A 144179-nucleotide genomic window follows, 5' to 3' on the forward strand; every position below is an offset into this window, starting at 1 on the left:
TCAAGAACAAGTGAAAACCCCTGAGATTTAAAGATGTCCCTCTTAGCCTTAATTTCTGATCCCAATATCTCTGTTAAGATTTTCTAAACTTTCAGGGGAGTCTTTTAGATATTGTCCCTCTCAAAGCAATAAACATACGTGTGCATGTTTATTATGACTGCATTACTTTGAGAGAGACAATATCTAAAAAGCTCCCCTGAAAGTATACATATGTAACAAACCTGCACGTTGTGCACATGTACCCTAGAACTTAAAGTATAATACAAAAAAAAGAAAAAAAGAAGTGGAAAAAAAAAGTATTGCAGTCCAACTTCCTTCCATGAGGCCCAGAACTGGACTAGAGAGCTTTTACACATCCTTTGGCCATGAAACTCTGCCCGTTCTGGCCATTCCAAAAGTAGTCACTTCCCATTCTGCTGTTGGAACTGACCAGCCATAACCTCTTTCTTTTAGACTCTTCCAGCATGAATCAGGCTACTCTGCATATCCCTCCAGAGTAGACGTTTGAAGCTAAGCTCCTGGAGTATTTGTTTTCAATCTCTCCTCATGTGATCAGATGAGCCGTTAATAATCCCTCCCTTCTGGTTTTGGGGTGAGAAATGCAGAATTCACAGCACGTCGACTCTCTCTTAAGGAGATAAATGATGGGCTAGTACTGGCAGAACACATTTTGGCTTGCTTTTGTGTAAATGCTGCAGAAGTGATCTGGGACTTTGCTTTGATAAACAAAAGTATTTCCTAATGTTCTCAGCCACAGTAACATCTTGTTCTTATACAAATAGTAAATAGTAAAATATATAGTATATTATTATATGACATTACAGAGCAGTTCTATAAGGTTTGCGTATATATCTTATACAATGGTAATATACATATACAATAGTATATTAAATAAGAAAATGTTCCAGCAGCAAGTAATGGTGTATTTTTTTCAACAAATTCAACTTTACAAATAAATAGGTCTGGAGATAAAAGCAATAGAATTCACTAAAGATATGTCTCTAATGTAGGTCAGTAAAACAGTATTGGTAGTGATGTATTTATTTTGGCCAATGTTAAGGTTTATATGAATCACTACACTGCGCTTGATCAGTTTTATTTGCTAATTTATAATATATTTAGGGTATACATATATGTTTCTGAGTGTGGGAGCTTGTGGAAAGAAATGTGTTAATATAGGAATGTGCACAAAAGCTCTTCCTCAGTCTGTTATTGAAAGCCTGGTTTTTACTAAATTCCTGGGTCTTTGTAGTATCTAATCAGGGTAACTGGAGTAAGCAGAAGGATTGAGAGGTTCTGGACCACCTTGATCTTCAATGGGGCATACAGTCATTGGTGGAAGCAATCTTACAAGTCAGAGAGAAAGAGTGAAATACAAGAAAGTGCCAGCCCCGAGTTGGCACCTGCAGAAAATTTCAGAATGCTTAAGTTGGCCTTAAAAACTCTGGAACATCTATTGTGGATGTGAGGTGTTATGAGAAAGAAATGAGGTAAGAGACAGGGCGGGCTGCGGGTGGGGGATGGGAATTATAAGCTCTGCTTATGTTGTCAAGGGAATTACACGGTGCATTTTTAGGAGTCTTAAATAAAGACAAATTAATTTTACATTACAGAAATACACGATTTTTTAAATGTCAGATTTTTTATGTGATCCTTGTGCCAGACTAGCCACATAAAAGCTAAGTTTAAGATGGATTATATTTTATACCTTCTTCTTCCTTTTTTTCTCTATTTCTATAACTTTTGTATAATGAAGAACATTATAAACTTAGACCTATATAAAATAAGCAAATGTGTAAATAAATCGCTCTCTTTTTTCCTATAAAACATTAGATATTAATTTCTTTCAAAGCATAATTTTACAAATATATAACCAGTTTTTCAAAATTAAAAACAGATCTTCTTTCCTTTGTCAGTGGGTGACAATTTTAAAAGAAAGCTTGGTGAAATCAACTGTCACTTAAAGTTAGTTTTCTGAGCCTATGAAGAGCTTCCACATATCAGATTTTAGATTGCTTTAACTATTGCCCAGTGTAATCAATTGAAGAGGGAACTGATTCAACCTCCTTTTTCAAGAAAAAGAAAAAAATAGAGCTAAGGCTCCTACTCCCTAGATTTTGAAAGGTAAATGGTGAAATAGAGTTATAAAAGTTTCCAATTTTCTTTCTTTGCCTAAATGTGTTGAATCAGACCCCTCTTCAATTGATTGTACAGCAGCTCTGAAAAGGTGTGCCAATTGTAAGGGATTTTTTTTTTTCTTTTAAAGATGCTCTGCAAGGCAGTCTGCTCCTTATCTTCAAACCACAATCAAGAGTTAAGGAAACTATTATCTCAGCCCAATTCTTCTCACATTATCTTTTCATTCCTCATTTTCAATAGTTCCTTTTTGGTTTATTTTTTTGACCTCGAACACCACAACTATTACCCAGTTTATAATGTATAAGAAACATAATAAATATAATTCCTAACATAATTCTTTGTACATATCTAAATATAAATAAATGCATTTTCAGACATTCAACCCAGGTATTAAATGTTTTAATATTTTATATTTAAATTTATATATTTAAAGTGCATATTATTGAGTTGCATCTATCAATTATTAAGTTGCATATATCACTGCTATTTTCTCATGTTTCTTAATGTACAATGCTTTTAATCACTTGAATTTCTATACAATTTATATTTCATTAGAAAAATATTAATAATATTTTTGTAATCAAAATATAGGAACTTTATTATCTATCTATTAAGAAAATCAATGATAAGGAGTACATTTTCTCAAACTTCTTCATGTGAAATGTTATAAAATGATCTCTTTAATTTTCTTGCATGCATTATCATCATTCAACACTTACACAGCATGTATTTTCTAACCAACCACTGCTCTAATAACTAACTTTTTGGGAAATCTCCCGGATACACAGGGACTTATGAAATTACTAATAGAAGTTGTAAAGTTTTGACTTTGCTTATTTAGATCTGTTCTATATCATCATTTATATCTTTTCATCATTGCTGTACTTTACCCATTAGTTTGAGCAATAAAGGTCCATGTATCCTTTTCATTGTACCTGGCTGTTGAAGATTAGATACTTCCAAGCACACAGTTTTTTCAGTCATCCCATTTAAAAGATACAACTAAGCATTCGCATATATTTTTAAAAGATTATTTATTACTAAGAATGATGTAAATGAGAATAAGAAAGTTAACCATTTATGATCATTGTAGGACTTGGTATATAGTTTACACATAAGTTGATGTAACTCTTATGTGATAGTGAAATGGCAGACATATTCCTATGTAATTACTAAAAGCAATAGTTTTAGAAAGGGGTCAGAAATCTAGCACTTTTTAATACTAAATGAAGCTCTCTCTATAAAAAATTTTACAAACATTTTTATTAATCCAAAGACATGATGATGGTACCAAACAAATTTGCATTCTTAGTTTTTATTTTGTTAAAGTGTTTTTGAGTAATAAAGTCCGGTTTCCAAGAATCCAATACACAGATTAATAATATGTATAACTTCAACAAAAACATGCTCTATTTATACCTCTATTTTAGTAAAATGCTGAATATTATTAGTCAATATTATCTCTCCATATATGCTTGTGTTTCTTTAATTCTAACCTATGTGATTTCTGTCTGATCACAATGGCTAAGAAATGAACTTTCTAACAATATATTATATTCACAACAATTTCTAAGATAGTAGATTTTGTGTCTTCACCACAAAGAAAAATATATGAGGTAATGCATTTGTTAATTAGTTCTATTTAGCATTCCACAATGTATACATATTTCACAAATGTTGTACCTAATAAATATATACAATTTTTATTTGCAAAGTGAAAAAAATAGAAAATAAATAATAAATTTAAACCTGTTATGATAGAATGATTCAGAAAGTAAGCTCAATTTAATTAAGCACATGGCAAAAATGAAGAAATTCCTGAAAAGCCTTATACGTACAATTTCAGAATGAAAATTAGACCTTCTAAGAAGAAATGAAAGAAATTGGAGTTGGAATGGGTTAGTATGGAGAAGATAAGCATAAAGAGAGAAAATTAAAACAGCAATACTGCTTTAAATTAAAAGTAAGGGTGATTAAGGTGTATATTTTATTACAAAGTACATGTTTATTATAGAAAACAAAAGGTATATATAAACAAAAATAAGACAAAAATACAAGCAATCCAACTTTCAAATAACAAGCAACTTTGTATCAATTGATTATCTCACTGTAAATATAAGTTTCACAACTCCAACAACACTAGATATTTTCATTTTAAAATATTTACCAATTTTATAGCTGAAATGGTATCTCACTGCTATTTCGATTAAAATTATTTGAATAATAAATTACTTTTTTCTCATTAAAAAACAAATGCATTTTCTATAGTAGTGTCTAGAATGTACATCCAAATCTCCAAATATTGGAGGAGAGCTGATCTTGGCAGATCATAGCAATTTTTCAGGCCTTATGGGCATCCAACATTGTTTACCGGTATAAATAATAATAACACTAACAAAATAATAGAATTTAAGTAGAACTAGATACATATTAAAATGTGTCTTATTTGGATTTCTGAATTTGATTATGTCCTCAAAACCCCCTGCTTTCTTTCTATGTCCTGACCAAGAAACACAGAATGCTTTGACTGCTCTGTGACTTAGCTGCTTGTTTTACCCAGAGGGCTGAACCCAAACTGGAGCCTTAAACATATCTAGGCCCTGATAAAGGTGTCTAAGCTGTTGCTCTAAACACTGAAGGAGATTGGCCCGACTGGTTCTGAGTCAAACTCCTTAAACCCTCATATAAATTCTTGTCCCCAACCACTTCACTATGGACATACCTAGGTAGAAGATCCTTTCTCCGTCCATCATGAAGACGCTATATCTCGCTGTATAAGTTAGTTATCTTAATACATGCTTTGGACTTATGACACTGGTCTTTAGTCTTTCTTTCTTTGTAATCCCAACTGGCCCCATCTCAGGAGAGTTTGGGGCACTCTTATGTGGGAACTCCTTTGCTACAGCCTTTGGAGCAACTCCAGCAGTGGGTTCAGGGACAGAATGCAGGGTAGCATAAGGTGGTGCTGTAAATAGTTTGGATAGGAAGGATCCATTAGCTAAGATTTAAAAAAACATTCTCGATGTAAGAATTTCCTGTTAGTGTTTGAATACAGCCATAAATGAAAGGTCATATAGGAGAAGACAAAAACAAAATAAGGTATATTATTTGCATATTAAATTCAAGTGATATCAGAATAGCCGATTTAGTAGAATACATTTGAATTAAAAGAAAGTTGCAGGTCAAATTTGTGATCCCCTTGAAAGATTAACTCGGTAAGTGGTATTTGGTTAGTTGCAATCAATGCTGCTAATAATGTTTTGTGGGCTGCTTTCTTATGCCTTTCCAACAGATAAAGGTGAGAGTGAATGAATTTTCATTCCATATATTTAAGATTCACTTGCAAGAGAGAAAGTTTGCTACATTTTGCATATAGCAATAAAAATAGCAATAATTCCTGGTGCTGACAGTGTTTTACTGATTTAATATTTATGCTCTTCCTACTTAATTTAATTTTATACTCTAAGCGTCATTGTAAATTAATTCATATTCTCACCTCGTGAACTCTGGCATATTAGAATGAGCCCTTAGTAGTTTTATTTGCATACAGAGAAATGATTAAGATGACTTTCGTCTTATAGTTGGATACCAGGATGCCAGACTACAGAATCTAAAACAAAATAATGACTTAAAAAGTAACTTCATATCCATTTATGGACTACTTTATATGGAGTATGCTATTAGTTTACAAATTTGTTGGAGAGAATTGTGTTGTCTGTGACACATTCAGAATTAAGGGTTGGGGATATTTTAATACTGTAATTTGAAGTACTATAGTCATATTTTTCTGTCTTGCCCTTGAGAGAACTTGTCTCAAGTTCTTCATAAGAAAAGTCTTTATGGAAACTGAATTGATAAAGAACATTCCTTGCATGTACAGTAGACATTTCAGTGTTGGCGGGGAAGGGTCAGCCATTTTCTCACTTTGCTTGCTAAAGGGATGAGATGTGAGCATTAGAGAGAAATGATGCTGCTGAATAAAGCTATGTTTGGTTAGAATTCAAAGAGCAACACCAGCGACAGAGCAGAAAATCAAAACTGGCTACCAAGCAGATGTCTCCCATATAAGATTCTGGCTGATGAAGGAGGGGCTGAGAGGTCTTAGAAAACAGACTCTTTAGGATGGAGACTCAATTAAAAAACTATGTTTCTCAGCTTAACAGTCACTCTTCCTCTTTGGTTCCCTTCCTTAAACTACAAGAGTTATATATAAACACATTTATTAAGCACTGACTATGTGACACTGGAGATGTATAAAAATAAATATATTTGTACTATATATATTTGTAAAAATAAAATATAATTACCAAATCTGGGGATAATCAGAGATAAATGCTACAAACACAATACAAATATACAATGTGCTTGCATGATAGTAGAGTTATTAGAGGTATCAGAGGAATATAGAAAAACTTATTCTAATGAAGTAATCATAACAGATTATTAATAATAATATAATCATAACATCATATTATTATTCATGGCTATCGCCTAATGACTCAAATATCACCACCCATAGTGGGTATGATATTTGAGTCATTAGAAAATAGTAGTGAATAATAATAATTGCTTATGTATATATTAGTGCCATATGCTATTTTTTGTTCCAAATGCTTCACATGTATAACTAATAAAATCTTCGTAACTACTGTATGAAATGGATTCAACCATTAAACCCATCTATAAGTGAAGACATTGAGGCCCATACAAGGCTTTAAAATATTAAGAGATGTTTAAGAAAGAGAGCTCTGGATTTTTAGTGAAATTTAGCCTCTTATTGACAGTATGGCTTACTTAATATGTTTGCTGTAAATATTAAATGAAATTTTAGATATAAAGGCCTTAAAGCAAGTCCTGATATATTGTAAAATGTCAAAAAATATTAGATATTTTTATTATTCTTATTATTAATTTTATGTTCTTGTTTTTTTGTTTGTTTGGACTTGAACAATGGATAGCCGTTTGTCAGACAGTGAGGGCAGTAATTGCTACACAAAATTACATGGCGTGAGAAAGGGACAGTTGTATGATGGAGCACAGAAAGAATGGGAAGAGAGGCAAGTTGGTAAAAATGTGCAAAGCATCTGAAAACCTGTGGAAACATTTGTATTTATTCCAGTAGGAAAGGGAGAGGAAATTAAGAGACTTAAATAGAATTGGCATAATTATTTCTCTGTTTTAAAGCCTAATTACAATAACATGTTAAAGAGTGAATGAAGTGGTGATAGAGATTAAAGAAAGATAAGTTATTTAAGAGATCGTTGAAATGATTTATGTGCAGATGGAGTGCCTGGACTACAAAAATTTCATGAATATAGATTAGTAACAGACCAGAAAAGCCTCAAAGGTGAAGTCCAAAGTTTTTTGTTTAAATGATTGGCTTAAATGGTGATGATACCTTTAAATTTGAGAAAAAAAAAATAATGGAAGCCACTTTTCAAGGGAGGAAATTTGTATTTTAGATACATTGAGATATCACCATAAGATTAGCAAGTGAAGATTCTAAGCAGGGTTAGAACTGGTGGTCATAGATTTGGAAGGCATACACAAGTATAACAGAGTTGAAGACACTATAGTAAATAGCAATGAAATAAAAGCAGAAAAAAATATTGTGAACAAAAAAGAAGCTTAAAAATAGGAGAAGGGAAATTAAAGAAAGATGAACCATTTATGGTTACAGCAAAGACATTTACATACACGTAAGAAAAATTTAATTAAAACAGAGAGTTCCTAATGATTTAGAAAATGTTTCCCAAACATGGGATTGGGTAGTTATTGCAAATGGCCATTAAATTTTCTCTCAGTTTCTTGACAGCTAAAACATAAAAGAATAAGATTGGTCATATTGATTTCATGGCTTGAAATCATGGCAGTAAATTCGAAGACTGGTATTATCATATGAGTGCTTATGCAAACATAATTTAATACTATGCCAGACAATGTATATAATAGATTTTTTTTCCAAAAACAATGACCATGTCTTATATAAACATGTGATAAAAGCCAAATTATTATTTGTACAACAGAAATGAACATGTTCCTAGTCCAATAATGTCTTCAAATAGAGAGGCTGATTATGAAAGAATAAAAAGAATAAGAAAAAAATATCTCAGAGCAAATATAAAATAGGTAAATATGCAAACACCTTTTAGGCATTGAAATTTTGGGGAGAATTAGAAAAATGATATTTTGAAATAATAAATGTTCTACATGAATAAAATCAAAATTAAATAATTCATAGGCATCTTTTTATACCCTGACATTATTTTTTATAATTTAGATCATTTAGATTTTTGGATAATTATTATTATATTTGAAAATCCTGCAAAACAAAACCAAGAGTGTATGCAACTTTTAGAGAACTTAATTCTAATAACTTTAAACAATCAATGGCTGGCAGGGTGGCTCACACTGTAATCCCAGCACTTTGGGAAGGCGAGGCGGGCAGATCATGAGGTCGGGAGATTGAGACCATCCTGACCAACATGGTGAAACCCCCTCTCTACTAAAAATACAAAAATTAGCTGGGCATGGGGGTGCGTGCCTGTAATCCCAGCTACTTGGGAGGCTGAGGTAGGAGAATCACTTGAACCAGGGAGTCGGAGGTTGCAGTGAGCCAAGATGGTGCTGCACTCTAGCCTGGCGACAGAGCGGGACTCTGTCTCAAAATAAATAAATAAATAAATAAATAAATAAATAAATAAGTAGTGCCACATGTAATCACTAAATTGGTTTAAGTTTTAAATATCCTTCTTGCAAATTATTAACTTTATTTAGAATATAAAAGTTAGACTATTAAGTATACTACCAAGCATTTTTTACTTTCTCAAAAGCCTAAAAAAATGAGGCAGATAAATTGCTTTTTTTTTCCCCATAAGAGTCTTCCTGTCGTTGTGGGTTTTGGGGAAATAAATAGTATTAAAAAATGAAGAAATTTTGACTATTTGGGAATTTCCAAATAGTATGTTGATAAATAAAAGGGTACATTTTCATTTGTCAGAGTATTTGTTTTTTTTTTTTTTTGAGATAGAGTTTCACTCTGTCTCCCAGGCTAGAGTGCAGTAGCGTAATCTTGGCTCACTGCAACCTCTGCCTCCTGGGTTCAAGCAATTATTGTGCCTCAGCCTCCCAAATAGCTGGGACTACAGGTGCACACCACCATGCCTGGCTAATTTTTCTATTATTAGTAGAGACGGGGTTTCACCATATTGGCCAGGCTGGTCTCTAACTTCTGACCTCATGATCTGCCTGCCTCGGCCTCCCAAAGTGCTGGGATTACAGGCGTGAGCCACCTCACCTGGCCCCAGAGTATTTTTTTTTTTTTAGTAAAAATACTTATTTTAAAATCTAAAAATGTAAACAAAGATGGACACAGAGAGGGGGTTTGAGACAGTATTTTCAGAAACTGGTATAGAACTGCAAAGCTTCTCTGATTTGAACTTGCACTATTCAAGTAGTTAATAGTTTTATAAAAGCTTCATTTTTCCTTTTGTGTTTTATTTTACATTTAATATCTATAAAATGACAAATGATCATTATAACTAGTGAGGCTGTCAATATGTTATCATCCTAATCTTTAGGAAATTCTCAAAACAGTCTGAAATTCTTGATATTCCATGATGTAATGATGTTTCCTTCTTACGTGTGACTAATACATTTTGACATTTTATCAAAGGATGGTGGGCCAGTATTTCTTCGATATTCTGTGTAAGATGGGTTCCAAGTACTGTGAGAAATGAGACAAATTATCTAACACATTGCTTGGTGAAAATTATTTTATGAATAGATACACTTTTTTCTATTACTGGTAATTTTTTCATATATAGATTATAAAGTTTATTATCCTTTTATCTCAAAGCCAGAATTGTAGTTTAAATTTTCAAGGCCTACCATTTTTATACAAGGAAGGTAAGAAACAGAAAATTCCAGGTAAAAGGGGGCAAAAAATTCACCAATCTTTCTTTCTCTCCCTTTCTTTCTCTCCCTTTTTCTGTCTTTTCTTTCTTTCTTTCTTTCTATCTTTCTTTCTTTCTTTCTTCTTTTCTTTCCTTCTTTCCTTCTTTCTTTCCTTCTTTCCTTCTTTCTTTTCTTTCCTTCTTTCCTTCTTTCTTTCTTTCCCTTCCTTCCTTCCTTTCTTCTTTCTTCCTTCCTTTCCTTCCCTCCTTTCCTTTTTCTCTTTCTCTCTCTCTCCTCTCTTTGTCTGTTTTTTCTTTTTTCCTTCCTTATTTCTTTCATTTTTTTATTTCTTTCTCTGTCCCTATTACCTCTCTCCCTCCTTTGTTTCCTACATTCCTCCCTCCCTTCCTTCCTTCTCTCTCACTCTCTCTCTCTCTCCTTTTTTCCTGAAATGGAAAGCTGGTAGAGTCTGTAGAAGCTCAGCTCTAAATCCTAATCTGAATGAAAATATTTATCAAGTCCAAAGCCAAGGACAATTTGGATGACTGAAAACAACCACTTTGAGGGAGAAGTTGAATATTGTTTGGCAACCGCATTGGACAGGAAATGGAGAGCATATTAATCCCTACGTCAGGGTATCTTTCCTGATATTAGAATCATTGAAGGCCTCACTCAGAGAGGAAAGATGTCCAAGTGGTTCTGTAAGTGCCAATTGCATGTGCGAAATAAAAGTTATCAATGTTCTTTCAGCACGTCTCCGTTCTGTTCCCTGAGGTAGTAACTGGGATAGTAAATGTTAATAGCCTAGTCTTTTTCTTTCTACACATTTTCCAAAATAATAAAATATGTGCGTGTATGTATGTATATGATAAATATTATGTATTTATAATACTCTTTTTTATATTTATAATACTTTTTGTTTACTTTAACAAAAAGAATACTATAAAGATTATGCTGCAATTTGCAATTTTTAAGAAACCTTTTATAAGAACAATTTTAGAGCTATTGCAAAGAAAGTACAGAGAGTTCCCAAACATCTCACACCTAGTTTCCCCTATTAACATCTTACAGTAGTATGGTACATTTGTCACACTAATGAATCATAATTGATATATTAATATTAACTAAAGTCCACACTTTATTCAAATGTCTTCAGTTTTTCTCCAACGTCTCTTTTCTGTTGCATGACCCCGTCAAGCATAAATACAAGACATTTAGTACTCACACTTCCTCCATCTCCTATTGCCTGTGAAAGTTTCAGATTTTCTTTCTTTTCAATGACATTGCCAGTTTTGAGCATTACTTGTCAAGCATTTTGTAGAATGTCCCTTGAATGAGGTTGTATTATTCGTTTCTCATGATTACAGATTGCTGGTATGCTAGGGAAGTGTTACAGAGCAGGGTGTGTAAGATCAAACAACCTGAGCTTGAATTCCGGGTCTGCTAATACATAATTATTCAAGCATTAATAAGTTACTTAACCTCTCTTGCCTCAATTTCTATAATGGGGATGACAATATTTCATATATGGTAAGTTTAGTTTGGGGATTAAATGACTTAGTGTTATATAAGAGTTTGCTAAATAAATAAATGATACTTAAATATAAAAATGAAGAACTTGACATTACTTGAGAGTTGTTCAAGATATGAGTTTTTGCCTGTAGATATTACAATAAAATAAAATGTTAAAAACCAGAATATATGAAAATATCAGGAAATACAATAAAATATTAAGTAAAAAAGACTTCAAAACTGAATACCTGTATTACGTGTGTGTGTTTTGTACGTTATACAATTATTTCAAGAAAGGGAGTTCTGTAAATCATAAGCTTATAGTTGAATAAACATACATATTATATAAATATAAATATGACAGAAAATAAAAATAATTGTAGGTACATTCTGTCAAAGATGAAAATAAAATAGATGTAGATCTCTCATACAGTATTGGTGGGAAGATGAAGTAGTTTACTTGTTCTGGAAAATAGTTTGCCAGTTTCTTAAGAAACCAAATCTACACTTACATACATCCAGGACCACACTAAGAAGCATTTATCCCAGGAACATGAAAACTTATATTCACACAAAAATCTGTACATGAATGCTCATAGCAGCTTTATTTGTAATACTCCAAACGGAAAATAACCAAAATGTCCTTCACTGGGTGAATGATGAAATCAACTATAGTATATTCATAACATGAAATACAGCTCAGCAACAAGAAGGGGTAAACTATGCATACATATAATGATTTAAATGTATGCCAAAGGCCTTCTACTTGTCGGGTGCAGTGTCTCACACATGTAATCCCAGCACATTTGGAGGCCAAGATGCGAAGATCTCTTAAGCCCAGGAGTTCGAAACCAGCCTCAGCAACACAGTGAGACCCCACATGTACAAAAAAATTTTTTTTTAAATACCTGGGTGTGGAGACAGGGCCTATAGTCCCAGCTATTCAAGAGGCTGAAGTGGGAGAATCCCTTGAGCCCAATAGTTCTAAGTGGCAGTGCACTAAGGTCATGCCACTACACTCCATCCTGAGCAACAAAGAGATCCCATCTCTAAAAAAGTAATTGTTTAAAGAGGCATTGTATTGAATAGCGAAAGGTGGGACCAATCTTAAAGGGTTACGTACTATATACTTCCATTTTTTTTTTATAGCCTTCGAAAAATGACATTATAAAGATGGAGAAAGATTAGTGGTTGCCAAGCTTTAGGCATGAGTGGGGAGAGGGAGGGGCATGAGACTGTAAAGGAGCAGCATGCAGATCTGTGTGATGATTGAACTGTTCTACATCTTCGCAGTGGCAGTAGTTACACATATTTACACATGTGAGAAGGTGGCATAGATCATTACACACACAAGTTAGTGTATGAAAAACGAGTAAAATCTGAATGAAGTTTATGGATTTTTACCAGTGTTCATTTCCTTATTTGATATGGTACTGTAGCTGTTTAAAGTGTTACTTTTAGGTACATTAGACTTCTTTATTATTTTTGCAACTTCCTTTGAATGTAAAATTACTTATTACTTCAAAACAAAAAGCTTTAGAAGATGTAAAAAATAGACAAGGTAATATACACGTAGTTATATAAGCATTTCAATCAGATTATGAATGCTTTTGTATTTTTACAATTGACATGTAACTATTTTATATGAAAAAATATACATCTCTGTATATATATATGTGTGTATGCAATATATATATATTTAGATACTATAGATACACAAATAACATATATGTACTGACACATGTGTGTATGTGTGTATGTCATTGTCCCTTTACTTATTATAAACTCTTTCCAGAGTTCAAGTAACCTTTTAAATCATTTTTGAGTCCCTGCCCATTTATTAGCATGGTTCCTGATCCATAGAAAATTCTGTTGCCATTGAAAAATATCTATATTTGATGAATTCTTGAGACTGAAAGAATAAATTTAGAACCAAATGATAAAAGCTTCTGATAAACAGGTAAATATTATAAGATGTTTCCAAAAATACGATCTTTAGTGAGGAATGGACAACCTAAAGAGTTTGTATAAAGTCCCGAATGCAAGTGTCCCGGGAATTTATGGCAGGCAAACTGAATGGGAGTTTGGACCCAAAGAGCTAAGATGTCTTCCAACCCAGTGATTCTTAGGAAACAAAGAGCTTTGAACTCAGACCAAATGCACTATTTTCAAAGCTCTATTTCTCATGAATCATGAACTAGTCAGAACTATTTTAAGCTAGTTTCCATTGAATTTAGCTAATATGCATTCAGTGCCTATGATGTGCTCATCAATACCCTAAACACCATAGAGGAATACAAGAAACAAAGACAAAAGACTGTCCTCAAGTTGATTGGAGAAATAAAGACATAGTAAATGTGTAATAATATGTAATATTGTAAGAATAGAATCTCAATGAGCAGTAAAAAATAAAAATCTCAATGAGCATAAAAAATAAAACTGCCCACTCCCAGAGTGATACCTCAAAACCATTATTGTTCCTAAGCTGAGTCATTGCAGGGTCAGCATTTCCAATACTCATCCAATGAGTACTCACTCCACAGAAATTTTAAGATGTTCAACATGTTGACAAGTGGAAATTTTCAGATAATTTAACAAACTGGGTGTTGCGTATTTTATATTCTATTCATATATTACTTTTTTCTTATGTAATCCAAAACTAAAATAAGATAAATGTGTTTTAGTCTTATTTTATATTTTCCAAACAAGCACATATTAATTTTTCTTTTTTCTAACATATAGTTGCAAAACCCTCTCTTATTTTCTCATACAGACTGAAATATGATTTAAAATAGATAAATGTAAATAATGTCGCATGAAATTCTAATTCGTATCTGTGAATATGACAAAATAATAATTGTTGAGCAATGTTTCTGATTTTTTATATAGTAAAACTGGCATTTATTAAAAAGTTGCCCAAGGTATGTTTAATTTGACAGGTTTTTATATTTCATATTTATTTTTCTGAATTCTGATCAAAAATGAGAAGTGGTATACCATCAATTATCAAGTAAAAATTTAAAGTTTATATATGTACATTTGAGCATTTGTTTTGAACTTGTAATTAAGTAGATACATTTGACTACACAAAATTTTGGAATGCATTTTCATACAAATAAGTTGACGTACTTCAGTTGCATTTCCATACCATGATTCATTATGTTGTTTTCTGTGAAATTTACTCTAATCTCCCAACTACAGTATTTATAAGCAGTGTGTCAGCCTCTCACCAGCAGTGAGTGTCGCTAAGGCAGCGCTTTTGTTGTCATGGCAGTGATGGATCATCAATGTTCGGTAGCTTCGGTAGCAGACCTGTAATTTGCAAATTGAATGACAGGCAGCATTGAAAATGCACTGCAGTGGCCTTTTCTAGGTAAGTTGGAAGCTTGTGGTATGAGAGTCCTCTCTCTTTAAGTCATGTTTTATTTTAGTCTTCACACCAGTTTGACATTTAGATTCAGAGAGTATAAATGAGATATTTAGGTTTTGAACTTAAAATAAATTCTTTGTGTAATAGAGCAGTAAATATTTTACTCTTTCAAAGGATGCTAAAACTCATTTAATCAGGTTACAGTTTTGCGCTCATCTTTCCCCAGTGCAAGACTTGGTCTCTTCCAGTTGAAATCTGTATCATTATCTTTCTCTGTTTGATATATATAAAGGATTGAAGAAAAGAAGAAAAAGAAAAAAAAAACAGCATCTCTTAAGATGTAGCATCTATTTTTGTCATTACCGTTCTTTTTCATAGGCAAAGTCAATTTTTCTCTAGCCTGGAATTCAGCTTTCCTCTATTCTGTGACTATTCAGTTGTCAAGATACAGCATTCAAGGTACAATGTCCTTATGAGTCTTCTACTGACCAAATAGCCAAACTAAATCTCTCTTCTCTAAATTTCTACAATATTTCTAATATTAAACTATAGGTTAATAAAGTGCGGGATCCATAACTGTTTTGCCCAGTGGGGAAATTCCATAGTAAATATATAACTACCATTCATTAAATGTATGTTGTATCATTAATTAAATAAAATCCAAATTACCATTATTATTACATTATCAAACTACTGGTTGAACTTAATCATGCATATTTAGCTATTTAATTTTCTCATGTATGTGCCTTCTTCAAATAGATGGTGAGTCACCACGAGTGAGGAGAACTTTTCTATACATACATGCATTATGTATAGCAAATTAAATATCCTATATTTAATATATTTCCTAGAGTCTCCACAGTGCTACACATACATAGCAGAATAGATACTACATAGCTGATGCATGGTAAATATTTAATAATAAAAATAGTTGCATACACTGTTATAAAACATTAACAAACAAAAGAAATCATGTAATAAAAGAAAACATTAATTCTAAACTGCTACATTAATTTGCATTGGCAAAACATGATATACCCCCAAGCAGCTTCTCTGATTTGACAGATTTGTCCCTGATTTGAGTGGAACATTTCTGTAAAGTAGGACGTGTGAGTCCTATTTTAAATTGCTTTGTCATAGACCCTGGAGCAGTCATAATTTTTAGTTACTCTAGTTTCTCCAGCTCTAAATGCAAGTAGCAATTCCTGTCATCTCTACAACTTATAGCCATGCAATGATCTTAATATACTGAATCTTGTTAGCTAAGACCTTAGGTGTTGCCAGAAGTCATTCAGCATTTACAGGACAACAGCTTTGTGTCATTTTCTGTTAGGGTCCTTGACTGAGAAGTTAGCATAAACTAACCTACCACTCATTTACTCATTCAGCTAACAAATATCGAGTACCATTGCTTGACCTGCTGTGGAAACAAATGACTCTAATATAATTCTAGTAGGTAATATATTGTAGGTACATAAAACATGCAATAAATGCACAGAGGAAGGAGCTACACAATTCTTTTGGGGGAAATTACTGGGGATACTGTAACCATGGTGTATTCCCATTTCAGAAAAGCATTATAACTGTATTCGTGATGGGTTGGTTGTAATCTTGTGGAATGTAAATTGGATAATAACAGAGAAAGGGAAATTGAGACCTGGTTTAACACCCTCATGTAAAGAAGTAGCCAGTGGCAATCTCTAGCAGGTTACTACAGGGATCTATGCTTGTCTCTGGTTTATTATTTTTTATTTTTTAATTAGTGAGAAAAAAGTGTGCTTATTAGATTTGTAGGTGACACAAACCTAGGGAATATTACAAATATTGTTGGGACAGAATAAACACTAAACATCCCCCTAAAAGCCTAAAACAATAGGCTAAAATAAACAAAATGAAATTTAACAGAGATAAATATGATGCCCTGCAGTGCCAAAAAAGGAAAAAAAAAAAAAGAAAAAACAAAACCTCAACTCAAATAAATATAGGATTGAAAATATCTGACTGAAATATTTGCAGCTAAATCACTATGGGTGAGTTAGATGAAGAAAAGCTTAATTTGGCTCTAAGCTTTGATATGTCCCTGAAAATATTACAGACACGTTATTATCTGTATAGATGGCTATATAATGCCCTGGACAAGGGATAGAGTATTTATTCTCTATCCTATATTTGCGTATTGTGTATCTATCAAATTTACATTTGGTAAGCTACATTCTAAAAACATCTCTGACAAATTATAGGAAGGCACTAAAGAAAGATGAGAAGGATGAAGAAGTAATTTAGAAATCACGGTGCCTCAGGTGAAGTTGATGGTTGGGGATATGTTTCAAAACTGTGTCAAATAGAATACAATGAAAGGACCTGGGTATTTCTAACAGGAAGAAGAGAGGATTAAAGTAGAACATGACAACTTCAAATATTTGAAAAGCTATTATTTTGCAGAGGTGATTTGTTAAGTACCATTACAAAAGACAGGATGGACAGAAGATGGAAAGAGAATTGGTTAAGATGTTTACTCAGTATAAAATGTCTGAAAGATAGATTTTTATCTGTTTTATTCACTGCAGTCCCTTGGCTTTTACAACAAATCTTAGCAGGTTTAAAGAACACAACAAATATTTTTGAATACATTAATGAATGAATGGGTAGTAAAGTATAAAGTCTAATCTGTTGAAATACAGAATAAAGTTTCTCAACAGGTAGCAGATGAGATGCCTGCTAAGCATAACTAGTGTCAGAAAAAGGCAATTGAAATGATTCTACTCTACAAAAAGAAATAAAATTCCATAGAAAGATTTGAAAATTGTTTGTATAAACTTGTCTTAAAACCAGTATTTTCAAAGTAGAAATTCTATATGATAGTCAACAAATTTTAAATTGTAGAAAATATGAGTTAACTTAGAGTGCATCAAGTTTTGACAGATTTTGGGTGTGTATGCAATTTTTTAACAAAGTTTTATAATAGCATAACATGATATTTTTCAATTCCTGTTTGACAATATTATTATAAAGAAAATCGTTCTTGAGACAGTAGTACACTCCATCAATTACTACAGGTTCCTCTTTTATTTCTTTGATATTCAAGTTGTTCTCTTTGGAAATGTTCAGTATGTCATAAATATTTTATGATTTTGCTTCAAAATTGATTGGCTTAAATAGCCAGATGCTCATTGTAAAGATTTTGCATGCAATTCAAACATTTTTCATCATTTTTTTTGTATAAAATCCTACCTCTTTTGAAATATTTGAATTTAATTTTGCATCAATTTCCACTGTATTCCACAGTATGATCTATGCATATACCATTTGACAACAAGAAACTTAGTTTGATACAGAGGTTACATTATGCTGAAAACGTTTGTTTGGTTGCATAAAATTTTATACGTGTAAATGATGTAAAAAGTGATTAGTTATATATAATATGCAAATATTATATGCAATATATATTATTTGCATACATATGCAATTATATATTGTTTGCTATATATATGCAAATAATGTATTTTATGGTGCTATGATCAATTTTACTTCCCTGCACAACTTTAGATTGAAGGAACACAAAAAATATTTGCAAAGGGAGAATGTGATTCCCTCTCTTAAGATTAAAGCTAGTTAATCATTCATCAGGAGGAAATATTTGTATTCAGTGAGATTTTTAACTTAATTATATATAATATCTTTCAAATTTTAAGTTTGACCTTAAAATATACACATACATGCCATCCTTAAGGCAGTCTTACCTCTTGATCCTAGTATAGTTTGTTGTATGACACGAACATCTATTAATTTACAGTTATCCAGTTACTTCCATTATGTTAGAGTTAATCTACCATGTTTAAATAGTTTTATATTCTGAATCTGATACAGAACTTACTAGCTACACCTATCAAATTTATGCCATTAAAATTCTGGGCAAGTAAGACTAAAGACAAAATTTATTAAACCCATTTGGAAATGTTCCTGCTAACTTATATCAATCTACATTTAAAACCAGTAAGTTTTACAATGACTTCTTGATACATCTCTGCATTCTTCTTGAAAACCATGAAGAGAGATTTTGGTATACAACTTAATCCACTTGTGATGCACTGTTTAACTTAGGATTTTTTAAAGGGTGAATTGGCTTCTCCTCTGTGTAAATATATGCCACTTGCTAATGGTCAATGTTTTTATTTCTAAGATGTACTAATCATCTATTGAACCGTCTATGCTAGAAACTAGTTTCTTACATGGAGAAACATTTGCTAGTCTTTCATTTTTCACTGATTGTCTTGTTCTTCCTGGTTTCACAAATGTTGTCAACATTGGTTTTGTAGCACTTTTGCAAATTCTCCCAACTCCTTCTACATACTTCAACTGGGCTCAATAATTTGAATTTATACAGAGAAGCTAAATTACCCTTGCTATATCTTCATTTATATTATGTTTCTATTCTCTTTGAACAATCTTCTCTATGCTCTCCACATCATTTTTTGATGGATAAAAGTGAAATATAAATTAGATGCTTTGATTTAGCTCATGAATTCCAGTTGAGTTATCTATCACAAGTGAAGAATCATGTGTTTACATACAATATATGATATGTTAGCATATGTGTTAGGATATGTGCTAATATATCCAGAAAAAAATACTTTAAAAATTTTTCTTTACTGTTTTACAGAAGCTAAACAGCTCTGGACCAGTAACTGCTTTTTTCTCTCGTTTTAAATACTAAGTTTTTGGCTTCTTAAAGTCAAAATCCAAATCTATATACATTGTATCATCTGGCATGTAGACTACACTTGGTTATGTCAGTTGAAGAAAAAATGAAAAATGAATTAATTAATGTTACAGGGTAATTTGTTAAAAATAAAAGCTAATAAGTATAATCAGTTAGTAATCTTTATCCCAGTTTAAAATTAGGACTGGTAAAGCAGTTGCCATTCTCCTTTGTTATAAACACTTTGGCTGCTTAATGGGATGAATACTAATCGGCAATTATCTCAAAGAACTGGAAATTACAAGTAGCTAGGAGAAAAATATTGAACTATTTCCAGAGTTTTTATTCATCTCCCATTTGGATAGTTTTTTTTGTGGTTGTTTGTTTTTTTATTTTAATTTTTGTATTTGGGAGATGATTACTCTAGAATGAAGGCCTGAGGACCAGAGGAGAGAAGGTGACTTGACTCTTTCAACTGGAAGGAAATTTCTAATGAGGTCCTGCAGTCTTTGTTTCCTTTCCATAGGATACGATTAGAATGCTGATGCCTTTTGCCATTATTTTCATACAGGGATAATAATAATAGAATTAGCTATTATTTGTGGAACACCTATGTTTTGGACATCATGACTATCTTTAACAGCTACTATATATATACAAAAAGGTTAATATTTTCTTCATTTTATAAATTAAAAAAAGAAATATTAGAGAAATTAAGTAACATGAAACCATCTTCCAATTATGAAATGCCGGAATCAGTATTTTTATCAGGTCAGGTTTCAAAACCTGTTTTTTCTGCTATAGCACATTGTCCTTCTAAGCCTCCAGTGCTAAGATTTAAATAAAAATTGAACTACCCCTGCGTAAATTTTGGAAGCAAAGGGCAGTTCTCCCCTTACACCATGACTTTCCACATATTTTCTAGGACTGACTAAGAACTGAATTGAATTGATCGCCTCTATCAGGAAACTTGCTGCTACTGTATATGAATTCGCTGTATGTTAGGACGAATATGTTTATTTTTGTGGAGTATCAAGACATTCCCATTTGAAAAAGACATACCTTTAAACATTTTATTTATTACTGTTGGCAGTCAGACCTGTAGCCAACTGCCTGTGCTGTCTTTTTGTTTCATTTATAATATGACGGAAAGGACAATGGGGCGCCTGGGCAGGCTCCCACATTTCAGGCTTCTGTTCTGTGCACAGCTTTTCTATTGCCATTTTGGAAAAAGAAAGGGACCTATGAAAATAGTTGTGACAGCAGATGTGATTTTCCTGTGGTGCCAGCATTTTTTTTCCTTCATAGAGTTAAGTAATATCCGAAGTAGGTACTAAAAATACAAAGAGTATTGTGCCAATATAGAATGCACCATTCCTAAAATTCCTTCACTTCTATTGCAAAAGGAGCTTTTTAGAATTAAAATTAAAAAACAAAACACATTTGATTAGAAAACAATGTTTGCATCTATAGCAAAGTGAGTGAAAATTTCATTCCAAAAGAGAGAATGCTGTAGAGCACAGCAGTTCCCCCATTATATGTGGTTTTACTTTTCCTGATTTCATTTACCCATGATCAACCAGAGTCTGAAAATATTACAAACAATAAGATATTTTGAGAGGGACCACATTCATATTTTTATTACAGTTATTGTTATAAATGTTCTATTTTATTATAAGTTATTGTTGTTAATCTGTTAATGTGCCTAATTTATAAATTAAACTTAACCATAGGTAGCTATGTAGAGAAAAATCATAGTATTTACAGGTTTTGGTACTATTTGTGGTTTGGTATTAGCTTGGGGGTCTTGGGACATATCCTTTGTAGATATGGAAACTATTGTAATCATCTATGACTTCATTCTCAGTGTATCTTTTTCTCGTTGGCCACAAGGAAAATTTCTACCAGGTTGCTTTTGGTTTCTTTCAATTCAGCAATCATTTATTGGACATATTATATAAAGGTCACTGTGCTGAAAGTGGTGACGATTGAGACTCAGATGGTAATACACCCTCCTCTCAAAGAAGGACACAGTTTATGTTGTAAAATAGAACTTGAATATCCATATTATACGGCAGTATGTACAATGCATTATAATACAAGTTCATCTCTCAAGGAGCACCTTGGATAGAGAATTGAGAGAACTCTATTTGTAAAATGTATTCTTTGAAGTGTAGGTGAAATTTAACCAGCATAAGAATATAGAGCTGGGAAAAGTTACAAATACATTTATATATAGGGGTTAGGGGTGAGAAAACTAGTTGAATACTTTGGCAGCTAAGAAAAAATGTGAGAGAGGAGTGAACAGAAGATGAAGTTGGAAGAATGAGTTGGTACTACTGCAGACAAGTTTGAATGTCAGGCTGAATTGTTTCTTATTTAATAATAATAGATATTAAATATTTCGGAACAGGTTACATAATTATGCTGTATTTGATGAAATACCAATAATAACTAACCCAGCAGTCAAGCAATCCAATTAAGAAGGTGAGCCTTTAGGTCATTTTACCTCTGTTCATATGTTCACTCTCCTACCTGGTAGCTGTGTAATCTGGGGAAATTGCTATTTCTTTTCATTTCCTTTTATGTGTTTTATAAAATTAAGAGGATAATAATTATATACCTATCTCACGGTACTGTTGTGAGAACCAAATGTGATAATATATGAAAAGAATTAACACAGGATTAGACACAGACAAAGTACTCCAAAAAAGTTGGCTGCAATTGCTACCTTCTATGTAATGCTTTACTAGGGTTTCTAAGTATATTTAAGTAATGTGAATGGGAGCTATTTAGGAAGGAGTTGAGGCATGGGAGGAGTTAACTGAAAAGGTCTAAGGTAACTCAAAAGGAAGACATACACAATGAAATCATATCAGAGGGTTTATGGCCAAGGTAGCTGAGGCTGCCCTGAAAGACCACCCAGTTCAGTAGATGTGATGCAGTCAAGGCTGAATCCAATGCCTCTTAGAATGCACGGAAGATCAGTTAGTGGGATGTGTGTTGAGTGCAAGATAGTGAGTTCATTTTCACTATCAGTGACAAATTTACAATGTCCACGTTACACTGTAGTTTCTGGTTTCAAAGTTTTCATACAACAAAATGTTTTATATAAGCTGTCTTAGAAAAATAATTTCCAATTTGAATTTCATCTATCTCTCTTCATGTAGTACTGTCACTATTTTATTTGGAAGTAATAATAAACGACTAAGATGTGTTAGATTGTATGGCAGAGAATAAAATGGAAAGAAAGAATAGATACCCTTTAAACTGGAAAATGTGAATTAAAAGCAATAATTAATAGAAAAACAAAAGGAAAGGACAGAAATAGTAATTTTAAATTGGCAATAGTATTTGGTACTATTGATTTTGAACATTTGTGCATTGCTTTGAAAATTTTGATATCAAATTATGTAATTTATTGAATATGATCCTTACCAAAATACTATGAGATAGGCCATATACATTTCAGGGACAGAAGGTATCCAATAAACTACAGTCTTGATCCCTGCCAATATTTGGAAAAAAGTGAGAGATGGACACAGAAATCAGACAGATTTCATTCATTCATTCAACAAATATTTATTTAGCTCCTACTCATACTTGACATTCTTGAAGACACAGGTCATAAGCCAGTGAATAAAACAAAAATCTCTACGTAATGAAACTTATAGCCAAAAGATGGGAGAATAATGTCACATGTGACAGACATGGATATGTACCATTCAAAACCTACTTTAAGACAAAACAAGCAGAGTGCAGTGGCTCACGCCTATGATCTCAACACTTTGGGAGGCCGAGGCTGGCAGATCACTTGAGGCTAGGAGTTTGAGACCAGCCTGGCCAACATGGCAAAACTCCATCTCTACTAAAAATACAGAAATTAGCCAGGCGTGGTGGCACAGACCTGTAATCCCAGCTACTGGGGAGGCTGAGGTAGGAGAATCACTTGAACCCAGGAAGAGGAGGTTGCCGTGAGCTGAGATCATGCCACTGCACTCCAGCCTGGGTGAATGAGTGAGACTCTGTCTCAGAAAAACAAACAAACAAAAAAAGGAACATTCTGCATACACATTGCCCAGCTATTAGAACTATGGTTATATGGCAATACCTGGCTTTAACTTATTCAGGTGTGGGTATGCTTCAGCTTTGAAACCAAGTTCACACTCTGCAGAGCAGACCTCGGTCATTGCCTAAGAAAAGACCTAGCCATTTCTGCCCAATGTATGACTTCTCTAATGGACTCACTTTGGGTTTTCAGAGACTGTCTCTTCAATATACTGATTTCCTTTCTTTGAGAATATACCTAGGAGTAGGATTGCTGGATCATGTAGTAGTTCTATTTTTAGTTTTTTGAGGAGCCTCCAAACTCTTCTTCAGAGTGGTCGTACTAATTTGCATTCCCACCAACAGTGTTCAAGGATTCCCTTTTCTCCACAGCCTCTCCAGCATTTGTCATTGCATGTCTCTTGGATAAAAGCAATTTTAACTAGGGTGAGATGATATCTCATAGTTCTGATTTGCACTTTGATGGTTAATATTGTTGAGTACCTTTTCATATACCTGTTTTCCATTTGTATGTCTTTTGATAAATATCTATTAAGATATTTTGCCCATTTTTAAATCGGATTATTAAATTTTTTTTTCTTGTAGAGTTGTTTGAGCTCCTTATATATTCTGGTTATTATTCCCTTGTCAGATAGATAGTTTGCAAATATTTTCTCCCATTTTGTGGGTTGTCTTTTCTCTCTGTTGATTGTTTCCATTGCTGTGCAGAAGCTTCTTAATTTGATGTGATCCCATTTGCCCACTTTTGCTTTGATTGCCTGTGTTTGTGGGGTATTATTCAAGAACTCTTTGCCCACTCCAATGTCCTGGAGAGCTTCTCCAATGCTTTCTTTTAGTAGTTGCATAGTTTGGGATCTTAGATTTAAGTTGTGAGTTCATTTTTACTTGATTTTTGTATGTGGTGAGAGATAGAAGTCTAGCTTCATTCTTCTACATATGGATATCTTGTTTTCTCAACACCGTTATTGAAGAGACTGTCCTTTCTCCAATGTATGTTCTTGGCACTTTTGTTGAAAATGAATTCACTGTGCATGTATAGATTTATTCTACTCCATTGGTCTATGTTTCTGTTTTTATGCCAGTAACATGCTGCTTTGGTTACTGTAGCTCTGTACTATTATTTGAAGTCAAGTAATGTGATTCCTCTGGTTTTGTTCTTTTTGCTCAGGATAGCTTTGGCTCCTCTGAGTCTTTTATGGTTCTATATAAATTTTAAGATTATTTTCCTATTTTTGTGAAGAATGTCATTGGTATTTCAATAGCAATTGCACTGAATCTGTAGATTGCTTTAGGTAATATGGACACTTCAACAATATTGATCCAATTCATGAATATGGAAAATCTTTACATTTTCTGTGTGTCCTCGTCAACTTCTTTTATCGAATATTTTACTGTTTTCATTGTAGAGATCTTTCACTTCTTTGGTTAAGTTTATTCCTAGGTATTTTATTTTATTTGTAGTGATTATAGATGGGATTATTTTCTTGATTTCTTTTTCAGATTGTTCACTGTCGGCATATAAAATTGCTACTGTTTTTTGTAATTTGAGTTTGTATCCTGCAAGTTTACTGAATTTGTTTAACAGTTCTAACAGCTTTTTGGTGGTGTCTTTAGTTTTTTCAAATATAAGATCATATCATCTGCAAACAAGGATAATGTGACTTTTCTTTTCCAGTTTGGATGTCCTTTATTCTTTTCACTTGCCTGATTGCTCCAGCCAGCACTTCTAGTACTATGTTGAATAGCAGTGGAAAGTGGGCATCCTTGTGTTCCAGATCATAGAGGAAATGCTTTCCATCTTTGTCATTCAATGTAATATTAGCTGTGGGTCTGTTGTATTTGGCTTTTATTTGCTGAGGTATGTTCCTTCTATACCAGATTTTCTGAGGTTTTCATCATGAGGGGATGCTGAATTATATCAAATGTTGTCTTAGAATCAATTAAAATGATAATACAGTTATTGTCTTTCATTCTGTTGATAGGATGCATCACGCTGTTGGATTTGCATGTGTTGACTCATCTTTGAATGCCTGGGATAAATCCCGCTTGGTCATAATGAATGATCTTTTTAATGTGTTCTTAAATTCGGTTTGCTAGTATTTTGATGAGAATTTTTGCATCAATGTTCATCAGGGATTCTGCACAGTAGAATCTTTTTCTTTCTTTCTTTCTTTCTTTCTTTCTTTCTTTCTTTCTTTCTTTCTCTCTCTCTCTCTCTCTCTCTCTCTTTCTCTCTCTCTCTCATTCTCCCTCTCTCTCTCTTTCTTTCTTTCTTTCTTTCATGACTTTGGTTTTTGTGTCAGGGTAATACTGGACTCATAGAATGGATTTGGAAATATTCCCTCATCCTGTATTTTTCAGACTAGTTTGAGTAAGATCGGTATTACTTCTTGAAAAGTTTGGTAAATTTTGCAAAATAAGCCATCAGGTACTGGGATTTTCTTTGCTGGGAGACTTTATTTTCTGGCTTCAATCTCAGTTCTTGCTATTGATCTGTTCAGGTTTTAGATGTCTTCATTGTTCAATTTTAAGAGGTTGCATTGTCTAGGAATGTATCCCTTTTTTCTATAGTTTCCACTTTATTGGCATATAGTTGCTCATAGTAGCCTCTAATAATCCTTTGAATTTCTGCAGTATTGGTTGTAATGTCTCCTTTTTCATCTCTGATTTTATTTATTTGGGTCTTCTCTGTTTCTGTGTTTCTAAAGGTTTGATGATTTTATTTATCTTTTCAAAAAAGCAACTTTTCCTTTTGTTGATTGTTTATATTTTTATTTCAATTTCCTTTATTCATGCTCTGAGATTTTTTGTTTCTTTTCTTCTACTAATTCTGAGTTTTGCTCCTGCTTTTCTAGTTTATTAATATTCATTGTTATGTTGTTTACTTGAAGTTTTTTTCTACTTTTTTGATGTAAGTGCTTACTGCCATTAACTTTCTCCTTAGAACAGCTTTTGCTATATTCCATATGTTTTGGTATGTTGCCTTTCCATTATCATTTATTTCAAGAAATCTTTTAATTTCCTTCTTATTTTCTTCATTAACCCATTACCTATTCAGTGTGTATTGTTTAATTTTCATGTGTTCGTATTTTCCAAAATTCCTCTTATTGATTTCTAGTTTTATTCCGTTGTGGTAAGAGAAATTACTTGAAATACTTTTAATTTTTTGAATACAGTAAGGCCTGTTTTGTGGCCTTACATATGGGCTATCCTTGAGAATGATCCATGTTGTGAGGGGGAGAATGTGTTTTCTGCAGCTGTTGGATGACATGTTCTGTAAATATCTACTAGGTCTATTTGGTCTATTGTACAGATTAAACCCAATGTTTCTTTGTTGATTTTCTGTCTGTAAGATCTGTCCAATGCTGAAAGTAGGATGTTGAAGTCTCCAGCTATTATTGTATTAGAGTCTGTCTCTCTCTTTAGCTCTAATAATATTTGATATATATCTGGGTGCTCCAGTGTTGGGTGCACATATATTTGCAAATTGTTATATCCTTTTGCTGAATTGACCCCTTTATCAGTATATCATGACCTTGTCTCTTTTTATAATTTTTGTCTTGAAATATATTTTGTCTGATTTAAGTATAGCTTTCCTGTTCTTTTCTAGTTTCCATTTGCATGAAATATATTTTTCCATCCCTTTATTTTCAGGCTATGTGTGTCTTTATAGGTGAGGTATGTTTCTTATAGGCAACAGATTATTGGATTATTTAAAAAAATATTCAACCACTCCATGTCTTCTGTTTGGGGGATTTAGTTCATTTACATTCCATATTACTACTAAGGACTTACTTCTGCCATTTTGTTATTTGTTTTCTGGTTGTTTTGTGGTCTTCCTTCTTTCCTTCCTTCCAGTTCCTGTTACTGAGGGTGATTTTCTCGGGTTCTGTGTTTTAATTTATTGCTTTTAATTTTTTGTATATCTGTTGTGTTTTTGGATTCGAATTTACCGTGAGGCTTGTAAATAATGTTTTATAATCTATTGTTTTAAACAGAAGACAACACTGATTGCATAAACAAAGAGAATACTAATAAAAACTCTCTACACTTTATTCCCCTGCTTTTTAACTTTTTGTTGTTTCTATTTATCTTATTATATATACTATGTCTTGAAAAGTTGTAGTTATTATTTTTGATATGTTCATTTTTTAGTCTTTCTACTCAAGGTAGGAGTAGTTTATACGCTGTCATTACAGTGTTCTAATATTCTGTTTTTCCATGTACTTACTATCACCAGTAAATTGTATAACTTCAGATAATTTCTTATTGCTCATTAATGTCCTTTTTCTTCAGATTGAAGAACTCCCTTTAGCATTTCTTGTAGGACAGGTTTGGTGTTAACAATAACCCTCAGCTTTGGTTTGTCTTGGAAAGTCTTTATTTCTCTTCCATGTTTGAAGGAATTTTTGGCTGGTTATACTATCCCAGGATAAAAGCTTTTTTTGTTTGTTTGTTTCCCTTCAGCACTTTAAATGTCTCATGCCACTCTCTCCTGGCCTGTAAGGTTTGCACTGAGAAGTCGGCTGCCAAACATATTGAAGCCTCTTTGTATGTTATTTCTTTCATTCGTCTTTCTGCTTTTAGTATCCTTTCTTTATTCTTTACATTTAGGAGTTTGATTATTATATGGCTTGAGATAGTCTTATTTGGGTTAAATTTACTAGGTGTTCTATACCCTTCTTGTACTTGAATATTGATATCTTTCTCTAGGTTTGGAAATTTCTGTTATTTTCTTTTTGAATAAACCTTCCACCCCTATCTCTGTACTTTCTCTTTAAGGCCAATTACTCAGATTTGTCCTTTTGAGGGTACTTTCTAGATCTTGACGGCATGTTTCATTCTTCTTTGTTCTCTTTTCTTCTGTGTCCTCTGACTGTACGTTTTCAAATAGCCTGTCTTTAAGCTCTCTAATTATTCTTTTGCTTGTCAATTCTGCTGTTAACAGACTCTGATGCATTCTTCAGTATGTCAGTTGCATTTTCAGCTCCAGAATTTCTGCTTTATTCTTTTCAATTATTTTGATCTTTGTTAAATTTATCTTACAGGGTTCTGAATACCTTCTCCATGTTATCTTTAATTTTATTGAGCTTCCTTAATACAGCTATTTTGAATTCTTTCCGTGAAAGGTCACATATCTCTGTCTCTGTAGGACTGGTCACTAGTGCCTTATTTATTTCATTTGTTAAGGTCATATTTTCCTGGATGGTTTTGCCTTTGTGGGTATTTGTTAATGTCTTCTTTTTTTTTTTTATTATACTTTAGGGTTTTAGGGTACATGTGCACAATGTGCAGGTTTGTTACATATGTATCCATGTGCCATGTTGATTTCCTGCACCCATTAACTCGTCATTTAGCATTAGGTGTATCTCCTAATGCTGTCCCTCCCCCTCCCCCCACCCCACAACAGTCCCCGGAGTGTGATGTTCCCCTTCCTGTGTCCATGAGTTCTCATTGTTCAATTCCCACCTATGAGAGAGAACATGCGGTGTTTGGTTTTTTGTCCTTGCAATAGTTTACTGAGAATGTTTTCCAGTTTCATCCATGTCCCTACAAAGGACACGAACTCATCATTTTTTATGGCTGCATAGTATTCCATGGTGTATATGTGCCACATTTTCTTAATCCAGTCTATCATTTTTGGACATTTGGGTTGGTTCCAACTCTTTGCTATTGTGAATAGTGCCGCAATAAACATACGTGTGCATGTGTCTTTATAGCAGCATGATTTATAGTCCTTTGGGTATAGACCCAGTAATGGGATGGCTGGGTCAAATGGTATTTCTAGTTCTAGATCCCTGAGGAATCGCCACACTGACTTCCACAATGGTTGAACTAGTTTACAGTCCCACCAACAGTGTAAAACTGTTCCTATTTCTCCACATTCTCTCCAGCACCTGTTGTTTCCTGATTTTTTAATGATGGCCATTCTAACTGGTGTGAGATGGTATCTCACTGTGGTTTTGATTTGCATTTCTCTGATGGCCAGTGATGATGAGCATTTCTTCATGTGTTTTCTGGCTGCATAAATGTCTTCTTTTGAGAAGTGTCTGTTCATGTCCTCTGCCCGCTTTTTGATGGGGTTGTTTGTTTTTTTCTTGTAAATTTGTTTGAGTTCATTGTAGATTCTGGATATTAGCCCTTTGTCAGATGAGTAGGTTGCAAAAATTTTCTCCCATTCTGTAGGTTGCCTGTTCATTCTGATGATAGTTTCTTTTGCTGTGCAGAAGCTCTTTAGTTTAATGAGATCCCATTTGTCGATTTTGGCTTTTGTTGCCATTGCTTTTGGTGTTTTAGACATGAAGTCCTTGCCCACGCCTATGTCCTGAATGGTATTGCCTAGGTTTTCTTGTAGGATTTTAATGGTTTTAGGTCTAACATATAAGTCTTTAATCCATCTTGAATTAATTTTTGTATAAGGTGTAAGGAAGGGATCCAGTTTCAGCTTTCTACATATGGCTAGCCAGTTTTCCCAGCACCATTTATTAAATAGGGAATCCTTTCCCCATTGCTTGTTTTTGTCAGGTTTGTCAAAGATCAGATAGTTGTAGCTATGCGGCATCATTTCTGAGGGCTCTGTTCTGTTCCATTGATCTATGTCTCTGTTGTGGTACCAGTACCATGCTGTTTTGGTTACTGTAGCCTTGTAGTATAGTTTAAAGTCAGGTAGCGTGATGCCTCCAGCTTTGTTCTTTTGGCTTAGGATTGACTTGGCGATGCGGGCTCTTTTTTGGTTCCATATGAACTTTAAAGTAGTTTTTTCCAATTCTGTGAAGAAAGTCATTGGTAGCTTGATGGGGATGGCATTGAATCTATAAATTACCTTGGGCAGTATGGCCATTTTCACGATATTGATTCTTCCAACCCATGAGCATGGAATGTTCTTCCATTTGTTTGTATCCTCTTTTATTTCATTGAGCAGTGGTTTGTAGTTCTCCTTGAAGAGGTCCTTCACATCCCTTGTAAGTTGGATTCCTAGGTATTTTATTCTCTTTGAAGCAATTGTGAATGGGAGTTCACTCATGATTTGGCTCTCTGTTTGTCTGTTATTGGTGTACAAGAATGCTTGTGATTTTTGTACATTAATTTTGTATCCTGAGACTTCGCTGAAGTTGCTAATCAGCTTAAGGAGATTTTGGGCTGAGACAATGGGGTTTTCTAGATATACAATCATGTCATCTGCAAACAGGGACAATTTGACTTCCTCTTTTCCTAATTGAATACCTTTTATTTCCTTCTCCTGCCTGATTGCTCTGGCCAGAACTTCCAGCACTATGTTGAATAGGAGCGGTGAGAGAGGGCATCCCTGTCTTGTGCCAGTTTTCAGAGGGAATGCTTCCAGTTTTTGCCCATTCAGTATGATATTGGCTGTGGGTTTGTCGTAGATAGCTCTCATTATTTTGAGATACGTCCCATCAATACCTAATTTATTGAGAGTTTTTAGCATGAAGGGTTGTTGAATTTTGTCAAAGGCCTTTTCTGCATCTATTGAGATAATCATGTGGTTTTTGTCTTTGGTTCTGTTTATATGCTGGATTACATTTATTGATTTGCGTATGTTGAACCAGCCTTGCATCCCAGGGATGAAACACACTTTATCATGGTGGATAAGCTTTTTGATGTGCTGCTGGATTCGGTTTGCCAGTATTTTATTGAGGATTTTTGCATCAATGTTCATCAAGGATATTGGTCTGAAATTCTCTTTTTTGGTTATGTCTCTGCCAGGTTTTGGTATCAGGACGATGCTGGCTTCATAAAATGTGTTAGAGAGGATTCCCTCTTTTTCTATTGATTGGAATAGTTTCAGAAGGAATGATACCAGTTCCTCCTTGTACCTCTGGTAGAATTCAGCTGTGAATCCATCAGGTCCTGGACTCTTTTTGGTTGGTAAGCTATTGATTATTGCCACAATTTCAGAACCTGTTATTGGTCTATTCAGAGATTCAACTTCTTCCTGGTTTAGTCTTGGGAGAGTGTATTTGTCGAGGAATTTATCCATTTCTTCTAGATTTTCTAGTTTATTTGCATAGAGGTGTTTGTAGTATTCTCTGATGGTAGATTGTATTTCTGTGGGATCGGTGGTGATATCCCCTTTTTCGTTTTTTATTGCATCTATTTGATTCTTCTCTCTTTTCTTCTTTATTAGTCTTGCTAGCGGTCCATCAATTTTGTTGATCTTTTCAAAAAACCAGCTCCTGGATTCATTAATTTTTTGAAGGGTTTTTTGTGTCTCTATTTCCTTCAGTTCTGCTCTGGTTTTATTTATTTCTAGCCTTCTGCTAGCTTTTGAATGTGTTTTCTCTTGCTTTTCTAGTTCTTTTAATTGTGATGTTAGGGAGTCAATTTTGGATCTTTCCTGCTTTCTCTTGTGGGCATTTAGTGCTATAAATTTCCCTCTACACACTGCTTTGAATGTGTCCCAGAGATTCTGGTATGTTGTGTCTTTGTTCTCGTTGGTTTCAAAGAACATCTTTATTTCTGCCTTCATTTCATTATGTACCCAATAGTCATTCAGGAGCAGGTTGTTCAGTTTCCATGTAGTAGAGCGGTTTTGAGTGAGTTTCTTAATCCTGAGTTCTAGTTTGATTGCACTGTGGTCTGAGAGACAGTTTGTTATAATTTCTGTTCTTTTACATTTGCTGAGGAGAGCTTTACTTCCAACTATGTGGTCAATTTTGGAATAGGTGTGGTGTGGTGCTGAAAAAAATGTATATTCTGTTGACTTGGGGTGGAGAGTTCTGTAGATGTCTATTAGGTCCACTTTGTGCAGAGCTGAGTTCAATTCCTGGATATCCTTGTTAACTTTCTGTCTCGTTGATCTGTCTAATGCTGACAGTGGGGTGTTAAAATCTCCCATTATTATTGTGTGGGAGTTTAAGTCCCTTTGTAGGTCACTCAGGACTTGCTTTATGAATCTGGGTGCTCCTGTGTTGGGTGCATATATATTTAGGATAGTTAGCTCTTCTTGTTGAATTGATCCCTTTACCATTATGTAATGGCCTTCTTTGTCTCTTTTGATATTTGTTGGTTTAAAGTCTATTTTATCAGAGACTAGGATTGCAACCCCTGCCTTTTTTTGTTTTCCAGTTGCTTGATAGATCTTCCTCCATCCCTTTATTTTGAGTCTATGTGTGTCTCTGCACGTGAGATGGGTTTCCTGAATACAGCACACTGATGGGTCCTGACTCCTTATCCAGTTTGCCAGTCTGTGTCTTTTGATTGGAGCATTTAGCCCATTTACATTTAACGTTAATATTGTTATGTGTGAATCTGATCCTGCCATTATGATGTTAGTTGGTTATTTTGCTCGTTAGTTGCTATAGTTTCTTCCTAGTCTCGATGGTCTTTACAATTTGGCATGTTTTTGCGGTGGCTGGTACCGGTTGTTCCTTTCCATGTTTAGTGCTTCCTTCAGGAGCTCTTTTAGGGCAGGCCTGGTGGTGACAAAATCACTCAGCGTTTGCTTGTCTGTAAAGTGTTTTATTTCTCCTTCACTTATGAAGCTTAGTTTGGCGGGATAGGAGATTCTGGGTTGAAAATTCTTTTCTTTAAGAATGTTGAATATCGGCCCCCACTCTCTTCTGGCTTGTAGAGTTTCTGCTGAGAGATCAGCTGTTAGTCTGATGGGCTTCCCTTTGTGGGTAACCCGACCTTTCTCTCTGGCTGCCCTTAACATTTTTTCTTTCATTTCAACTTTGGTGAATCTGACAATAATGTGTCTTGGAGTTGCCCTTCTCGAGGAGTATCTTTGTGGCGTTCTCTGTATTTCCTGAATCTGAATGCTGGCCTGCCTTGCTAGATTGGGGAAGTTCTCCTGGATAATATCTTGCAGAGTGTTTTCCAACTTGGTTCCATTCTCCCCATCATTTTCAGGTACACCAATCAGACGTAGGTTTGGTCTTTTCACATAGTCCCAAATTTCTTGGAGGCTTTGTTCATTTCTTTTTATCCGTTTTTCTCTAAACTTCCCTTCTCTCTTCATTTCATTCATTTCATCTTCCATCAGCGATACCCTTTCTTCCAGTTGATCGCATCTGCTACTGAGGCTTCTGCAATCTTCGCGTAGTTCTCGAAACTTGGCTTTCAGCTCCATCAGCTCCTTGAAGCCCTTCTCTCCATTGGTTATTCTAGTTATCCATTCTTCTAATTTTTTTTCAAAGTTTTTAACTTCTTTCCTGTTGTTTTGAATTTCCTCTCGTAGCTCAGAGTAGTTTGATCGTCTGAAGCCTTCTTCTCTCAACTCATCAAAGTCATCCTCCATCCAGCTTTGTTCCGTTGCTGGTGAGGAACTGCGTTCCTTTGGAGGAGGAGAGGTGCTCTGTTTTTTAGAGTTTCCAGTTTTCTTGGTCTGTTTTTCCCCCATCTTTGTGGTTTTATCTACTTTTTGTCTTTGATGATGGTGATGTACAGATGGGTTTTTGGTGTGGATGTCCTTTCTGTTTGTTAGTTTTCCTTCTACCAGACAGGACCCTCAGCTGCAGGTCTGTTGGAGTTTACTAGAGGTGCACTCCAGACCCTGTTTGGCTGGGTGTCAGCAGCGGTGGCTGCAGAACAGCGGATTTTCGTGAGACCACAAATTCAGCTGTCTGATAGTTCCTCTGAAAGTTTTGTCTCAGAGAAGTACCGGGTTGAATGAGGTGTCAGTCTGTCCCTACTGGGGGGGTGCCTCCCAGTTAGGCTGCTCAGGGGTGAGGGACCCACTTTAGGAGGCAGTCTGACCGTTCTCAGATCTCCAGCTGCATGCTGGGAGAACCACTACTCTCTTCAAAGCTGTCAGTCAGACAGGGACATTTAAGTCTGTGGAAGTTCTTGCAGAGTTTTTGTTTGTCTGTGCCCTGCCCCCAGAGGTGGAGCCTACAGAGGCAGGCAGGCCTCCTTGAGCTGTGGTGGGCTCCACCCAGTTCGAGCTTCCTGGCTGCTTTGTTTACCTAAGCAAGCCTGGGCAATGGCGGGCGCCCCTCCCCCAGCCTCGCTGCCGCCTCGCAGCTTGATCTCAGACTGCTGTGCTAGCAATTAGCGAGACTCCGTGGGCATAGGACCCTCTGAGCCAGGTGCGGGACACAATCTCCTAGTGTGCCGTTTTCCAGGCCCGTTGGAAAAGCGCAGTATTAGGATGGGACTGACCCGATATTCCAGGTGCCGTCTGCTTCCCCTTTCTTTGACTAGGAAAGGGAACTCCCTGACCCCTTGCGCTTCCCGAGTGAGGCAATGCCTCGCCCTGCTTCGGCTCGCGCACAGTGCGCTTCACCGACTGTCCTGCACCCACTGTTAGTGGTGAGATGAAACCAGTACCTCAAGCAGAAATGCAGAAATCACCCGTCTTCTGTGTCGCTGGGGCTGGGAGCTGGAGACGAGAGCTGTTCCTATTCGGCCATCTTGGCTCCACCCCCAATTTGTTAATGTCTTAAGATTGAAAAGTTTGGTGTTTATTGTAGTGTTTGGAATCTGGGCTTATTTGTAGCCTTGCTTCTTGGGAAGGCTTTCCAAATATTCAAAGGGACATAGGTGTTATAATCTAAGTCTTTGGTCATTGCAGCCATATATGCATTAGGGGACACCCCAACCTCCGTAATGCTGTGACTCTTGCAGACTAAAAGAGATGTTCTTGGTTTTCCTGGGTTAGATCTGGGGGAATTCCCTTGACTACCAGGAAGAGATTCTTTTTCTTCTCCCTTACTTTTCCCCAAACAAACAGAGTCTCTCTATCTGTATTGAGCTGCTTGGAGCTGGGGATGTGTTACATAAGCATTCCTGTGGTCACCACCACTGGGATTGTGCTGGGTCAGACCTAAGCCAACACAGCCCTGGATCTCACACAGAGCCTATGGTGACCACTGCCTGGCTACTGCCTATGTTCACTCAAGGCCTACAGGCTCTACAATCAGCAGGTGGTGAATCTAGCCAGGCTTCTGCCCTTCCCTTCATGGTGGCAACTTTACGAAAATTTCAGGAAGGTCCATAGATGCCATCAAGGAGCCATGATCTGGAGTTTGGTATTTAGGAATCTACCTGTGCTCCATTCTACTGCAGATGAGTTGGCACCCAAGCCATAAGACAAAGATCTTCCCACTCTTCCCTCCCCTTCCCACAAGCAGAGGAGTCTCTCCCCGTTGGCCACCACTGTCCCAGACACTCAGTGAGTACTGCTGCTGGCAGCTGCCAATATTCATGCAAGGCCCAAGGGCTCTTCAGCCTGTGGTGAATGATGTTAGTCCTGAGTCTCTCCATACAGGGCAGTGGGCAGATTGAGAGCAGGTCCATAAATGCCATCCAAGAGCCAAGGCCTGGAATGGTGGACCTCAGGAACCCAGTTGGTGCTCTACTACACTGGGGCTGAGATGAAACCCAAGACTCAATACAAAATCCCCTCTACTCTTCCCTCTCCTTTCCTCTAGCAGGTTCTCTCCTCATAGTCACCACAGCTGGGGATGTGCTGGCTCACACCTGAAGCCAGCACGGCTCTGAGTCTCACCTAACTCCTGTGCTCAGTACTGCCTGGCCCCTACTGTTGATTATTCAGAGCCCAAGGGCTCTTTAGTCAGCAGGTAATGAATCCTACTAGGACTAAATTTTCATTTCAAGTCTGCCAGTTACCTTCTGGCCGAGGGTGTGTCTAGAAATGTCATTCATGACTAGGGCTTGGAATAGGGGCCTCAGGTCTCTGTCTGGTGCCCTGTTTTATTGTGGCTCAGCTCATATCCAAAGTCCTCTTTACTCTCTCTCTTCTCTCTTCAAACAGAGGGAAGGAATCTCTCCTGGAGCTGCAGGTTGTGCTGCCTGGGGTTTGGGGAGGGGTGATGCAAACATACCCTTGGCTTCCCTAGCTGGCGTAAGTCATGTGCACTCCAATCTGGCTCCAAGCTCAGGGCAGTACCAGGGCTTGCCCAGGAATTGCAATCCTTGTGGACTTTCAAGTCCTTTCAAGTTTATTTAGAACCCCAGAGCACTTTAATCCATGGTGGTGTAGCTTGCAAGAACTCAGGTTCCAACCACTGGGATAAGCTATCGGCTTCTGGCTAAGGCTGGTCTAAATGCTTCCTCATTGGGTGCTGGCTCAGTTCTGCCCTGTGCTGCTTTTCGCTGTGACAGGACAGCACTGAGTTCCAATGTGAAGTCACACAATGACCATGCTCTCCCTCCCCCAAGCACACTAATTGTCTCTCTGTGCCATGGAGCCACTGCTAGGGGATGGTGCAGGGGTGTTGTAGGTGAGTTAAGACTATCTTCCCTTCCCTCTTCATTGCCTCTTTCCTTAACATGATGTTAAAATCAGGTACTGTGATCACTCATCTGATTTTTGGTGCTTTTTCATGTGGATAGTTGTTCAATTTGGTGTTCCTGCATGGAGAATGATCAGTGGAAGGTTCAATTTGGTCATCTTGCCCTACCTCCTTACTCTTTGTTATACTCTTAATTCTGTGATAACCTCCTTTCCCTGGACTGTTATTACAAATATTGATAAACAGATAAAGATAAAGATCTTACTATTATAAGAGGAAAAGTCTATTGGTGAACGTAGCTTCAGATCTGAGGCCAAAGAGGCCTGTTCACTCTTAATCTGTGAAATATAAAGTCTTTTTGCTGTTGCTGTTGTTGTTGTTTATTATTATTATTATACTTTAAGTTTTAGGGTACATGTGCACAATGTGCAGGTTTGCTACATATGTATACAGGTGCCATGTTGGTGTGCTGCACTCATTAACTCATCATTTAGCATTAGGTATGCCTCCTAATGCTATCCCTCACCCCTCCCCCCACCCCACAACAGTCCCCAGTGTGTGATGTTCCCCTTCCAGTGTCCATGTGTTCTCATTGTTCAATTCCCACCTATGAGTGAGAACATGCAGTGTTTGGTTTTTTGTCCTTACTATAGTTTGCTGAGAATGATGGTTTCCAGCATCATCTATGTCCCTACAAAGGACATGAACTCATCCTTTTTTATGGCTGCATAGTATTCCATGGTGTATATGTGCCACATTTTCTTAATCCAGTCTATCATTGTTGGACATTTGGGTTGGTTCCAAGTCTTTGCTATTGTGAATAGTGCTGCAATACACATATGTGTGCATGTGTCTTTATAGCAGCATGATTTATAATCCTTTGGGTTTATACCCAGTAATGGGATGGCTGGGTCAAATGGTATTTCTAGTTCTAGATCCCTGAGGAATCGCCACACCAACTTCCACAATGGTTGAACTAGTTTACAGTCCCACCAACAGTGTAAAAGTGTTCCTATTTCTCCACATCCTCTCCAGCACCTGTTGTTTCCTGACTTTTTAATGATCGCCATTCTAACTGGTGTGAGATGGTATCTCATTGTGGTTTTGATTTGCATTTCTCTGATGGCCAGTGATGATGAGCATTTTTTTCATGTGTCTTTTGGCTGCATAAATGTCTTCTTTTGAGAAGTGTCTGTTCATGTCCTTTGCCCACTTTTTGTTGGGGTTGTTTGTTTTTTTCTTGTAAATTTGTTTGAGTTCATTGTAGATTCTGGATATTAGCCCTTTGTCAGATGAGTAGGTTGCAAAAATTTTCTCCCATTCTGTAGGCTTCCTGTTCACTCTGATGGTGGTTTTTTTTTTTTGCTGTGCAGAAGCTCTTTAGTTTAATTAGATCCCATTTGTCAATTTTGGCTTTTGTTGCCATTGCTTTTGGTGTTTTAGACATGAAGTCCTTGCCCATGCCTATGTCCTGAATGGTATTGCCTAGGTTTTCTTCTAGGGTTTTTATGGTTTTAGGTCTAACATGTAAGTCTTTAATCCATCTTGAATTAATTTTTGTATAAGGTGTAACGAAGGAATCCAGTTTCAGCTTTCTACATATGGCTAGCCAGTTTTCCCAGCACCATTTATTAAATAGGGAATCCTTTCCCCATTGCTTGTTTTTGTCAGGTTTGTCAAAGATCAGATAGTTGTAGATATGCGGCATTATTTCTCAGGGCTCTGTTCTGTTCCATTGATCTATATCTCTGTTTTGGTACCAGTACCATGCTGTTTTGGTTACTGTAGCCTTGTAGTATAGTTTGAAGTCAGGTAGCATGATGCCTCCAGCTTTGTTCTTTTGGCTTAGGATTGACTTGGCAATGCGGGCTCTTTTTTGGTTCCATATGAACTTTAAAGTAGTTTTTTTCCAATTCTGTGAAGAAAGTCTTTGGTAGCTTGATGGGGATGGCATTGAATCTATAAATCACCTTGGGCAGTATGGCCATTTTCACGATATTGATTCTTCCTACCCATTAGCATGGAATGTTCTTCCATTTGTTTGTATCCTCTTTTATTTCATTGAACAGTGATTTGTAGTTCTCCTTGAAGAGGTCCTTCACATCCCTTGTAAGTTGGATTGCTAGGTATTTTATTCTCTTGGAAGCAATTGTGAATGGGATTTCACTCGTGATTTGGCTCTCTGTTTGTTATTACTGTATAAGAATGCTTGTGATTTTTGCACATTGATTTTGTATCCTGAGACTTTGCTGAAGTTGCTAATCAGCTTAAGGAGATTTTGGGCTGAGACAATGGGGTTTTCTAGATATACAATCATGTCATCTGCAAACAGGGACAATTTGACTTCCTCTTTTCCTAATTGAGTACCCTTTATTTCCTTCTCCTGCCTGATTGCTCTGGCCAGAAATTCCAGCACTATGTTGAATAGGAGTGGTGAGAGAGGGCATCCCTGTCTTGTGCCAGTTTTCAAAGGGAATGCTTCCAGTTTTTGTCCATTCAGTATGATACTGGCTGTGGGTTTGTCATAGATAGCTCTTATTATTTTGAGATACGTCCCATCAATACCTAATTTATTGAGAGTTTTTAGCCTGAAGGGTGGTTGAATTTTGTCAAAGGACTTTTTTGCATCTATTGAGATAATCATGTGGCTTTTGTCTTTGGTTCTGTTTATATGCTGGATTATGTTTATTGGTTTTCATATCTTGAACCAGCCTTGCATCCCAGGGATGAAGCCCACTTGATCATGGTGGATAAGCTTTTTGATGTGTTGCTGGATTCAGTTTGCTAGTATTTTATTGAGGATTTTTGCATCAATGTTCATCAAGGATCTTGGTCTAAAATTCTCTTTTTGTGTGTATGTCTCTGCCAGGCTTTGGTATCAGGATGATGCTGGCCTCATAAAATGAGATAGGGAGGATTCCCTCTTTTTCTATTGATTGGAATGGTTTCAGAAGGAATGGTACCAGCTCCTCCTTGTACCTCTGGTAGAATTCAGCTGTGAATCCATCTGATCCTGGACTTTTTTTGATTGGTAAGCTATTAATTATTGCCTCAATTTCAGAGCCTGTTATTGGTCTATTCAGAGATTCAACTTCTTCCTGGTTTAGTCTTGGGAGAGTGTATGTGTCGAGGAATTTATCCATTTCTTCTAGATTTTCTAGTTTATTTGCGTAGAGGTGTTTATAGTATTCTCTGATGGTAGTTTGTATTTCTGTGGGATCGGTGGTGATATCCCCTTTGTCATTTTTTATTTCGTCTATTTGACTCTTCTCTCTTTTCTTCTTTGTTAGTCTTGCTAGCGGTCTATCAATTTTGTTGATCTTTTCAAAAAACCAGCTCCTGTATTCATTGATTTTTTGAAGGGTTTTTTGTGTCTCTATTTCCTTCAATTCTGCTCTGATCTTAGTTATTTATTGCCTTCTGCTAGCTTTTGAATGTGTTTGCTTTTTCTTCTCTAGTTCTTTTAATTGTGATTTTATGGTGTCAATTTTAGATCTTTCCTGCTTTCTCTTGTGGGCATTTAGTGCTATAAATTTCCCTCTAGACACTGCTTTGAATGTGTCCCAGAGATTCTGGTGTGTTGTGTCTTTGTTCTTGTTGGTTTCAAAGAACATCTTTATTTCTGCCTTCATTTCGTTATGTACTCATTAGTCATTCAGGAGCATGTTGTTCAGTTTCCATGTAGTTGAGCGGTTTTGAGTGAGTTTCTTAATCCTGAGTTCTAGTTTGATTGCACTGTGGTCTGAGAGACAGTTTGTTATAATTTCTGTTCTTTTACATTTGCTGAGGAGTGCTTTACTTCCAACTATGTGGTCAATTTTGGAACAGGTGTGGTGTGGTGCTGAAAAGAATGTATATTCTGTTGATTTGGGGTGGAGAGTTCTGTAGATGTCTATTAGGTCCACTTTGTGCAGAGCTGAGTTCAATTCCTGGATATCCTTGTTAACTTTCTGTCTCGTTGATCTGTCTAATGTTGACAGTGGGGTGTTAAATGTCTCATCTACATAGTCACAGGCAATATGGAGAATTGCAGGGAGGTCTCTTAGTGTAGTATAGAGAATACACACTCTGTGGTGTATAGACTAATAAAATAAATATAAGCGCAAGCTTACCACCCAGAAAAGTCACTCCTCTTTCACAGGTATCAGCGAGTAAGGCATAGGGACAGAAGAAGTATTCTACTCCAGCTGAAATCTTTCCAGTTGGAAACATTATGTCATAGAAAAGGGAACTGTCCATTTATAGATATAACAAGTATTACAGCTCCCATTTCAAAGATAACAAAACTAAAGTTCAGAAATCTTAAGTAACTTAACAAAGATTATACAAGAAGGACATTGTGGAGCCTGGGCTCAGACTTTTTAAATCTGAGTAAACACCTTAGAACATCTTCTATGTACTTGAATATCTTCCATGAGTATAGAATAATAGAGTATAGATAGGTATGGGGTATAAGATATAGTGAAGTCAGTCAGCACCTTTGCCTTTAAGATATTTTAATCAAATTGGGGAGTAAAAAATTTAGGATAATTTCAGCACAGTTCTTTCTATATGATATTTGAATGAGAATTCCAGGAGCAGACTGAGACAATGCTCTTTTGTGTCAAAAGTGGGTTGGTTATGGTCATAGGCAGCTTCCCAGATGAGGTGATAGCTAAGTTGAATCTTGAAGGATAGTAAAAACTAGCCAGCTTAGGGGGGTAGAGGATGAATGACGGAAGGCAATTCTGAGTAGAAGGAGTTATGGTGCAAAGATAGGAGACAACATGAAAAAGTTGAAGGATGGCAAATGGTTCCAAATGACTGGGTTAAGTAGCACAAATGAGGGAGTATTAAGGTACAAGACTGTGAATATATTGGCTTTTACTTAGTCAAGAATCTACTACCTGCCAGACACAGTATTGTGTGCAGAGAGAAAAACAGCAATGAATAAGACAGATGGTGTTTAGGTGCTCAAATGACACCATCTAATAAACACTCTGATTGGAGACGGGTGTGCTCCTCTAGAAGTACAAGAAGCAGCACCTACTTTGACCTGAGATGGACATGGTTATGTAAATAGCTTCCTAGCAAAGGAACATCCAACTTCAGGAATGACATATAAGCAGGGTTTTACTCGAACAAAGGTAGAGGAAGAAAATTCTAAGAAGGGGAAATGGGATGCGCAAAATAAAAAGGCAGAACAAGGAGAGGACAATTTGTAAATTGAAAAACATTGGAGAACGGAATCTGAAGCAAAGACATTGATTCAGCCAAAAAATTGATGATATTCTAACAAAAAAACATGTATAGTCTATCATCACTTTAGTAACTGTTACTTTTATAGCATCACTTCTAACACCTGTGATTCCTTGGGAATTATTTTTTAACACTGCAGGCCAAAAGGACATCAGAAGGGTCAATCACATGACTATACATACAGCTGTATGTTGAGAGGCTGCTAACTCGCCCCAAAATTCAACACCGATCATATAAACTCTATACATTTCGTGACTGTATTTTCATCCCATTGACTGTAGGCTTTTCTCTTGTCAAAATAAAAATGTCCATACGACTCTAATATTTGCTTTTGCTGGTATGAATACCATAGCAGGTATAAACTATTCATATTTGATGGAATTAGAATAGAAACTTAAAACTTGACATGGAGCACCTGTTCTACAGTGTCAGAGCTGACTCAAATTGTACTTCTATTCACAAAATGGGACCAGTAATAGGGCTTGTACATGGAGGTTTTGCAAATCAAATTATAAGCAAGAGAGGACCTCAGAAGTAACCTCTGAGATAAAGGTTTTTTTTCCTGTGTTTTCAATATGCTTCCTTACAGATTTAGATGGAAAACTTGTTTCAATGTTTCACCTAAGTAATATATGTTTTTCTGATACCTCAGAATCATTAGAAGTTTCATACACATTTAGTATGTATTTATTTTGTTATTTTAAGACTTGTATAACTTCTAATCGATATTTGAAGGAGAAAGAATTGCTTTCCTGTTTTATAACAGTTTATATGTTGCGATGTTACAATGTGACATGCTTAAATGGGATCTCAAATTTCATAAATAAAATAATCTGTGAGGTAAAACAAAAATTTAACAATAGAAAAAGGAAATAAAATATGATTTATGAAAATAAAGTTACAGCTTTAAAATATTTTGAAAAAAACTCTACATTTTAGAGAAAAACATTACAAAGAATGGAATTGTCAGCATTAAATATTTGCTCGAAATCAGCCATCCTTAATTTTTAATGATGCTAACAATAGCAGCAATCCAGCCTCTTGTTTTGTTTTGTTTAAGTGATGTGGTTATGTCGCCATTATTTTGACAAGTGGAGTTCAGAGGGAGTTCACTCAGAGATACCACATCTTTTGGAAGATGCAAGGCTGGCACTGGAAGCCACTGGGGACTCTGCCTTACAGTCTAGATATGAACATGCTTAAAACAATTTGGAATTTTCTATTTGGTGTCCTGCCCCTAGCTATCTTATTTGTTGGAATCTGTGATCAGATTACAGAAAGATTACACTTTAACCTATATTTAATCTAAACTAAATAGATATCAGAAGCCATGTTAAGAAATTCAATTTTGTTGCTTTTAAGAGCCAGGTGGAGGGTGGTGTTTTATTTTGGTATATTAACTGTTGCTGAGCAACATAAGTTGTTTTCAATATAGTTTATATCAGTGAAGGGCAAATGTAAGTTGTTCCTTCATTTCAAGGGGATGCTTTCTATAAAATTTCCTCTACAGATACCAGTATCTCTATGGACAAGAGGTCAGAAGGAATTCTCACAAAATGCGTGTTGGAGAAAATCTTAGGGGAAAAATATGACTCCTAAATGGTATTTTGAAGTTTCAGACATTGCAGCCTTGTCCTTTTGTATACAGTGGTTACATTTATTTTTGTAATAGTAAAGTGCAGCTTGTCATTCTATTCTTTTCAATTATTGTTCTTTTTATTGCTATTTGAAGCCAGTAACTTTACAATCCATTCTAAGCTCATCTTTAATAAGCATTTACAGTTGAACAGACTCGGGTTATTCTCTTTATTACTTCCAAGCTTCATAAGGTCTAAGCAGATTCATAAGACTTTCCTATGCACCATAAAGATGAAGCAACACATAAGAGACTTCATGATGCCATTTAAAAATTATGTGCATGCCTCACTTTTGTTGTATAGATGACAAGACCACCTTTAATTTGACTTGCATATTATTTTACAATTACTTAGAGCAACTTGACTTTTTTTAAAAACCAAAGAATATTTCTGTGGAGTTCTAGGAATACAACTTTTTCACTAATCGTGAGATGTCTCAGGTCTTACAAGAAAACAGAAAGGCCACAGTTTTTTTTTTTTTTCACATTGCTTAAAGGAAAATCAAATAACCCATGTAACAAATGAAAACAAAGATAGGAAAAAAACATAAAATTGCACAAAAGACTGCTACACCTCTAAGACGAAATCTTTTCCATTTTAAACTACTGGCAAATTTTTATTTAATTTCTTTGAGGAAGTAATTGAAGTAAAATGTTAATAAAATTTAATTAACTGCACAATCGACTCTCTTTACTGTCTACATGATACGGTTTTTTTGTTTCAAACAAGGAAGAGCAATTAATCTTTCCTTTTGAAACAAAGAGGTATACAAGAACTCTGAAAAATTGTATGCTATGGGGTTTGAGAAATTGTTGGCTTTGTTTTTGTTTTTTGGTTAAGGGGACCGAATGTATTCTAAATTGTCACTTGCAAGATGCTTCTGTTTGGACTATTGGAAGCCAATTCAGGTCTGCTGTTCTTGAGAGTGTATAAAACTAACATTGTTATGTAGTTTCACTGACAGAGGCGCACTCATGCAAAGCAGGATGGATGGAATGTCGGTTTTCTCTATCATGGGATCCCCATTTAGTGACCCAGATGAGGACTGAGCGAACTTGTCACACAAGCATGACAGGGCCAGATACGACTTTTTAAATGAAGCTCCAAATCTCATATAGATTTGAAGTTGCTGCTAGAGCACAAAATTTGTCATAAAAGACTTGTCAGTACAGAGTTCATTAAGGTAAAGGATGATAGTACTTTATCTGGACACAATTGAGCTCGCCTCTGGCGGCCTAATCTTCAGTTAAAACAAAGTTGTGTTTTGTTGTGTTTCTTCTCTTTAAAGACTTTTAAAAATGATTTCATTAAGCTTTTCCTTGTTCTTTACTCCAAACTCAAAAGTTTCTTGTAAAATTTTCCCCCAATTTTGCTTTTTTTTTCTTTGTTTAATTTGGACATGTGTTTATGATGTCCGCTCACAGTCACTTGGGACTTGCCTGAGTCTTTAGGTGAGGTGTTAAGCTTCTCAGGGCAGAATTGTAATGCTTAGGTGAAAGACCAGGCTCTTAATCACTGGCTCTGCGACTGCCCCACTAGAAATTCTATGGCTTCCATTGAATCTTCTTTTATTTAGGGTCCAGAGATCAATAAAAGTGTTCACTATCACAAGACCGTCCAGGACTTAAGATAGATCCAAACGTGACAATGTCATGAAAGGCTTAATTCCCAATTACAAGTAGCTTTGTCAGAAGCAGTTTCAATGTTTTCGAATATATCATTTTGATAGCAGTTTACTATGAACTTCAGCATAATTTTAATATACACATCTTCCTGAAAGAACTTTAAAGATGTTTTCATCTATTTGTACCACCCCTACCCACTCACCATTCTAATTCAAGGAATATTCCCATGAAGTTATTAGGGGCACAACTCCTATTATCCTCATTTTACATGTGGGAAAAACAAAAGAAAGGCAGAGTAAAGTTAGTATATTCTTGTTTAGGAAAGTAAGAAAATGATCACTGATTTACCTTCTACTCCTGATTTCCAGCTTAATGTACTTAGCCTGAACTGAGATAAAATATCAAATCAGTATCAGGAACATGCTGATGCTCCATCCAGTCCTCTTTTAGAACTGAAGAACTTCTCCCTCAGCTGCTAGGAGTGTTGCCAGATGTTAGGCCTCCGCTGATAGCCTTTTCCAGGAATTGTTTGCAACTTAAGAGAGTTGTTATTCCTCTTTTCTGTGTAACCAGCACCCAGTGAATGTTCTCTGTAAGGATACAAAGGCTTAGACAGTTGGCCCAAATTCAATATATCTTTGAAGGATCACCTCAGCTTCAGAACTTACCAGAAGACCAACTGAGGTTCCAGGTGAGAATGCATTACAGAACAATTTCTCGCCTTGCCCAATCAATTCTACTTTCTTCCCTTTTTCCTAGAGGCTTTGATTCTGAGAACAGTCTAGAATACACTTCCTGCATCCACATTTTTGTCTTTGAGTCTGCCCTCAAGAAATGTGACCAGTGACACGATATTTAAAGTATATTAGGAACCAAACCCACCAATCTTAAACACTTCAACTTTTTCCTCTTAATACATCTGATGTATGTTGAAATATTTTTCTTCTGTTACATGGTAGTCAAATAGCTTTTGACACAAAAAATATAAGGGTCTTCTTATTAAAAATGCTTAATAAAATCAATTTGTAAGTTGGCAAATAATAAGGTTTTCGCCTTATGTCATTTTGAGTGTGAATTAATTTTTACGTCAGTAAAGTAATTATATTAAGGGCACATTTGAAAAGATCAAGTAGCCTCACTAGGTGCACAGAATAACCATCCAAGTTTTGCTCTAAAACCATGGACAGGTTCTCACCTTGTGCACATGATCCCCAAGTGGAATGTTTCCTTCTCTCTGAGACTCATTACGAAATGTTTATTGAATCATAGTATCATCCATGCTTTTTAATTTTAATGCAACACATCTGTTTTCTATCACTATGTAACGAACTATCACAAACACACAGACTTAAGATATAATTTTACTTTATTTTAGTTTATTATTTTTCTCTTTATTACATTTTTATCTCACAGTTTCCATGAGTCAAGAGCTAGGCTTCGCTGGGTCTTCTGCTCAGGCTCTCAGGAAAGTTGAATTCAAGGTGTCAGACATTTTGTGTTCTCATCTGGAGGCTCAGTTAGGGAAGGATCAGTTTCCAAGCTCCCACATGTTGTCAGCAGAACTCATTTCCTTGAAGCTATAAAATTCCCTTAAAGTTGCCACTTCAAAGCCAGAAAAAGGGAGAGAGAAAGAGAGAAACAGACACTGGTATTTTCCTTCCAATTCCGACCTTTAGACCACTGTTAAAAGAGCTCACCTGATTAGGGCAGGCCCACCCACATTGGTCTTTTTATTAACTTAAAGTCAACTAATTGATTAGTTATGTCACCAAAATCTCTTCACCTTTGTCATGTTCTATTGGTTAGAAGCAGGTTCCATGTCCCACCACACTCAAGGGGAGAGAATTGCACATAAATGGGGCCATGAGAGTTATCTCAAGAATTGTGCCAACTGCATGCAGTAAAAATATATCTATTACAAAATCAGGTAGCATGATTTTTGAAGTTAAAAACATATTCACATATGTAAGTATAATTTTACATAGAAGGTATAGAAAATATGTACATTTCAGCTTAGGAAGAATCCCAAGATTGGGGTCTTACCACCCTAACATTGGAGTCCAAATAATTATTAGTCCATGGTTTCTTTGCCTGACTCTTTGGCTTTGTGTTTTAATTCTTATGAGTGTCTATTCCCAGTCAGGCAAAGCCCCAAATTTGCTTCCTTGAGTAACACATTTCACTTTACTTCTGGGACTCAAATTTATCCAATGTCTCTAATCTCTCTTATTCAGATGACTAATTGCTTTGCATAATTGTTGGCTTAGAGTTAATTGTTCTTTCCTCAGGAAGACTGGCAATGTTTATTTTTTCTTCAAAATGACAGTATATGTGCACTTATGGTTCCCTGAACAAAATGCATGCCTCTTGTGTTGCACTGGAGAGTCTGAGCACATTATATACAATCCATTATAGTTAGGATTGACCATATGACTTACTTTGACCAATGGAAAGTTACTGGATGTAAAAGAAGCAGAAGCCTTTGCACTGGCCTCTGGACCTTCTGTCAATTCACCATAAGGAGAATTTGTCTTGAGTAGCCGTTGGTCTAATGTGGATAAGAGAAAATTGAAGTAGGCCTGAACCTAACCCACACTATGAAGTCAGTGCTGGTTGACTTGCATCTTGAAGTATATCCACCCAGTAGAGCCTAGCCAAGACTGGATTAACTATAATCAGTTCTAGTCAGGCCAGGTGTGTCATTCAAGTCACTGAATTTTGCAGTGGTCTGTTAGTGCCACCATGCCCAGCTAATTCTTTTTCTGGTAGAGATCATGGCCTCACTACATTGCCCAGGCTGGTCTCGAAATCGTAGCTTCAACCAATCTTCCATCTTGGCCTTCCAAAATGCTTGGGTTGCAGGCACGAGCCACTGTGACCAGCACCATCTAAAAACAGATTCATCAACAATAGTTGTGCATCTTAGAAATTTGTGCATTTTCTAAGACTAGCAAAGTATGTTGACATTGAGGATTTCATTCTTTCCCTTAAAATGTTAACTATAATGTCATTGGTCAAAAGGTAACCATCAACAAATAACTTTATTGGTTTAAGCATCCTACTGGGCAGTTTTTATAAAATTAGTGCTTTGCTATTGTGTATTTGTAATCATAACTGAGATGGGTTAAGAAAACTTCCAGAAAGTGTAAAGTTTTATTCCAAGAAGGACACTGTGCACTGGAAGACTATAGCTTTTAAAAAGTGTAAATATAAGTAATCCCTTGTAACTCCTAATTACCTTAATTTGAATTTAACATTTTCCTTGGTGTCCTCATTCCTGCTAAAGTTTCTTCGAAGCTGAAATGTATCATAATTAACAGTCTTGTTCATGCATTTCATGTGTTTTCATTGTGGGAATAAAGACCTAAAATTCCTAATTAGATGAACACAGTCTTTGAAAGTGGTGAATTTGGAATGACTCTTCTATTTGAGGTGGCACTATTATTTCTAATAATAACATTAGCTATAATCACCATATTACTCAATACTAACATGTGACTCTTTTTTGACATCAAATAGCTTAACTTTTCCAATTTTCTTTCTATATGAAAACATTTGTATTTTCCTGCCAACCATATTAGACCATGTATTTATAATATCACTCTTCTAGGACTGATGCCTGTGTGCTATTATCATCTTGTGTCCTTGTCCCTAATAAATGTTTCCCTGTGGGAGCCACATAGCACTCAAAGCTGCCTGCAGTCTTTCCAGGAGGCAAATAATTAGCCATGGAAATAATTCCATTCCAAAGGGAATTCAAATTAACTACAATTCTCATGCATTTCTCCTTGATGTGAATGAATATCATGTAAGTTAAGCCAAACTGCTTCTATTTGGATTTAGTTCTGAGACTTCTCTTATTGTGGATAGAAAAACTCTAGTGACTGAGAATGGTCTTAATCTGGGATGAGATGTCTTCATCTAGATTCCGTGATTTTTGTCTTAAAAACCATACTACATTAAACTACATACATTAAACTTTCAAAGACAGAGCACATCTGACTACCTAACTCATGGACTCATTGTGGATTTAATTTTATTTGCTAAGTAGTCAAATTAAACACGTAAATAAAAATTACAAATGTATGTATATTCTCAAATGTGAGTTGATGGTTGCCTGTCTTACCTCTGGCCTAATTTGATATCAAAATCTGTTAATTTTGCCCTGCTCAAGATACACACACATACACACACACACACACATATATATATGTATAAATTCTACTGGCTAAATTAATCCTTTCTCTTACGAAGTCCCTACCTATGGTAGCATGTATTGTAGCTGTTCTGTACTTTCCCCTGAAGGTGACAGATGGGGTATTTATTACTGTTATTACTAGATTTGCAGTGCTTGGCCAAATCTTCAAGAACCCCTGGTTTCATTTTTTTTCTTTCTTCCCTTGAAATTGTTATTCTTTTTTCTAAATCCCTAATTAAAATTTTCTATCCTCTGCTACCTGTGCAACACGTACTTCACTTCCTTGACTTCTGCCATTGAGTTCCGACATTCCCCTGTTTTGGCTCCTATATCGTGTATGTGACTAACTTTTCCCTTGCATCACTAGCTTTTCTGTTGGGAATAAACTCAGTTTATGGTGCATTCTGATGCCCCGTGTCTTTCTGAAGCTTCTTCTCTCCCTTCGTGTTGTAGAGGAAATTATTTATCTAACCTACAAGAAAATCTAGTTTTTGGATAGGAAACAGCTAAGTTCTGTGTAGTTCCACAAAGAAGAGAGTTCTCATCAAGAAAGTAAGAAAAAACTTTATTTATATGCTCTCTGTTTCTTTAAATCAAAGTAGCCATATATCAAAAGCTGTTGGCTGACATAGAATCAGAGAAACACTGCCTCAGCACTTTTATCTTTAACTCGTTACTGCTCACTAAATAAGAGTTGTGTAATTATAAGTCATAACAATATAGATAATCATACATATAGAGGAATAAAATAAATTAAGTTGAACTTTATAAAAATGAGGCAATGGATCTAAAACTCAGTATGTTCTGCTAGGCTTTGAGTAGCTTTCTTTTGGTTTGATTTAAATGAGTTTGTGTCTCTTAGATGAGCCCACAGGCCAAACAGTGCTAGGTGTCTCAATAACCACCATAGGAAGTTTATGAAACAAATTTCAAGGCAAGAGCTGTAATTACCACACAAAAAAATAAATGGCTATCAGTAAAGACTATCTCTTCAATGGAAATGTCTTACTTCCTGTCTTTCTTTTTCTCTCTCTTCCCCACCTGACACGTAAGTGTGGGAATCATTAATGCTGTTCACAACACCTCCATCGCTCTTTAGTCTAAGCACATGCAGCACAGAGTGGCTCACCTCCATGCCCTTTGAAGTTACAGGGGTTGTGAGTCTTGCTTTGGCCACGCCTGACTTCTGGACATCACCACAAGAAGCAAATGGAATGATTTGCCATGTAACTTTTTCTCTGTTAGTGCAACTAGAAACAGAACCACTCAAAACGGTAGCTTTTCCATGAGTCCAGGCCATGGAGTGATGACAATGACTTGGAGCAGAGGCCCCAACTGAACTTCAGTGGTTAAAGATAAACGTTAAAAAAAGACAAATCATGATGCAAATGAGAAATTTTCAATAATATGGAGCATTAAAATCTTTGTATTTTGTCAATCTCTCTCTCTTTCTAAATATATATATTTATTATATATATGTGTGTGTATATATATAATAAATATCACATATACCACAATCACATATACCTACATATATACACACAGATGTCACAGGAATATTATATATATTATCTATACTAAGTATAGTAATGTTGTAGCTTTTTTGTTCCCATAGTTCAGTGAGCAGGAGGGAGTGGCACCCAGTGGCTTCTCCTCTCCAGTTGTTTGGCGAGCAGGAGGGACTATTACAGCTCTTTTACTTCCTCCACCTGTAGCTTGGAGAGCAGGAGCTCTTTCACTCCCACAGTTCAGTGAGTTCTGGGTTCTTGTCTCATGACCCAGAGGAATAAGGTACATGGACACCGGAGACTGAGTAAGGCAGGGTAAAATGTTATTGAGTGACAGAAAGAAAGCTCTCTGCAACAAGAGGATGTCCGAAAGTGGGTAGCCATCTGTGAGGCTAAGTTTGGGGATTTTATGGGCTTAGAGTAGGGGATAAGAAGTTCTCACTCTTAAGTTTCCTAAAATTCTAGTTTCTGATTTGCTTAGCAGTTTGTTCTTCCTCTAGAAAAGTTATGTGCTCTCATATTGCCAATTCTTACTTTATACCCATACTCTTAAGATGGGGATAGAAGTTCTCACTCTAGTTGTGGAATCAATCTGGATCTGGCAGCTCGACTTTCAGGCTTTAAATTGTCCTTGGCTTGAAGGTCGGGCTTCACTGGGAACCCATCCCTGTCTGCCTAGGAATTTGCCTGTCTCTTGTCAGTATCAATAACATAATAAAAAGCTCTTTCAGATAATAGAAATATATTTCCAAGGAAATAAATATTATTCTCCAATGTAAATAAAGGAAGGTATTGCATCATATGAATGTATTCTCTTATAATTTAATGATTACTTATTTATGTCTTTGTTTTAACCTATTTGACTTTTTTCAAATATTTGTGACAATAAACAATATCTGATAAGCATCCCAGCTTCAGAATATTTTCATAAAACATCATTATTTTCTACAGAGCATAAGTTTCTGTGTGTAGAATTTCTGAGTCATGCATATAAAAAATTGTGCCTCATATGTAAAAATAAACTTATTTTTTAGTGTAACAATTTACTCTTTACTAACTGAATGAGTTTTTACATTTTTCTGCATTCTTACTGAAAATGAGAATTAGTTTTGTTAACTGTTTGCCAATTTTACTAATAACTTTAGATTATTGAATTCATTTGCTTTTAATAACTGTGCCTGTATATGTATTTTTATATTTTTAGTTATTATTTATTTATATATTTTGTCTACTAGATGTAGTACCAATATAGACATGTGTTCTAGTTTGGCCAATATAGTTATGTGTATCACCATTCTTCTGGGGTGAGTCAGTGAGAGGAAAACTTTCTTGCTTCAGAAAACAAAATATTGAACTTCCCTGGATGTGAATATATCGAATCATATAAATCTGTATGCTTATATAATATACACAGTCAACCTCTCCCTTTAGGCTATAAAACTGAGGTATAATGTAAATTGTGTTATCAATAAGATATCTTTTAACTGTCTCCAGGAGATTTTCTGAAGACAAAAGTAGTTTATATTTATGATAACTGTTAAGATAATGTCATATTTTTATTTGATCAAAACTAATATTAAATTTGTCAAAGAAAACTGAATTTGAACTCTTCACAATACATTATATTTGTGTTAATTTTTTGTATTTAAATTTTAGTAATGCCAACTATTTTCTCCAAAGAGAATATGACAGCAACTATAAAACTCCAGTAGTGTCATCTAATAAACTGCAAATCAAGTCATTTTCACTATACCAGTAGAGGTAGGAAAAAATCAGTTATTAGAATGACTGATTTCTGACAATGGTTTTTAGATTTCTAGGTTGTGATTATCTAATTCATGTTTTATCTATAAATATAATTTGAACTAGAGCATTTGAGTTTGAGAAAAATAAAATAAAAATTGAGATACATTTCAGTTATTACAGATGTGTTTGCAAAACTGTTTGGAAAATATAAGTGAAACAAAGGTTGAGGTAATTAAAAACTTGATTTGAAACATGAATAGAATTAAAAGGGTAGGAGTTGCTTATATAATATAAATATAACCGGACCTCAGATCTGAATCTTCATCAAAGATTACAGTCCAGAAATCAAAGTTAAAGTCAAAACTATTTTCTTGAATTAATTAAATGTCATTAGTGGGAGATAGAGACATAAATAAATTAGATAGTTAGATAATCAATAAATTATAGAGATAAACATAGAAATATCATAGATAGATGGTAGATAGATGACAGAAATAATTTTTCTTTTTCAGCCACTTCCTTTACTCAACACAATTACTCTTTTACTTCTGTTATACCTCACCCCCCTGAAAACCACCGCTCCAGCTGTCAGCCAGCATTATCTCTTTGCCTTTTTTAATCCCCCTTGCTTCTGTCCTATAACACTTGAAATAATTTGACTCTTAGGACAACATCTGCATCAGAGTTAAGGTATGAGAAGAAGGTAATTGGGCCAGTAAAAATCCTCTTTTGCAGGTGGATCACAGAGGCCATTAATAATGGCTGTTCTATTTCAGAAAATAATCCCTTAAGTGGGAGTGAAAGTGAGATTGTTACTTTATACCCAAAGAAATTTCTCAGTATTGCCAATATAGAAAGGTGGAATAAATATTTTATATTCTACCTTTAGAGTCCAATGTGCTCTTTTATTGAGGACGATGAATCAGAATTGGCAATATGAGATCACATAACTTTTCTAGAGGAAGAACAAACTGCTAAGCAAATCAGAAACTAGAATTTTAGGAAACTTAATTAAATCATTGCTTTATTAGTACTTAGGTTTTAAAACATCTATGAGAGAATGATATACAAGAAATAAAATAGAAATATAGAAAAATAATTAATGATTGGGGAAGATACCATCATGGGTGTACTAGTCTTAATAGAATAAGCTATGCTGAAGTAGCAAGCAACTTGTAACTCCCAACAAACTAACAAAAGTGTCTTTCTCACTCACACGGGATCCACTACAGACTGAGCCAGTTCCAGTCATCTGATCTCAAGGTGCTGACCCAGAGATCCAGAATGCTTCTTTCACAGCTACATAGCCTTCCTAAAGAAAGTCTGAAGGGCATTTCTTTTTTTCATTATAGATATAAAGTGCATTTATTCTGCTCACATGTCCGTGGCCTCAGCTAATTACGTGGTCTTATCTAAATGGAAAAAGATAATAAAATATAGTTTTCTATGTGCAAAGGATGGAGGAATATAAAACAATTTGGAGTAAGTATACAGCACAGTAGCTACCCACCAAGATAGGATTCTGTTGTTTAATTATAATATGGGTTCATACAAGTATAAAAATCTCAATTTTCTGTAAAATATATATGTAAACAATATCACATTTATATGCTAAAATATCTATAGCAACTTCTGAATGAAGGAATTCTTCGTGGCTTCTTTTATCTCTCTTGAGCTGTTTGTGCATGATATTTTAAATTTTTGAATCTTAAATAAGCATAACATGTACGTAATTAAAGTGTGCTTAAGTTTTATGTGTATATAAGCATATGTGTGTATATGTATAGAGACACGGGGAGAGAAATAAAAAGAGAAAATACCCTTATTTTCTTCTCTCTATTTAATTTATTAAATATGAATGCAAACAAATGTTTTGCGTAACTTTATTTGTTATATTCTGGAAAATTGCCTTTTAAAATTCATAGTGGTCTACAAAAAACTGTTTTTTGTTTTTTGTTTTTTACAATCAATAGCCTAGTCAATTCATTGATTTATCTAGCTAATATTTATACATGCCTTTTTTTGTCTTTGAGACGTAGTCTCGCTGTGCTGCCCCGGCTGGAGTGCAGTGGCGCATTCTCGGCTCACTGCAACTTCCACCTCCTGGATTCATGCCATTCTCCTGCCTCAGCCTCCCAAGTAGCTGGGACTACAGGCGCCTGCCACCACGCCCAGCTAATTTTCTGTATTTTTAATGGAGATGGGGTTTCACCATGTTAGCCAGGATGGTCTTGATCTCCTGACCTCGTGATCCACCCGCCTTGGCCTCCCAAAGTCCTGGGATTACAGGCGTGAGCCACCGTGCCGGGCCACATATTTTCTTTGTGCTAGGCACTGTTCCAACACTGAGGGTTTCACAGTGGAGACAAAATTTAATAGTACTATGGAATTTACATTTATAGCAAGAGAAAGACAAAAAATAAATGAGAAAAAAAATCAATAAAATAGAATGCTGAAAGTGTGAATGAAAGAAGTAAAACCATTAACAGAAGTGCAAGGGTGATAGAGGGAGGAAATTTAATGTTAAAGAGAAGGTCTTTCCATTAAATTGATTTCTGAGTAAAGAATTTATAAGGAAGTCTGAAATGTAGATGTCTCTAGGGGGACCATTCCAGACAGAGAAACCAACAAGAAAAAGAAATATCCTGAAGCTGAACACAGGCGAATGTTCCGGGAATAGGAATGAAGCCAGTAGGCCAGAGGGGAGAAAGCCTAGAATTAGAGATCAGAGAGGTCAAGCATGTGGCAATGTATTCTCTGAGATCTTTCAAGCCAGAGCAGTGAGTTTGGCTTTTCATGAAGGAAAGTCATGGGAGTGTTTAAACCAGAAAAAGACATAATATATAGTCTACTGAGTCACTCTGGCTGCCGTGTGGAAATATATGTTAAAGAGGGCCAAGAACAGAAGTAAGTAGATCATTTTGAGGCAAGAATCAATATGAGATGACGCTCACTCCAACTAAAATAGTAGCAACAGAGATGGTGAGAAATTGTCAGGTTATTGATCCATTTTGAAGGGAAAGTCAAAAGAATTTGCTGATAGAACAAATTTGGAATGTGAAAGTAAGAATGGAATTCCCCTTTACCTAGAAGAGAAAGAATTTGAGGAAAGGTTTGAGACATAAAATCAAGAGGCATACTGTATATATTGTTTAGAAGCCTCATAAAATAACTAGGTGAAGGTGTTAAAAAAAAACTGTGTGTTTAGGAGTCTGCAGTTTCAGTAAGAGAGAGTTTCCTTGAGACTAAAATACTATCCATTCATGCTGCTTTTGTATTTATTATATCCTAGGAACTGTTTTGTCTACTATATGTATGAGTTTTTAATTTACACAAAATTCCCATAGGTACTATTATTATCAACATTTTACAATGAGAAGGCTAAGACATAAAGAAATTAAGTATTTGTTCCAAAAACAAAGAGTTACTAACTGATAGAGCAAATGTCTGTGTGTCTATTAACCCTGCTTATTGTCTCTCTTGGTAATTAATTATCATATAGCTAACATTTAAAGCCATGAAATTAGGTGAAATCCCCAGGGGAGAGTAAGGGAGAATGGAAGAGTTCCAAAGAGGGGTGGAAAAATAACATCTTATGAGAAAGAAAACAAGCCAGGTTGTGCTGTCTTGGAAGCAAAGACAGTATTTCAAGAAGGATTTGATCATGTGTATAAAATTATGCTGATAGGCTAAATTAGAAAGGCTTCACGTTGGCTTTGGGGCTTAACTGCATGGAGGATTTGGGGAACCTTGATGAAATCAGCCCAGTGAAGGGACAAGTGTGAACTTCAGAGAGACAAAAAATGATAACAAGAAATAGAGATAATTTTTGAAGAGCTATTTTGGAAGCAGAACAATGGCAAAGAAGGGTGGTTAGATCAAAAAGGGATTTTTTGTTTGCATACATTTTAAGTTAGAAGAATATGGCATGTCTCTGCACTTTGCTGATGTAGAGTATATAAGCACAAGTGTAAAGAGGTGTTGGGAGTAGAGAAAATTATCATGCTATTTTGTTTATTAATTCAGTGAATGAGAAAAACTCATCAGCTTAGGGTAAGTCAAAGTTCTGGAGCTACAGGAAGATAAATGAATAGGAGAGATAGTATATATCTACTGTCAACGAAAAGAGTCAAACTCTATAAAATATTTTAAGAGATTTATTCTGAGCCAAATATGAGTGATCATGGTCCGTGGAGGTCCTGAGAACATGTTCCCAAGGTGGTAGAGGTACAGCTTGTTTTATATATTTTAGGGAGGCATGAGACATCAAACAAACACATTTAAGAAATACATTGGTTTGGTTCAGAAAGGCGGGACAACTCAAAGTGGGGGCTTCCAGCTATAGGTAAATTTAAACATTTTCTAGTTGACAGTTGAGTTTATCTGAAGACCTGGGATCAATAGAAAGGAAATGTTCAGGTTAAGATAAAGGTTATGGGACACGAAGTTTTATTGTGCAGAGGAATATCTCACATAGCAGACTTCAGAGAGAGAGCAGGTGGTAAAATGTTTCTTATTGGACCCAAAAGGGTGCCTGGCTCTTAGTTGGTTATCTCATGGATCTGGAAAGGAAGAAAGGAAAACAATGGGGAGAGGGGATTATCTCCAGAGGTGACTTTTTCCCACAAGAGACTTTACAGGGCAATTTCAAGATATGGCAGAGAAACATGTTTTGGAGTAAAATATGTTGATTTTCCTCCTTGTGTTGCCAGAGTCAGATTGGAAAGTAAGTCATGATATACAGAGTTAAATAAAACCCATCTGATGAGAATTCATGGTTTGTAGGGCTTAACTCCCCAGACCCATTAGATGGGAATTTGGGCAAGATTAAAAAAACAAACAAACAAAAAAAAAAAACCAGAACTTAGTCCTCACTACTGTGAAAGTCAGGCCACATTAGGGTCAATTTCACTCATAATAGGAGAAATGCAAATTAATTCTACTCAGAGATGTCATTTACCCCTGCAGATGGGCCCCATCACAAAAGCATGACCATACATTACTTTTGGGGAGATCTATCTTACATTGACATTGGGAATAAATAATGGTACAACCCCAGTAGAGATAAATTTAACAATATCTAGAAAACATATATGTTCATTTAGCTTTTGACCCAGCAAGCCCACTTCTATGAAACATTGCCAAAAATGTAAGAAGGCTTGGGTCTAAGGTTATTTACTGTGGTATAATTTGTAATTACAAAAGTTTGGAAATAATTCAGGTGTCTATGAGTGCAGGACTAGTTGAATAACTTATAGTTCATCTACATACTGAAACATTCTGTAGCTTTAAAAATGAAGAAAGAACATCTATGCACCGACTGGAAATAATCTGCAGGATGGAATATAAAATGAAAAAGGCAAAGTGCAGAAAAATAAGTACTGTGTGCCACTTTTTCTATAAGAAAGAGGAAGAGAAATGTGTATATGTATTAACGTGTTCACTCATATGCATATATATTTGCTAAAATAAGTTTTAGAAAAGTAAATAAAAATTAATACAATTGCTTTCTATAATGGTATGGAAAGACAAGGACGGAAGGCAGAGATATAATTAGAACCCTCATAATAATTCTTTTTATGTAGTATTGAATTTGATTATGCATAGTTTATATATTCAAAAAATAAAATTTTTATCAAAGGGAATAAAGGCAGACAGTAAAAGAAAAAGGGAATTAAAACAGAGTATGCTGCTAAAGTTTGAAATTTTTTAAAAAAATTCTGCTAAGTAGGTAAAAATATTTTAATGAAGTTTTAATTTGCATTTCTGCTATTTTGGCAAAATCGAGCATCTTCTTGTAGTCATAAGACGGTTTTTAACTTTTTTGAAAAATGTGATGTGATTATTTGTTCCTTTTTGCCCATGTTCTTTTATGTGTTGTTCTTGATTTTTAGGAATTCTTTTTATATCAGGGATGCTAACCTTTTCTCTGTGCTATAAAGTGCAAGAATTTTTTTCATCAGTTCATTTGATTTATAACTTTGATCTTTTTTGTTATGCAAAATAATTACATAGTGTTAAAGTGTATCAAAATTTATTTTATTGTTTTAGAATTTTGAGTGTTAGGAAGTTTTTCCTAACTTCCTGTAAATATTACAGGAATAAATAAGATAACATAATTATTCCTACAAATAATTATGTTATCTTCTAGTCTCTCTACGGTTTCTCTCTCTCTCCTACCTTTCTTTAATCATTGTGCCACAGCAAAACTTGTACTGTCTAAAATTACATAGACAAGGAAGACTTATTCCAGGCTATTGCAACAGGGCAAGAGGTTCAACTTTACTAAAACAAATGGACGAAGAGTTTATAAGAATTGACGTAGAGATGGCATAAGGCAAGAGGATCACAGGCTATTTGTATTTACTAATTGGTCTTACCCTCCGCCCCCCGCACCCCCCTACCCTGCCCGCCAACACCCACAAAAAGTAAACTGTCTTGTATATTCATGACAGGAGGTAGTTTTGCAATTTAGAGAAAGGGGATCACAGAGGTCAAGCTCCTACTCTCCCAAGACATTGGGAGGTAGAGATTCCATCGTTCTTGATGATTACATTTCAAAGAGATGGCTGCCAGGTATTTGAGGAAAAAAAAGTCCTGATTACTAAAGCTAGGGAAAGGCTTTCTAAAATATTTTCACATCAAATGGGCAGAGAAAAAGATTATAACTACAAGTTTTCTAAAGTAAATGTTCTAAGAACCTGGAGGGCAGGGGCCTAGAGCCAGGAAGTCTGGCTAAAGTTTATTCTTGCTTAGGGAAACATTAGGGGACTCTAAGTCACTTCCTTTCTTCCAGGCTACTTACCTTTCTTCTCTTTGTCATTTAGACAGGTGGTATATAATCCTTTCATAATTTATCTTGATATACAGATAGATGACGTTTGACTGCTGCAACTGGTGTTTATCTGGGATCTAGAGGCAGATATCTGAGGATCTGTATTAATGGAAACTTTTTCACAATCTCCATGAAATAAACAGCTGCTTGCACACATGGTTTCTTTCCTACTACAGTACTGATTTTTCACAAATATAAGAAAAAGAAATAATACTTTATAAGAACAACAGCAATAAAAAAGAAACAATCTCCCTTATTTTTATTTGAGTGAATATTTTTTGTGAAAAGCTGTTTTGTATTCAGGTGGCTATGTAATCCTGTAATTTCTCTAGAAGTTTTCAGAATAATTTAGTATCTTCTTTCATTATAGGTATCCAAATGCATAACAGAGATGAGTGAGCTTGTGAGTTTCTTTAATATTTATTTGAAAATTTAGTGATGTAGAGTTATAATTGATCAATATTACCTTCTCTGAGGAGTAATTTAGAGACTAAATGCTATACATTAATTGTGGATTTGTTAGAATAAAGTCCTCTGGATAACACAGAGAAGCAAGAGATGTATTATATAAGGCTACCCCAAAAGTAAAAATTTTAAAGAATACAACAATTGTATGAACATAGTTTTCAAGCTTTTAATTTGCTTTTCTCTCCTTGAAAGCATTCCTGGCCTTGATATATCAAAACATCATCATCCCATCTACCACTGTATGTTTTATCATAAAGGTCAGCACAAAATGCATAAATAATTTAAATGCAGAATTTATTTTTAAATTGCTTAGAAATACAATTGCTGAGAAGTTATGATACAATGCTTTATATCTACCCAACTATTTTTTAATGCTTTAAGCATCACTCAAAAAATGAGAAATACAATAACTTTTATGTTTCATATTGAGTTGACTTTACCTGAATAAAAGGGGCAAGCCCTTATCCTTCAGCAAGCTGATTTGAAGAGAGGACTCAGAAAACAATACTCATAGATAGAATGATGTGGCTCCCTGAACGTTTGCTGCCTTTAAACTCTAATCAATTTATAGAAATTAAATCACTGCCATGATTTTCTCTAGGCTAATATTAATAGTCAGACAAAATGGAAATAACAAGAGGCGTTATACAAAATTATATAACTATTGTATTTGTTTGTTTTATTTTATCTACAAATAAAAACAAGCTAGTATTCATATAATGTGAAAAGCTGTTGTTTTTATGTGTTTTAATGCTTTATAAGAGCAACAAAGAAAAACATTTCAGAGCTGTAAAAACCACCTTTTTTAGTGTTTAGAAATTACATATATTTTGGCAGGGTGCGGTGGCTCACACCGGTAATCCCAGCACTTTGGGAGGTCAAGGCGGGCAGATCACCTGAGGTCAGGAGTTCCAGAACAGCCTGGCCAACATGGTCAAACCCTGTTTCAATTAAAAATACAAAAATTAGCCAGGCATGATGGCGGATGCCTGGAATCCCAGCTACGCGGGAGGCGGAGGCAGGAGAATCACTTGAACCTAGGAGGTGGGGGTTGCAGTGAGCCAAGATGGCGGCATTGCACCCCAGCCTGGGCGACAAAGCAAGACTATGTCTCAAAAAAAAAAAAAAAAAAAAGAAGAAGAAGAAGTTACATATATTTTAAAGATACATAAGCCCACATAAGGGAGCACCTATAGGCCAATGCTGAATAATTTGAGCATCAAAAATAATGATAAATACTATTGAACAAACACTGACTATGTAAAAAGTTATGATATTAACTCAAAAAAGTAGAAAAAAAAGACCAAAAACAAACTTATAAACTATCAAAACAAAGCATTAATTATTTTTTGCCTTTCCAAATAGTCTTCTTTGATGAGGGGAAAATCTTTACTGAAGAATTATAACTAATAAATGTAGGATAAATAATAGAACTAGACAGCCACTGTTATCAATGGTAATTAAATGATTGAATCAGGCAAAGAATAAGGACTATAAAATTATGACATGAAAGGTTCAAAGAAAATCTTGCAGTGGAGCTATTTGCAGTCCTAACCGCTAAAAATAGATTTTGTTCCTCTGGATGTGGTGCTAAATATGAAGCACCCAGAACAACTTACGAAGGAAGTTTGCCAAAACTTCTCTGAATCTCATCACATTTTAAAGATAACTTATTATTTATATAAAGTGAATTGACCCCGTGACAAATCAAAGTAAAAAGTATGACGTGGGATATTTTAAAAGAAAACATAAATTTATTTGCAATAAATTTATGATAGAAAACTAACATGTATACCTTGTTAGAATCTAAATTTGAGCAAATTACTTGTAAAAATGTATTTTAAAGACTATCAATAATATTTACTTGTTGGCTATTTCTTCTAAGATACAATTTCCAATGTGGGACTCTGGTTCCTGTGACCAGAGGCTCTGTTACAGACCTTATTCCCAAAGAATTGTGTTTGTCTGTTTCAACCTGTTTAGAAGCTACCTGAAGGACTGACACAAGTCATTTGTCTTTGGTTTTTCTAACTTGAAACTCACACCCAAAGGACTATAAATCATGCTGCTATAAAGACACATGCACATGTATGTTTATTGCGGCACTATTCACAATAGCAAAGAGTTGGAACCAACCCAAATGTCCAACAACGATAGACTGGATTAAGAAAATGTGGCACATATACACCATGGAATACTATGCAGCCATAAAAAATGATGAGTTCATGTCCTTTGTAGGGACATGGATGAAACTGGAAAACATCATTCTCAGTAAACTATCTCAAGGACAAAAAACCAAACACCACATGTTCTCACTCATAGGTGGGAATTGAACAATGAGAACTCATGGACACAGGAAGGGGAACATCACACCCCGAGGACTGTTGTGGGGTGGGGGGAGGGGGGAGGGACAGCATTAGGAGATATACCTAATGCTAAATGACGAGTTAATGGGTGCAGCAAAACAACATGGCACATGGATACATATGTAACAAACCTGCACATTGTGCACATGTACCCTAAAACCTAAAGTATAATAATAATAAAAAAATAAGTAAACTCACACTGGACCAAAAAGCAGGGGACATTTCCCAAAAACATTGTAAGGTCAATGAACAAACTGCAGCCACCCGGGGCGACATTACAGTTGAAGCATACAATAGAACATCAAAAGCCTTAGAGGAAAAATTTGGGGAGAGGATTTCTTTGCAAAATTAGGCCATTCAAAAATGCCTGTTTATATGGGGAATAGAGAAAGCCACGTGCACGCCCAGAGCATAATGTATGCACACAAAAATCCTGAGAAGACTCTAAGCTTTCAACTTTGGCTGATCTCTAGTCTCAGTGACAGCAGAGTTGTAAACTGCCTTACTAAGTGTTGAAGGCCCTAGCACATACTATAAGCAAAGACTGAGATTATGTTTGTTGTTTTGTTTTTGCTTTCTTTTCCTCTTCTCTGTCTCTTTCTCTCTCTTTCTTATTTTAATTTTTCCTCTTGTGTTGCTCAGAGAGAAATTTGTTAAAAACACTAGTTGAACACACACTAAAGAAACAGAGACATCAGAGACTACACATGACAGAAAACACAGACTATATGACAAAAAAAGACTTTATAAAAGTTACTAAACAAGTAACCATCTATACCTTATGAAAATAAACAACAACAAACCCTAAAGAAGGGAAAGAATCTGACTTCTGAAGCTACCACATTGTAGTATTCAAAATGCCCAATAAAAACAAACAACAAAATCAAAGGCATACAAAGAAAGAAGAAAGTGTTGCCACTTTGCAAAAGAAATGAACAGAAACTATCGCTGAGAAAGTATAGACATTGGACTTACTAGACTAACACTTTAAAACACCTGCCTTAAATATTCTGAAAGAGCTAAAAGAAGCCATAGATAAAGAGCTAAAGAAAACCCAGAGAACAATGTATTAACAAATAGAGAATATTAATAAAGAGACCAAACTTTAAAAGAAATCGAACAGAAATTCTACAGATAAATATTTTAATAACTAAAATGTAAAAACATGCTAGAGGGTTTTGGTAGTAGAACTGAGTAGCAGAAAGAAGTATCAGAGAAGTTGAAGACAGGAAAAATTTAAATTAATGAGTCTGAGCAGAAGAAAGAAAAAGGAGTGAACAAAGTAAACAGACTAGGTGAACTGGGGCACTATCAAGCATGCCAATATATGCATAATGAGAATCTCAGAGGAAAAACTGGAGAGAAATGGGAAGAAATAATATTTGAAGAAGTAATGACTGAAAATGTCTCAGATATTTAAAAAGACATGAATTTACACATCAAGAAGCTCAGTGAGGTACAGGAAGAATAAACATAAAGATATTAACATGGTGACACATTATAAACAGATTGTGAAAAGCCAAGGACAAAGATGGAACCTTGAAGGAATCAAGAGAGAAGAAACTCATCATGTGAAAGTCATCATCAATAAGATGAAGGCCGATTTCTCAACAGAAGTTATGGAGGCTGGAAAAGAGTGAGAAGACATTTTTAGAGTGCCAAAAGAATGAAAAAAACTCACCCCAAAATTCTATATTCACCAAAAGTATTCTATATCTGACAAAATAATCCTCCAATGTAAAGAAAAAAGGCCTTTCTAAATAAACAAAAGCTAATAAACTTCATTTGCTAACAGAATTGCCCTATAAGAAATACTAAAAGGTCTCCTTCAGCTAAATATAAATATCAGTATTATTACGTTTCTAGTTTGCAACTCCTCTTTCTATTTCCTGCATATTTTGAAAGACAAATATATAAAACAGTATTTATAAACTTATATTAATGGGTACAGATTATATAACGATATGATTTGTGACAACAAAATTGTGGGATAGATTTGTATAAGAGCACAGTTTTTGAATGCTATTGAAGCTAAGTTGGTATCTATTTAAAGTAGATTGTTATGAATTTAGAACTTTAATAGTAATCCCTAAGAAAATATCTAAAAATTGTTTGCAAAAGGAAATAAGAAAATTAAAATGGTATGGTAAAATCTATTAAACATAAAAAAGGCAGTGATGTAGGAAATGACAAGGAAGGGATGACAGAAAAAAACAAATAACGAAATGGCAGAAGCCTCTTGTTATCAGTAATTACTTTAAATGTAAGTGGATTAAACTCTCCAATCATAATACAGAGAGAGGCAGAGTTGATATAAATAATGGTCTTTTAAATTTAGATCCAAAATGACAAATAATTTGAAAATGAAAAAATGGAAGATAAAAAAGATACTCCTTGCAAATAGTAATCAAAGGCAAACTGAGTTGGTTATATTAATATGATACAAAATAGACCTTAAGTCAAAAGATATTTCAAGAAGTAAGAAGAGTATATATTGACAAAAAATGAATCCATCAAGAAGATATGACAATTATAAATGTATATGCAACAAACAACTGAACTCCTGAAACATATGGGGCAAACATTGTCAGAATTGGAGGGAACAATAAGCATTTCTACTAAGAAAATGGAGAATTTAATACACTGCTTTTAATAATGGGTAGATAGAAGATGAATAATAGAGAATGTGAGAAATTCTGTAAACTAGTGAGACCCAACAGCCATATACAGAACACTCTCCCAGTACAGCAGAGAGTACATTCTTCTATAGTGCACATTATACAGTCTCCAGGATATTTCAGGCCATAAAATAAATTTCAAGGAATTTGAAAATATTTAAATAATGTAAAGCATAAAAACAAAAACACAACATATAGAAACATGGAATGCAGTGAAAGCAGTTCTGAAGGGAAATTTAAAGCACTAAATATTAAATTTAAAACTAAGAAGAATATCTCAAATCAATAACTCAACTTTACACCATGGTTACTAGAAAAATAAGAGAAAACTAAACCCAAAACTAGCAGAATGATGGAACATTAATGATTAGAGCTGAAACAAATAAAATAGGGAATAGAAAGAGAATGAAACACAAAATTGGCTCTTGGAAAAGGTCAAAAAACTGGCAAAACTTTAGCTTTAAATACAAAGTAAAAAGAGAGAATACACAAATAACTAAAACCAGAAATGAAAGTGAGGCCATCCCTATTTATCCTTATAGAAATATAAAGGATTATAAAAACAATTATGAACAAATGTACACCAAACTTGGTGACCAAAGAGCAATAGACAAATGTTTAGAAACACACAATCTACAAAAGCTGGATTATGAAAAAACAGAAAATCTGAAGACCTGTGAGAAGAAATTAGATTTAACCAGCAATAGTAATAGTAATAATAATAACTTTCAGCAATGAAAAGTCCAAGATCAGATGGTTTCACTCACGATTTCTACAAAATATCTAAAGATGTAACACCAATCTTCTTCAATCTCTTTTTAAAAATTAAAGAGGAATCACACATACTAACATATTCTATGATGCCAGTATGACCTATACCAAATGCAGACAAAGATATGTCAAGAAAAAAAGACAACCAACCACTAGCTCTTGTGAATTTCATGCCAACATCCTTAACAGAATACTGACAAATGGAATTTAATAGCATATTTTAAGTATTATATACCACGAAACAAGTGGGACTTATCCCAGTAATACAAGGGTTGTTCAAATAGAGAAAATCAATCTAAGTAATACACACATTAATAGAACTAAGGAACATTTTTAAAAGAAAAAAAAATTGATAGATTCCAACACTTCTTCATGATAGGAAAAAAAACTCAATAATCTAGCAATAGGAAGGAATTTTCTTAACAAGATACAGGACATTTATGAAAAACTCACAGCTTACATTATGCACAAAGGTGAAATGTGGAAAGCTTTGCCCCTAAGATCAGGAATAAGATAAGAATAACCTTTTACACCATCAATATTCAACATTGTATTAGAAGTTTGAGATATATATATATATATATATATATATATATATATATATGAAAGTAGGCAAGAAAAAGAAAAAAAAGCATCCCAATTAGAAACAATTTAAGCTGTTTCTACTAGAGATGACATAATTTTATACACAGAAATCCCAAGAAAAAAACAAAATACTACTAGAGCTAATAAATGAGGTCAGTTACAGAATAGTTTCAATACACAAAATTGTGTTTTATACACCATCAATCAGCAATCTGAAAATAAAATTAAGAAAACAATTTCATTTATAATAGCTTGCAAAAGAATAAAATACCTAGGAATAAATTTAACCAAAGAGATGAAAGACTTGTATACTGAAAACTCTGCTGAAAGAAATTAAAGACAAAAATAAGCAGCAATGTTCACAGATTAGAAGACTTTATAAAGTGAGAATACTACTAACATTGAGCTACAGATTCAATGTAATCCCTATTAGAATTCAAACAGCATTTTTTACAGAAATAGAAAATCTGTGCCTCAAAGTCATGGAATACCAAGGGACCCTGAATAACCAAAGCATTAAAAAAGAAAAGAAAGAGCATTCATATTTCCTTGATTTCAAAACTTCAATAAAACTACAGTAATCAAAACAGTGTGGTACTAGTATAAAAACAGACATATAAATTAAGGGAATAAAATTGAAAGTCAAGAAATAAAGTCATGTATCTTTAGCCAATTTATTTTTGACAAGCATGACAAGACTGTTCAATGAAGAGGAATAGTCTTGTCAAAAAGTAGCACTGGGGCAAGATGGTATCCACATCCAAAAAAAAAAAAAAAAAAGGTTGGACCTCTACCTCACATTATGTGTTAAAATAAGTTAAAAGGGATCAATTACTTAAATATAAGAGCTAAAACCTTTAAAAAATTAGAAGAAGACAGAAGACATTGTGGAGGCAATAAATCTTCATGACCTCGGGTTTGGCAATGACTTCTTAGATATAACACCAAAGCACAAGCCACAACTAAAAAGAAGATAAATAAGACTTTATCAAAATTAAAAATGTTTGACTATCACAGGGCATTTTGAAAAAGTTGAAACTGCAACCTACAGAATAGGAGAAAATACTTGCAAATCATGTACCTCATAAAAGTTTAATATTAAGAATACATAAATAACTCTTACAACTCAATTACATGAAGACAAACAATTTTAAAATGAGCAAAAAACTTACATAAATATTTATTCAAAGAAGATACACAAACAACCAACAATCACGTGAAAATATGGTCAACACTCAGGCTACATATAGATGATCCTCTAAAATAGTGTGCTGAGGCAGAAGGTAGACACAAAAATCATACATTTTATTATTTCATTTGTATGAGACAAATAGAATAGGTAAATCCATAGAGACAACATATTGGTTAACAGAAGGGGCAATGGGGAGCAACTGTTTAATGGATATAAGGTTTCCCTTTGAGGTGATAAAAATATTTTGGAACTGGACAGAGGTGAAGATTGTACAACATTTTGAATGTACTACATGCCACTGGATGGTTCAATTCAAAATGGCTAATTTCTTTTTTTTTTTTTTTTTTTTTTTTTTTTGAGACAGAGTCTGACTCCGTCACCCAGGCTGGAGTGCAGTGGCGCAATCTCAGCTCACTGCAAGCTCCGCCTCCCGGGTTCACGCCATTCTCCTGTCTCAGCCTCCTGAGTAGCTGGGACTACAGGCGCCCGCCACTGCGCCCGGCTAATTTTTTGTATTTTTAGTAGAGACGGGGTTTCACCGTGGTCTCGATCTCCTGACCTCGTGATCCGCCCGCCTCGGCCTCCCAAAGTGCTGGGATTACAGGCTTGAGCCACCGCGCCCGGCCTCAAAATGGCTAATTTCATGTTCATGAATACCAATTAAAAAAATGGTGTCATTATTTGGAGTGACAGAGTTATTGGGCCACTAGGCCTATTGTACACTACTGGATTTTTATACAACTGAATGTTTATAGCTGCACATTCCAGAATGGCATTATATTTAACAGTATGCTAATTCTTTGTATCCCTACATAGCCATTCTCTCTTGACAAAAGAAATCAGGGAGTTGAACAACAAGGCTAAGAAACAAACAAAATCCAAGACGTCGTTCAGATATAAGGTTAGTTTTCTCACAATTTATTATATATTTCATTTTTATAGAAATACAGATGCATAGAAAGAAAAAACATATTAAGCCAAAGTAGTTTCAGAGGGGTATGTGTGTAAACTTCATGTAGTGTCCATTTGATAGTGACTAGCATGATATTACATAGATTTTTTTGCCTCTGCACCCATCATTTTATCTGAAATTTCCATTTTAGTCATTACATTGTGTTAATATTTTAGTTGGCCAATATATACCCCCTCTTTATCATCCAAGGTTGGAATCAGCTGAGCAATACATACTAAGGTTGATTGGAGGAGGAGGAGTACTGTCCACCCCACTAAACATCCACATCCTAGTCTCTAATAACCTGTAAACATATAATTTTATATAGTAAGCAGGACATTACAGATATGCTTAAGTTAATGATCTTGAAACGGGGAAGCTATACATGGATTATCCACATAGAACCAATGTAATCACATGGGTCTTTGAAAGTGGAAAATACTTCTAGACTGTAGGCAGAGAAAAAAAATGTGACAATAGAAGCAGGATAAGAGAGATAGCCATGCAACCCACTGTTGCTGGCTTTGAAAATAGAGGAAAGTAGCCACCAGATAAGGGATGTAGACAGCCCCCAGAAGCTGGAAAAGACAAACAGATTCTCCCTTAGAGCCCTCAGAAGGAATGCAACACTTGCAACACATTTTAGAATTCTGATTTCCGGAACTAGAAAATTACAAATGTTTGTGATTTTAAGGCACTAACTCTGTGGTATATTATTATAGCAGCAATAAGCAACTTATACACTGGGTACATAATCATGAGAAATATGGCAAAGGTCTTGATGGATACTTTATCTCTGAACTAGTGTATTCAATAAGGACCCTTTTACTACCTGGCAGAGAATAGGTTGAGATACTCTTGCAACACATACTGACAAGCAGACAGGTGTTTCAAGAAAAATAAAATTTCAGTACCAAAATTGCCTAGTTCCTTTTTCTAAAGTTAATATGAGCAGGTAAAATTTAGAAGAATGACTAAAAATGATACTTCAGAATTAACACTGTACACTTTATATTATGTCCTCTGTCCAGTAGTAGATAAAGTTAAAATTAAACTATTCTCCATTAGTATTCTACAAGATTAAAGGTCAGTAATGAATTCCATGTTGCCAAGCATGATTTCATATTTTTGATTTCTTGGTTTCAAATACTGTTTGACTTCCTAGAAACATTAACACAGTTGATACTTCTTTTTTGAAACAAGCTCCTTGTTTTCCCTGAAGCCCTCACTCTTCATTTTCATCTTACCTCTCCAGCAACAACTTCATTATCTCTGTAGGCTCATTCAACTCTCCAAACTCAGAGCCTACCTTTTTCTTCTTTCTTCTTGAAATCTTATCCGTTTGCATGACTTTATACCTCCTCTGCATGCAGATGACTCTAAAATAAAAGTAAAAAAACTATAGGCCATATATTTGACATCTATATTTGTTTATTTACTTTTCAATAGACATTGTCCCTTACATGCCCCACAGATAAAACGCACACACATGCACATGTGCACACACACACATCAATCCATTCCTCTTGAGCATTTCTAAATGAACCAGAATTCAAAAACCATACTCGATTCTACTCTATCACCAACCTCCCGCTTCCCCAGTGGCTAATTTTTCAACAAATTCTTTTATATCAAAATTTTCTATATCCAAAATTTATCTTAGTTCCACATACTTCTCTCTATTTCCCTACTTCTTAACAGTCTCAGGCACTTCATCTTTTACTTAGACAACTGAGAGCTCCAAATTTTCTCTATAATTTCTTTCTTTTTATTAATAATATTCTTTGCATTTCAATAAAGACATCATTTGAAAGTATTTATGAGGAAAGTTTAATCCAATTCCAGATTCTACTCCTCCTTTTCCCTTTAAAAAACATTTTAATAGCTTTCCTTTAAATATAAAATAGCATGTAAACCCCTTTACAAATTACAGCCTACAAAGCTCTGTAGAAATCTGGACCCTGCTTACCTTCCCATCCCATTTCAACTCCTACCTCCCTGTGTTCCAGATAGACAAGCCACTTTTCAATTCCTGAAAGTGAACAAGGTTTTTCCATTATTAAACCTTAGCAATGTTCAAATCCTTTGCTCAAAAGGCTCTTTTTTGCTTTTTATTTTTATTTTTCAAGTATGAGCCTAAATATTACCTTCTTACTGGTGTGTTTCTTAATATTCTTCATAATAAAACACTGAATTATCTCTATAATGAATATCCTTTACAATTTTTCAAATATTTAACATTTTTGTTTTACTTATTTATCATAAGGCTCCTATTCCCCATGTCACCCCATCCCCTGTACTATGAACAGACTGACCCTTTGTCCTTCATTTATCATTTTATGCAACACAAGACATTCTTAAGTACACTTACAATAAATGTTCTTCAGCAAAGGAATGAGTGAGAGGATTATTTTATTGATTAGTTAGCAGGAGGGAGGACCCAGGAGAGAGACCTATATAGTCCTAATGGAGATAATGGCAAAAAAAAGTTTAACCTCTGGAAAAAGCTAGGCTATGTGGGATACCACGCTAGAGATCACGGGTGAGGTAGAGAGGATTTTATGGGAACCCCAAAACAAGAGTTCAAAGTTAGTGACTGACTTTGAAATCCTGAAAAATCCATGTAAAAACATTAACAAACTGCCTTAGATTGAATGATTGCATTTCTCATATAGAATAAATTAAATTTTTTTCTCAAACTTCATACATCTAAGAAAAATGCTAATAGTAATCTATTCCAATCTAACGCTAACCTAAAACTAATGCTATATTTTTCTATCAACTCATTCTTCCTTTCTTTATTTTTTCCCCTCTTCCAGTTGTTCAGAACAAAAACCTTAGGGTCATCTCTTACTCTTCTCTTTCTCTGACCTATCAGAGAATCTTGTTTGCTCTGCAAAACACAGTTAATGACAATGTAAAAGTCACCACAAAACTTTATTAGGATATAGTAAGATAGGAATGGACTCCTCTTTCTTATAGTGACTATTCTGAAAGAGGGGTCTGGTTGAACTGTTTTATTTTCTTTTGAGGAATATGAGAGCCTGAAACTGTGCAAGGACCTGATAGTCATCTTACAGGAGGGAGGCTGAAGCATCCCAGGAGTCCTCTTTGCCCCAGCTTCACATATACCATCAACCAAATTTGTTGCAACCAATTAGGAGATTTCTGGATTTGCTGCCAGTGTCCTGGAATTGCAGCCAACCAGACATAGGATAGTCTCATTAACATTTACTGGAGCAGGTAGTAACCTCCACTAGATTTGAATGTGGAAGGATTTGGATTCCATAGTTCATCTCCCAGAACTTGCAGCAGGTTAGACCATCAGGCTTATCACAATAGTTTCATTCATCACACACACACACAAAAAAGGTCCCAGTTTGTCAGTGAATGCATTAACCACTCTTAGATCTCATTCTTTGCATTTTATTTTTATTTTTTGCCACAATCCCCCCTCCACTGTCACACTAACTATGCAATACCAGTTCTCGAATATCCTTGCTTCCCTCCTCGTCACGCTCATATAATTTAAAATTAGGACTTAAAATGATATTGTTAAAACATAAGTTTGATCATGTGAATCCTTTTCTCTAAACCGTCTATTATCCTCCTATCACACTCAGTGTCAAAGCAAAGTACTTGCAATGGACTACAAGGTCCTGAAAAATATGGTCCTGTTACCTCTCTGACCTCATCTCTTTGTAATTTCTCCCCGGCTCACTGTTTCTAGCCCCGCTGCTGTGTTCTGCCTTGGCATTTGCACTTTGTTTTCCCTCTGCAGGATATGCTTTTCCCCAAATATATGTAGGGCCTACTTCCTTAGACCTTTAAGTCTTTGTCCTAATTTTCTTATAATTTCAATTGTCCAAACGTGGGACAATTTATCATCAGAAATAGTAATAAAACCATCATGCATTGCTGATGGGAGTGTAAAATAGCATAGTTTCTTAGAAAGTGAAACCTATAATTACCGTGTTAACCCACCTGTGGCATTCAAGGTATTTACCCAAGAGAAATAAAAATGAATGTCCACAAAAAGACTTCTACTGAGTGCTCAAGGCAATATATTCACAAATGTTAAAAACTGAAACAACCTAAACATAAACTGGTGTATAAATAAGCACAATATAGTATATTCATGCAATGAAATACTCACCACTTAAGTGGAACAAACTAGGAATACATTCAAAGGCATGGATAAACCTTGAAAACATTATGCTAACTGAAAGAAGCCAGAAATAAGAGTGTAAATATTGTATAATATCATTTACATGAAACAGAAAAAAGCCTATGGAGAAAAAAGGCAGATAGGTGGTGGTTGCTTGTGACTGGAAGTTGTAGTGAGATTGACTGTAAGTGGCCACAAAATAATGTTTTGGTATGATGGAAATATTTTAAAAGTGGATTTTGATGATGATTATCCAACTCTGTAAGTTTACAAAAATCTTCAAACTTAAAGTGGCTGAATCGTATGGTATGAAGTTGTATGGTATGAACTGTATGGTATGAAATAATGCTATCTAAAAATAAATAAACAGAAAGTGATAATAAGTTATAATATTTGTATAAAAAGAATTCATAATGATACTGAAAAGAAGGAAAAAAGGCTACTCTTTATAGAAGAACATCGTGATACACAATAAATTATAGAATTAGAAAATGTTTTGTAACTTTTATGTAATGATCAATTCAGGGAAGGATAACCAATATGTGTTAAAATACATTAAGTGAAAGGGTAATAGAAAACCAGGAACACACATGATTTAAATACCCACAAACACTTACTAGTTACAATGTGGAGTGGTAGCTTTAAAGGGTTAATTATGGTGGATCTTATCTTAAACAAAAGAAATGAATGGGTAAAACTGAGCCCAGTAAAAATTGCCTTCTGATGTAATGTATTGAAAAGTTTACAATATTACTTATAGACTATCTTAACCAAAATGTTTAATAAATAATAATGAAATAATTAGACAAATCTGGATTACTGGGGTATTATATAAGACTCCTATTAACAGACCTCAAAATATTATTGTCATGAAAAAATACAATTTTAAAAGGAGCTACAGTTTTAAAAGGAGTATTGCTGTTCTAGATCAAAATGGGACAAAGAGATATATCTTTAATCTTAATGCAATGTGGGATCCTTGATATAATAGAATTTAAATGACCACAAATTCTTTGTACCTCCTTCCAACAAAAGGCAGAACAAAATCCCTTTTCTTTGAACCTGGGTTGGATTTCTGAATTGCTTTGAATCATAAACTGAAGCAGAAGTGAAGCATAGCCATTCTCAGCAAAGACTTTAAGAGTCTAGGAATCTCTGTCTTTGCTCTTGGATCCCATCTGCCATCATATAAGAAAGTTCGGGCTAGACTTCTGAGTAACTAGTAACCACATGGACATTCCAGCCTCGGTCCATCTCTGAGTTGACTGTAGCTATGTGAGTGACCCCAGACTACATCATGTGTAGCAAATGGACCAACCAGCTAAGGCTTGCCCAAACTCCAGACCAACAGAGTCATAAGAAACAATAAACCATTGGTGTTTCAAGCAACTGTATTGGTTTGTTTTAATGTAGCAAGTGATAATGAACATCTCATGATATCCTACACAAGCAACAAACAAAACTCAGCTGTCAATAATAATTTTGTGACACTAGGTTACATTGAATATTGGCTGAATATAATAAAACGTTATTTAAAATTTAAGGAGCATGACTATTGATATGTAGGAGTATATTCTTGTATTTAGGGGTAGGGACTTGAAGATTTAGAATTAAAGAGTATTACTCTCTGTTCTTATTCTCTAGTACTTCATCTAGGAAAGAAAAGCATATATATATCTCTCTATATATACGCTTTGAATATATGTATATATATATATATATACAGTCCTGCCAACACACAAGGCATACTTATTCATATATATATATACAGAGAAAATTATAAGCAAATGTGACAAAATGTTAAAAATTATTAATTTTAGGTGAAGATTGTGAGAATATTCATTGTACTATTTTTTCAACTACTCTAAAGTTTAAACAAAATTAAAATAAAAAATGAGAAAATATGAATGAACAAATGAATATATTCCAGCGTTAGAAAACTGTAATCTCTCTATCAGTGAGATTTTATCTTACATCACTTTTTAAATTTAATCCACTGTTCTCACCAACCACTCCATATTCCCTTTTCTTGATTTTTTAAAAATAAACCTTATTATCTGACAAACTATGTTTTATATATTGTTACTATAAATGTATTTAGTTACCATACATTTATATATTGTCTGTATTCCTCACTCCTGCCAGATTATAAACTTTATGAGAGAAGAGATATAAGAACAAAGATTTTTGTTTACTCTTATTCAATCCCAAGAGCTTAGCAGCTGGTATATAAGATGCACTCAGTGATTATTGAATTCATGCAACTTGACCTTAAAAAATAGTCTATTTTATAGTAATAGTGTCATTGTATTATTAGAATAACAATTTATTCTAATATATTATAGGATTATACAATAAATAATATTTATTTCCAAATGTCTGTCTTAAGAATCATCTAAAGTACTTTACATATACAATTTATTAATATTAAGAGCACTCAAAGATAAGCACTGTTCCCATTTTCAAAGGAAGAAATTTAGACTTGGAAATTTTAAGTGGCTCAAAGTCATACATATAAGATAAAGATTTTTAAGCACTAGTCTTCTTTCTTCCAAACAGGCAATGTTCTCAGTTCTTATTTAGAGCAGGTTTTGTCTGGATGAAAATTCTCATCTTTTCTGAAACACATAGCTTTGGGTGAGATTCATTAAGATAGGTGATGGGAAGAATCAGGCTGATTATATAGAATCTAATTTCTAAAATACAATAGCATGTGAGGTGAGGATTGGTAATACATTATTAGTCTTTACACATTTCTGCGTTTTAATTCAATTTTATTAAAATATGATGAGTCAACAAAAGAATCAGAGTTTTAGAGCAAAAGAGTATGATTTTAATCAAGCAACATTATATACAGCCCATCTGATGTCCACTGAAGTTAGATATGACATGTTACATATTCAGTAGAGTCATTGAAATTCACATGAACAAAACAATTACAAATAAAGAATCCAAGATGACAAGTTAAGAAGCAAATAACAGAATTAATTGAGAGGAAGTCTGCTATTCGAAATACTTTTTCAGCAAGAGAGATTAGTCCCTGAAAAAAGCAAGCAATATATTTGAAAAAATAAAAAGGTCTTAATTATTGGAATCTAGACAGTCATCTGAACCAAATAATCAGATACTCTGAAGAACTGGCTGAGAGCAACCTAGCTAATTGAAAAATTAACCTTTAATTTTAATCAGCAAATGTTAATTTGTTATTCAAACTCATTAAATTTATGTTGCAATTCTAAAACAACCTACCAATTTATAGATACAATAAATATATATTCAGATGATATTTTACGTCATGCCAAAACACAAGGCATACTTATTCATATGTATTTTACCTATGAATGAAGATAATACCAGTACTTTATGACAGTGATAGACATTATCCATTTATCAGTCTTACAGTAACAAATGATAAAAACTCTAACCAGAGTCAAGATGAAATTATACAGCTACTTAAATAGTTCATCGAAATTATCTTGCCAGATGCCATGTATTTGGTCAAATAAATGATGTACTAGAATATACAGTGGTTCTATACATGATTGTGAAGAGAAATTCAGAATTAGTGTGCTGTGGAAGGAGTAAAAATTATTGTGGTAGTAGATATATGACTAAATGGAAGATATAAAATTAACACACAAAAATCAGTTGTGCACTAACAACAAACTATCTAAAAAAGAAATGAAGAGCCGGGCGTAGTGGCTCACGCCTGTAGTCCCAGCTACTCTGGAGGCTGAGGCAGGAGAATCGCTTGAACCCAGGCGGTGGAAGTTGCAGTGAGATGAGATCGTGCCACTGCACTCCAGCCTAGGGGACAGAGCAAGACTTCGTCTCAAAAAAAAAAAAAAAAAAAAAAAAAAAAAAAGAGAGAGAGGGAAAGGTTAAGAAAATCAATTATATTTATAATTGCATGAAAAATATTTAATGAATTTAACCAAGGAGATAAAAGATCTGTACACTAAAAACTATAAGACATTGACGAAAGAATTTGAAGAAGACACAAATAAGTGAAGAGATGTTCCGTATTCATGGAATCAAAGACTTAATATGGTTAAAATGTCCGTAACACCCAAGTGACCTACAGAATCAATACAATCCCCATCAAAATTCCTTTTCTCTAGAAATAGAAAAACTCATCTGAAGTTTGCATGGACCCACAAAAGACCCCAAATGGCAAAAGCAATCTTAAGGAAAAGAAGAAAAAAACCTGGAGGCATCAAACTCCCTGATTTCAAGCTATACTCTAAAGCTATATTAACTTAAAAAGTATGATATTGGCATAAGAACAGAAATGTAGACCAATGGAACAGAATAGAGAGCCCAGAAAGGAATTCAAGCATATATGTATGAATAATGTTTGTCGAGGATATTAAATTCCATACGGTACCCTAGATAGAATCCTGGAACAGAGAAAGAACATTAGGTAAAAACTAAGAAAATTTGAATAAACTACGTATTTTAGGTAATAATAACTTACCAAAAGAAATCATTAGTGACAAATGTGACACACTAATGTTAGATATGAATAATAGGGAAAACTGGGTGTGGGGTATATAAGAATATATATACAACACAATGTTGTGTGCGTGTGTGTGTGTATATATATCTATATCTATCTATATATATCTATATCTATCTATCTATATATGTATATCTATATATACACACATACGTATATCGTGGAATACTACTCAACCACAAAATAGAATAAAATTATGTCTATTGCAAGAAACATGGATGGAACTAGAGGCCATATCCTAAGTGAAATGATTCAGAAACAGTCAAAAGTCACTTGGCCTCACTTCTGAGTAGCAGCTAAATAATAGGTACACATGGACATACAAAATGGAATAATGGACACTGGAGACTCTGAAAGGTGGGAGGCTGAGAGGGGTATGAGAGATGAAATACTACCTATAAGGCACCATGTTCACTATTCGGGTAATGACTGCAGTAAAAGCCCAGGCTTCACCACTATATGATACACCCATATAACACAACTGCACTGGTACCCCTAAATCTATTAAAAAAAATTGTAAAAGACAAAAACAAAAAAAAATTTCCATTACCTTGTCGGGTGTATATGTCTGTGGTTGTTGATATCTTTGATGTATTTTTACTTGATAAGAATTGCAAGTGTATCTTAGGGAAAATACAACAGAAATATTAAAATACAGAATAATTTTAAAATAGATATTATAAAATGATTATACAAAGATTTTGATACTTAGAGGAAACACACAATTTCTCTGTTGCCATATTAGAAAGAGAATAGCACTTTCTCCAGATGCTGTTATGAAACCAACCTAGCATTAACTGATGAAAAATAAGTGGAAGAAGCATATTTTAATAAAGTCTTAAAACTTATAGGCATTCTTTGGTAGCTCACAAACCTTTCACTCCTTGATCTGGTACAGAGAACATGCTATAGGGTTACAATCTCTGATTTGAATCTTTAAATATAATAATGAAATATTATTACTGAAGTACAATTATATTAATCTGAAGTACGATCATATTTTTCTTTGTTAAATGATTTTTTTTTCAGTTGAAGGAAAGCTAAGCATACGGTGTAACAATATTTTGGTAAAAAATTATTAGAGCCAATATGTTTTGTAAATGCTTGGAAATAAAATACTCTGCCCCTTTACATTTAAGCCACAATATTTTATGTCATAGGGTCCACGTTATTTGCAATAGTAGCAACAATATTTACAGCAAGATAAAAATTGGGGCCCAAAATATCATTCATGCTTTATTCTAATACATTATTACTATTGATACCTAGGTGTCTTTAGCATATTAATTATAATTTTTTAAAATATGGTTTTCTCATCTGCTATATGGTGGTAATAGTGTCTGCTTTCTACACTTCATAGAGTGTTATGAAGTAAAATGAGATCATATGTGAATGTTTGTGAATTATGAACTGAAAAAGCACTAAATTTATTTTTTTTCCTTTTGGACTATGTTTTCCTTTATAGTGGAAGGAAGAAATTGAAATTCAGAAAGCTAAACAATTATGAGAATAATAATAAGTAGTTTCTCAATTTACATTATAGAATTTAAATTCCTGACTCCAAGCTGTCACATTCTCCTGAGTGTTTGATTTAGTTGAATGACAGAACTTTGATATCCAGTGCGACACCTTCTATCTTTATATAACCAAGTAAATATTTATTGACTTATTGCAAATGATATCTAGACTCTTAATATTTAAAAATTAACATGTTTTGGCCAAGTGTGGTAGCTCATGCCTGTAATCCCAGCACTTTGGGAGACCAAGGCAGGCAGATTACCTGGGGTCAGGAGTTCAAGACCAGCCTGGCCAACATGGTGAAACCCTGTCTCTACTGAAAAATACAAAAATTAGCTGGGCATGGTGGCAGGCACCTGTAATCCCAGCTACTCAGGAGGCTGAGGCTGGAGAATCACTTGAACGCAGGAGTTGGAGGTTGCAGTGAGCTGAGATCGCACCGTTGCACTCCAACCTGGGCAACAAGAGTGAAACTCCTTCTCAAAAAAAAAGAAAAAGAAAAAAAAGAAAACGTGTTTTACTCTAAAAGAAGGCACTAGTATTTACTATGCATTTGGATATACAATATCTGCAACAAAATATATACATTAAAAACAGATAAGTAAATAGGTAGATATAGGTAAAAGAAAGAAGGACAACCATACACATTTGTATTTTCTTACACATGTGCATACCGATTGTGCACATCTGTATGGATAATTATGTACTAGGAATAAGTAAGTTGCTCTGTATTTGTGAGCTTCATTCCTAATTTATTATTGATAAAAGTAGGCCTTTGGGAAAAAAAAATTATTTGGCATTTTAGATGCCTACTGAGAAAATGAGGATCAAAGAACCTATTTACAGTAAAGAAGGGGGAGGTAAAAACTAATTAGTAATTATAGCTTATAAACATTTACAAATTAAATCTTCTTTGTAGACTTAATGTCTTATGATAAAAAATGTTCAGTCGTATGTTCCTTTTAAAGAAATACTGTTAAACAAGAATATTTCAGTACCACATTCAGATTCAATTATTTTAAAATAATTTAAGATCAATCTGTAGCAAGATTTTCATCTAGAGATTTTTGATAGTTAACCAAATGATTTGGTATCCTCTATCTATTTTATAAAGTGTTAGGCCTAGTGTCGATAACCATTGAGACAGTTTCTCCTAGTGTATAAATGATTCATTTGAAGGAGGTTAAGTGCTTTGGGGAAACTTTATTAACTTTTCCAGGAGCCAAGGGTATCATTTAACAAATGGTACTGCCTCTTCCCATCAAAAATGGCCCATTACACCCAAGTCATGTATCATATGTCAGGCAAATATAGTACTTATTTTGTTGGTTGAGCCAGAAAGATTAAGAACCTTTCCAAAAGAGGACAAAATGAAGCAGTAAAGAACTGGGACCAAAAAACTAGGCGATTGCCACCCTGTAGTGCTTAGTAAGTCATTAACTCACATTCCCTTCACATTAGCACACTTCACTTCAGCATAATACCATATCTCACAGCATTTATCAATCCACAAAGAGAATCAAAGCAGTAAGAAATGTGCTCTTCATTGTCGATCAGAAAAGCCAATTACAACTTCTATTAAATCCCTGTCTAAGTCAGTGAAGTGCAAAGCAAGCAAAAAAGTCACTTCTCCAGGGCATGCCTTTTCGGCAAGATTTGACAACTTACAAAGAATTATCTGAAACGGATGATCACGATCATTATGTGTCTATCATACAAGTGTTAAACGGCTGTATACTACATACATACTGTAAGAATGAGGAAGACCTTTTTAAGAATATTGGCTTAAAATGATTTAGTAGCCTCATAACCTCATAAGCTGATATTTTAGACAATCTTGTCTTTTAACTTAACCTAGCAAACAAAAGTACAGCTTAAGAATTGTTTTACCATTTTAATTTCTGTACTATATTAATCTATATTGTAATAAATTGATTTTGAACAAAAATTAATTTTTATATTAAAACCCATATACTTCAGAAACTCTAGAATTCCACAACTTCTGATACAAGAGTCTAAATAATATAAAACCAAATAGTTACATTTATCATTTAAATTATGCAACAAATTGAGACATGGAAACTAAACAATAATCTAATTACTTTGATGTTGTAACTTACTGTAAGAAAGGCAATGACTTTGTATATCAATTTTATTACTGTTGAACAGGTTTACATAATATACTTCTAGGAAGTAAAATTCAGCCTATCAGTTGTATTTTCTATAGATACCATAAGTAGCATGATTTTGAGTTTATGAATTACAAAATCCTGATTCTGACAGTTTTTTAGTAGATAGTAATTAATAAAGTGACAACTGAACTTAAATAGAAACAATAGAAATCTTGATATTTAAGTTGCATTTCAATTTCACTTCTAAAGATCAAGAGTCTGCTTTCCTATGAAATTCATTGCTTTTTATGACTTTGAAGAAGATCTCTTACAGTCATGTCAAATTTTGCTATTTGGGGCAAAGACCATGCCAGAATTTATAGGACAAAATGTATATCATAATGGTCTTGATAGTAAGTTATAAAATTTGAATAAGTATAAATACGTAACAACTCAGACATGAGTTTAGAAAAAGTTTATCAAACCAATTTATCACTCTCTCATACCAAAAGAGAATCTTATAAGTTATAGGCTTTGTATCAGTTGTCATTAAAATATCATTGTAGAACTAGTTATGAGAAATTGTAATCAGAAACAATTAAATCCTCTCACATAGATACAGAGTTCCACAGTCAAATAAAAAATCATGTGTGTCATATACTCGTGCGCTCTGTCAGCTTGGAAGCCTTAAGAGAAATGACAACCCAGTAGCAAGGAACACATTTAGTAGCCAGATCCTGATTTCCAATGTCATTCTCCATAAAAGAAACCAGCAACATTTGTAGAAATAGCTGATTCTATGGTGGAGCAAGAAATACACATGAGTCTGGAGCATTTTGTAGTGCCAGAGTAAGGACCTGCTGGGAAAAAAAGAAAAAGAAAAAAATACATTAATGGAGACATGTCAAAAGATCACAGGAGCCAAAAACAGCTCTCAGTGGCCAATGCTGAACATTTTGAGCAATAAAATCAAGTAGTATTGGATTATAATCCAACATTTAAACACACACACACACACATCCATGATATAAATTAAATTTTGAATAAATTAATGGGAGAAAAGAGACAAATTCCCCATGAAGAAGAATTTAAAATAATTAGTGTAGATATTCTACCATCAAGAATGAAGAACATAACTACACACTTCTAAGGTGTAGGCTGCACATAGAGACCTGCAAAAATACAATACGAAAAGAAGGCAGAAAAAAAGTAAGAATGACTTTACAATGGATAAACTTGACAACACAATCTCAGTCAAGTAATCAAGGTCAACATCAACTGTCAGAAATCATGTTGATAAAATGTACCTGGGATAAAGTGTGATGAAAAAATGGCACTTTACCTCTGTGGTCTTTCCTATAAAGTGTGATCTCAGTCTTATCATGAGAAAAACATGAAATAAATTTCAATAGCACGGTGACGACAAAGTAGGTGACATTCCTTAAAACTGTAAAGGTCATCAAAGACAAGAAAAGTCTATGAAACTGCCACAGCAAGGAGGAGCCTAAGGAGACAAGACAACTGAATGTAATGTGGCATTTTGGATAGTCTTCTGGAATAGAAAACGGACATTATGCAAAAACTAAGGAGGCCAGGCACAGTGGCTCACGCCGGTAATCCCAGCACATTGGGAGGCCAAGGCAGGCAGATCAACTGAGGTCAGGAGTCTGAGACCAGCCTGGCCAACATGGTGAAACTCTGTCTCTACTAAAAATACAAAAATTAGATGGTGTGGTGGTGGGCACCTGTAATCCCAACTACTCAGGAGGCTGAGACAGGAGAATCGTTTGAACCCAGGAGGTGAAGATTGCAGTGAGCTGAGATCACGCCACTGCACTCCAGCCTGGGTGACACAGCAAGACTCTGTCTCAAAAAAAAAAAAAAAAAAAACCTGAGGAAATACAGGGAATTTATGGATGTTGAATATTTATGTATCAATAATAGTTTCTGAATTATGCCAAGGTAGCATACTAAAGTGAGAGTTAATGATAGGGAAAACTGGGTGTAGAGTATATGGGAAATCTTTGTACTATATTGTTCAAATTTTTTTTAATCTAAAACTGTTTTTAAAAATAAAGTCTATTAAAGATGGAGAAATGATAATGTGTGAAAATGTTCAACCCATGTACTTCATAAATATAAGTTCATGAGCAGGACATGGTGGCTTGCACCTGTAATACCAACTACTCCAGAGGCTAAGGCAGGAGGATCACTTAAAGCCCAGAAGTTCAAGACCAGCTTGAGCAACATAGCACAGACCCCCATCTCCAGAACAATTTTTTGGGGGTAGGGGGAGAGTAGAGAGTCTCGCTCTGTCGCCAGGGTGGAGTGCAGTGGCGTGATCTTGACTCACTGCAACTCCCACCTCCTGGGTTCGAGTGATTCTCATGTCTCAGCCTTCCGAATAGCTGGAACTACAGGTGCGTGCCACGACATCCAGCTAATTTGTGTACCTTTATTAGAGAGGGGGTTTTGCCATGTTAGCCAGGCTGCTCTGTAACTCCTGACCTCAAGTGATCCACCTGCCTCAGCCTCCAAAAGTGCTGGGATTACAGCTGTGAACCACCGTGCTCAGCCTAAAACAATTTTGTAAAAACAATTATCCAGATATGGCATCCAGTGCCTGGAGTCACAGCTACTCTGGAGGCTGAAGGGGGAGGATCACTTGAGCCCAAAAGTTCAAGACTGCAGTGAGCTTATGATCATGCCACTGCACTCCAACTCCAGTGACAGAGCAAGACCCCATCTCAGAAAAAAAGAAAAAAGTTAATGGGACTAAAGAGTTTTTATATTATGCCTTCAATAATTTCAGTGGGTATCCAATAGTTACCATAAAAAATGTAAGAGTTCTTGGGCTTGATAAATAATGTAACTCAATATTTTTTTGTATTCTACAGAAATGGAATTATTTTCATCAATGTATCAATTAAGGTCTGCACACATTTAGTTAACTCCACTCCATATCAAATCTCATTTAAATAGTAGTTAAGACTTATAAAGTGAAAGAAATTAGTAACTAGGGAATTGGAGGAAGGCAGTAGATTAGATGTTTTGACATAACTATAGAAATCTTGGAAATAAATAGCAGAACTGTCCTTTTAGCAGAAACACGTGGCAGCTGACAGTAGAGACAATCATTTTATTCAGCAGATAACAAAAACAGGAGTTGGAAGGCAGCGCAAATCAGGTAAGAAACTATCTGGACGTAATATAATTAACTCTACTTATAGAATTTCTGCACTATTCACCTCTTCCCTCTTTGAATCACAACTGCTTTATTTTGTTTACGCTAAAACTTGAGGAATACGTTCTATAAAATGATAATAGCTATATGCTTTAGTAAAACTAGGGTTTCTAGTGTGGCTGACAGGGTCACAGAGTAATGCCCACATTTTCTACCTTGGGGTGGGCGGAGCTCAGTGTGCATGCTGCTTATTTCTCTCTCATGTAATGTAGATTCTGTCCAGTGAGCACCCACATGCGCATATGCAGTGTACAATCAAACCTCACTTTCAGCTAAGAATCTTGACGAGGAAATTAATTTATAAAATAACAACTTCAGTGAACGATTTAGATGAATCAACATGGTTCTTCATTCAGAAAAATTTAAATAGAACATAAGGACCAAATAATGCATGACACTGAAATAAAACAAAACAAACAAATGAAAACATAACAGTCCAACTGACCTTCAAGGGAACCCAGATAAGACAGGCCCAAAAAATAACCTTAGAATTCCCTGTTTTCCTAATTAGTTTACTCAGAGATCTGAGGAGATATTGGGGAGACTGGGAAACCTTCACTGTCCTGCTAGTCATAATAACTACCAGTGTTTATGGTACAGAACAGTATTTGGCAGTGCAGTCATAAGTCACTTAACAACAGGGTTACGTTCTGAGAAAGGGACCCTTGAGGGATACTGTCCTTGTGGGAACATCATGTGGTGCACTTACACAAACCTAGATGAGACAGCCTACTACACACCCGGGCTACATGGTATAGCCTATTGATCCTAGGCTACAAACCTGTACCACATATTAGTGTACTGAATATTGTAGGCAACTGTCACACTATTGTAGGTATATGTGTATCTAAATATGGAAAAGATAAAGAAAAATTATTGTATAAAAAATGGAATACTGTAGTAGGGTATTTACTATGAATGGAAGCTGCAGGGCTGAACATTGCCTTGGTAGAGTCAATGAGCGAGTGGTGGAGTGGTGGCTAAATATGAAGGCCTATGACATGACTATACACTACTGTAGACTTTATAAACACTGTAGACTTGAGCTACATTAAATTTTTTAAACGATTTCTTATTTTTTCAATAATCACACAAACTGTAAATTTTTTATTTTGTAAACTTTAATTTTTTTTACACTGACTCTTTTGTAATAACACTTAGCTTAAAACACAAACACACTGTATGGCTGTACAAGAGTATTCTATTTTACACCCTTCACCTGTAAGTTGTTTTTCCCTTTAACTTTTTAACATTTTGCTTTAAATTCTTTTTGTCAAAAACTAAAACTAAAAAACACAAACTAGCCAAGGCCTACAAAAAATTGGGATCATCAATACCACTGTCTTCTACCCCCACATCTTGTCCCACTGGAAGGTCTTCAGGGGCAATAACATACATAGAACTGTTATCTCCTATGAAAACAATGCCTTCTGGCCGGGCATGGTGGCTTAAGCCTGTAATCCCAGCACTTTGGGAGGCCGAGACAGGCAGATCATTAGGTCAGGAGTTCTAGACCAGCCTGGCCAACATGGTGAAACCCTGTCTGTACTGAAAATACAAAAATTAGCCAGGTGTGGCAGTGCACGCCTGTAATCCCTGCTACTCAGGAGGCTGAGGCAGGAGAATTGCTTGAACCCAGGAGGCACAGGTTGCAGTGAGATGAGATCATGCCCCTATACTCCAGCCTGGGCAACAGAGCAAGACTATGTCAAAAAAAAAAAAAAATGAAAGAAAGAAAGAAAGAAAGAAAGAAAGAAAGAAGGAACTAAAAGCCAAAATCACATGATCACCTCAATAGATGCAGAAAAGTATTTCAACAAAATTCAACATTTCTTCAGGTTTAAAACTCTCAACAAACCAGGTGTTGAAGGAACATACCTCAAAATAATAAGAGCCATCTATGACATTCCCACAGCTAACATCATACAAAATGGGCAAAAGCTGAAAGCATTCCTCTTGAGAAATGGAACAAGACAGGGGTACCCACTCTTACCTCTCCTAATCAATATAGTACTGGAAGTCTTGGCCAGAGCAATCAGGCAAGAGAAAGAAATAAAAGGCATCCAAATAGGAAGAGAGGAAGTGAAATTATCTCCTTTTGCAGTTGATATAATTTTAAACATAGAAAACCCCAGAATCTCTGCCCAAAATTAACTACAGCAAAGTTTCAGAATACAAACTCAATGTACAAAAATTAGTGGCATTTCTATATACCAACAACACCCAAGCTGAGTGCCAAATCAAGAATGTAATCCCACTGACAATAGTCACAAAAAAGAATAAAATACCTAGGAATACAGCTAACCAGAGAAGTAAAAGATCTAGAAGTCAGTAATGACACAAACAAATGGAAAAACATTCTGTGCTTTTGGATAGAAAGAATCGATATTGTTAAAATGGCCATACTACCCAAAGTGATCTTACGGATTCAGTGCTATTTTTATCAAACTACCAATGACATTCTTTACAGAATCAGAAAAAAAACTAAAATTCATATGGAACCAAAAATGAGCCCAAATAGACAAAGCAATCATAAGCAAAGAGAACAAAGCCGGAGGCATCACATTACCTGATTTCAAACTATACTATAAGGCTACAGTAACCCAAACAGCTTGGTACTGTTACAAAAACAGACACATAGATCCATGGAACAGAATACAGAACCCAGAAATAAAGCCGCATGTGTAAAGCCATCTGATCTTCGACAAAGTAGATAAAAATAAGCAATAGGGAAAGGACCCCCTATTCAATAAATGATGCTGGGATAGCTGGCTAGCTATATGCAGAAGATGGAAACTGGACCCCTTGCATACACCACATACAAAAATAAACTCAATATGGATTAAAAACATAAGTATAAAACCAAGAAGCATTAAAAACCCTTGAAGAAAACCTAGGAAATATCACTCTGAACATAGGCCCTGGCAAAGATTTCCTGACAAAGACTCCAAAAGCATGAGCAACACAAAAATTGACAAATGATATCTAATTAAACTAAAGAGCTTCTGCACATTAAAGAAACTGTCAACAGAGTAAACAGACAACCCACAGAACGGGAGAAAAAATTTTAAACTACACATCCAACAAAGATCTAATATCCAGAACCTATGAGAAAATTAAATTAACAAGCAAAAACCAAACAACTCTATTAAAAAGCGGACACAGGACATGAATACACACTTTCCAAAAGAAGACATACATGTGGTCAGCAAGCATATGATAAAATACTCAACCTCACTAATTAGAGAAATGCAAATCAAAACCACAATAAGATACCATCTCACACCAGTCAGAATGGCTATCATTACAAAGTCAAAAGTTCACAGATGCTGGCAAGGTTAAGGAGAAAAGGAAACGCTTATACACTGATGGTGGGAATGTAAATTATTTCACCCCCTGTGGAAAGCAGTTTGGTAAATTTTCAAAGAACTTAAAACAGAACTACCATTTGACCCAGCTATTTTATTATTATGTACCCAAAAAATATAAATCATTCTATGGTAAAGACACATGCACTTGTATGCTCATCACAGCACTATTTACAATAGCAAAGACACAGGCATCTAGATGCTTATTAATTACAGACCGGATAAAGAAAATATTGTACATATATACCATGGAATACTACACAGCCATAAAAAAGAACAAAATCTTGTCCTTTTCAGCAACATGGACAGAGCTGGAGGCCATTATCCTGAGCCAAATAACACAAGAACAGAAAACCAAATACCATATGTTTTCACTTATAAGTAGAAGTTAAACACTGAGTACTCATGGACACAGGAGACAATAAACACCAGGGCCACGCTAAGGGTGGACCTTGGGAGAAGGGCGAGGATCAAAAAATTACCTGATACTATGCTTATTGCCTGTACACCAAATGATCTACACCAAACCCCTATGACATACAACTTACCTATATAACAGATCTGCACATGTACCCCTGAAACTAAAATCAGAGTTTAAAAAAAGAACAAAACAAAAACCAACATATTTCCTAGTTATTTTCATTGATTAGATATAAAATCATTAAAAACTTAATAGCAATTAACACCCTTAGTGAACAAATTGTGGTTGCTGAATATTGTTTACCATGCAATAAACTAAAGCTTTTTAAAGAAAGGGTTGATTCCAGATCTGTGGAAGGAAATATGCATAATAAGCTTCAGATATGTTCCTGCAACTAAAAGCAAAAAAGCTAATATTCTGGTGTTATGTGTAAGAGACATAGGAACTAACATGAGGGACCTAAAGATAAAATAATTTGAGCATCAAAAAGATTAATAAATGTAACGGATTGAAATACATCAAATATGTAAAACATCAATGAGTTTATAATGATACTCCCATTTGTTGATTGTTAAGGCACCAACTCATTATTTTAAAAATTGATGAATTAAGAGAAAGAAGCATTTATCATGCTCTTCCTTTATAGACTGTATTTAATATATCCAAGTAGTTGGTCTGGGAAATTTCTTCTTTCACATCCAAGGAGTATGTCTGAAAAATTTCTTCATCAATAATTTCTTATAGCTATTAAATGCAGAAGAAATAAGAGAATTAGAGTATCATTTTGCCATACCTCAGGAAATCATGAGCCATGTTCAGCCATGGCTGGCTGTTAAAACCATTAGTTGAAAGTTTGAAGTGGACCTTATAATAGATGAATCAGGTGACAATGGGAAGGCAGATGGTATTAGTAGATCAATCAGGCTGACACTTGAAATCACTGATTAATTTTAGCATCACAAAAAAATAAGATGATCATTTAGCCTTGTGACTTAAGATAATAAGAAGTACATAACACTATGCAGGATAATTTTATCAACACAAAGGCAAAAAATAGCCCCTATATCTATTTTAGTCTTTGTAGCTAACTATCAATTTAAAGCACATTTGATGAATAAGGAAACATAATGAACAGTAACTTCAGAACCTGATTACCAAATTTCAAAATATGAAATATTTCAACAAATGAAAATGACACAGATTTTCAAAAAATAAATGGCAAAAATTAAAATAGAAGAGAGAAACTATTATAAAGAGTCTTAAGAGACGTATATCGTGAATGCAAGTGTGTACCTTGTTTCATCCCTAAATCAAGTGAAGAAAAATAGATAGACATTTTTGAGACAAATGCAAACTGAGCATGACCTGGTTATTTGGTTCATAAAACTGTTAAAACGTTGTTAATATTGTTGAGTGTGATTACATTTTTGTTTATTTAAGTCTACCTGTTAAAGATACTTACAAAAGTAATTTTCTGTGAAATGATAAATGTGCCCTTTTAGAGCTTTCTTTAAATAGCCCAGAAAACCCCAGAAACAACAACAAATGAGGGATTGAGAAACGAATAAAAAAAACAGCAAAATCTTCAAGCCAGGAAATGGAATAACAGAATAAAATTTATTACTCATTCTTCTTTTGATAATTTTTCATAATAATGTAATACAAAACAAAATCTAAATAAACAATACAAGTGATCCTCAGACAAACACAGATTCATGGCACAGGAGATAACCTTAACATTTTCTAATTAGTTTCCTCAGACAGATGCCCAAAGGTATTTTATCTGTAGGAGAATTGCTAGAAATCAGGGGAAACACCATGAATGCAGGAATAATTGATTTAATAGGAAGCTTGAAAGATAAAATTAAGAAAAGTAAGAACACAATGCAAAAAGAAAACAACAGAAAACATGAAGTTAAGATCACAGAGGTCAAAATCCAGGAGTTATATCTACCAAGTGCAACAAACATTATTGGTGGCCCACCCAAAAAGCTGCTCGATTATTTTCATCTAATTAATCGAAAAAATAGTAGAAGGAATTGGTTGGCTCAATAAGAGGTTTTTAAGTTGTTGACAAAGGGCAAAGTAGCATACATGAAGAAAGAACCAGATGTAGATATAGACAGATAACAGTTTAGAACACCAAGGATAAAGATAGAATCACAAATTATTATGAAAAGAAAATTTAAAAGTTTACATATAAAATTTTGAGGATCAGATTTACTTTCGACCTTTTATTCATAACACAGAATGCTATGAGAAACAGGACTGATGCCTGCAAATATGAGAAGAAAATAATTTTCAATCTAGAATTCTATATCTGGTCAAATCATCGTTCAAATTCAAGAACACAATTAAGGTTTTCTTACACATAGAGATCCTGAAGAATGTTACTTCCTCTGAATTCTTGATTTTAAAATGTGAAAATATATTTCAAGGAAATGAAAAAAAAATCAAGAAAGTGTGAAAATGGACAAACTTAGAAGTACAATAACAAGAAATTCTAAGGTGACAGCCATATAGCTAGAAATGACTAGAAAAAAATTCCAAATTCGTGTGGAGAATCAAAGCATTCTAAGAAAATTATCTCCAAGGATCATGATTAAGACCTGGGGTGAAACCTATGACATATTGAAAGAGGCATATTTTCCTCACTCAACAACCACACACGCACACGCACACACACACACACACTATTTTCCTCACTCAACAACCACACACACACACACACACACACTTTCCAGACAGAAACCATAACAATAAGTAAAGAGTCTGAATATGAAGCAAAAGCAAATGTGTTATTACTTTAAGGAATTGTTGAAATGCAGAGAAAGATCATTTGTGCCAGGTATCCCCATTTGTACCCCTTCCCCAAATTGATCTTTTTTCTGTTTTTTTTTTCTTTTCTCTATCCTGTTCTGTAATACAGAAAGCCAACCTCATGTATTGCATTATGTGGGCTTTTGCTGATTAACTTCCAGCTGAATTTAGTTAAGAGACACCAGCAGGACATGAAGACAGGAGAAAGGGTGGGGGCTATTCTTTTTTCCCCATTCTCAATTCCATGGGCTATAACTTCTGGAAGAAGCTACCCCTCCCACAAAAATAGTTCCAGTCAGGCTGCTCCTTCTCCACAGCTCCAGCTAATATTACTAATGTTACCGCTTAAGCAACACTATTTCCATCCATTGCCCCTCCAAGACTAGAATGGAAACAGCTTCCCAATAGTCTCTGGGAACTTCAACATTATTTGTTGCTTCCCTTAACCTAGTTCACAATTCTCTAGATCATATCTTCATTAAATATTCTTTATTTATCTTACTTAAATTTGTTTCTTGTTTGACCATTGAATAGTACAAAGGTTAGTATCAAGGGTGGCCCCAAGAAAGAGTTCTTCAAGATAAAACTTTGGCCCTGAATTACTCATGTATTTTATGCACCCTCAGTGACTTCCTTGCTGAAGAAAAAAATGGCTTGCCAGTATCTTTGACATGTAGGATCCCAGTTATTCAAATTATCACCACTGGTGGGGAGGATGGGGTCACACTTAGAGGGCAAGACTTTGGTTGACCAAGTTGCATATATTTGCTGTAACATTGAAACTATTACAAAGCAGGTAGGATGCACTAGCTCTTTTTGACTGTTAGAGCACTAGCTCTTTCTGTTAGGAAGAAATTTAAAATAATTTTAACATCTTACACTCCAAATCTAAGACAAAGGTAGAGAAGCAAATGTCTTCTATGTCAGTATTAAAAGAAAAAAAAAATCTCCTTCCTTTTAAAACAGGTAGACAGACATGGCTGAAGATAAAATCCCAAACATAATTTTGAGTGTCATGAAATTATAATGCCAATTAAAGGCACACCTCACTGAAGTTAACATGCTAAAGTTAAGATATTGATTTTGAAAGATTAGTATCCTCAGATTTATAGTGGAGACATTTGGTTAGAAACAGATTAAATTTAATTTCCAAATCATCTTTAAAATTCTATGCATATGGAAGCAATCTCTCATTCGCTTTCTGAAGAAACATGCACACCCCAGCCTAAAGATATTTCAAGGATTTCATCAGAAGCATTGACTCACAATGTGAGTGCCCATTCTACTCAAGACATATTTTATCACTTCTCTTTGCCTCAGAAGTCCTAATGAAAGCTAATTCCATCATGGCCCAGATTGAAAACTGCAGTGTCAGTTCTGAGAGGATGTAGAGTACATTAAGAATTGCGGGATCTAGACAGATTGCAGGATTCTAGTGTGGAAATGGGTTTTATAGGGATTTGATCCAGAAAGATTAAATATGAGATTGGGTCATGTAATCAGTTGAGACTTGGGATTTACTGTGTAAGCATGTGGGAATGATTCTAAAACCTTGTTTGATTAGGTTATTGAAGCTTAAATTCAAAAGTAGCCCAACAGTTAATGAGCTTGAGATGCCAGAACTTCCTTAGAAAGGAATATTAATCCCTCAGCGAAGGACCAGAAAAATCCTTGGAAATCTTTGAGGTGGCTGATTTATTTAAGATGAAGTGGAGAGATGATGCCTTGGAACTGATTTCCATCAGCCCCTGAAACAGCAATGGGCAGGAAGAATTACTTAGTGAAAGGGGCCGGGCGGAGACCAAACTACACCGGTCGCGGTCAAGAGATCTTTATTGTAGATATTGAGCGGCACCACGCAAGGAGAAGGAAGAGAAGAGAGAGAGGGCTGCTGGTGTGCTGGGTTTCATATCCCTTGGGCCTACGTGGATTGGGCTAGGGGCGGGCACAAGGGAAGGCGGGAGATGCTTCTTTCTGATTGGCCCTCCTTTGGCGGGTTCAGACAGTGCCCGGTCAAGGAGGGGAGAAGAACCCGGAACCGGCCCCATCTTAAGGTACGGCGCCATTTAAGGTACCCCATGTTACCTAACACTTAAGAAATTATCAGTTGGGCCACAGTTACCTCTGTAGGCCAAAGCGGCAGAAAGGCAACTGGAGTGTTCTGGCAATCAGGTTTACAGGTCAGTGGCTAAATTATTAGTCTCTAGGAATCAGAAATTCAGGGCCTCCTTTGCAGCTGCCAAATATAAGATGTTTCACAAAGGCCTTGATTGAGATGATGGCCATTCTCGGTAATAATGTGTGAAATTAAAATACTATCTCATACATAAGCATTATACTGTCAACGTTTTGAAATTATGCAATTTCAAGCTTTAGTAAATTTGTGGAAGGGAGTTGTACACTCTCACATATTGACAATTAAAACATAAATTTGTATCATATATTTAAAGGAGCAATGTGATAACACTTCTATAAGTTAAAGATATATCTAAAGTTAAAGATATATATATACACACACATATATATAAATACTTGTGGATATGAGCAGAATTTTATAGCAGCCAACAAATAAAAGGAAATAAGTATCTATGTCTGTTTGGATAAACAATTATTATGTATCAAGTCTAACAAGTTTATACAGCAATTGAACTGAAAAATGCAAAATCCACATGTTTCATGGTAAACTAATAACAACATGCTTACTTTTTTTAGTAAAACCCGGATTTTTAAATTATACAGAAGATATTACATGCATGTACATTTTAAGAAGTAAAAGCACTGATGATTGTTTATCCATATTTGTATTTGTACTAAAAGTATAAAATACATGGATGGGGCTGATAAACATCAACTGCAGGACAGTTCCTTTGTCTGGGTAGGCAGAGAGGCAGTAGAAGTTGGGAGATGGATTCAAATGTTATCAATAACTTTTTCTTTAAGAATCGTCAGAAGTAAATAAAAATTTAATGTTTGGTGAATCTAGTTAGTAGTAAATGGATGTCTTTTATGTCTGTTGTTTCATGTGTCCTACCTTTTTCCTTTCAACCAAAGTCACCCTATTTCCATTCTCTTTACTCACCCCTATACCACTGATGCAGCCTCTTAATTGATAATGTGCTGCTTATTCCTTTCTCTCTCACCCATCCAAAAACATATCACCAAATTTTCATTTAGGAGGATAAACCATTTCCTTTTATGGTCTAATACAAAATATTGGTGGTAGCACTCGTGATTTTTGTTTTTGTTGTTGTTGCCGAGACAGAGTTTCTCTCTGTCGCCCAGGCTGGAGTGCAGTGGCGCGATCTGGGCTCCCTGCAAGCTCTGCCTCCGGGGTTCACGTCATTCTCCTGCCTCAGCCTACTGAGTAGGTGGGAGTACAGGCGCCCGCCACCATGCCCGGCTAATTTTTTTTTTGATTTTTTTAGTAGAGACGGGGTTTCACCGAGTTAACCAGGATAGTCTCTATCTCCTGACCTCCTGATCCGCCCGCCTGGGCCTCCCAAAGTGCTGGGATTACAGGCGTGAGAAACCGCAGCCGGCCAGCACTCGTGATTTTAAAAGAGAAATCTGATCTATAATTAGTATTTTTAAAATATTTCCTTGTTTCAACAGAACATTTATTAAGAAGACAACTAGTATTGAAAAGAATCTCGAAAACATAGGCTTGTATCTCCTTCATAAGTTGTTCTATGAATATCTTCATTTCTACTTAAATCTCTATAATTTGAGACTGGGGAGGAAGAAAAAGGTCAGGAAGAAAGAGTATGGTGTCTGGGGTGTGTGTGTATGTGTGTGTGTTTATTCAAGACAGAAACCTAAAGCAAATTGGGTCTTGTCCACTAGAAAGGCAGACAGCAGTTCTTTGAGTTAAAGTTAACTTTGGGTAATGAGATCAAAGTATTTTCTCAAACTCATAATATGACACAGTGAGTAGTCTATCTTCTGGTTAAAAACCTACCTGTGATTTTTTTAGCCTTGACCATAGGCAATGACAAAGGCTTTGGCAGGCTTCATAAGAGGAAGCTGGCCTCCCAACACCAGCCTTGAGGTACAGCCAGGGCCTTGCAGTCTCTGAAGGGAGTTACAGTCAAGGACTTGTGCCCTTTCCTACCATGCTCTTTACACATATCCACATTCCTAGATCTTTTTATCTGAAACCTAACACCTAGGTCAGCTTCAGGCCCATCTACTGAGGCCTCCATATCAACAGGAAGGAGGGGAAAACTTTAAAGGCACTTTCCCCATTTTCACTCATTACGCAGTAATTTTCCAATCCTTACTCCCCCACCCTCAACTACAGGGACTATAAAACTGTCAGAGCCTTTGTTTTTTGTCTCCCTTAACACTTAGAAGGACACCATGTCTGTGCTGATCTTCCTGACTTTCCCCTGGTGTGCCTTTCCATGGGGCAAAATTGAGTAGAGGGAGTCTGCATTATCCTCAGTTTTAGTCTCTTGCTTATACCACAGCAATGAGTGAGTAAAGGCTTAACTATTTTATCTTTTGGCTTGTTGCTTTAATTGGCTTCTCTGTCACCTGACAGCTCAGCATGCTATCTCTCTCTCTTTCTCTCTCTGCCTCTCTCCCCGCCACAAACACACCCACAACACACACACACACACACACACACACACACACACACACAGCTCAGCTGAGCTCCTGACACATAGAGGTCAGTAGGACAAAAGGGAGGAGCATCTATTATCCTCATCGTCAGGGCCTCCCTCCTCATTTTTCTTCTTTGCACTCAGTCCCCTTAAGATAACATTCATATTGTTTTCTATTATTTCCTCACAGTATTAACCTGTGGGCTCTTTCTTAAATCTCCAGTTTGCAGGATAAACTTTGGAATATTTTAATCAAGTTCCCTTTCTTCTGCCATTTTATATTATTTACAAAAATTTCTGTATATTTTATTTTCTGTATCTTCTAACAAGTGTACAAATTTGTGCCTTCCTGAAAAATAATCCCCAACCATAATCAATAATACCCTTACAGTCCAAAACCTGAAATGGAATCCTTAGGTGATTTCGTGCGTGGGAAAACAGGTCCCTGAATAATGGGGATTTTCCCAAGAAAATGTTATTCATTATATTTGTGGATTTCCTACAGAATTAACCGAAAACTTCTCTACCTAAAATTTAAGGAATGCTATCATGTGATCCCATTCTACCTTGTAAATTTTTCCTTATAATTGTGCATTACGTGTAATTTAGGCTCCAGCAAAACATTTACAACTGTACTCTATTTTTTTCCAATGTTTAACCAACTGAATTATAACTGAACGTTAGGACATGACTCAAAGATCTTCTTTCAATACATGTTTTTTCTTTCAGCATGAAATCTCACAAAATATGTTTATGTTTTATATTTATCATCTAAATTGTGTCTGTTATTTTGGTGTTTATTAAATTCTCTGTACCGGATTTTAATATCCATTATGACAGAAACTGGATCTTGCTTTTCTACTCCCTGTGTAGTCAAACACAATGCCTATCATATTGCAGGTGCTCAGCATGTATTTTTTGAGGTGCAAAGGAAGTACTAATGATAAAGGAAGTATCGTTTCAAGTGGAAAAATTAACAATACTATATCTCAAATGGCATTTTTTTGCATAACATGGCTTAAGTTTTGTAGGTAAAGGGAGATTGTTATAATAAATAGCTTATGAAATATTAGGGAAAATCCAAACTATGAAACGCAGAATTCCAAAATGAATTAATACACAAATTAAAGCTCATAGTTAAATCTAGTGATTACTATTTGTATTTGGTCAAAATGGAAGAAAATGTTTTCAATATGTTTTATGGATTAAACATATGTAATCACTATTATATACAAGACACTTATATTGTTATAATTTTTCTTTAATCAAAGGCACCTTTGTTCTCAGATGGCTTGTTTTTGAAAAGTCAAATATTGAATGAAGATATAGGTATCTAGGATCTCAGAACTCTGGCAGATGGTAGGTAATTTATGATTGTGTGGATGGGTGACCATTTGTCAGAGTAATGATACTCTGTAAAATCACAACATGAAAAAAACTGAAGGGAGGTAGTGGATGCATTAGAGAATAAAAGCTTTTATAACTGCTATTCTCTAACAGTGCATGGAAAAAAAAGAATTTGAGCATGAACATGGCATTTTGGCTGTCTCTAGGTTAGGCACCAAAAGGACTTCTGCGGAGTATGAAGATTAGCCTGAAAATAGATATGGTCTGGTTCAAGGGTTTCCCATTCTGTTTTCAATGGCTTTGTTCTTTCCAGTTCTCTCTTATCTGGTCCAGCTGTTCTCTGCCTTCCTTCTTTGTTCTTGGCTCCTCCCCCAATTAGAGAGAGGTCATTGGATAACAGGCAACTTGGGTAAATCAGTATGGATCCTTTATAACCATAAAGGTTTCCCAGGAAACCTTTCATGTCCTCTGATTTCAGGAAAAACTTTTCTGTGGAGTATTTTAAAAGATAATTTGAAGTCTATTTTCTCATGTCTGAAGTCTGAGACTTTTACAACAGTCTCTCAAAGTAAAGTTTCATTAAGTGTTAGGTATTAAGACATTAGTTAATAGTCTTGAAGAAATGCATTAATAGCATTCCACAAGAGCTAAGTATGTAGATTTGTATAAGAAGGAAGGCATTAACAGGAGCAAAACTAATTTACACATTCTTATATAGAATCAAGTTGAGAGTAGAGCAATCTTTCACACAGCAAGAAACATTTATTAAAATGGCATATAGAATTTTACTTACCAGTAAATAGCAACATATTCATTCTCCCACGTGTTTTCAACCTTACTTCAAAACATCTTTCAGATCTACACCAACTTAACAGGAAACAATAATTATTGTTCACAATTTCTATGCTTTTTCATACTCAGAAATAAAGCTAAATAGAAACTTCATGGATTAATTTGGTAAGTATACTCTTAATCCCACAAAGCTATAACTCTTAGTGGATAAGTTATTATTTTGTATATTCTTCTCATATTTGAAATATTCCATTTTATTTAAAGGCATATGTTATGCCTCAAGTGTCTGAGACATATCAAACAATATTTTCCTGAAAATAAATACATAATATGCAAATGATAAAATGGAATTTAATTCAGCTTGTGTGTTCTATGCTAGTGGAGTCATTAGGCATATGAAATAGAGAACTCATTCTCAATGTTTAAGGACTTTTGATCTAGTTAGGAAGACAATTCATATAGTTGAGAAACAATTATTTTAAATTTTGCTTAATCAATCAATACAGTATTGGAGAAAAATCTCAGGGTCTTACTACTCTGATGATAGTTTCTTTCAGTGTGCAGAAGCACTTTAGTTTAATTAGATCCCATTTGTCAATTTTGGCTTTTGTTGGCATTGCTTTTGGTGTTTTACACATGAAGTTTTTGCCCATGCCTATGTCCTGAATGGTATTGCCCAGGTTTTCTTCTAGGATTTTTATGATCCTAGGTCTTACATTTAAGTCTTTGATCCCTCTTGAGTTGATTTTTTTGTAAGATGTAAGGAAGGGATCCAGTTTCAGTTTCTCCACATGGCTAGCCAGTTTTCCCAACACCATTTATTAAATAGGGAATCTATTCCCCATTGCTTGTGTGTGTCAGGTTTGTCAAAGATCAGATGGTTGTAGATATGTGGTATTATTTCTGAGGCCTCTGTTCTGTTCCATTATTGTATATATCTGTTTTGGTACCAGTACCATGCTGTAAAGCTGGAGCCATCACACTACCTGACGACTTGTTTTAAAGTTAAATACACTTAGGAAATCCAAAATTCCATTTTCTATGTATCTACCTAGCAGAAATGAATACATCTATCCACACACAGAAAATATATAAATGTTTATAGCAGCATTATTTACAACACATAAACAAAAAGTGTAAACAACACATATTTTCATCAACAGACAAAAAGATAAACAAAATGAAATATATGCATAAAGATACTAGCTGGCAGGGTGTGTTTAAAAATTAAATGATAAAATCAAGCTTTTATATAATAGTTTTACAAGTTCACAAGTTTTGATTAAGAATAAATGTAGAGTTGTACTTTGGTTCAAATTAAATTTCATTAAGTCAGGATCGGAGAGAATAAACTTAACTCCAAATCATTTGAAAACTACATTAAGCCTGGAAATTATGTAACAGGAACAATGAAAGTCATAGCAGATGTTTATTAGAAACTAATAAATTTTATTAAAGAAATATATTTCTTAAAGAAGATAAACATTTTAAAGGTTAAAAAAGTTTTTATTTAGAAGAGAAGTCACCTAATTTCAGAATTGTTTTATTAAAAAAAAACGAGGATCAATTGCTTTATGTTAGAGAAAGGCAAAGTTCAGTTCAGTATGAAGAAGAATTTTCTGTCGATTTGTACTAGCTAGACAACAGAATAAAGTGTTCAAGAAAAAACAATGTAAGAAATGATAAAGAAGAAATTCCTCACTGGGTTTTATTAAGATCTATCCAAGTACTATATATTATTTTATAATTTGATTTTTGTTATGCATTTTATGTACTTCTAAATAAAAACCTGCAAACACCTAAATAAGATACTGACAGTACAAGCTTATAAATATCTTGTATTTAGATCTCTTCATTATTATTATTAACATTAATTTTGGTATCAGGGTCCATAGAATGATACCTTCAGGAGATGGTAAGATATTTAATAGTATTTGCAGTACACAGACTGATCTCTAATTGATGGTGCACCTCTCTTATCTCGTACTTCTTCATTATAGCTCAACGTGTTAAGCTATCAGGAAAGCTTCTAATCTGCTGTCAGATGCAACAAGCCAGGCAACCAATATTGCTAAATCAATAAACTTAACTATGCATGCGGTTCTGAGTCAGTAGTTTCCCATCTGAGTGAGGTCAATCAAAGTGAGCAAACTTTAGGACAGGAACTTGATAAGCTAAGCTACTTTTGTACATATTTGTGATTGTGATCTAAATCAGATGTCATGCAAAAGCTTTTATAGATGTTGACTGATAATGATGGAAGAAGAGAAATTCTCATAAAGTGTGTGTTTGTATTGGACTTAAAAATAATTGCAATTTTCATTTTGATCTGTTTCATTTGGTGGAGTGGAATGAGAAAGGTATTTTAAGCAAGTAGAAAACAATTGATAGGAGGAAAGAAGAAACAGAGAAGAAAGTAGAAAGATTATTTAAGTAGGAAAAAAGACAAGATAGATTAGGTGATGAGTTCAAATTATTGGAAGCCTTTTTGTACGAGGTGGAACAAAAGTTTGAGCAACATTATACATGTAGAAGTTTTTCAAGTCATATGTACGCAAATACATAAACACCGTTTTCATTCTTTTTCTTGTGTTTCCCATTTAACAAGATAATATGCAAGTGAAGCTAAACATTTTTAATATTCAAAATTGAAATCAACAGTCCAGCCATTATTATTAACTTCCAAATGTGCTCATACTAGTGGTGTAAACTGGTTATAGGAGTATTTCTCTTGAATAATTAAAGTCTTCTTAACTCATTTACATGTAGTGAGAAAGCATCATTTACATTTACTTAAGATCAATTTTGTTTTTTTCTCCTTCTGAAATGAAAATCAATCATGCACAATTAATAAAAATATTGGCTCAAAGTGCATGGCAATATTTGGTTATCAGGTAATTAAATACTTCAGAATGTGCACATATTAATATTTTGGTCAAAATAAAAGAGGCATCATCTAAATACACCTCATTCAATAACTGGGTTTCAAGAAACCAGTTTCAGAAATACTTCTTACTTAAGTGAGGGGATCAATAGTGTTGAGATGTTTTTCTTTCTCAATTGCTAAGCTCTCTTTGATGCTGGAGACTTCTCAGATCTTTTGTTTTGCTGAAAGAGGTAATAAACTAAGCAAAGTACCAGAGTTTCTGCGAAGGTTTCTTCAATTTCCATTGCTCCGGGCAATCCACAAGAGAAACTATAGTATGTGAAGGCAAGGAACAAGCAAGAGAGAAACAAAAGTTTTGGGGAGTTAAGAGAGAATGAGAAGGGCATTCATCTCTTAAATATTGAGAGAGAAAGACAGTTTTTTGTTTGTTTGTTTGTTTTGTTTTGTTTTGTTTTGTTTTGTTTTGTTTTGAGACGGAGTCTCTGTCGGCCCGGCTGAAGTGCGGTGGCATGATGTTGGCTCACTGCAATCTCCGCCTCCCGGATTGAAGCGATTCTCCTGCCTCAGTTACCGGAGTAGCTGGGACTACAGGTGTCCGCCACCATGCCCAGCTAATTTTTTGTATTTTTAGTAGAGACGGGGTTTCACTGTGTTAGCCAGGATGGTCTCGATCTCCTGACCTCGGGATCTGCCCACCTCGGCCTCCCAAAGTGCTGGGATTACAGGCGTGAGAAGGACTGTTTTAAGCACTACTGCAGGGCTTATATATTTAATTAAATTCCTTTGTTGGTTGGTTGGTTTTAAAAGGTTTTAGTTTATTTTTTACTTTTTGTTTTTTTCCTTTTGGGGAGTTTGACTTGGGTCTTAAAATTTGACATGATAATGAAAGACTTATAGAAGCCCAGTTTTACACAGGTTATATATATATTTTTTGATTACATAAACTGTGACCTACGTCTGTTTCTTCAATTACAAATAAACGTCTTTACTTAGCTTATGTTGTCCTTGGTGTCCCACAAATTGCCTTCCACCCCATTGCTCAGGTGTCAGATCCACATTTTTGTGCACTCATCTGACTGTGGTTCTCTTACTCTCATTTCATACAGGACACTCAGCAGGTACTACGACTTATTACACTGTTCTAGTAAATATAAATACCTTATTGTGACATCTTCACTGCTTTTTTAAAGTTACCATTCCATCCTGATTTACTATCTGTTTCATGTCTTTCTGTGTCACAAGAAACACCATTTGTCATCTAAATTCTCTCTTTTACCTTAAGCTAAAGCCACAAGCAATACCATATATGAAAACATTTTTCCTTCTCGTTAAGCCCAAATCATAACATATCCTAACCACAGATATATGCATACCAATATCACCTCAATGACATTTAAAATACCTAGTGTTCAGAGTTTATGCTTCATTCATTTTTGTGATTTACACCCCAGCTAGTTCAGTGCATGGTAAATAGAAATGCTCAATTGATACTTATCTAGTTAAAAAAATGAAACTTTTCTACGTTGGATGAAATAATAATATAATAATAGGCTTTTTTGCATTATGCACTATTAATATCTCTGTTTAGTCTCTTCATAAGGGATTTTTTTCAGTAGCTTATGATATTACATATCCAATTTTAAAATATTTAAAATTTCCAGAATTTTAACTGGAATCTTATAGCAAAGACTTTTAAAATCCACTCTTATTCTTATAACAAAACAGTTAAAAAAAGAAAAGAAAACCTTTATATTCAAAAGTAAATAGTGGCCAAAAGTGGTGACTCATGCCTGTAATCCCAGCACTTTGGGAGGTTGAGACAGGTGGATCAGTTGAGGTCAGGAGTTCAAGACCAGCCTGCCCAACATGGTGAAACCCTGTCTCTAGTAAAAATACAAAAATTAGCTGGTTGTGCTGGTGCACACCTGTAATCCCAGCTACTCAGGAGGCTAAAGCAGGAGAATCGCTTGAACCTGGGAGGCGGAGGTTGCAGTGAGCCCAAGATTGCTTCACTGTACTCCAGCCTGGGTGATAGAGCAAGTCTCCTTCTAAATAAATAAATAAATACTGTCAAATTATAAAACATATCTGCTAACCCTGTGAAAACTGCACAAAGCACAGGTCACTATCAAAGGGCTGCAGCTGTTTCCTGAGATCTCAGTTAAATTGCCCTAATCCCTTGACAGAGGCTCTTTGCTCTGGGACACTACCAGGGTTAGAAGAAAAGGAATATAGTGACTATTAGATCTTAACTAAAGGGTCAATGACCAAGGAAGGACATAGGTTATTTGAAAAATTTAGGTGATAGCTACAATATACGTATCCATACATAATGAGTGAGAGACAACAGACACAAACTAGAAGGTTATGTGCCTCCAGCTTACTTGTCAAAATTCCGCTGGTTCTTCAATTCATAGTTAAATCATCCTTAATAACTTAGATTAATCACAAAACAATTCATAGGAGCTGTGCATGGATGTAAGAGAAAAAGGAGGTAATCAACATAAGCAGAAAACAGCTGGAACACAGAATAAAAGAAGAAAGACTCAAAGAAATATAGTGATCTCAAAGAACTTGTCATACTCTTAAATAAATTATAGCTGATGCAGTCCTACTTTTATAAAGTATAAAAAAGATACATGGTTTTACAAAACAGGTAGTCAGTAAAAAGGAGGATTGGAAAGTGAGCCTATCTTCAGAAAGAAAGGATAAATACAAATAGAAATATCAGCACATTTCAGAAATGCTTATTTCATTAAGTATAATAAATAAGCTTTCCAAAAATATCTTAGAAAACTGGTGTACAGAAGGGATAACAAAAGAAAATTGAAAACAATAAAATCAAAATAAATAGATTGAATATAAAAGATGTGAAGGGGGAAAGAGATAAATTCATACCTACTATGTTCCTGAAAACGTTTTAAAATACAAGTTTGGAATTTCTTTTTGTTTTTTTAGTAATACTCTTATTTCTGGAAGTATAATTTAGGAATGAGTATCATTTGAAAAACTAAAGTGTCATTTAAATTTTCTGTTAAAATAAAAATATTATTGAACTATTATTTTAAGGATTTTAATTTTCTTTTAAGTGTTAATACAGAGAGATTTTTAGAATCTAGTCTTTGTTTTTTATAGTGCTTATTTTTGGACAGTTGGAGTCTAGATAGTTTTAAGCCTTCTTCATTTTCTTTATCACTTGAAAAGTGTGAAGAATTTAACATTTTTTAAACAAATAAGTAGTAATTCATTTAAAATGCAATTGCCATTTTAAAAAGCACTCTCTTAAGAGACAGGCACTTATTTTCTGCTAAGATCTCAAGAATATTTTAAGTTTTTACTGAAACCTTCTAGGTGATTTAGTAGGAGACTTTAAGACTTAAAACTTCTTCTAGTTAGTTGTTGGATCTTCTCATACGTGTACCCTACATTTAAAAAAATTATTAAAGTATTGCTAAACAATTTAAAATCCACAGACTTTTTAATTGTTATTTTTTCCTACATAATAATCTATAATAATAAAGAATAAGAACATATGACTGTATCATATGGAGAAATATATAAAATAAACAAAAACACCAATCCTACTGAAACTATTATAAAAGATCAAAAAGGAGGGAATCCTTCCTAACTCATCCTGTGAAACCAGTATTACCCCGATACCAAAACCAGGAAAGACATTAAAAAAAAAAACCGCAGTCCAATATCCTTGATTAATGTAGATGTAAAAATGCTCAACAAAAATCTAGCAAAACAAATCCAACAGCACCAAAAAGATAATTCACCTTAATCAAGTGGCTTTCATCCCAGAGATTCAAGGGTGATTCAACATACACAAGTAAATAAATGTGATTCAATTCACCTCATAAACAGAATTAAAACAAAACCATATGATAATCTTAATATATACAGAAAAAAACTTTTGATAAGATCTAGCATCCCCTTTATGATACAAACTCTCAACAAACTAGGCAAGGAAGGAAGAGACCTCAAAATAGTAAAAGCCATACACAACAAACCCAAAGCCGGCATCCTACTGAATGGGGAAACCATTGAAAGCATTTGCCCTGAAAACTAGAACAAGTCAAGGATGTCCACTCTGACCACTTCAATTCGACATTAGTTCTGTAAGACTTAGCCAGAGCAATTAAGCAAGAGAAAGAAATGAGGGCATCCAAACTGGAAAAGAGGAAGTCGAACTATCTCTGTTTGCTGATGATGCTTAGACAACCCTGAAGACTACTCCAGGAGACTCCTAGGTTTGATAAATGAATTCAGTAAAGTCTCAGCTTTTAAAATCAATGTATACAAATCAATAGCAGTGTTATACACCAAAAACAAGCAAGCTGAGAATCAAATAAAAAACTCAATCGCATTTACAATAGCTGCAAAAATAAAATAAAATAGCTAGAAATATATTTAGCTAAGGAGGTGAAAGATCTCTACAAGGAGAACTACAAAACACTTATGAAAGAAATCATAGATGACACAAACAGAAAAACCTCCCCATGCTCATGAATTGGAAGAATCAATACTGTAAAAATGATCATACTGCCTAAAGCAATCTACTGTCTCAATGCAATTTCCATCAAAATACCAATGCCATTTTTCACAGAATTAGAAAAAAAAATCCTAAAAAAATCCCAAAACTCATATGGAATCAAGAAAGAGCTCAAATAGCCAAAACAATCCTAAGCAAAGAGAACAAATCTGGAGGTATAACATTACCCGACTTCAAGTAAACCAACAAGGCCAGAGTAACCAAAACAGCATGGTACTGGTATAAAAACAAACACATAGACCAATGTAACAGAACAGAGAACTCAGAAATTCAGCCAATACTTACAAGTAGCTGATCTTAAAGCAGATAAAAACATATTCTGGGGAAAAGGACATACTATTCAATAAACATTAGAGGGAAGATTGGATAGCCACATGTACAAGAAATAAACTGGATCCCTGTCTCTCACCATACACACAAATTAACTCAAGGTGGATGAACAACTTAAATCTAAGACTTGAAACCGTAAAAATTCTGGGAGAAAATCTAGAAAAAACTCTTCTGGACATCAGCCTAGGCAAAGAATTTATGACCAAGACCCCCAAAGCAAATGCAACAACAAAAAAATAAATGGGACCTAATTAAATTAAAAAGCTTCTGAACAGCAAAAGGAATAATCAACAGAGTAAACAGACAACTTAAAAAATGGGAGAAAATATTTGCAAACTCTAAGTCTGACAAAGGATTAATATCTAGAATCTCTAAGGAATTCAAAAAAAATCAGCAAGAAAAAAAAATAATCCCGTTAGAAAGTGAGCAAATCACATGAACAGACATTTCTCAAAATAAGATATATAAATGGCCAAAACCATATTGGCCAATTTTCAAAAATATATTGAAAAAACGCTCAATATCACTAATCATCAGGGAAATGCAAATTAAAACTGCAATATGTCACCTTACCCCAGCCAGAAGTCATTATTAGAAAATCAAAAAATAATAGACATGGCTGCAGGTGTGGTGAAAAGGGAACACGTATACGCTGCTCTGCGAAGGTAAATTAGTGGGAATGTAAATTACGTCTATGGAAAACAGTTTCGAAATTTCACAGAGAACTGAAAGATCTACCACTCAATCCAGCTCTCCCACTACTGGGTAGTGGAAAAGAAGTTAAACAGACACCTGCATGTTTGTGTTTATTTCAGCACAAGTCCAACAGCACATCAGACCTTTACTTCACCATATGGTTCTTGTTCAGGGATTGTGCCAGTGTGTGACGGCTTTTGACAGGCTTATGGAGTCAAAAGTGACTCTATCTTGGATGCTAATCCGGCATGTTGACTTCTGATTAGCCCAGTCCCATCTATGCCTGCTGACTTTTATTTTATTTCCTGTCCTCAGTATAAGAGCATGTGAACTTTGATGTTATGGGACAAGTTACAGACTATGACACATAAAGTATTTTGCCTGTCCTAGCATTGCCTTTAATTGTCTCTATAGAGCAGATACACACTTTCTCTATGGCAGATAAGCCTTGTGCCTGGAGAGTAATGGAGCGGGGAGCTACCTGTCTTGCAGCCACCCAACACCATGCTTCTGCTCATAAGTTCCCCAAATAAATCACGCTATAGCAACAAATTGGGTTTGTCTGCTTCATCCTTTGTTTTCTCAGTTCATTCTGAGTTTGGGGGCCTTTTTGCATATATAGCCCTTTCATAAAATAGCCTTTCACAAGAGGAGCAAAAGGCTCTCAGGTGGGTGCCGCTCTTGTGCTTCACAGACACACTGCTCTGTGAATACGTGGGCGTGGAGGACACACTTTCCATGCAAGCTTTACTGTTACGTATAAGTTAATTCTGCCTAAAAACAAAGGAAACTAACCTTTCTTTTGTGGCTTTTTGTGGAAAGCAACCACAAAGCAATTCAATTTTAATTAAACTGAGAAAAGCCAAAAATGTTTTTTTTTCATATTCTGGAACCATGTTAATCTTTGTTTTCTTTTATTTTATTAAAGCATTAACTTTTATATTTGAAGTGGAAAATAATTCTCAGGTATCAAAGTCATAATCAGAAATAGTAGTGTATTCCTTGGATAAGCCCACGTTCAAATGGCCTAAATTAGTCATTCTAGAGTTCTAAGAAATCTCCATTTATTATTCTTTCTTTGCTGTTATTCTGTCTATTAGGCATCTCCATATATAATTTTTGAGAATCTGCCCTCCCTTGTGAATATTCCAGTCTAATTTTGCAAGTTACATTTTGAAAATAATAGAAAATTCCTACAAATAGTAAAAATGTATTTTTTCTTAATGCCATTTTAAAGATTTCTTCCCCCCTCAATTAGTCAGAGACTGTCTGTATTAATTTTCCAGAACTAAATTCAAAATGGGATTTAAAACTATTGAAGTACACTTTCTACCATCTACCAGTCCATTAGTCATGTATATGCCATTGTATATTTTCCAGTAAAAATCTGTTTCTACTGACAATCATATTGAATAAAACCATATCAATAATGAGGAGTACGGTTTCTTAAAGTAGAAAAAAATATCTTGATACAAGAACACATCACTTTGCCATTTTCAATCGCCTCTTTCCTGACTCTTACTAAACTTTAATTATAATAGAGTTAGATATTCCTCAAAGCTCACCAATGCCATTTGAATGAAAAATTCATTAAAGAAATTTCTAAAATGTCACTTGCTTTCAAACTTCAATCCATGTGCTGTGGAGTTAACAGAAGTAAGTCATTTCAAAATATGTACTGCAGTAACTTTTGCAAATATAGTTTTATTGCCAATGTCTACTAATTCTCAATTTTCTAGTCCGATAATTTATAGTTCTACTTTGAAAAAAATATTGTTTTTATCAATTGTATTTTCATTAAAATATATCTTAAAGCTTAATGTATATTCAAGCAAACTATGAATATGTCAGCATATTCTCCAAATATGTTAAATTTCAAGTCCACTGAAAAGTTCACTACTATTATAACATATGAAATGATTGAAGAAGGGTATATAGTAAGGAGTGGTCAGAAATAATGTGTATAAATATATATGAACCAAAATTTAACCAATGAAAGGCAAATAGAATTCTTGAAATGCAACTTATTTGGAAACATGATTTTTAAAACAAATTATATTAATTCCCAAATAATTATATGTATTCGTAGTTTGTAAAGCACTAATGATATTTGAATGTACCCAGGGGAAACCATCTCTTTTTAAATTCTGTAATTGTATTATTAAATACTTTATCCTTTGCTTCTTACATTCTATAGAAATTTAAGACTTTAGTTCCTGTATGAGGTTTTGTTTCCCATTTCCTTCTTAAAGTAATCTTTCTCCTATATAACATCTTTCATTTCAAACCTGCATTATGTATAAGTATCATTTCCAACTACTCCATTAACCTTGATCCCTTCTAATCTGTCACCAGGCATACTTCCAGGGAGTTATTTCACTGGTACACTTCTTAAATGTCTAATGTGACACTTAATCACATTTTACGAGGCTAAACAAAATCTCCACTTTGCATTTATTCAGTTAATTTTCAGGATATCCAATGGGGCTGGGTAATTCGAGTTTATAGATAAGGATTTATACATAAGTTAAGTTATTTAGTTCTCTTCACATGTTAATTATAATATTCTGTCGTGTTATATTTAGCCCAAAATTTTTAAATGACCATATCTAAAAGAAAAAAAAACAAACAAAAAATTCCTGAAGTATAAACGTAATTAGCTGCTAATTTCTTCATTTTAAAAATTTTTCAACCAATTGCTTTTTTCTAGAGAAGGAATAATTTGTGTCATTTCCCCTTCCTTCCTTCCTTCCTTTCTTCCTTCCTTCCTTCTTTTTTCTTTCTTTTTCTTTCTTTTTCTTTCATTCTCTCTTTCTTTCGTTCTTTCATTCTTTCGTTTTGTTCTCCCTTTTGTTCTCTCTCCCTTCCTTTCTGTTTCTCTTTCTTTCTTTCTTTCTTTTTCTTTCTTTCTCTCTCTCTCTTTCTTTCTTTCTTTCGTTCTTTCTTTCTCTTTCGTTCTTTATTTCTTTCATCTTTCATGCCTGTCACTGCTTTTTACTGCTATGGTTTGAATGTTTTGACCCCTCTAAAAACTCATGTTAAAACTTAACCCTCAATGCAACAATGAGGCCTCATGGGAGGTGTCAGGTTTTTAGGGGCTCCACTCTCACGAATATATATTCACACAGCTTTAAAAATTATTGTGGGAGTGAGTTCACTCTCTTCTGCTCTTCTGCCATGTGAGGGCAGAGTTCCTCCCCTCCAAAGGATGCAGCATTCAAAGAAAACAAACAGAGAGATATGGCCCTAAGCTACTGGTGACTTGATCTTGGACTTCCCTGCATTCATAATCATGTGAGCCCATTCCCTTAATAAATTGCATCTTATCTATCTGTCTGTCTATGTATGTATGTATGTACGTACGTACGTATGTATGTATCTATCTATCCTATTGGTTCTGTTTCTCAGAAGAACTCTAATACTTTTAGTAACTTACATTAATTTCATCTCTAAGGTAAGTTTTATATTCATTTCTTTATGAGAATATGTTACTTTAGTGGCACACCTTGATTATTTATTTGTTTATTTATTTATTTATTTATTTGAGACAGAGTCTTGCTCTGTTGCCCAGGCTGGTGTGCATGGCGCGATCTCTGCTCACTGCAACCTCTGCCTCCCAGGTTCAAATGATTCTCCTGCCTCCGCCTCCTGAGCAGCAGGGATTACAGGCGTGCATCACCATGCCTGGCTAAGTTTTGTATTTTTAGTAGAGATGGGGTTTCACCATACTGGCCAGGCTGGTCTCAAACTCCTGACCTCGCGATTGCCCGCCTCGACCTCCCAAAGTGCTGGCGTGAGCCACCATGCCCAGCTAGACCTTAATTTTTATAGGAAGACTTCTGTTTTAGAATTATTTTTGTGGTGATCTTAATTAATCTTATCTTTCTTCATTTTTTTTTAATTTTTTATTTCCATAGGTTCTTGGGGAGTAGGTGGTGGTTGGTTACATGAGTAAGTTCTTTAGTGGTGATTTGTGAGATTTTAGTGCACCTATCACCCAAGCGGTATACACTACACACAATTTGTAGTCTTTTATCCCTCTCTCCCTTCCCACCTGAGTCCCCAAAGTCCATTGTGCCATTCTTATGCCTTTGCATCTTTCTTAATCTTAATCTTTCTTAATTCTATGGGTGTATTCTCCACATTCTCCAACCAGTCATGATTCATTCAAACACAAACCATCATCAATTCATAATGCATATATCAATACTGAATCATGCTGAATGAGGGTAACAAAGATTAAATATATATGATCATTACCTTTAAGATAAATATTGTTAGAGACAGTACTATGCTCACTGTCTGGGTGACAGAAGAACTCTCTCTCTGCTCTCTGAGGCCCAAACCGCAGCACCATGCAATATACCTTAATAAGTAACTTGGACATGTACCCTTGAATCTAAAATAAAAATGGAAATAAAACATTAAATTAAATAAAAAATACAACACAATGAAATAATCACAATAAGTAATTATGGGATCTATGGCAGAAATATATATAGGGTACAATGGACAGAAGAGTTCATTCTGCCTTCTAATTAGGATGACAGTGGGTACAGGAAATGTTACCTGATTTGCAGTCATGAAAATTGAAAACATAAAAAACAATTAAATATTTATCAGTTTAACTCTTATGTATTAACAAGCCAAGGCTGAAGTAGTTTTTAGGTTATTCAGTATAAGAAATTATCTGAGCCATTCACTACACATATACGGTTATGCAGAGAAACAGACACACACAATTATATAAATATATATAATTGGAAACTCATAGAGTGTTGTTTTTCAACCCATAAACAAAAACACATTTTTAAAAAGACCACATTATTGCTACAATACTTGGGTTAAGTGGACTACGTTTCCACGAATCAAAGGATCCGGGGAATTCTCTCTCTTCTTTATTGTCTGGCACACACAAGTCCCTCAAAATGTTTTGGTGAATAGAACTTCAATGTTTTAAACTTACATCCTACTGGGTCTTCTTCCTATATATCTATTTATGTATATTAGTATTAATTAAACAAGGATAATGTATCTAGAATATGCTGTACAGCTACATTATCAGAATATCATCCAACCTGTTACTTCACTCACTCTGAGGAAAATGTCCTAAACCTCTCACATGTATTTCATCTCTTTTATTTTAACATCCAGTATAATAGATGTGTCTGTTCATGCCTTATCCCAGAACACTTGTATAGAAAAATAAAATATTTTAATATGCAGCATAATTCAAATTAACTTTAAGAGTTAAATAAAACAAAGCAAAAGCCAATCTCCCTAACTGAAGCAAAAGTTACTGTTTCTTCATTAAATAAAGAATATTAAAATTTAAGTGTGTGAGTTATTTGTGTAGACCCATATTATCTACTTGTATTAATGTAGCAAAGTGGTTTTAAATAAACTAATTGATATTTATAATGAGAGAACATAAAATTGTGCAGGAAAATTTAATGTCTCTGATATATAAAATATTTCAGAAATGTTGTCTTTGCTATAATTTTGTTGCAGTTATGTTCATTGTATTTTTATTTTTACACATTCAGGAACTGGAATGTTTAAAGAAATAGTTTAAATATTCTAATTTTGATCTCAGATTCATTCAGTTAATTTTCTTCATCAGCCTGCTTTTATGTATCATCTTTTAAATATACTAAAGTAATTTTGTGATTAAAATTGTGTATTAAAAATGACAACTTACCAATATATAAATACACACTTTTGGGGGTAACCAAACTTTCATAGTTCATAATTTTTCATAAATTTTTTCTTTCAGTTTTCAATAATGTTTGTATATTATTTAAAATAAACCAAAATCGCAAATAAAAGCCCTAACTAGAAGAGACATTTCAGTAGTGCTGTTAACCATTTTTCACAAACCAATATTCAACATGTATGAAATATTTTTGTCTCTGCGTGTTAACAAAAGGAACTGAACCCAAAATCAGAGACTCCATACGAAACCATACCTAACCACCACAAAAGTTTATGTTTAGCATTCAGATAAATCTGGGGACAGGGCAGCCTGAAAGAAGAGAAACAGATGTTTTTACATTATTTCTGTGTTCTGTGCTTTTCATGCACGGTGTGATTTAGATTTCTTCCAAGCCATTTACGTGGACCTACTTTTAACTGTGTATTTTTGATACCTCTGAAATTAGGTGCTTTTTTCTCATAAAAATAAAAACTACATTTTTAATGGAACTGTGGACAGTGACCTTGACAAAGAATTTTGTAGTTCTCTTGGCACACATATGTGAAAAATTTCACACTGTTAACATGTCCAATAAAACAAAATTATTCTTCGAGGCAAATTCCAATTTGCATTTTTATTATGTAGAAAAAAGTGAGGTAAAACAATTCAAGATAACTTATCTTTAGACATAGCTGAAACAAGCTTTTTGCTGTTGAATAAATATAATTACAACAAATTTTGTTGCTTTAGCTTTTAAACTGTGTTATATGAAAAACTTGAATTTAGAAGTACTATTGTTATGATGTTCTTTTGAATTACGAGTGAAGAGTAACTGTAAATTATAAACCTTACCAACATTAGAGTGACTCAGGTTTCCTAGCTTGCTAACTACTCAAAAGAAAGGAGTATAAGTTGCTAAATAATTTGATATAGCTGAATTTACTAAAACTATCACTTAGTGAAGGAGATTCAATGACCAAAAATAGAAAACCTAGCTTCCCAAAAGTCCTTATATAACACTAACATGTATTTTGGTCCTGGAAAAATATAATTTGATATACATTATTTTATTTTCACACAAGAGGCTGATTTGTATGAGAAAATTTTACTTCACCAAAACGCTTCTTATCGTGTCTTTTATGGAAAATCAAGTACCAATTTGTGTAAATTATATTATACTATAAATAAAAACCCATGAGCTTGAAGTATATTGTGATAGAATTTTCAAATTTTTTTTTTATTTTCAAAGTGCTATCTCACTCACCCTAAACAAAAAATCATTTTTTTCTGTCTGTGAAATTATCTTACGGTCTATTTAAAACAATAAATCATAATAATTTTTTGGAATAACAAAGTGTGACTATTATAGCATTATGCATGAGCAGTACAATTTTCTTCATGGAGTCTCATAAAGAATTATACATTGTCATTATACTTAGTAATTATGTTGGAAAAATATAATTACACATTATAATGCATTTCCAGTATTATAAGTAATTGAACAAAAAACAATTCTATGAATAATTCATTTAATTGTTTTTAGAAAAGCATCTGTTATCAAAAAATTGTTAGAGACTTTAAGAGGAACAAAGAACTAAGTAGGGCTTCTATTAAAACTACATTTTCATAGTTTTGCAGAGGAAATTATATAACATGTATATATTATATGTTACATATAAAATGTATGTATATAGAATATGTTACATATGTATATATTATATATTGCATATATGTTATATTTTATATATTATATATCATATATGTCATATAACTTAAGAATGGATATTCTTAACTGATATAGAAATCTTGCTTCCACATCAATATGTGAAGTGTGACAATGTCCTTGGCAAAGAGAACATATAGAAAATGCACATAAATTACATTAGCCCTGTGAGACCTATATTTAGATAGATTTTTCATTGCTATGGAAAAGATGCTTTCATCTTTCATATTCTTTGACTTTCACAGACTACTATTCATAAAAAATTAACTATGAAGTGTATTGAGACTTTTCACTACTTGACTTAATTTCTATGTATCCATTTTTGTGACTCAACTGTATTCATTATGTGTGTTTCTGGTGATTTGCAATCATTCAGTAATTGGAATACATTCTAACTCATTTTCAGTTAAATTGGATAGTTTCCAGAACATGTCTAGCAATTTTAGAAATTTGAAGCCTCATTTGATTATAACAGTTAGCACATATTGACTGCCACCTATGTCCCAGATAGTGCCTTTTACAGATATTACATCACTTATATTCTTACAAAAATCTTAAGGGATAGTTAACTTTAGACAGCCTATTTTTTAGATGAGAAAACCTAAGCTTAGAGAGATTAATTACTTGCTAAATTAACTTGCAAATGAAGAAACCAAGTTGGAACCCAGATGGTCTAATATGAGAAGAAAATATTCTAATGACTATATTACTATATGACCTCAGGTTTTATCAAGCATTCATGGAATTGATTGTGAAATAACCAAATTAGTTAACAATAACTATTATAAAATATTAGACTGTAGCTACATTGTTTTAACTACATTATTAATCTGAGGATCTGTATAGTGCAATTATAGGTGGGTAGGGAGACAGATAGATGGCTTGGCAGATTTCTTGACAAACATTTCTTATGCACCAAACAGTCTAAATTTAAATATCTTAATAAAAACAGATATTACATTTGGAAGTTTCTTTACCCTGTGAACTTTTCATGATGCACACCCGTGGCCTCTTTCCATTCTATTGACTCCAAATATTATCCCTGATCACTTTGAGGCTCTAATACAGTAATTTTCCAATTACCTCATTAGGGGTCAAAAATCTCCACTTCTCTCATAATACAGTGGAGATGGCATGGCCTTCAAGTTAGGCGGATCCAAATTCAATTTTGTATTCTGCTACTACTAATTGTATAAACATAAAGAATTGTTCAAAGTTCATCCATAGGTAAATGTAAGGCAACCTCTACATCGTTTAATTTAGTTATTTTAAAAATGTTGATAATACCGATATCATGTCAAACCATGTATATAAAATCTATGTGGGGATATATTGAGTGCTCAAGAGGTATCAGCTAATAAATAAAATAAGCAATTATCAATTGATTTAAAAAAGCATCAGATATGTCTTCAGATATGTTTAAATGGGCACATTTTCTTTGGTAGTATAATGAAGTGTGCTATATAATTTTCCAGATAACAAAAACATCTAGTAAAATTATACATATAATCGCTCAGTGTTGAGATTTTGAGATGATTAAATGAAATAACATTGTTAAATATGCAAAGACAAGTAAGATATTTTATGAAATGTCTCCCTCTCCCTCTCATCAAAGAAAAATCTAAATAGTTCATCTGAGCATAGATCCCTAGAAAAACATTTGCAGTTATGAAATATACTTAATTACCCTTGTAGAATTCCTTTTAAAAGAAAATTGGTCTTGAGATAGAAGAAAAGAGATCTATGTCAATGGAGAAAATTGAAAATCATGAAACCTAGAGAATGAAGAAAAGGGGGGAAAAGTTACCTTAAAAGAATGTGTGCATACAAAATAGAATTTAATTTATGCTACTAAGTGAAAAAAAACGAGTTTTCCATTCATCTTCATTGGATACCATTCCAGATATTTATATTTAGCTATCAATCTCTCTTTAGCATTAGTGGAAAATCTTCATAGTGTGATTCAATTGCATTTAGTTTCTGCTTGTGTTCACCACATAACAAGCCCCAGATTAATACTTTTATACTGTCAAGATCTCTCTATCTAATGGACAGTGGCAATAAAACTTTCCACATAAATTATTATTTTTTTTAGTCTGTGCAAATGAAAAAGTCCTGGCTTTAAAATATAAATTAACAACATTTGTTCTGGAGTAAATCCTATTATATTACAATGAAGAGTCACAGATTGAGCACCAAATTTTAGCGTGATCAGCCCTGACAAATACTGAACCCAGGTTAGTAAGAATGTTTGTTTAATCTACCATTATTGACAAGCGACCAATGAGAGGCAGAGCTCCAACTATTGAAGCAAAATCACACGCTTGCTACCTGAAACGTTCCTCATTTCCAGGATTTGTAGCAATGTCTCCTTGCATTAGTGAATTCAACAGCCTGGGCCTTCATGAAGCAAACTCCTAATTTAGTCAGGATGAGGCCAGACAATTTTGGGGGTTTCAGTGCAAAATGAAAATTATGGGCCCCTTGTTCAAAAATTATTAGGAATTTCAAGATGGTGACAGTAGGGCATTAAGCCAGGTACAGAAGTCTGTGTGAATGTACATGTTGTAAACTCACAAAGCTTGCCCTGCATTTACTTCACATCGTGATAGTTACCTTAAGAACTGTGCCAGAAATGAGATCTGTAGTTATGTTGTAGCAGATTTAATAAATTAAATTTTAAACAGCTAGTTGGTCCTAGATTAGGTTCCTGGATAGCAATCCAACATTCAAACCAGGAATGTGGCAATATGCAAAAAGAGAGAGAGAGAAAGTTGTATTTGCATAATCATTTAATTAATGTTACTCTCAAAGTCATGCTTTTACTTGAAATATATGAGGAAAAATGAATGTTAATTTAATTACCTAAGTTATTATGTACTTTTAGAGTCCAGGATTCACTTATTACGAATTATTTAAGTAAACTTAAGCCTGCTTTCACAATCCACTTTAATATTTTAACTGTTTTATTATCGTTGTTGCTAGTATTTAAACTTTCTCCTAATGCTCTGTGTAATAATATTACTATCTTAATTTCTAGAGTGCTTACAACATGCTTGTCACTTTGTACCTGCTGTATACACATAGATGGAAAGATAGATAGATAGACAGGTCTGATAAATGATATAGATAGATAGATAGATGATAGATAGATAGATAGATAGATGATAAATAGATAGATCGATCTGACAGTTGGTAGATAGGTAGGTAGATAGATGATAGATAGATAGACAGATGATTGATAGATGACAGGTAAATATTTAATCCAAGCTAAATTTAATCCAGCTCTTGAGATCAAGATAGGAGAGCCTTAAATATCTAATCCTATGAGAAACTACACCTCCAAAAGGCTCTTTTCTCTTCTTTTAGGATCCCCTCTGACTATTTTACTCTGTAGCACACTGGCCTATCCTTGTAGGTCTGTACTGAGTCCACCCCATCACAGAAATGTAGCATTAATGTGATTTCCACTTGTGTCCATAACAGAATTACTGAGATTTGTTTACTCTGCACCATAAACAACAATTGGACAAAATATTGGGGAAAAGCTTTCAAATACTGAGCAACAGAGAATGCAGGCCAGAGATCCCTGAGAGAAGGGAAAATGAGTTTACTAGGCCTAAAGTACAGGAAGAGGGAAATCGATCAGGATTCAACAGTCCCCTTGAGCTGGAGGGATTTCTCTCCAGGTCCCTGCCTTTCCTGTAGGCCTTGCCTGCTGCTTGTTACTTGACGCCAAGTCGGTGGTGTTGGGGGGCTTTTCAATTCTTGATTACACTTCTCAGTAAGCTGGTGAGTCTGCCCCCCAGAGGTACAGTTTTTTTGAGGGTTTCTTTCGAGTTTTTTAAAAAATATTTTAATTGACACATCATAATTGTACAGATTCATAGGACACATAATAAGGTGATAAATATAATGTATAGTATGTATACTGATCAGATCAGGGTAATTAGCATATCCACCATCTCAAACGTTTATCACTTCTTTGTGTTGGAAACAGTCACTAGCCTCCTTCTAGTTATTTAAAGCTATATATTATTTTTAACTAGAGTCACCCTACAATGCTATAGAACACTAGAACTCATTCCTCCTATCTAGGTGTAATTTTGTGTCCTTTAATAAATCTCTCCCTGTCCCTCCTTTCTCCCAATCCTTCCTAGCTTCTGATATCCTCTGTTCTACCTTTCACTTCCATGAGATCAACTTTATTTTTTTTTAGCTTCCGCATGTGAGTAAGAACATGCAATACTCAGCTTTCTTTCACAGTGCAGAGTTTGCACTGTGGGAGCACAGTCTGCCCCAACTCCTCTCCCCGTCCACCTGCAACAGCATAGCGGTTTACTTTTTGGTACCACAGCAGCATCCTGGGACAGAAAGCTTTTCTACCCCTCCCTCATGAGGGCAAGCCATTTGCCTCTCCCTCCTCTAGAAACCATACCAGCCTTCCTCTGGGTAGATTTCCAGTCCCCATCCCAGCAGTTTAAAGTTCTTGTTTCTTAGAAGAGAAAGGTCTGGGAAATGGGTTCTGTGCCCTCTTCAGCCATAGCTGAGCATTTCCTAAACATCCTTGCTATTATGTAGCTCGCTCTCTTCAGCACAGCTCCCAATCTTCCTTGTGGACACCCTGGGAGGAAAGCCGACAAATGAGTGCAGTCCCCCTTATATTGTGGTTCTCAGTTGATCTAACCAGTCTCGCTGCCCCATGGTCAGCCTATAGACCCTTCGTTAGAATCATAACTGACTTCTCTTTATCTCCTTTTAATGGAGATCACCCTAGTTCCCCACTCTGGCAAAAGGTGGAATGCTTTCTGTGCCCCTCCCTGCTTTCTGTGAGGGGTTTGATCCTCCCTGAAATTTATTTTACTCCATTGTCCTTAACCTCAGCTATTTGATAGGCTCAAGAAAAGTTCTGATTTTGTCAATTACTCAAATTTTTTGTTTGATTATAGAGTGGGAACTATGTACTCTCACACCTTCTTATATTCCATGCAGAAATAGAACCTCTCTCAATGTACTTTGATCTGTTTTCTTTCTAAAGGTTCCTTCCCTTAGTGTTGTCACTGTTCCCTTTGATTTTTATTTATTTTTCTCTTTTTTCTCCTTTTTGTTTGCTTTGATATGTGTCTTTTCCGTAGGGAGTTTTTTCAAATTTCTGGTGCCCTTTATTGAAATATCTGTGGTCAATGTTAAGTGCATTCAGTGGTGGGTCCTGTAGTGGAAAGTTTTTTTCAGGAATACCCCAATGTCTATATTACTTACCATATACAGATATATTCACCTCTCTTTTTGGCAGTTTGTATATTTGTGACAAGAGTCAAGTGTTCTATGAGCCAAGGATGAAAAAGAGTGGAGGTTCCATTATTTAATCACCTTGCTTTTAGAGCTTCTCAGGTCCAGAATATCTCTAAATAATTCTTTATTAACCTTTATGAGATAGAGAGCCTTTCATCTTGTACCATCCTAGGACAGACACAGCATCCTGGCTGTACTGGATAAGGAAGCAGATGATGCAGGTGTTCTTTAAAAAGCAATTAAAATATTTTTCTGTTTTCAGCTCCACCTTGCAATCCCCAGTTCAGAAGGAAATGTTGCCTCAAATTTCCAAGTTGTCCTGGGGTTCTGCTTTGTGAATGGGATTTGATACTTTTGGTCTTGCCTTTTAGACATGTAGCAGAATGAAGACAGCCAAAGCCTCATTGTATTAGTCCATTTTCACACTGCTGATAAAGACATACCCAAGACTGGGCAATTTACAAAAGAAAGAGGTTTATTGGACTTACAGTTCCACGTGGCTGGGGGAGGTCTTACACTCATGGTGGAAGGTGAAAGGCACATCTCACATGGCAGCCCACAAGAGAAGAGAGCTTGCGCAGAAAACTCGCCTTTTTAAAACCATCAGATCTTGTGAGGCTTATTCACTATCACGAGAACAGCATAGGAAAAACCTGCCCCCACAATTCAATTAACTCCCACCTGGTCCCTGTGACAACACATGAGAATTCAAGATGAGATCTGGCTAGGGACACAGCCAAACCATATCATTCCGCCCCGGCCCCTCCCAAATATTATATTTTCACATTTCAAAGCCAATCATGCCTTCCCAACAGTCCCCCAAAGTCTTAACTCATTTAAGCCTTAACACAAAAGTCCACAATCCAAAATCTCATCTGAGACAAGACAAGTCTCTTTTGCCTATGAGTCTGTAAAATCAAAAGCAAGTTAGTTACTTCCTAGATACAACGGGGATACAGGCACTGGGTAGATACAGCCATTCCAAATGGGAGAAATTGGCCAAAACAAAGGGGCTACAGGCCACGTGCAAGTCCAAAATTCAGCAAGGCAGTCAAATCTTAAAGCTCCAAAATGATCTTTTTGACTCCATGTCTCACATCCAGGTCACACAGATGCAAAAGGTCTGTTCCCATAGTCTTGGTCCACTCTACCCTTGTGGCTTTGCAGGGTACAGCTTCCCTCCTGGCTGCTTTCATGGGCTGGTGCTGAGTGTCTGTGGCTTTTGCAGGCACACAGTGTGAGCTGCTGGTGGATCTACCATTCTGGGTTCTGGAGGACAGTGGCCCTCTTCTCACAGCTCCACTAGGTGGTGCCCCAGTAGGGACTCTGTGTGGGGACTCCAACCCCAAATTTCCCTCCTGCACTGCCCTAGTAGAGGTTCTCCACGAGAGCCCTGCCTCTGCAGCAAATTTCTGCCTGGACATCCAGGCATTTTCATAGATCTTCTGAAATCTAGGTGGAGGTTCCCAAACCTCAGTTCTTGACTTCTGTGCACTGGCAGGCTCAACACCATGTTTAAGATGCCAAGGCTTGAGGCTTGCACCCTCTGAAGCCACAGCCTGAGCTGTACCTTGGCCACTTTCAGCCACAGCTGGAGCGGCTGGCACACCGAGCACCAAGTCCTTAGGCTGCACACAGCATGGAGATGCTGGGCCCAGCCCACGAAACTACTTTTCCTCCTAGGCCTCTGGGCCTGTGACGGGAGGGGCTGTCGTGAAGACCCCTGACATGCCCTGGAGATATTTTCCCCATTGTCTTGGGGATTAATATTCAGCTCCTTGTTACTTTTGCAAATTTTTGCAGTCAGCTTGAATTTCTACTCAGAAAATGGGATTTTCTTTTCTATTGCATTGTCAGGCTGCAAATTTTCCAAACTTTTATGCTCTGTTTCCCCTTTAAAATGGAATGCCTTTAACAGCACACAAGTCACCTCTTGAATGCTTTATTGCTTAGACATTTCTTCTTCCACCAGATTTCCTAAATCATCTCTCTCAAGTTCAAAGTTCCACAAATCTCTAGGGCAAGGCAAAATGCCAACAGTCTCTTTGCTAAAACATAACAAGAGTCACCTTTGCTCCAGTTCCCAACAAGTTCCTCATCTAGACCTGAGACCACATCAGCCTAGACCTTATTGTTCATATCACTATCAGCATTTTTCGTCAAAGCCATTCACGGCTCTAGGAATTTCCAAACTTTCCCACATTTTCTTGTCTTCTTTTGACCCCTCCAAACTGTTCCAACCTTTGCTTATTACCCAGTTTCACAGTTGTTTCCACATGTTTGGGTATCTTAAACAACACCTCACTCTACTGTTACCAATTTACAGTATTAGTCCATTTTCACGTTGTTGATGAAGACATACCCAAGACTGGGTAATTTACAAAACAAAGAGGTTTATTGGACTTACAGTTCCATGTGGCTGGGGAGGCCTCACACTCATGGTGGAAGGTGAAAGGAACATCTCACATAGTGGCAGACAAGAGAAGAGAGCTTGTGGAGGAAAACTCCCCTTTTTAAAACCATCAGATCTCATGAGACTTATTCACTATCACTAGAACAGCCCAAGAATGACCTGCCCCCATGATTCACTCACCTCTCACCAGGTCCTTCCCACAACATGTGGGAATTCAAGATGAGATTTGGGTGGGGATACGGCCAAACCATATCACTCATCATTTACTTCTTTGATAACCACTATTGACCTTTCATAATTCCATTGAAATTTCTTATTCACTAGTCTGTCTTCTTCTTCTATCTGTCTTTCTAGATATATACGTTATACTATTTTTCAGTTATTTCACTTCAGATTACGAAAGGTGTCAAATACACATTCATACACATGCACATATGCTTACCAAATTTAACCAGATTAGCCACAGTCAGACTATTATTTGATGATCTTTATATACTCTCTTTTATCATATCCAAATATATACTATTTGGCCTCTAACCTATATTGCAAATTCTTCCTAATTAATCTACTGACATAAGAGCATCCTAAATTTTTTATTAAAGTAATAGTCAAAATCAGCCAGGTAACATTTTTTTTGAGCACCACCACCACCATCATTACCAACATTATCATCATCATCATTATTGAAAATCATCTAGAACTGTGTTCTATATGCCAGGCACATTCTTATTTATATATAGGCATTATAATTTGAAACTAGGAAGAATACAATGATATAATTAGGGTTAGCACTGAAATTTAAAAGAAAATGAAACTAAGATTTTGAGTAGTAGAGCCAATTTAAATATAGGCAGCCTAACAAGAGCACCCACTCTTTACCACTGTGCTATCAGTGGCACTATAAAACTATTATTAATTAGACACTAATAACGTATCTTTGGTATACTAATAAGTGTCATTATTAGTTAGTTTCCCCTCCACTGTTGTGACTTACACATGGTTTGTCAGACTTCTACTAAGCCTTCTCCATCAGTCCACAGAAAGAGTTATTCCAAAGTTACTAGCATTAACTAAATAACAAATCCTTGAAAATTAAAGATTTGTATTTTAGGGCTATTGGAATATGGGAGCAGAAATTGTTTTCTGCCATAAAGTCTCTGTTTTCACAGAATGCCTGATACTAAATATATGTTCATTGCATGTAAACAACTATTAGCAATATATAACTACTTTTACTATTTTATACTTGACAAATCTTTGTGTGGCAGCCAACTTGTTCCAGTTTGCATTGGTCTTTCCCAGTTTTAGCGTGGAAAGTCTCCTATTCTAGAAATACCTCTGTCTGAAGCAAACTGGGATGACTGATTACCATGTGTCTTTATCACATTTTCTGAGAATTTATAAGCATAGAGGTTAGAATACAAGTAAAGAAATTCTACATGGAGGTTCGAAAAGCCACAAGACTTCAAAGCTTTAGAATAAAATAATCGTGTCTATTTGAAGACATAAGATTAGAAAATCATGAGATACATTTTCACAGTGCCTTTTTAATTTGGGTTTTATTTTGTTTTTGAGATAGGGTCTCACTCTGTCACTCAGGCTAGACTTCATAGCTCACTGTAATCTCAAACTCCTGGGTTCAAGGGACCCTCCTTCCTTAGTCTCCTGAGTAGCTAGGAATAGAGGCACACACCACCCTGCCCAGCTAATTTTTTTTAAGACAGGATCTGGCTATGTTGTCCAGGCTGATTCTCAGCTACTGGCCTCAAGTGATCCTTCTGCCTCGGCCTCCCAAAGCAATGGGATTACAAAAGTGAGCCACCATGCCAGGCCTCAGAATACCTTTTTATTTCTTTATTTTGGTAACAGTATTAAAAATCATCTAGAATTATTAAACATTTTCACATTTGGAGTTTACAGGAATAGAAGATGTCTATATCAGAAAGTGAAACATTTTTCCTTTGGAAGAAGAAACATTTTAGGGTGGAAATATCTAAAGTTAAAGTGCAGTTTAGGGGATGTGGGGATACAGAATAGAAGTGGACAAAATGGGCAGGAGAATGACAGTGGTAGAAGTACCAAGAAGATAATTGCATAGATAATAAAAGATAATAGGATAGTAGGGTCTGCTGAGTAGTGTCTTGCAGGCTTGGTTGAGGGTCCAGATTTTCTTGGATATATAAAAGCAGGGTAAGCTTATAAAATGATGAATGCACTCTTTTAAGAAGAACAAAGTAGTAAATAGTTCTGCAATAGACATACACATGTGTATATACCCAACAATGGGACTGCTGGATCAAATGGTATTTCTGGTTCTAGATCATTCAGGAATTGCCACACTGTCTTCCACAATGGCTGAACTAATTTACATTCCCACTAACATTATAAAAGCATTCCTATTTCTCCACAGCCTCGCCAGCATCTATTGTTTCTTGAATTTTTAATAATCTCCACTCTGACTGTCATGAGATGGTATCTCATTGTGGTTCTGATGTAAATTTCTCTAACAATCAGTGATGTTGAGCTTTTTTACATATATTTTTTGTCCACATAAATAAATAGCAAAGACATGAAACTGACTCAAATACCCATCAATGGCAGACTGGATAAAGAAAATATGGTACATATACACCGTGGAATACTATACAGCCATAAAAAATAAGATTATGTCCTTTGCAGTGACATGGGTGAAGCTGGAAGTCATCATCCTCAGCAAACTAACACAGGAACAGGAAACCAAATATTGCATGTTCTCACTCACAAGTGGAAGTTGAACTCATGGACACAGAGAGGGGAACAACACACACCAGGACCTGTTGGGAGTTGGGGGTCAAGGGGAGGGAGAGCATTAGGACAAATACCTAATGCACGCAGTGCTTAAAACCTAGATGATGGATTGATAGGTGCAGCAAACCACCATGGCACGTGTATACCTATGTAACAAACCTGCACATTCTGCACATGTAACCCAGAACTTAAAGTGAAATTAAAAATAAATAAATAAAAATATGAAATAATTTTAAAAAGAAAAAAAGAAGAGCATCATACCCAAATATGCTCCCCTACAAATAGGGAGATCAGCTAGAAAACAATGACTTATAAATTTGGTTCTTCTAGACTATGGGTAGTTTTGAAAAAGGAGAAGAGGAATTAACCATACTTGTAGGTTAAATAGGCCTGGGAGAAGAGGAGACAACTTCTCACTACACTCATCTTCTCTTATTCCCTTGTGATAGTCATTTTTCTTCTTATGGCGAAACCTCTTCAGCAAAGGACCATGCTTGCAAAATCATTGTACTGAACAATTTGTTTCACAAATAGTAACAGGGAAAATTATGCTAAATATATGCTGCTAAAGGAAAAACAAACCTATACACCTGGATAAGTATGTTTCTGAGCTCTTAGTCTCACTTCTTATAGTGAGTCTGCACTCATTCAATTTTAATTTTTTAAAACTTTTTGGTCTTTCTGAATAATGACTGTTCTCAGTTTTAAACATTCATGCAAGGATCTGAACTCAGCAATACTTTATACAAACCAGTCAAATGAAAGTAGCCAAATGAAAAAGGCACATGAGATAAATAATGCTCAGAATTTATTTCCGTGTTTTCAGTTTCTCCATTCATTCATTGGTAATGGGTTTTGGTTTAATATTGCAGATGAAGTATCATTAGGAGAAACACTTTCTTCATTGAGTTCTATTATTTCTTTTTTAACTTGTTAAATATGCATGGGAGAGTCTTATTTTTAGCTACGTACCTCTCTGGATCTTGAGAACTGAGTATGTCTAATCTAACCATTAACTCAATATAAACAAATTTCATCACAGGAAAATAAGAGAATATTCCCTGTATTTCATTGTAATGCCCTATAACCAGTAGACTATTGCCTCTGCATATTTTTGTTTTCTAAACTAATTTAGTCATTATTTTTTCCCTTTTTCTCCTAATATCCTTATGGAATATAGTGATACATATGTTTTGTTTACTATTCTAAGTCTTTGCATTTCTTCTTGTCACATTATCCTTGTTTAGGCATTATTTTCTATTATTCTATAGACGGAATCATTTAATTCAGTAACTATTTTTGCAAAAAAAATTAAATGTTAAAAATTAAAAAAATAGCATTGTATTTAGATGGAAAGCTTGGTATTGTGTCTCATTCTGTTCACAGTAGTTAACAGGTGTGAATTGCCTCTTCAGAAGCATAAATTTCCTGCTGTGCAGCCCTTTGTTCACTTCATGCTGCTTTCTAGCTCTATTATGACTACGAAAATACCTGATTCTGCCTTAATGTAATTTTAAATGCTTTCTTGCTTTGAATAATGTTTATCTGTAAGGCCCTTCCTGAAATGAAAGTGAATGCAGTAAAGGAAGAGAATACCACATACTGTATATAACATTAATTCTCGAAAGATTACATGACAAATACACACACAAACATACATAAATTATATATAAATATATTACATATGTGTATGTGTGTACAATAGTCTTTTACTCTTTCTAAAATCAGATATGTGTGTATTTGTGTATGTATACATTCATTGAATAGAAAGTTTGGTTCAACACTACAGATATAATATCTATCTCATTAACCTCTCTATCTTAGAATTTTAGAGATTCACATAAGATAGAAGAAAATTATTTCTGGAAATTTATAGATGCTTAGTGCCAATAGTGGACATAAGTATTGATAAATATAAGCTATTTATAAGGTTACTAAATGACACTTGTCAGGAATATAAGTACTGTTCTATGAATCAGTGAGCTTCGTGAGTCACTTTCTGTATCCTTTCTAGGCCATAGACTTCAACTAGGATGTGCTGTTCAGGAAAGGCCTCAGTTTAAAAAGATATCACTCTACCACCAAAACAAGCCTACTAGAGAGTGTAACTGTTAAAGACAAAATTATTCTGACATTTGTCAAAATGATAAGAAAGACTATTCAGGATTATTGTGATAGGTGTCAATGATATAACAATAGGGGAGACAGAATGAACTAAAATCCAAAAACAAAAAGTAAAAGTGGGAATTTATAGCTAAAGCCAAGTGAGGGATCAATTGATAAAAAATTACTATGGAAGGGCTGGGCGCAGTGGCTCACACCTGTAATCTCAGAACTTTGGGAGGCCAAGGCTGGCGACCATCCTGGCTAACACGGTGAAACCCGGCCTCTACTAAAAATACAAAAAATTAGCAGGGCGTGGTGGCGGGCGCCTGTAGTCCCAGCTACTCGGGAGGCTGAGGCAGGAGAATGGCGTGAACCCGGGAGGCGGAGCTTGCAGTGAGCCGAGATCGCGGCACAGCACTCTAGCCTGAGCAACAGAGCCAGACTGCATCTCAAAACAAAAAACAAAAACAAACAAACAAACAAAAATTTACCATGGAAGACATCCATTCTGGGGGAATTCATGCTAAACTGACCTAATAGTGTTCTTGTTGAAGGCAGCCAGGCTAATCAGTTATCACCTAGGAGATAATGGGAGATTAAGGAATTTGATCAGCTATTGAGGGTGGGAGGATTCTCTCTACACTGAGCAGGATTGTTGCTAAAACTAGACACTGCAAGGATGGACACGGAAGCCCAAGGGTGAGGTCTCGTTGAAAAGAGGGCTCAGAGGGACCTGACTAACGTTTGGCCAAGGAATGAGTCTTTGTCGTAACATCATGGTGGAGCAGAAGATACAATCGCATCACTACTTGTGAAGATGCAGAAGTAGCATGCAACAAACAATGGGCTTTTTTGAGTACTGTTAAAGCAAACTAAATACGCCTGAGAAGGACTCCATAAGTCTATATTTGAGTCCTTGTGGATGAACTGCAACCTAACCTAATAAGTAGACAAGATTGAAAACCTAACTTAGGAGTATGTGCCTGTAACAACGGCTGAGTCTTGGCCAATCCCAGCAGCCATTCTTCAACCAGTATTCAAACTGTGTTCAAATAAGCCAAATGCCAAGCTGTAACCAATCCAGCTGTTTCTACACTTCACTTCCGATTTCTGTTCCTTACTTTACTTTTTTTGTCTATGAATCTGGTCTGACCACAAAACACCCCTGGAGTTCCTGAATCTGCTGTGATTCTTGGGGCTGCCCAATTCGCGAATCATTCATTGCTCTCAAGTTCCTTTAAATTTAATTCAACTGAAGTTTTTCTATTAACAGTACTAGTGGCAGAGGTGGCATCAGCTTCCATCCCACCTGGGTCTTGAGTGACAGTGTTAGGCAGAACTACAGCTTATGTGAAAGCTGGAGGGGAGCTCTAGACAGGGTGGTACTAGTGTGGTAAGGCAGCTCAGGCATAGCAAGCATAAAGAGAGAGCCTAGAGAGAGCAGCAAGAGTGCAAGAGTGGAAAGCATAAGAAGCAACTAGGATGGATGAAAAAAAGCAGATAAGTCATATCCTGGTATGAACACAGACATTTCACGCAGGAAAAAAACCTTAAATGTGAATCTAAGATGCTCTTTTTTCATAGGTAGGGGTTTATGAGATAGTGGTATCTTATTAAATTGACCTTTTTTATACCCATGGGCTGTTGAAGCCTAGGGACTTTCAGCTACCAAAATAATAATTCAGAACAAACAAAATCCATAAATGTATACACAATAGAAATGTTAATAAAATAAAATAAGTTTACCTATTATGTATCTTCAACTTCCACTTATTAGAATCTAAATTGTAAATGATAAAGGTAATGAGGTCATCAAAGACAATGGCAAATTTAAGTGAGATAATTAAAGTTTGCACAAAATGCAAAGACAAATAAATAATTAGAATGCAAGATCTTTCCTCCTCAATTAAGTCATACAACATTTTCACCTGCAGTATATGGTCCAACTGATCAATAGAGGATATAACAAAAGATAACAACTTTGCATTCATTCACTCCTCTCTCAATTATGTGTGTGTTTGTGTGACTAGAAGAATGCACAGCCACATCCAGCTATCAGAAATCCCTGAGTCAATATCTGAGTGTGCTTTGGCAGATTAATGGCTAAGAGCAGATTTCAAATATTGGCAGAGGGAATCCTTCTCTCTGAAGTTGTAACTGAACAAGAGCAGAGCAGAACACGTGACACATTGTGACCCCAGTAAACTCACCTCTGACAAAAGCAGGTCCAGGTTGGGGGTGGACTATCCTGCAAGTCTTCTTCATTTGAGGCCTTGATACTGCTGCTGCAACTGAATACCCTGAAAGCTGTTGCTCGACTTCTCTTTGCTTGACTTCTTCTAATGTGCATGGAACAATCGACATGCAAGATTTTACTGAGCGCTTATTCTGTGCTTCGGAATAACTCAATCCCAATGGGAACATAAAGAAAATGAAAGGCCCCACTCCTTAATGGAACTTTTGGTTAAGTTAGAGGCAGAAAATTAAGACACATGATCAGTAAACAAACGACAGTAAAATTTTAATACCAAAGCACGAATGTATTAAATATAGAACTTGACAGCTCAAGTTATAAACTTACTTGCAGTCTTAGCTCTGCAGTTACCATGCGATATGAGGCAATTCTTACTGTATCTGATTCTCAGTGACCTCACCAGTTAGATGAGGGGATTTGATTATATGGTTTTATAGGTGTCTTCCTATCAAGCTTTACAATCTATAAAGTTAATTCCAATGCATCAAAAGAAACAAGTTGTTTTACTTATTCTGAATTTTCAGTTTTGTTCAGGTTTAGAACCACATATCAACATAAGTACTTGAAAAAATACAACATTAAAACAAGTTGGAGGCAATATATTCTATATACTTCTCTAAATCTACCACTCAGTTAGAATATTGCACGCAAGGAGAATTTCTGCAGTAAGGAAATTTCTTTAACTTTGATCAAGTGTTTTCAAATCATATAATTATGTGTAAGCATTTTTGCTCCATGACATATATATATATATAAAATATGTTTGACATGTATGTCATATATACATCATTTTAAAATAATATATTTGATAGCTGTGAAACACACTAAGAAATTCTTATATTTTTATCTCAATCTCTTTGATATTATTTCTTAAGTGATAATTTATTATTTTTTTTGTTTCCATTCTTAATCAGGGCATTAGATAGGACCACATCATTGAATATTAACATAGCACAACTGTAAAGGAACTGCCTATACAGCACTTTTAAGGAAGTTTAGCATTATCCCTGGACAATTATCAAGCAAATATGTCATCTATTCACACTTAACTAAATAATTTATGACATTTAGTATGATCTGCCTCCCAATGAGAATATCATATACATATTTTAATACATGGTGTTGCTATGATCACAAAGTTGGAAGATTTAGATTCAATAAGTGGGATATGTCATCTCACAGAAGGAAAAACCTTCATTCATAACATTACTCTGGGAGTACCATGGAGAACTTGCAGGTACTAGATAATATAACCAATAATTGGGGTTTTCTATTCTTAAAATCCTCTTTGGAATGAAGCATTTTTCTCTATTTATGATTTGAAATACCATTTTATATTTTTTATCCCTTAAAATCACATACTCAGAAAATGAAAACTCATATTAAATAATTATTTACCCTAAACTTGCTCTAAACTTAGCCTTCAAATAACTAATCTTTACAGTCTGAACCAGTATTTTAACCATTTAGTTTCAGTAAAGGGAAATAAAAAGTCTGTATCCTTTCATTTTAACTAAGAAATGTCTTGATAGATTAAATGGCTGTATTTATAAATAAATATTAACAAATGGTTCTTATGTAGGCTGCCAATTGAACTTGTCAAAAACCCGAGTTTTCTAAATGGCTCTGAAGGACATTCTAGAAGGTATACACATAAAATTCACCTCAATGAATATACAATAGTTTCAGTATTCTAACTCTTATGTTTGGCTTTAACAAATTGAACTAATACAACCATCCAGCATTTTAGAGTAATAACCTAAGTTACTAGTTGCTGTAAAAGCTTGGAGGTTGCAGTCAAACTGCTTGGATTAAACTTTCTAGCATCACTACTTATTTGATATACACAGTTGAGAAATTTACTTTATTTCTCTTTGTCTTAGTTACCTCACCTATGCTATAGGATTATTAATAGCACCAAGCTGATAGAATTTTTGTGAAGATAAAATTATTTAGTGCATTCAAAATGCTAAATGTCTAACATGTTAGAAATAATAATAATTATTATAGGCAATAACTGTTGATATTATTTTCCACCATTCAGTATCAGTTATGAGTGAACATAGAGGCTGAAAGTAAAAAATTAATTTGCACATTAATACCTAGAGTTTCTAATCATAGCAGAGCCAGAGGTTGCACTATTCTCCTTAATGTAATATCCTTGTTTGTAATGGGAGAGCTAAAGACTTACACCTGCTTTCAAGAATTACTATAAATCTACATTAATCTAGACAGTGTGGTATTGGTATAAGGACATATACAAATCAACTCAAGAAAAAAGAGTATCAATAGGAGTATATGCACATTTAACTGATTTTTTACAAAATTACCAGGGTGATGCAATGTAGAAAGCACAGTCTTTTCAGCAAATTGTGCAGGAACAGCTGGATATCCATATGGAAAAGAAGTGAACCTTGACTCTTACCTCAAACTATAACTTGAAATAGACCATGGATGTAAACATTGAAGCCAAAACTATAAAATTTTAGAAGAACATATAAAATAAAATTTATGTGACTTTGGAAAAATTAATGATTTTTTCAGACAAGACACAAAAAATGCTAAAAAAAAAAAAAAAAAAAAAAAAAGATACGTTGGGCCTAACTAAATTAAAACCTTCTCTTCTAGGGAAAGATAAAATAGAAGACAAAAGAGCAAGGGCAAGATAAAATGGAGAAAATATTTGCAACACAAATATATGACAAGTAGTAGTATTTAGAATGTATAAAGAATAACTCAAAATTATAAGATGACCCAATAAAATGGGCAAAGCTTTGAACAGGCATTTGACAAAAGAAGACATACAAATGGCTGACATGCCAATGAAGACACTCAACATTGTTAATTATCAGGGAGTACCAATTACATTAACAATGAGAGCCAGGTGCGGTGGCTCAAGCCTGTAATCCTAATACCTTGGGAGGCAGAGTTAGAAGGATCGTTTGAGCCCAGGAGATTGAGACCAGCCTGGGCAACACAGGGAGATCCCATCTTGAAAGAAGAAGGGAGAAGAGAGGAGGGGAAGGGAGAAGAGAGGAGAGGAGCAGAGAGGAGAGGAGAGGGGAGGGGAGGGGAGGAGAGGAGAGGAGAGGGAGAAGGAAGGAAGGGAGGGAGGGAGGGAAAGAAGGAGGAGAAAAGGAAGGAAAGAAGGAAGGAAGGAAAGAAGGAAGGAAGGAAGGAAGGAAGGAAGGAAGGAAGGAAGGAAGGAAGGAAGGGAGGGAAGAAAGAGAGAAAAAGAGAGAGAGAAAGAAAGACAGAAAGAGAAGGAAGGAAGGAAAGAAGGAAAGAAAGAAAGACAGAAAGATAGAGAAGAAGAAAGAGAAAGAAAGAAAGAAAGAAAGAAAGAAAGAAAGAAAGAAAGAAAGAAAGAAAGAGAGAAAGAAAGAAAAAAAAAAGAAAGAAAGAAAAGCAAAGCATTAGCCAGGCATGGTTGTGCACACCTGTAATCCCAGTTACTTGAGAGGCTGAGGTGGGAAGACTGCTTGACCCTAGGAGATGGAAGTTGTAGTGAGCTATGATTGTCCAACTGTACTTCAGCCTGGATGACAGAGTGAGACTTTGTTTCAAAAGAAAAAAAAACATAAAATAAAATAACAACGAGATAGATATTATTTCACTCCCACTAGAATGGCTAAGAAAATAAAAGACTGACAATACCAAATGTTGGTGAAAATGTAGAGCAGTTAATGGTATTGTAAAATGATGTAACTACTTTTGCAAATAATTTGGTTATTTCTTATAAATTTAAGCATTGTTTACAGTATGGCCCAGCACTTTCATTACTAGGTCTTTACACAAAAACAGAAAATACTTGTCTACACCAGGAATGCTCAAAACAGTTTTACTGGTGAGTCAAAACAAGAAATAAAACAAATGTCCATCAAACGGTTATTGATAAACACATTATATTATATATTATATTTATTTAATGAAATACTATTCACCAAAACAAAAGAATAAACTACTGATAAATACAGAATCATGGATGAATTCCCAAAACATGCTGAGTGAAAGAAGCTAGACAGAATGATATGTACATGTATGGTTCTATATATTGAAGTTGTGTAACAGGTAAATCTATAGTAAGAGAAATCAAATCAGCGGTTGCTTTGGACATGGGCAGAAGGTGATATGTGATTACCTGCAAAGAACTATGAGGGGATTTTCTGCAGAAATATTTAATATCATGATTAGGATGATAATGGGGTATACATTTAGAGAAAAAAGTCATTAAACTGTACACTCAAAGTATTACATTTAATTAGAAGAAAAATTCAACACTTAATTTATCACAATAAAATGGATTTTTTAAGTCAGTGTGTCCTTTGAATTCTTGAATTGATTTTGGGTGAGAAAACCAGCAATTCACATTAGTTTCCCAACCTAGCAAAAATAGGAATCAATGAGGTTTCTTTGACTGTCCTTGTTCCAATGCTGTTGTTAAATCCCCACCTTGAATCTGAGACTGTGTCTACATTTGGTAGATTAATAGGACAGTCAAGTAGAAAGCAAACAGGCTAAACCAGTCATAATGGACATGCAAAATCAATTAGTTGCCCTGGTTGCATATGTTTTTCACTAAAAGTAAGAATATATAACAAGTAAAGATGCATTGAATAATATAACAAAGTTATAATAGTCTTGAATTGTAATAATACTTAATACCATTTAAAATTATGTTTTAGGTGTTGTATTAGTTACTTCTACTTTACATAGGAAAATACTCAAAATAAATCTCCAGAAATCGCCTCTATTTTACCGTGGGATGAACAAACATAGTCCTCAACCTAATTATAAAACACAGAAACAGCCTTGTTTTCATTTTTATGATCCAAAAATCAAGTGCACCATAATAAAAGCATACACATTCAGTTTGATCAAGTAGCATGTGTGTATCCTTGATAAAGGTGAAGAGAACACTTACACACATGCACAGACATATGCACACACATACATCCACACTACCATGACTTACCCAGACAGCAGCTAAGAAACCTCTATATATTGCAACTAAGAGCTTGGAATTTAAATGCAGTTAGTTGTATTATTATTATTATTATTATTATTATTATTATTATTATTATTGAGACGGAATCTTGCTCTGTCACCAGGCCGGAGTGCAATGGTGTGATCTCCGCTCACTGCAACCTCTGCTTCCCAGGTTCAAGCGATTCTTCTGCTTCAGCCTCCTGAGTAGCTTGGGACTACAGGCACATGCCACCACACCCAGCTAATTTTTGTATTTTTAGTGGAGACAGGGTTTCACCACATTGGCCAGGATGGTCTCAATCTCTTGACCTTGTGATCTGCCCGCCTTGACCTCCCAAAGTGCTGCGATTACAGGCATGAGCCACCGCGCCTGGCAGTTGTATTATTAATGATAGCATTTTGACTGCTTTTCTTAGTGAATACTTAACAAATAATCCTCTTTTCTAACCTGCAGAAATTTCCTGATAGAAGCCTATGTGCTGATGTTGGGGTGACAAACTATACATAAAAATTAAAAATTATTATTCAGACAATATAAAAATTATAATGATGACATAAGATTCTCTTAAGTGACATTTTAAGTTGTATGTTTTATAAATGAACTGCAAGTATCGTGGGAAAGGGGTATTCTAGGGTTTCTCAATGAAATTTCTATAAGAAACTTTCAGAAGCTAGTAATCTAAACCATCCTTACCCTACATGCTGGTTCAGCTGGAAATGTTAATCATATTTCTATTTGTCAGAAATGGGAAGCACAAAGACCATAAAATTTCTGCTATAAAGATGATTTATTAACTGTTAAACATTCTTTTTTTCATTACTATGCATTTATTTGGGGGAAGCAATGCTTGAACGGGAGGAGAAACCATATGACAACTAGCAATTTGTGAACAAGAAAAAGGGCCTGCTTCACTGATTCATAGCATGAACAGTCTTGGAGTCATAACAAGCACACAGAAGAAACAATACAGACCTCCATCTTCAGTTTATACACTCACAGGCTCACACACTCACTCTCACACAACACTCACAGAAACAACACACAAGCACCAAAGAAGCAATACAAATGCAACACACACAAGCAACACTCATATGTGCAGTTCACGTGCACATACCCACATGCACAAGCACACACAACGGGCCATCATAATCTACATATCCATGACAAACAGCAAGTGTTCAAGACTTAGTACCTTAAGAAATGAATTGATTAAAGAGAACAATGAAGAAGACCAAGCTATATATTTATGGATATTGCAAACATTGCCCTGCTCCTCACAAAGTTATTTTCCTTTTAGATTGAAATATATCACAAGACTGAACAACTGACATGTTCCTTTCCTAATGATAATAAATAATGTAATATGTAGCACGTGCAGTTAATCTTTATGTTCCTTATTGTATCCTCAGGCTTATCATAGTATGTGGGCCACAATAAGTTCAAGAGGTACTTGCTACATGAATAAATTAATGAATGAATATACTGATTGAATGAAATAAGGAAAAATTGCATATCATTTTGTGGTCCTGGAACAGAAGCATCATATAAATACTATTTCTATAAAGAGAGATGAATGCTATTGCTATTCTAGGTAATAGAGAATCAGAGAACATATAGTTTAGCCACTGTGCCAAATCTTTCCCCCCAAATAGTTGGTTTTTATCTAATTAATTAAAAATAGCTGTTATTTTTATTTCCTTAAAATATCTCTCAATTTTGCCAACTATTTCCTCTCCTTCTACTCTAGTGAAGAGTCTTATTATTCCATACCATTAAAAGTTTGCTCAGGGGTCTCCTCATCTCTGGATTTTATCAGGTTTGAATCCTCATCTTGCATAAAAGTGCCAGGCTAGCCTTCTGAAGGGAAGGATTTGGACAATTTACTTCTCTGCTCAAGCAGCATCAATTTCCCAACTCCTGTATCAGAATAATTTCCGGACTCCTTATCTTTTTATTCAGGCTCCCTCTAGGTGTGGGTGCACACTATCTTTCCAGGTCATCTACCTCTACATTTCTCTTGGTTCCTCTAAGCAAGTCTACTTACTATCCCTGTAGCACACATTGCACTTTTCCATTTGAACATTTCTGCTCACATTGATTCCCTCTCTAAACTGCTGTTCTCTATGCTCCATTCCTTCCCCTCATCTCATCAAGCTCCAGCACATAGCATGTTTATGCTGCAAAGACTTCCGTGATAAGACGTGAAAATAATATTCCTTTCTTCTGGGCAACCATAGATCCAATGATCTCTAATTCATTTCCTAAAATATATTCACAGTACAATACTAGTTTTATGAGATAACAAATATTACTAGTAAATGTCTAATAATGTTTGGAAACACTGGTAGAAATTCAATGAAAAAGTTTCATTTCAACAGTGCTTCCAGCAGGGTTAGATAGAATGGAGCATGGATCAGAGAACCCATGTTGTACAAAGCATCTAATGGAACTGGCATTCTGAAAAACACATTGTGGAAAAACACTTGACTATGACAATTTTATAACATGTATCTGTGGCCCAAATTATCCTTTTGTTTTTTACCTTATAGGCATTTTAATTTTGTAGCTGAACATTTTCCCTTCCCCGCATTTTTGTATTTTTAGCTTGCCATTATTGTTGCAACCTTATTCCTAATACCATATTATTATTTTACTTTTTTTCCTACTATGTCATGCTTGCTACATATTTCTAATTTATTTCATCTTGGTATATGCCCTAAGTTACTCTAAACTACTGAATTAATTTCTTATTGTTGCTGTTACTTAGAACAGACTTGCTGGCCTAAGACAACACAAATTTATGACCTTTTCATTCTGGAGGACAGAAATCTGAAATGGGCCTCACAGGACTAATATCAAGGTGTCAGCAGTGTATATATTTTTTTTCTGACGATTCCATGGGAGAATCCATCCTCTTGCTTTTTTCTAGCTTCCAAAAGGTGCCCTCATTCCTTGGCAACTAGCCCCTTTCCATTTCCAAGCCAGTAACGATTAGTCCAATCTTTCTCACTCTGACTCTGGCTCTTCTGCTCCTCCCCTTTCACTTTATAAGGGCCCTGTGATTATATTAGTCCCATCAGGCAATCCAGGATGATTACCCTATCTCGAGATCAGATGATTAGCAAACTTAATTCTCTCGGCAGCTTTAATTCCCCTTTGCTTTGCAACATAACCTATTCACTGGTTCTGGGAATTTGGATGTAGACATCTTTGGAGGCCCATTAATCTGCCCAAAGCGGATACTTAAAACTATTTTGGACTAATGTGTCATATACAAATGTATAAAATATAAGTAAAAATAACAACAGTGTTCTTTGGGGCAGACAAATTACTTCTTATATATAAGTAAACAAGAAGCATAACATTTTTCTACATAATGTATCCCTCAGTGCCGAAAGCAATTTTTTTTTTCAGGAGGGGACAGAGTCTCACTCTGTTGCGGGAGTGCAATGGCACAATCTCAGCTCACTGCAAACTCCACCTTCTGGGTTCAAGCAATTCTCCTGCCTCAGCCTCCCAAGTAGCTGTGATTACAGGCCACCTGCCACCACGCCTGGCTAATTTTTGTATTATTAGTAGAGAAGGGGTTTCACCATGTTGGCCAGGCTGGTCTCCAACTCCTGACCTCAAGCGATCCACCCTCCTTGGCCTCCCAAAGTGCTGGGATTACAGGCATAAGCCACCACGCACAGCCACTATCTATAGCAGATTTCCAGTAAAAATGTGTTAAATGACAGCCAACCTACAAGCAAATAAATGCACATATTTACAAACAATGGTATTACAAAATGCTTTGATAATATGCCATATAATATTTTTCTATGCACAGGTTTTCTTTTCTGTTTAATATAATTTTCATATACACTTGAGGTAAACACTTTATGCAGTGCTTATCAGTTCTAGCACTCACAATCTAAAGACAAGTGCATGTACTAAAGCTACACTTCCAGAACATCTAGAAACCCAGAGAGCAAGGATAGTTGCTAGAGAAAAGAAAATTCCTAAAGATTTTAGTGTGACATGGAAAGAATGTATAATATATAAAGGTGACATTAGTAGATAGCATATAATAAAAGTGCTACTGTTATTTAGTGTTGGAACTTCAAATATTTAGAAATTTGATTTTAATTAAAAATAGCAGGATTAGAATACCTTAGATGCCTACTATTGTTTTCTAATCCTTTGTAGCAATTTGAATAAAACACAATAAACACATCTCATGACTCAAGATTTATATTTGCTGATGTTATTTGAAAAAATATATAATATAAATAATAATAAAAGAATGAAACCCTGTATTTTCTGTTTTTATAACTGACTGTAAAACTCTATGGCAGGAATTCAGAGTGGGAGAATGTGAAATAATAGATTGCTGTAGAGCAGTGCTTCTCAAAAGTGGCTATCATTAGAATCTATGAGGACTTTAAAAAAGCTCAATGCCTAGGTCACATCTCAAAGGAATTAAATCAGAATCAGATTCCAGGGCGTACCTTGCACTAATGAAATCAGACTCAGTTTCCAATTAACTGGCAGAATCAAGAACTACTAACTTAGAGACACATTAGAATTCCAGCAGCAGTGACAATATATGAAATCTGCGGACAAATCTTCATCTACTAATTTGTTCTCTACATTTCCCTCAAATAAAATTGCTAGAAGTTTAAAAACTAACCCCATAGGTGACAGAGATTAATTTCTTCTTCACCCTTCTTTAATTTTTTGAATCTTCTTATCTTTACTACAGAATCATGTCTGAAGTTTCCATTTCAAAATTCAACAACTGATTTAACACGTTCTTACAATTTATTTAGCAAGGTAATCAGAAGTTCTTAATTTACTAGTGTGTCTGTAAACAGCTGTATTGGAGATTAAATAGCTAAATTTCAAAATCCAAGGAAGAGAGCAAGTAGAAAATTTTAATCACAGACATTGACATTTCTACCTAACTTTTGTTGAGAACTCACATTATGCATCACTCAATTTTATAAGGTGGGAATTATTACTATTATTTTTTTCATACGTATTTATTTTAGGAGATGGTGATGTGGTTTGGCTGTGTCTCCACCGAAATCTCATCTTGAACTCTAGTTCCCAGAATCCCCACATGCAGTGGGAGGGAACTTGTGGGAGGTAAATGAATCATGGGGATGGATTTTCCCCACCCAGTTCTTGTGATAGTAAATAAGTCTCATAAGATCTGATGGTTTGATAAAGGAAAGTTCCCCTGCACACTGTCTCTTTTGCCAGATGCCATGTAAGACATGAGTTTGCTCATCATTCTCCTTCCACCATGATTGTGAGGCCTCCCCAGACAAGTGGAACTATGAGTCAATTAAACCTCTTTCCTCTATAAATTACCCAGTCTGAGGAATGTGTTTATTAGCAGCATGAGAACAGGTTAATACAGTAAATTGGTACCAGGTACTGGGGTGCTGCGATAACCAAAAATGTAGAAGCAACTTTGGAACTGCGTAACAGGTAGAGGTTGAAACGGTTAGGAGGGTGGAGAAAAAGATTGGATACAGGTCAGAAGACAAGAAGATGTGGGAAATTTCAGAACTTCCTAGAGACTTGTTGAATGGCTTTGACTAAATGCTGATAGTGATATGAAAATAAAGTACAGGCTGAGGTGGTCTCAGATGGAGATGAGAAACTTGTTGGGAACTGGATCAATGTTCACTCTTGTTATGCAAAGGGACTGGTGGCATTTTGCCACTGCCCTAGAAATCTGTGAAACTTTGAACTTAAGAGAGATGACTTAGAGTATCTGGCAGAAGAAATTTCTAAGTAACAAAGAATTCAAGAGGAACCAGAGCACAAAATGTTTGAAAAATTTGCAGCCTGATGATGCAGTAGAAAAGAAAAACCCATTTTCTGGGGAAAAATTCAAGCCAACAGCTGAAATTTGCATAAGTAACAAGGACCAGAATATTAATCACCAACAAAATGGGAAAAATGTCTCCAGGGCATGTTACAGACCTTCACAGCAGCCCCTCCCATCACAGGCCCAGAGGCCTAGGAGGGAAAAATGGTTTCATGGGTGGGGTTCAGGGCCCCCCTGCTGTGTGCAGCCTAGGGACTGGGGCTGTAGCCATGGCTAAAGGGGGCCAAGGTGCAACTCAGGCCATGGCTTCAGAGAGTGCAAGCCCCAAGTCTTGACAGATTCCATGTGGTGTTGAGCCTGCGGCTACACAGAAGTCAAGAATTGAGGTTTGGGAACCTGTATCTGGATTTCAGAGGATGTGTGGAAATGTCTGGATGTTCAGGCAGAAGTTTTCTGCATGGGTAAAGCCCTCATGAAAAACCTCTGCTAGGGCAGTGTGGAAGGGAAATGTGTGGTGGGAGCCCCCACACAGAGTCCTACTGGGGCACTCCCTATTGGAGCTGCAAGAGGAGGCCACCATCCTCCAGACCCCAGAATGGTAGATCTGCTGCCAGCTTGCAACATGCATCTGGAAAAGCCAAACGCTCAATGCCAGCCCATGAAAGCAGACAGGAAGGGGACTGTACCCTGCAAAGCCACAGATCTAGAGCTGTTCAAGACCATGGAAATCCACTTCTTGCATCAGCATGCCCTGGATATGAGACATGAAGTCAAAGGAGATCATTTTGGAGCTTTAAGATTTGACTGTCCTTCTGGATTTTGGATTTGCCTGGGGCTGTAGCCCCTTTGTTTTGGCCAAATTCTCCTACGTGGAATGGGTATATTTACACAATGTCTATACCCCCATTGTATCTGGGAAGTAACTTACTTGCTTTTGATTTTATAGGCTTATAGGTGGAATAGACTTGCCTTATTTCAGATGAGACTTTGGACTGTGAACTTTTGAGTTAATGCTAAAATGAGTTAAGACTTTGGTGGACTGTTTTGAAAGCACTATTCATTTTGAAATGTGAGATGTGAGATATGGGAGGGGCCAGAGGTGGAATGATAAGGTTTGTCTGTGTCCTTGCCCAAATCTCATCTTGAATTGTAGCTCCCATAATCTCCTCATGTAGTGGGAGGGACCTTGTGGGAGGTAATTGTATCATGAGGGCAGGTTTTTCCCATGCTAGTCTCATGATAGTGAATAAGTCTCACAAGACCTGATGGTTTAATAAAGGGAGTCCCCTGCACACACTCTCTTTTGCCTGTTTCCATGCAAGACGTGAGTTTGCTCCTCATTCCCCTTCCAACATGACTGTGAGGCCTCTCCAGCCATGTGAAACTGTGAATCAATTAAACCTCTTTCCTTTATAAACTACTCAGTCTCGGGAATGTTTTCATTAGCAGAATGAGAATGGACTAATACAGATGGGTAAAGTGAAGTAAAGAAAATATAAGACTAAACATAGGTAATACAGCTTCCAAATCTAATTAGGATCATGAACCAACTCAATCTGGATCCAGAGCTTGCGCTCTTAACTGTTCTCCTACAGAAAAATGTAGAATATGACAATATAACCAAGCATTTTTGAGCAGGAACAGAGACGCTCTCAGCTAGCAGTTTACCTAGATGCTGTTCTCTTTCTGCTAAAAATTAAAAGAGCTTTTCACAAGACCTGCAGAGGAACACAGTATTCCCCAAACATCAAGAAGCAGCTGCAGGGAGCATTTTGTAAACATATGGTATTTGTATAATTAATGTTTAAGTAGAGAATTAGCTTACAGTTACAGAATTCCAGTTAGAAAACCTGAAATTTTTAGAGCTGAACTCATGATGCCCTTTTTTTCTCTCCAAAATCACCTATCCCAATTGTATCTTGCCCAGTGAATAGCAACTAAAAAACTGGTTGTTCAATTTATCTTCTGGAAAATAACCTTGAAAATACTTTGTTTTCACTTAGCTCCCCACATTCCATCCCTTAGGTGTTTCTCCTACTTCCATTGCCACCACAGAGGCTTAGAACATGCAACACTGTGATAGCTTTCTGATTGCTCCCTTAGTCTAGCCTGTCTACCATTTTCCTGACAGATGACCCTTCTTAAAATATATATCTAAGCATACCTTTCCTTTGCTTAAAATACTTCTTAAATTTTAGAATGAAATACTACAATTACCTTTAAGATAAAGTCCAATATTTTAAACTACACTTCAAAATGTTTTTATAATTTAGCCTCTACCTAAATCTCCAATCTCATTTCTCATTTTAATTATAATGCTGGAGCCAAATACCTGCAGTTCTTTACTTTTGAGATGTATGTATGTGCTTCCCATCATCACAGAATCTTAGAAACTTTTATTCATCCTGGGTATATCCTATTTTCTTTTTGAGAATTCACTCAACTATTACTTCTTTTAGGAATGTCTTACTCCAATTTCCAGCTACAATGTAATACAATTTTTTTCCTGTTTGACAGCAAATTCTAAATTAACTGCCATAAATGGCAATATTCAGAAAAGAAGCAATTATGATTATATTCAAAAGAACTGAATAGTGCCAGTACTTTTATCATAAGTTTAGAAGATTTTAGAAGATCAGTTAGGAAATAGTCCAGTCTAAATTTTTTCTGCCATTCATTCTCCATGTTTGTTATGTTTTCTTCTTAAATTTTCATGAATAAATATTGTTTTATTCAATATCACCATGTCATTTAAATACAATTTTTAGAACATGATAATGCAATTATCTATTTACCATGGTAATAGTATTGATAACCTGATATGGGCCCAGATATTGACTATGTCATTTATAATTTTAAGAGTTAAATTTTACAAAGTAAAGAGAACAAGAGTGAAATAAGAATATTGCTTGAAAAGATTATATGTAGATATTATAATCATATGTAATTCAATAAACAATTCAGATATAATATTTCTTTCTTTTCCTTTTTTTTTTTTTTTTTTCTTGAGACGAGGTCTCACTCTGTTGCCCAGACTGGAATGCAGTGTTGGGATCTTGGCTCACTGCAACCTCTGTCTCCTGGTTCAAGCGATTCTCCTGCCTTAGCCTCCCACGTAGCTGGGACTACAGGCATGCGTCACCACACTCGGCTAATTTTTGTACTGTTAGTAGAGACAGGGTTTCACTATGTTGGCCAGGCTGGTCTTGAACTCCTGATCTCAAGCAATACACCTGCCTTGGCCTCTCAAAGTGCTGGGATTACAAACATGAGCCACTGCACCCAGCCAGAAATAATATTTCTAATAAAGTTACATGATGGCCAGTGAACTGTTCCACATGAGCATACAGCCATGATAGGTTTAGAGCAAACTAGAAGCCTGAGCATGCAGTGAGTGTTTACTATTGCTGTTCGATAAAGTTTACGATAAAATAAATTTGAATCATTTACTATATAATTTTACTCCATTATAATGAAGCATACTAGTAGGCTGTTTGCAAAAATAATAATTCATAATATCGAATTTTTTTAATTCTTATTTTGTTATATCTGCAACATGAAGAATATGCATCACTATTGAACATAAATTTTAATCATTACAGAATACAGCAAATGACAAGAACCTTGAACTAGTAAATGGCTGTGTTTCTCTTGACCAGGATATTCTATATCTTGATGATGACAATAGTTTTCTAACTACATGCTGTGAATTTGACTCCACTAGCTCCCTTACCCTGTCCCTATTTGGCTCCTGCAAAAGCAAAAGATTCATTGATTATTCTTCTGCATTCCTGTTTCAATCAGAATTTTATTCTAAGGCACATAGGCTGTTTTTTAAACAAACATAAGACTTAAAATAAAATATATGTAATTACTATATGTTATTATAAAGTGGGAGGGCCAGTGAGATAAGATGACAGAACTCAAAAGAAAGTGTAGGAAGCTGGGAATGGATTTTACTGCATCACCCAGAATGCTCCCAAGAAGTATCACCAAATCTCCATATTAAAGAATATACTGAACTCAGATGAGTGTTGATATTCAAGGCCATAGCAATTTGCAGGTAGAGTTTTTGCAGGAATAATTTGAAGTTTATATAAAATATAATTTGGGGAGCATTTCTATGGTTCTTGTTCGTTGTTCCACTGCAGCATGACTAACACAAATGACTAGAAAACAAGCAGGAAGTCCTACTTTCTAGGCAAAAATCTTAACAAAGAGCCTAAAACCTATTCTGAAAGCAAACAGCATCCCAAGTACGTAAATTGAGCCAACAAAAAGGATCATGGAGAAGACTATACTTTAGTGGGCACATAAACATCAGAGAGCTGGGCTATATACACATAGTTGTGCTTATCTATATATGTCATAAATGGTCTTACCTTCTGTAAATGAACAGTTTTACATAATGCCATAATAAATGACGAGAAAAAGAAAGACGAAAATAAAAAGAAAGTGGAAGTAGATAGGAAAGAAGGCAGGAATGGATGGAGAAAAAAGGTAGAAAGGAAGTTTTGTTAAAACACTTCCGACTTGCAAAAAGGGTGAAGAGAGTGAAGTTTAGACAAACTAAAAAGAAAGTCAGTTAAGTTTCATGTAAATAAGTAAAATAGGGTGAATTTAAGAGTGATTTAAAACTTTGCTGTCTCTAATTTTTTTATTAAAGAGTGATAATACACTTCCTCATTTGTGCAAAGGGAAAAAAAAAAGAATGGAAAAAGCTAACTCCTGTTCTGACCATGAGAGCGTATATACTTGAGTGTGACTGATGCCTTGGAAAAGGCATGGGGGTAATCAGAGTTACGATATTGATTAGAAGAAGCAGAAGGAATTGGCTGGCCAATGGAAGTGAAAAGCAATACGGCAGTGCTGAAAAACTACCGAAAGCTTCATTCATTTATTAATCTATTCATTCATTCATCCAATTATACAAAGTAATAGGGCAGGCATGGTCACTTTCCTCAAGGAGTCAGTGTCAGAAGGAGACATGAAAGAAATCATCCCTA

The 144179-nt window shown here is 35.1% G+C and overlaps 1 long non-coding RNA gene across 1 annotated transcript; it reads left to right on the top strand.

Moving 5' to 3' along the window:
* The first annotated feature begins 14830 nt into the window (after positions 1-14830).
* On the top strand, positions 14831-57422 carry LOC105739814. Its single transcript, XR_001115796.2, has 3 exons — positions 14831-14920; positions 54209-54338; positions 54890-57422. It is a non-coding gene; the product is annotated as an uncharacterized LOC105739814 (long non-coding RNA).
* The last annotated feature ends 86757 nt before the right edge of the window (positions 57423-144179 follow it).

Source organism: Nomascus leucogenys, chromosome 5 (assembly GCF_006542625.1).
Source record: "Nomascus leucogenys isolate Asia chromosome 5, Asia_NLE_v1, whole genome shotgun sequence".
Taxonomy (NCBI): domain Eukaryota; kingdom Metazoa; phylum Chordata; class Mammalia; order Primates; family Hylobatidae; genus Nomascus; species Nomascus leucogenys.